Source organism: Rhinichthys klamathensis, unplaced genomic scaffold, assembly GCF_029890125.1.
Source record: "Rhinichthys klamathensis goyatoka isolate OS25496 unplaced genomic scaffold, OSU_Roscu_1.1 h1tg000036l_1, whole genome shotgun sequence".
In the NCBI taxonomy this organism is placed as follows: Eukaryota; Metazoa; Chordata; class Actinopteri; order Cypriniformes; family Leuciscidae; genus Rhinichthys; species Rhinichthys klamathensis.
In genome coordinates this window covers 719,463-863,641 of record NW_026606584.1, presented here as the reverse complement: position 1 = coordinate 863,641, position 144,179 = coordinate 719,463, and the positions used below count along the sequence as shown (strand labels likewise).

Genomic DNA, 144,179 nt, shown 5'->3' with positions numbered 1-144,179 from the left:
GCTTGGTCCAAAGACCATCTGATAAAATTCTGGACAAAATTGAGCAAAATTTGAAGGAGGAGTAGCGAAAAAACTGTTTTTCATTTGCCCCAATATCGCGGGCAGTCACATTGTTGGAAAATGACAAACGAGATATCGTTATAATCGGTATAAGCCAAGGAATATAATGACATAAAGAAATTAAAATTTGAACTATATTTGCAAAAGTTATAAGCTTTTTTTCAAAAAACCTTATACCTTTGGAACACTAGGTGGCGCTGTGTTCAAACTTCTCAGGTACCTTAAGGCTATGCAAATGATGATCCATACTAAATTTTGTGAAGATATGTCAAATATTTTAAAAGATATGGCAAATTATGACAAAATTCAAAATGGCGGACACGTGGTACATCCAATCCTGGCAAAATTGATATCCCCAGAATCGACATGACACAAGGAATCCATAGATACCACATTTATGATTTTCTGACAAACTGTTCAAAAGTTATTGGCCAAAATAGCTATTTTTCATATCTCATGACCCATAGGTGGCGCTGTTCCCAACTTTGGCATGCACCCTCAGACCATGCTTCCGATGAAGCGTACCAATTTTCGTTTCGATTGATCAAACTTTGGCCGAGCTATAGCTTCTGAACCAATTTTGGGTCGACCTTGTTAAGTTTGCGACATCATAACTTTTTTTTTTTCAGTATAGCAAAAAATTCTGTTCAGTCATTTCTATGCGGCTCAGTCCGAAGATCATTTGAGCACATGTTTGGACAAAATTGGACAAAATTTGAAGGAGGAGTAGGGAAAAAACTGATTACTGTACTTTTCAAAATGGCCACTACTGTAATGGGCAGGGGTCTTAATGTAAGGTATTGGTTGTAATCAACATGATGAGTGGAATCAGGTGTACTAAGTTTCATGTCTCTAGATCAAAGGCTACAAAAGTTATAACCATTTCAATGTTGAATTTTTGAACTGGTGGTGGCGCTATAGAGTTGGTCCTAGAGACTCAAAACTTGCTACAATTACTTTTCATTATCATCACTATAAGTGTGCCAAATTTCATCATTTTCCTATATACGGTTCATAGGGCTGCCATAGACTTCCATTTGCGGAAGAAGAAGAAGAATAATAATAAGAAAACTAACAGATACAATAGGTGCCTCTGCACCTTCGGTGCTTGGCCCCTAATAAGAAAACTAACAGATACAATAGGTGCCTCTGCACCTTCGGTGCTTGGCCCCTAATAAGAAAACTAACAGATACAATAGGTGCCTCTGCACCTTCGGTGCTTGGCCCCTAATAAATAAAAATAAGTAAGTAGGCTATACGGAGTATGAGAAATTCGGTCTAGTGCAGCCAAACAAATTTACTCAATGAAGGACCCAAAAACATCTCTCCTCCTTTCGTTACCCTGAACATACAGCTGGGCAATTTCTTGTCTGTCCAGTCTGTCAAGCCTCTCTTGGTGAATATGGCACACAGCAATACCATTGAGTCTTTTTTGTGTCATGGTTGATCGCAACCAATTTTTCAACCTGCGTAACCCACTAAAACTGCGCTCTGCCTCAGCAGATGATATTGGCACCACCATCAACAATCTTACTAATGTCTCTACCTGATCAAATAGGCCCCTGACTTCAGGGGGCATTTCTCTCAAAACATGCACAGTATCTGCAGTTGTGCTGACCTTGTACTTGTTTTTAAACATGGCTAATTGGACTTTCAAGACTTCCTCGTTCAGTTCAGGATATTTACAAACTGCTGCATTATTTGTAATGGGAGTCAGGAGTGAGTTTTCCAGTTCTTTTAAAGTTTGAATGCCTGGTTGCATAAACTTCTCAGTAGTTTGTGCATCTACTGTGTCAAGGACACGGTAGAACTCTACTCTGTAAAAATCCACAGCTGATCCAGGTGTGTATGCAGGAGCCTGCCCAGAATATCTCTATGTGTGCGTGGTGGAACAATGGTCTCTAGAGACAGATTGTCACACATGTCTCCTGCCTCCTTAAAGACTGCCTCAAAGTGTTCAGTGTTTCTTTTGGATTTCAAGCTTTCTTGGACAAGAGAGACTGCAGAGAGCATGCCCTCCACTGTCTGGGTCTTTTTCTGGAGAGATGCATTTAGAACCTCTAGTTCACTGATCACATCTAAAGCAAGCAGAAGTCCCAGTACAACATTACCCTGTTGCAGTCGAACACGTAAGCCCTCTGCCCGGCTTGCAGATCCAGAATTACTTGCAGCCATCTCATCCAGTGCATTTAGTACCATCCCATATTGGCTGAGAACAGCACGGATGGCAGGTGAGCGTACAGTCCACCTAGTGGGAAATAAAGGCCTGATGGACAGGGCTGGCCCTTCCCATTCAGCTGCAAAAATGGCTTTAAACTTGTCTTTCAGCTTACCAGACTGCCCAAAAAATGTACCAAGTTCATGTATCCAGTCAAGTGCATTTCGCACGACACTGGAGGCTGAGCAAGCCTGTTGTGTAATTAAATTAACACAGTGTGCTCCACAATGTATATATGGCGCTAGTGGCTGTGCTCGCTGAATAACAGCCTGGGCACCTGAGTACTTTCCAGACATATTTGAAGCCCCATCATATGCTTGACCTCTGAGGCCAGATATTGGCAAATTCAGTCTCAACAGAACGTCCAAAATGATTCTGGCAAGGTTTTCACCTGTTGTAGAAGTTGTTTCATACAACCCTATAAAGTCTTCGTGCACCAGCAAATCAGTGTCAACATAACGTAGGCACAGCGCCTCCTGCTCAACACCAGAGATATCCCTTGTCCCATCCATAATTATCGAATACTGCAACACTGGAAGGGACCGGATCTCATCTGCAATTGTCCTGATAATCGATGAACTCATCAAATTTATACGCTCATTTTGACAATCCCAGGATGTGTGCACCCCCCTCTTTGCAGATAACCATCTAGTGAATGATTGATCATCTTCAGCTTTGTATTTTAAAAGCTGGTCAAGGTTACCTTTATGATGTTCATGCCCCCTAAAGGCCAATCCCTGCCTCGCCAGAAACATCTCACCCCCTATTATTTTTAACAGGCTAGCTCTGTTTTCTGCCTGCTGTGTACTGACTCCACTGCTCAACTGTGTAGTAACTGGCCTGTTTTCATAGGCAGCAGTTGTAACAGCAATGTTGTGACCCTCTGATTTCTCATGCATGGAACATTTTCCAAGTGCTTTTTTCCAGTTTTTAAATCCAGTACTGACAAAAGGTGGGTCTATACTCTTGGCTTGTGCTGGTTTCCCTGTCTTGAAGTACTTAGAGCAATGAAAACACAGAACACCATCTGTACCCATACTAACATGCAGCCAAGGATACTTCTCATACCATGATTTTTGGAATGTCAGTGTCCGGTCTTTCATCACTTGTTTTTGCAAAACTTTAGGGTCAGGTTGATTTGGCTTTGTATATGTCATTATCATGTCAACATCCTCTCCCTCTGTGTTGCCTCCTGTCCCTCCTTGTTGTTCTGTCCCTGCTTCTTCTGTCTGTAATTCTACTGTCTCTCCTTCCTCATGCTGTCTTTTTTTACTGTGGCTGCCCTCCTGCAGATCCTCACTTGACTGACTAGGGCCTGTCTTACTGTCATCAGAAATTGCCTGCAGGCCAGGAGGACAACATTTTAAATCTTATAATTTCAATTAACCCTCTATACCACAATATAATTTCACAACAATGTGAAATACAACATATTCCTGAGAATTAATGGCTAAAACTACTATTTCAAAAATGTCTAAGAATAACTAAAATTTTTAAATGTAAGTGTTAATTACAAGTTTGTTGCAATTTATAGATTAGAAATATCTTTCAAATGATGTATGACATATTAAGAAATGTTTTTCATAGCCATTCATTTAAGAATCTATATCCTCCGTACAATAAAAAAAACATGATTTCCTGCTATAAGAGGATGTCAAAAGTTTATGTAAGCCTTTATTTGTTGTTTGCATAAACCTTGCACCACACAAATTGACTTATTATAATTATTTTTAGTGGCTTACACGACAGTGAACATACCTCAGTCAATTTATACAGTTCAATGGGTTAAATGATAAGATAAAACATTATTTCCTGACGACGATAAATTGTTTGATTTATTCAACCATTCTTTTTGTGTTCATTCATTATATGCCTCTGTCCACTCACCTAAATGCATAGTTATGGTCTCCACATTTTGCTGTGTTTACTAAGTGCAAAAGCCTTATTGTCAGACTAGCTATTCCCTAACAAATCTAATCTGCCACATCTGGGAAAGTCAACAGGCATAGGATACTTACATTGTTTGGTTTTTGAAAAAACGAGGTGATAGTTTTTTGTCTCTTCATTGCCTTTATGTGGCATTTACAGTCTATTTTTTGCTCAGTTCAGAAAATCACGGACTCAGCTCAGTCATAGGCTGTGTCCGAAATTTCCCACTACTCACTATATAGTGGACTATATAGTGAGCTCGCCATTTTGTAGTGCTGTCCGAATGTATAGTGATGATTATTATTCCCTATATAGTCCACTCAAAGTATCCCAGAATGCATTTTGAAAAGTAGTGTACAACCGATGGTCACTAACCCAAGCCCTACATACCATCATGCATTGCGCTGATCGTAAAAGACCTATCAGCATCATCTTCATCTTTAACTTGACTTCAATTTGACGACATCTCGCTAGCGTAGCAAGAACAGCACGTCGTTTTCTGTGTCTAGAAATCCTGTTTCTTTTGCTAATCTGCAAAATCTTCTGAATCAGGAGAACAAACAAACAAAAAAGATAAATATTGAGTGGCATTTCCTATTTGCCGAGTCTAAAAGCTGTTTTATTAAGAGTATTATGAGCAAGATATTTGATAACGTAGATCTGGTTTTTTTTTTCTAATGTCGACAGGCAAGAGAAAACGGTGTGGCGCGAAAATGAAAATATATTAAATATGTGTATTAATTTTATTTATGTTTATAAGTTATAATCATGTGTGGAGTAACGCATTATAACAGAAACGGCCAGAAATGACTTTTGATTTTACCATTTTGGAGAAATAAGCTCAATATAATGTAATCAATTTATAAAAAAAAAATCTATTTAGCCCAGAGCTGGCTCGGCACCAGCTGACAGATGATGGCGCGTTTAATCAACGGCGCCGAGAGACGATCGAGACGAGTAGTGTCCGAAAGTGGTGTTTCTATTATGCTGGTGAGCTCACTATATAGTGCTCTACTCCCAACCCCCTACATAGGGGTTAGGGAGTAGGGGAGAGCGGGGGCGAAAGTACCATTTTTCAGAAAAACATCTTTTTAAAAGATGATGGTTTAGACAGAGATATATTTTTGCTGTGGTCAGTCACTCACAAGTGTGGTCTATCAATACCAGGTGGTATTTTGTAAAAATGTAGAACAACTTCAGTATAATTTCACTTTGAACTTAAGACTGCTCATGTTACTTTCGACCCCATCAGTTGGGACGAAAGTAACACACAGGTGGGTCAAAAGTAACACAACAATATACAAGCTAGATTTTTTGTGTTACTCTTGTTTTTTGTTTTGTTTTTGTTTTTTGCCTAAATATACCCGAGTATGACCTTGTTAACATGTAACTGCAAACATATTTTAGCCTTTATCTTTGCAAAAAATAGTTAATTTACATTTTTTCATTTTAAATTTCAGTTTCATCAAATGTTTCAAAAGTAACCCAACAGTACATACTTGAATTGTTTAGATTTTTTATTTTTATTGTCAATCCATTTTATAAAATGTTTTTTTCAACATGAAAAATATGAAATTAAATTAAATTAGCATAATATAAATTATCAACATAATGTAACAATAGTCATGTTTCCATCCAGCTGTTTTTATGCATAGCCTACATTTAAAATGTGCATAAAAAACATCTGGATAGAAATCCTGCAAATGCATAGGTGGAGGTGTTAAAGCTATAAGGTATGGCTAAAATCTAAATGTGACTAGGGTAAATGGAAACAGATTGAGTGAAAAAAATGGTGAGACAGAAATCAGCTGATTTAAATGTGACTTAAGCTTTAAAAGCCCCCTCATAAACATCTGCCATATTCTGTTGGTATAATATGACATAAATATGTTTAAATAAATGCTGCAACACAGAGAAAGTCACCACATTAGAGGAGGAACAAAAGAAACGCTTGTTTTCCCTATAGCGGGACAAAAGTAACGAGTGTTACTTTCGTCCCGACAGGAACTCCTGACATTTAAACCCGATTTACTTTTATACTGAAAAACTCTGACCAGGCAAACTTCAGGATGTGTTACAGCACTAAATAACCTATAGATTGATCATTACTGTGTGACACATGAAACGAAAAACACAACTTGTAATTAAAAAAAAGTACCGTTTAAGAAATTTACTTATCATACTGGAAAACTGCTTTCCGGACCTAACCGCGTGAAACGATGATGAAATCACGTGATATTTATCAGCTCGGTCACTGGCTGCATGCCGAACGTGCTGTCATAGGTTGAAATGCAAATGTAGTCAGGGCTCAGAGAAAATCGCTTTGTTACTTTCGTCCCGTGTTACTTTCGCCCCGGTTCTCCCCTAGTGGTTTGAGTGGAGATTTAGGATTGTATATGATCACTATGGTTACCGGTCCACTCCTACAGGCACGATTGAGGCAGCTACCAGCTCATAGGACCCCGGCGACGTCACTCAGGAGGAGTCGCACACACACAGAGAGAGAGAGAGTTGCCCTGTCCCAAATGGAACCCTAAGCACTCGCAGTCTTCCTCTGAGTCCGCACTTTCGCGACGTAACGCCGCTTTGAATGTCGGGAAGAAGTCTGCTGTGGAGTCCGCATCAGCGCGGGCTCGGCAAAAGTGCGCATCAAGGGCGCAAATCGACCGCAGAGGGGGCGCTCGCGAGCACCCTTCTGAGATCTAAAAATGACAAATGGGACACACTACGGTCTCACGGACTTAACGGACACGCGCACGCGGCAGCCATTGTAAGTCCACAAGACCGAAAGTGCACATGAAGTGTGCCATTTGGGACAGGGCCTGTGTAAACGTTGGTGGCATGATGGCATCGTGTGTTTATTGACAACAGAACAGCGTGTAGTGAGAACGTGGGTACAAAGTAATGGTGACCGGTGTAGATTATAATTGTGTGTCAACCTGCGTCTGCCCCGACCCGATTCTGAAGCAGCGGCGGGCCGGGACATTACTTTGGCTAATGTACATAGCGAAAACACTGGTTAATCCTCTGTTTTACCGATTTTTGTCGCCTTCCGTAGGGATAGTGAGGGGGGACGGATCGGGTCACTATAAATCTGGGGGATCATGCCCCCCGCCCCCACCCACCCCTCCCTCCCTCCCTCCCCTCCCCTCCCTCCCTCCCCTCCCCTCCCCAGTGCCATCTGCGCCCTTGGCCTATATGGGGAGGCTGCAGACCTGGAGCCGGTAGATATACGCCCCTGGCAGTTTTACGCCCCGGCAGTTTTAGGACCCTGTTGTTTCTGATGCGTCCAGTAGAGGGATATACTGCGAAATAACATAATTAAATCGACGCTTACACATTAATAACCCGTCCATAGACTTGACAATTTTTTTTTTTTTTTGTTAATTTAAATATAAACGTTACAGTGTAGATCTCCACGGATTAAATTTTCTGTAGATATTCAGTTGGGCTTCACTATCTTCACTCAACCTACATAAGACTATTTGTTTTTGTGAATTGAAAAATTAAAAATACACATAGTTGGATCAACTATGTGTTATGACAGGTGATGCTATGACCTACTGCAGTTATAGGCCAATTCACCGTAGGTTTTTATATACAGGAGACTGAGTGAAATATGTTTTTGTGAATTTATATAAAGTCACATTTAGATATTAACTATATTTAGCCCATTAGACATGCAGTACCGTGTAATAATATGGATCCTCGATGAAATATCTGCTGTACTATTCTATTGGTCATCATACAGCTACAAAACAGTGTCCTACACAGCATTTTATGAAGACAAACACAATTTATCCCTTTTCTAAAATTCCATGGGCCATTTAGAAGATATAGACAATATTGTTGTTCACAAAAAAATATTTATTAACACCATTTATGAATTATGATGACTCCCCTATGGTTTACCACTCTTCTTTAACTGTTTTTTTTTCTTTAACTGCTCCTGCTCACTGATGAAACATTAAAAAATGAAACATTAAAAAAGTTAAAAAGGACATCCATGGTGAATTTGACCTTGTCCCTGTGTGTGTGTGTGTGTGTGTGTATTTCCTTAAGTAGCTAAAGCAAACACACCTTTATGAGATCCAAGTTAAAGAGAACTTGGTAAAGACAGAGTATGATAAAACCCACATTAAGTGCACATACCCTACATTTGAGTCCAGATCAGTAAGCTATTTTAAGAAAAAATGTATATTAAGATATAAATGAGATAATTAGATCATCTCATTTACAAGAAACAACTCAAACCAGAATCTACATTCAAACCATATGGGGAAAGTTTTTAATGTGTTTTAACGTATTTGAGTGAGTGTGCAGTTTAACTCTTTACTTAGAGAGAGAGAGAGATTTACATACCTATTATAAATTTGTCTTTTGTGTGTTCACACCATAGACTGTAAAAAAAATTCATATATTTCCATTATCTACTGTAATATTGCTCTATAAACCATGTGGAGTATGTTTTAATGCAAGGAGTAAACAGAGTCTTACCAGAAGAGGCCAAGCTAAAGACAGGCAACAAAAGAAAATTAAAATTAATTTTAAATTGAGTAGAGAAGATAGGGGAAGATAAACCTACACGTGGTTAGCTAAGTTTAAGCCAGATAGAACAGAAACCTGTCAAAATACATTATAGACCCATCCATTGATATATAAATGAATTGATATCTACCTAGCTCTATCGAGCTAATCGTTTATAAATAATAAATGTTGCATCATTGCTAAAAAACAATAACTTTAGCAGATTATTTAACATACAAATGACAGAATCTATTTTTGTCAGATTTTAATTCTAACGATGTTAAACTTGATTATACGGTATTATTACTTTGTCTTCTGGGCAAGTTTCATCTTCATAAAGACAGAACCATTCAAAGTAATCCTGATTCTAGAATATTCTCCTCTGATATAAAGTTCATTTTTTTCTTCCTTTAAGAAAATGTCAGAACCTTTAAACTCAAAGGTTTATAAAACAAATAATATCATTGAGTCTGTTGTAAAGAACCTTACATGTTTTTTATATTGACAAAATGTAATATTGCATTGATTTGTGTACCCTAATTCAATCTCTTTTGATGTCCGTTTACCCCCCTTGTTTTTTTGTTAAACAGATCATTTAATCCGTGCAGATCTACACTATAACGTTTATATTTAAATTAACAAAAAAACACAAAATTGTCAAGTCTATGGACGGGTTATTAAGCGTCGATTTAATGATGTTATTTCGCAGTATATCCTCCCTCTACTGGACGCATCAGGAACAACAGGGTCGTAAAACTGCCAGGGGCGTATATCTACCGGCTCCAGGTCTGCAGGGGGGTTGAGAAATAGTAGGGGTAGAGTGGGGGAAAACGCCCCCCTTAAGGAAAATGTGACATTACTGTGAAACAAAACATAAATGTGACTAGAATTGCCATCCCAGTTTTGAGTGACTATGGCAGGAGAATATTACTAAATATTAAAATTGCTCAACCTGCATAATTATATATATTTTTTGACTGAAAATATTTTTGTACAAAGGGGGCGTTTTGCCCCAGCGGTGGGGTAAAACGCCCCCCAAGGTGGGGTAAAACGCCCCCTTTCTTACCAACCAGTTTGCTTCATAGATCAACAGCAAAATAAACATAGTTTTTAATCTCTAAAAGTAAAAGGCAAGTAATACAACAACATGTATATATACCTATTAATATTTATTTCAGGAATGTACAAAATAGCCAAATTTCTAACATTTTAATATTTTGATTTCTACACTAGGCCTATATGGGGTTGATAATTGATGTAGTATTTGTTCACCACTATCATCAAGAAAAACAGAAAACCCTAAATAAATATTAAACATAAATTAGTATATTTAAAGTGAAATATATTCAATAAATGCTCTAAAAGTCACTATATTTTATCATTGGGTCACCTAACCACCTTCCATCATTGCATCCACCAAGCTAGCTAGCTAATGCTCACTTGAGGTAATTTTATCATGTTTTGTTAAAATATTTTGATTTTATCGCCTAGTTATACTGCATTAAAGTGTAAAATAAAGACTTTGATAAACAGAAATATGTTACTATAGTAATTATGATAAAGAGAAACTATGCCCATTGGGGGGCGTTTTACCCCTCAGCATAGGGGGCGTTTTACCCCACAAGCTATGTTTTTTTTTTTAATTGTTTATTTTTAAAAATATAATTATATTCCTTATAAATAACATATGCTCTCAAACTACAGACTTCACTATTCATCTATCATACATTACTGTGATATCACTGTGAACAATATTCTATTAAACACTTGTTTACTAATATCTGAACATTATAGCATTTTCCATGTAATCCTCTTCTCTTCACGTCGCTGGTGTCAGCTTCTCCATGGAGATTTGTATATCCCCGTTGTCAACGTAGTGCATAGCAATAGTAAAAATGTATCTTGATTCATTCTAGTGGTTATTTTGGGGAAAACGGGTGGGGGGGCATTTTACCCCAGGGGGGCATTTTCCCCCACTCTACCCTAATAGAAATTTGTAGGGATGCACCAATACCAGTATCTGTATCGGGCCTGATACTGTTAGTGTACTTATACATATTCAGCTGCCTAAAAACAAAACGGTGTTGAAAACCTATCTAAAAATGTTCACCTTAGTCCATTTATGTACATAATAAAGAAGAACTATATAAAATCGCATGTTGGTAACATATAAGTGAACATTTGAACCTTTATTGTATTTTTAGTATTAGAAACATTAGATTATTCTAGTGAATTGAAACCCAATACTTACATTTAAAAGTGTAAACTAAACTGGCATGTTCTCTAAAAAAATCTGTCTCAACGGCGCACAATGAATCCTGGGGTAGGCAAGGCCGCGAAGGATCCATCTGTTTTATCTTTCATTTCAGAGGAAAAGAAGGCCGCATTTGAAGGAGCCTTTGAATTGGGACAGCCTTCGTCGCTCCACTGTGACACAAACGGCTATACCTTCCACTTTAACAAGTCCAGAGAAAGTCTAATATGGGGAGAACTCCCACTCACATTAAACTTCCGGGTTCTGAACTGTTGCAGTTCCACTCTGGGTCCATATGAGGGCGCTCACAGGCGGAGTGCAGAATGAATGGAGGTCTATGGAGCAATACCCCTAAAAATCCACTTTTCTCAGGATATAATTTTTTGTCTAGTAATTCGAATGTTGTATTCGAAAGAAGATGCAAGGAAATTACACATTGATGGGTGTTAGATTTTTTAGAGTCACTTATTTGCTTTAAAAAGTATTTTAAAATGTCAATGACGTCATACACATCGTACGACCAGAGACCTGCTTTACGGCAATCCTTCAGTCACTTTGGTGCTTACGCACATAGACATAATATATACATAAGCTGTGTCTGAAATCGCTCCCTATCCACTATATAGTGCACTATATCGGGTGTCGGCCATTTTGTAGTGGTGTCCGAATTCTGAGTGAACGACATCATTACCTCCTGTCGCTACTCGATCCGTACCGGAAACACGATCTGTACTGCGCATGTGCGAGAACGCGTCTCCTTCCGGTCTGATGTCGAAACCATTTACGGCAGTTGTTGTTCGACACTACACGATCGTAACTGAAGCCCCTTAACTGACTTTTATTACTTTTATTTATCCGTTGTCATTTTATTTTTTGTTTATTTATTTTGTTTTCTTCTCCCTAAAGTTGTGTTATTCTACGTGCTCTAGGGCTGTGAATCTTTGGGTAGGCAGCGAATCGATTCGATTCACAATTCATAGGTTTTCGATTCGATTCAAGAACGATTTTTGCAAATTCAGAAAGATTCGATTCGATTCACATTAAAATTCGATGCGATTCGATTAATTCGATTCGATTCTTAATTTTTTATATGCATTCATAGGATTATTTAAATGCTTCCCCCAATGGGTCTTAGTCAGGGTGTGAATTATACAGCTGGCTTCGGGGGTCAGAGAGTGGGAACAAAAAGAAAGAAAAAAAAACAACGACATTTTGTCTATTGTTAACGTTAGTTCATGTTAGGTTTTAATAAATCTATTCTTATAAAAAATATTTCCAAAGCCTATAAATTAGCATTTGTAAAAATGTAAACCAAGATTTAAAAAGGCTTTAAAAGTATAGTTCATCATGCTAACTATTTTGTAGGAATGGATACACAACCTTAAAGTGTTCCTACATTAAACATCCTTCCATTGTGAGACTAAAAATACCATGAACTTTCCCAACTAAAACCTTAACTAATGTTTCCTCATGGAATAGCTATACTCTTTGTTTTCTCTTTATCCGACTGAACATTTTCCTTGTGATTCTGAAAGAAAACGCGCCGGCTGTCTACTTGTGCTATATTAACGATTACGAATGCAACTTTAATGCGCATCTGATTGATGGATAAACCACGCGCTCTTATTTCAGTGTAATTAATGTTGTAGTTATTTCATCAGTTCAGTTTAACGACATTAAGTTACATTTCATTCATCATTCATGATTAATCGGTGTACATTTTAGACACCTATTATACGTTTTCTCGTTCCATGTAATAAATGCGCACCCTTGAATAAGTGGGGTTTTACTTTAACTGCTCAGGACGGGTATGACCCATTTCCGTAAAACTTCAGTATCTTAAAGAAAATAACGGTGACGTTTCCACGCAACGAACGCGTTGTTTCAGTGACCGCGCAATGATATGGCAGCTTTATCAATGGCTTGCTTTCTCGATAGAGAGCTGTCATCTGAACACCAATGGCTGTCCTGAGGAGAGCTCAAACACGGACTGCTCAAAAATCTGCAGATGAGAGCTATATGGGACCGAGCGCGAGCGAAATCCAGTGAAAGATGGTAAGAGTGCAGCGAGTATGTGAGAGCTGTGAGGACGCGAAATGACGCCGCACAACGCCTCATTAATTCGCGCATGTAGTCATTTAATGTTTATATGTTTTAAAGCACTGAATCGATATAGAATAGCAAATTATTCGATTCTTAGCATTTTAAATCGAATATTGACCGAAATAAACGATTCACGATTCGAAATACATGTTTCAAGATCGATGCATATGCATCGTCAGGATTTGTAATCGATGCATCGAGAAAACGAATGAATCGTTACACCCCTAACGTGCTCCGTTTCCTGTTAACACTCATATTTTTGTCAATTCTGTATAAGCCAGTTATTGTTGTAAATTTTACATACAGATGTGTATTAAGTGTGGGCAGTATGATGGTTGTAGTGTGCGATCAGCCTCCTCTACAGAAGTAATATTTACAATATTACTAATATTTCATGTAATATTTCATTTAGTAAAGGTTTGTTCTACTTATTTCAGCATACAAATGTCTACACTCAAGAAAACACAGAAACACACCGGATAACATTATTTATTTATTTATTAATACATGAATTCATCCATACCTACCTCCATCCATCCATCTATCATCCATTCCTCCATCTATCCATCTACCTATCCATCACTCCATCTATCTATCTATCTATCCCTACATCTATATCCATCCCTCCCTCCTTCCTTCCTTCCTTCCTTCTATATCCAACCATCCATCCCTTCCTCCCCCCATCCATCCCTCCTCCACCCCCCATCCGCCTGAGAACGAGGCTTTTATGCGAACGAAGCCTGAGAACGAGGCTCCCTTTGGAAATTGTAACCAAATAACATGCCTGGAACAAGGCTAGTAAATTAATTATCTTTTGTCTCAACCTAAATATGGTTCTGCAAGTGTCATCTCCAAAACCATCAGGACGAAGAGAATCAAGGAAAAGTATCTCCCTTTTAGCTACCAACATAACCTGCAATGGGTATTTTGTTAATATCCATGAAAATAGAACGCACTTAACCCTACCTTTTGAATTTAAAATGTTAAAGGGAAAAAAAAACTCAACACAGAGCAGATAATGATCTGCTTCCTCCGGCTGGCTGCTCCAAGCTGGAAATAGTATGAGATCCTTGGACCTCACGTTTTCCTAATAGTATTGGAACATAATATTATTCAATAATCATATACTTCTGTGCCTGTTCCCAAAAGAGTTTCTTGGTTGATGAGTATATGATAGTAAAAAACACTTGCAGGCAAACAAAGCACTGGGTCCACATTTTTGTCTTTCCAGGTGGGCACCACATAGAGGTCCACAATGTGAACGTCTTTTCCCTTATGGAAAGAACATTATAAGTTACTGAACACGCATACATTAAAATAAATACTTTTAAAAAGAAGATATAATAGTATGAGGTACATGTCTTTGTGCAGCTTCTTCCACAATCTTGAGGCAAGCATTTCCGATCTGGAATTAATTGAAAAAAAGATTACATCCCAGTGAAAGCTGCCTTGTGGAACATTATGCATTATCTGGGAATTTCGTTTTTTTGGGCTGTAAACTAAGATTAAACATACGCACATTAGATTCCATGCACTGGCTTAAACCCAGGCTCCAGAAGTCTTCTCGGGTGAGGCAAAATTTGCCTTGCTTTACGATCAGTTCTCCTGACGGGCGATTTTTGTCTAGTACATACTTTAACTAAAAACAAAGAGCATTTGACATGATTAAGTAATGGCTATTTAAATATGCAAAGTTTTACTAAATAGACAGAATGCTTACCAGTTCATCTTGAATAGGGCCCAAGTCCTTCTCCCACTTTGCTCCTGAACAAGCATATGGATGCTCTATCTGCCTGTCACGAGGATAGCAGAAGAACCCAAGCGCAGACGGTTTGCAAACACACAACGTTTATTATAACAGAAAACGGAGAAAACAAAACCCACGAGGGGGCAAAACAGTACAAGATAAAGTAAACGACTGACCACACTAGACTAAGACTTTGACATAAAACTAAACAGGAACAAGACAGGCTTTCACAAGATTGCAACTCTTAGACAAAACACTCGACAAGGTACTCACTGGGTATAGACATGGCACGTAAGGCAATGAACCGGCACAGGACAGCAAACACAAGGAGATTAAGAAGGGAGACACTAATGACCAAGACAGGTGAAGCTGACAAGACAAGGACAGGTGAAACTGACTAGACACTAATGACTAGACGAGGATAACAAGGGGGCGGGGTAACGTAACGAGACAACACAAGCACATGGCTGAAAACACAAGACCATGTCCTTGCACACAAAACATGATTCTGTCATGATCCTGCCTCAAGACTAGAGAAAATCAAGGACACGAGGGCAGAATCATGACAGAACCCCCACCTTAAGGAGCGGCTACCAGACGCTCCAAAAGAGGACATCAAACACGAGACATGACAGACTGGGAAACAGACACAAACCAACAAAACATGACAAATAAAAGCAACGGCATACAAGAATACACAATAAAGGGGTTGGGATGCATCAATAAAAATAACAAACAAGGGAGGGGGGGGCGGGGGAACAAGAAAGTTCATAGGTGGTAGACCAGCGTGGGTGGGAGGGCTGGGGGTCTTAGGTCCACGGGATGGGGGCTTGGGACGAGGATTCCGGGCAGGTTTGGGTCGGGACACATGAGGAGTCTTGGAGGAAACAGTCCGGGGTTGATTAGGGACAGGAGGAACGGAGGACGACGGAGAGGAAATCACGACAGGGAAAGCTAAGGGTGGCGAGACAAGACTTCTGACTGGGGAAACAGCGGGAAAAGGAACAGGACACAGAACAGGGGACGTAGCAGACGGCTGTGGAGCGGGAACAGAATTCACCGAATCAGACTCGGTACACATGAACACAGACTCGGATGAAGCGCTCAAATCTGACTCGGAAGAAGCGCTGTCTGCAGCGGGCTCTGTGACTGCAGCGGGCTCTGGCTCTGTGACTGCAGCGGGCGCTGGCTCTGTGACTGCAGCGGGCGCTGGCTCTGTGACTGCAGCGGGCGCTGGCTCTGTGACTGCAGCGGGCGCTGGCTCTGTGACTGCAGCGGGCGCTGGCTCTGTGACTGCAGCGGGCGCTGGCTCTGTGACTGCAGCGGGCGCGGGCTCTGTGACTGCAGCGGGCGCGGGCTCTGTGACTGCAGCGGGCGCGGGCTCTGTGACTGCAGCAGGCGAAGAACGGGAGGCTCCCCTCTTCCTCCTCTTTCTCCTAGGTCGAGAAGCAGCGACCATCGCCGGAGCTGAGACGGGTTGGGGAAACACGGCGGGAACTGTGTCGTGCGAAGGAGGGGTTATCCCTGGCACGATAGACTCCGACGCTGAGGACTCAGAAGGAGAGTCCCACGAGGTTCGCCTCCCTCGTTTCCCTCGAAGACCGAAGGGGGTAGACGGAGTGCCGGGAGTCGTGGGGGAACCAGCCTGGTCCCCAAGCGTCGCGACGCCTATCCGGAGACCCTCAGGGATAACCGGCAGTCGAGCAGAAGGTGAAGACGATGACTCCTCCCGACCACCGCCTCCACTGCGGCCACCACGGGTTCCACGAAACTTGACCAGACGGGTTCCCTCAAACGAACGTCCTGACATTCTCTTGTTGAGGAGGGAGGACAACCAGACTTCTTCAAGGGGGTCCGGACGATGCTTGGCAGAGAAGGACAAACGGTCTGCTGGGTTCGGTCTTGGCCGGTTCATTCTGTCACGAGGATAGCAGAAGAACCCAAGCGCAGACGGTTTGCAAACACACAACGTTTATTATAACAGAAAACGGAGAAAACAAAACCCACGAGGGGGCAAAACAGTACAAGATAAAGTAAACGACTGACCACACTAGACTAAGACTTTGACATAAAACTAAACAGGAACAAGACAGGCTTTCACAAGATTGCAACTCTTAGACAAAACACTCGACAAGGTACTCACTGGGTATAGACATGGCACGTAAGGCAATGAACCGGCACAGGACAGCAAACACAAGGAGATTAAGAAGGGAGACACTAATGACCAAGACAGGTGAAGCTGACAAGACAAGGACAGGTGAAACTGACTAGACACTAATGACTAGACGAGGATAACAAGGGGGCGGGGTAACGTAACGAGACAACACAAGCACATGGCTGAAAACACAAGACCATGTCCTTGCACACAAAACATGATTCTGTCATGATCCTGCCTCAAGACTAGAGAAAATCAAGGACACGAGGGCAGAATCATGACACTGCCACTCAAATGTTGAGTAACAGTGGTCCTGGAGAATCATCCTCTCAGTTGGTCCATCTGATGATCCACAAATACGTGACAATTAGTAACAAAATACATTTTGTGGAATTTTGTACAAAGATTATCGAACACTATTACTTTTCAATCTGTAGTATGTCCTCAGTCTTGACACATTGACCCTCTGGCAAGTTGACCCTTTCGCAATAGTAGCCACCCCTTTGGAAGTGATGCTGGCCACAGTAAATGGTCCTTTGTGTTGACTCGTAAACGTGTCTCCTGTCCGTCGTTTTTTGGGGTCCCCCGAGAGCAGAACATCATCACCAGCCTGAACAGAACATACTCGCACAAACTTCCGCTTGCGATTTTGAAATGCATTTTGTTGCATTCCCTGTGCGTGCTCTATGTTGTGAAGAACCTACAAAAAAATTAATTACATTCTCCACATCTCTATAGTGTCACAGTGACATTAGTTACAAATAAAGCAGAATCATAGCAAAGAAAATACAGATCAGCCTCTGCCTAGGTCTAATTCTGAGAAATTCACCACTTCATTAACCTTTATTACTCAAAAACAAACAGTTTCATTGAGAAGTTTCATCTTATTGACTCTAGTGTCGATGTCATCTTCTAGGTCAGTAACTTCAAAATCATCTCCCATGGGACAGGCGTTCATGACCTCTGGCAGACGTGGGTGTCGATGGAAGAGTAGAAAGTATGGACTGTGTCTAGTGGAGTACTGATCACATAGGAAGCTTCCTATTCATCAATTCAGTTTCCCCGTCGACATCTAACAGTAGATATAAGAAATATAATAAGTAAACGTGTTAAGACCTGCTTTGCAGTGTTGATACCGTACACCACAGCAGGAAGGTGGAGGTCCCAGTCATTGTGGTTGTCATTAACATACTTTCTGAGAGCACGCTTGATGTTCTGATTGGTTCTTTCATCCTGTACATATCAATGCATTTATAAAGTTGATGAATAACCAGCCCAGGCTCATATGGACCATATGGAGCTGGTTAAGTGATGCAAACTTCAGAATTTATTAGTTTAAAAATCATGCACTATGGTAAAAAGGGTTTTGAGGTCATAACATAATATTGTACAAGGAGCCACGTGAAAACAAGTCATTTGATCCATAATCTGCCCTTGTATTCATAATTGTGTATAAACATGATTAAAAGTGCTTGCTATTTTACTGCCTCTAGTGTTAATTTCTTTTGGAAACTGCAGTGACATGTATAAATATTGCCACAGAAACGTTTTTCTAATGAGCCTGTGTTGTGAATAACCGTAAGACAACAATAGTTCTTCCAGGACAGATATCCTGTATAAGAGTTACCTGTCCCTTGGTCTGGGGATGGTAAGCACTGGAGACAGCATGTTTAATGTTCAGCGTACTGAAAATGCTGCTGTTGAGCTGCAGAGGGATCATCAGTTAAATTTGCAAGACTAGAGTAATTGCAGACAACAACATATATGTTGAGAGTGACTAGAGTAAGGGGAAAACAATTGAACCTTTACAAAACTTCACCTTGTTGACAAACTCCTTCCCTTGGTCAGTAATTATTTTTCTCACCGTGCCAAACAAGTACAACTTTTTGATTATTTTTGCAGACACCTCAGCTGCTGTCTTAGATTGCAAGGGCGCTGCAATGACCCACTTAGTGTACAGGTCTGTCATGGTAAGGACATACTTCTTGTTGCGTGCCGTTTCTGGCAGTGGTCCAATCAGATCCAAACCAAGCACCTCCCAAGCTTCTTTTACCTGCATGCCACAAAATTAGCATTAGTCAAATGCTGGTAAAACTGTACACAAGCTTGAGACTAGCTTGTTAGTTTCATCAGTATGCTAAAACATTGTAAGCAGTACCTTAATGGAATGCAAGACTGGCACAATAGTCTTGATTGGGTCATTCAACTGGCAGCGGTGACAAGATCTTACCTAAAAAGCAACACATTTTTTTAACAAATTGTCTAGAAAAATAGCCAGTTGATGAGAGGCGTTATTAACATTAAGTGACATGGCATCTGTAGCTTTAATATGTTAAGTCCATATGCTACTGCAGTTGATACAAGTTTGTGATAATACAGTAGTCAACATTTGAAGTGGATAAAGACCTTTCATTAAAGTTATATATGACTTTTGAACAATACCCGTTCTTGTCTTAGGACAACTTTGATTAACTTTTTTGATCCACTTCAAATATAACTTTTAAATCAAGGAGGTATCTAACAATCAAAGGTGGCAAAAGTAGACACATTCTTAAGTATAGATATAAGATATCCATTAAGTATGTAAAATTACCCATTCTTTCACATCCTTGATATTTGTAGACCAATAGTAGCCGCATATACTGCATACTGGGGCCGATGTAGCAGAGTCTGTCGTCTGTTTTAAAAGGAAAAAAAAAAACGTCTGAAAGAGTTGAAGTTCAAAGTAAATAGAAAAATATCATATTACTATCTGATATCTGACAGGTTTAACTACATTAAAGTCACTTATTAATACCCAGATATGAGAGCTGAACAAGTAGTTAAAATAACTTGATATTTTAAACAAATTTGTCTATTTAGCACATGAGGTTGTTGATTGAGATTCGATACATATCATGATACTGAACTCACGATACGATATTATTGTGATACTCCCAAGAAATATTATAAAAGGTTAACACAAAATGCACTGTTAATTAAAATGCTAACTTTGATATTACATTGTGGGTTTAAATGAATAGGCTTGGACTTGGTGCTTGTAACCCAAGGACAATGGTGCCACCAGAATAAAAATATTCATGATTCTGAAGCTGAAAATACTGAATTATTTTAGTCACCTTTATTTATATAGCGCTTACTACAATACAGATTGTATCAAAGCGCTTCACAGTGATTTAGACGAATATGCTTTTAGACGAATATGCTTTACATAAGACGTTTGGCATTATAAGGACCCACAAACATTCCCCCATTGCATTATTATACATTATAATCAACATTATATAGTAGTTTAATGTAGTACTTAAACAAAAACTCTGAAAACATCAATTTTTTCCCTCACACAGTAATTTTTATTTTGAGTGAACTATCCACGATACATATTGTCACTATCCACGATACGTATTGGTGCATTTGTGTAACGTTACGATATGTTGTGGCACGATATATTGTTACACAACACAATTGAACTAAGGCCTAACTTAATTCTGGATTAGTCTAAGCCTTGTCATAGTTACCTTTGATGATAAAATTCGCAGACGACCGTTTCACTTTGCGACGCTCTTCGTGATTGTCAGGCATTTCTCCTTTTAAGAGAAATTCTTGAACTTTCACATAAAAGGCAAAAGAATCCATGTTTTTTCGCACATGTAGGACAGTACAGTACAAATCGTGACAGTACAGTATGTATACAGATCGAGTATAGTGACAGTGACGTTGTCGTAAAAACATTGACGATGACAGGAAGTGGCAGAAAAACTTCGTTCTCGCACATGCGCAGTACAGATCGTGTTTCCGGTACGGATCGAGTAGCGACACCCATAGACCAATTTTCAGTTGGTAAACATGGTGACGTTTTTATGTGGGCGGAGCTTAGGTGGTGGCAGAACGATCCCTCTGGCCGCTTCACTAACGTAAAGTCTGCAAGTTTTGTTAGCTTGTTTTTAACAATGACTGGAGAAAATCCGATTTTATCTTAATGTGCAAGGCCACTCACTGTCCAGGACCGCGATTGTTATTTGCAAAAGTTAATTTTAACGGACAGAACCAGATTGGCCGACCCGTACTGTAGCCTACACGCTGGACGATCTGACAGGATTAGCTGCTAACGTTAACGCTACCTCCGGTTGAGTGTCCTGACTTCTACACCTACCTGATAGAGAAACGGAGGGCATATAAATCTTTAGATGCCTATAACTATGTGCTGAATGGTCATGTACAAGTTGTGTGGTACGATCCGCAGTTCTGCCTAGCCAGCACCATGAAGACGACAATGTAAAGAGTGACATTACGGTGCAATTTTAATGAGGTGAATATTTTCTAGAAATAAAAAGTTGCAGATAAAGCATATTAATTTTTCATTGATTCTTGCACCCAACAACACAACAAGATGACATTTAATAATAAGAAGAATAATTTAAGATCCTTATTTTGTAGCCGAATCTGTGCTGGTTTGTATTTGCCGCCTCCAGTTTTCCCTTTGTTCTGCCACCAGCTAGCGCCGTGACGCAACTGTGACGTCGGCTGGAAATTTACGCCCTATTGGCCGCTGGATTGTACGTCAACGGCGCCGCCATGTTGGGGATGGCAACTTTCCCATACCTCTCATACCGGGAATTGAGAAAAATGCATGTTTTGTGCGCTGTTTGGGGCTGTACACATCGCCACACAATTGAAAACAGCTTTCGAGGAATTACCTTTCACAAGCAAGACTGAACGTTTGTTTTTGGTTGTATTTGGTCATGATTTAATTAGTAATAGTAACGTTCAGAGGATAAATTTAAAAATACTACTGTTATTGTGTCACGAAATGTAGTTTAAATAGTTTTTCAGTCGACAATGTAGTTGTTTAAAGCTCAAATATGTGGTTTGTTTATAAAGATAGCGCCTATTTAAAAATTTGATCTGACGTTTTCGGAGTTGTAAGATGCGCTCAGCGCTCGTCTACCCCGCCTGGAACAGCCGTCCCTCGGCCAGTGCTTTTGAAGTTTTGCCGCTGACTCGGATGTCTGTAGTCTAGTGGTTAAACATGAGATATAATTCGTCTTGTGTATATCTAACGGGCGATCTTTGGTCTCATTAATCTATAAATGGTTCCCTGGCAAATCGTTTTGGCTGAGGGCAAAGTGAAGTTTCATAACTTTATATTTTGGCTATTTTAAAATTGTATCCTGCTGTATGTTTGACTGAAGCTACTTCTGTTATAATGGCTATTACTGATCAATAAAACTGAAATTTAACAAAAAGAGTTAAATATTAAAGTCACTATTTAACTTATTTTTTATTGTGTATATTCTGTAGGCTAATTGATATTTCTTATTCTATTGCTATTATTATAGTATTATTAATAAACTATGCTATTATCAATATTTTTATGATTGTATTATTGTACTTATGATATTATATAATTATACTAATCATTACTATTTTTATTTGCTGTATACTATTTGTTTATTTTATTGACTAAACTATTTACTATTACTTCTCACTTTATGTTATATTTACTATTTGCATTGCACTGTAGTTGTACCATAACGTATTATTATAAAGGATCCATCAGTTATCTTCGTTTTTGCTAAAATCTGGTCAATCACAGAAAATGCTTTTTCCACAATAAGAAAACTTAAATTATATCTCAGTATGGGGGTCTTCACCATTCTTATCCAAGAATAAAAAGCCAGATACATGACAAGCCTGAGCTTTGACCATTCTTTATTAAAAAAAATATTTTACAAGTCTAACTATCGAGATTTTAAATAACTAGAGATGGAACTTTTTGTACACCACATACAAACCACTGAAATCGGTTGATAAATGTAAAAACAGTTTGTTTTTATCCAGAAAAAACGCAGCTCACCCATTTATTTACATTTGATTACAGTGCAGTCTTGCCCTCAGCAAAATGGCGGACCCGTTGACGTATCGCAGCAACGTTCCAAAGCGGCCAATAGGGCGTCTATGTATTTATTATGTCCATAGACATAATAAATACATAGACGCCCTATTGGCCGCTGGAGCGTACGTCAACGGCGCCGCCATGTTGGGGATGGCAACTTTCCCATACCTCTCATACCGGGAATTGAGAAAAATGCATGTTTTGTGCGCTGTTTGGGGCTGTACACATCGCCACACAACTGAAAACAGCTTTCGAGGAATTACCTTTCACCAGCAAGACTGAACGTTTGTTTTTGGTTGTATTTGGTCATGATTTAATTAGTAATAGTAACGTTCAGAGGATAAATTTAAAAATACTACTGTTATTGTGTCACGAAATGTAGTTTAAATAGTTTTTCAGTCGACAATGTAGTTGTTTAAAGCTCAAATATGTGGTTTGTTTATAAAGATAGCGCCTATTTAAAATTTTGATCTGACGTTTTCGGAGTCGTAAGATGCGCTCAGCGCTCGTCTACCCCGCCTGGAACAGCCGTACCTCGGCCAGTGCTTCTGACGTGTTGACGCTGACTCGGATGTCTGTAGTCTAGTGGTTAAACATGAGATATTATTCGTCTTGTGTATATCTAACGGGCGATCTTTGGTCTCATTAATCTATAAATGGTTCCCTGGTAAATCGTTTTGGCTGAGGGCAAAGTGAAGCTTCATAACTATTTAGGCTATTTTAACGTTGTATCCTGCTGTATGTTTGACTGAAGCTACTTCTGTTATACTGATCAATAAAACTGAAATTTAACAAAAAGAGTTAAATATTAAAGTCACTATTTAACTTATTTTTTATTGTGTATATTCTGTAATTGATATTTCTTATTCTATTGCTATTATTATAGTATTATTAATAAACTATGCTATTATCAATATTTTTATGATTGTATTATTGCACTTATGATATTATATAATTATACTAATCATTACTATTTTATTTGCTGTATACTATTTGTTTATTTTATTGACTAAACTATTTACTATTACTTCTCACTTTATGTTATATTTACTATTTGCATTGCACTGTAGTTGTACCATAACGTATTATCATAAAGGATCCATCAGTTATCTTTGTTATTGCTAAAATCTGGTCAATCACAGAAAATGCTTTTTCCACAATAAGAAAACTTAAATTATATCTCAGTGTGGGGGTCTTCACCATTCTTATCCAAGAATAAAAAGCCAAATACATGACAAGCCTGAGCTTAATTGACCATTCTTTATTTAAAAAAAAATATTTTACAAGTCTAACTATCGAGATTTGAAATAACTAGAGATGGAACTTTTTGTACACCACATACAAACCACTGAAATCGGTTGATAAATGTAAAAACAGTTTGTTTTTATCCAGAAGAAACGCAGCTCCCCGTTTACTTACATTTGTTCACAGCGCAGTTTTGCCCTCCGCAAAATGGCGGACCCGTTGACGTATCGCAGCAACGTTCCAAAGCGGCCAATAGGGCGTCTATGTATTTATTATGTCTATGCTTACGCACATAGACAGACGAGAGAAGCCGCGAAATTTAAAAATACTACTGTTATTGTGTCACGAAATGTAGTTTTAATAGTTTTTCAGTCGACAATGTAGTTGTTGAAAGCTCAAATCTGTGGTTTATTTATAAAGATAGCGCTTATTTAAAAATTTTATCTGACGTTTTCGGAGTTGTGATATCCAAGCCTTTACCGGGGTCTCAGTGCTCTGCACCCCGCCTGGAACAGCCTTTAGGGCCCTTACATAGTCAACGCATCGGTACGCATACGCGTGCGCAAGGCTACACATCGCTACGCTTCGGCCGCCATTATGCGTCGATGCGTAGCCAAATGTGTCATCCTAGTTTTTGATACGCGACGCGCCGATGCACGCAATACTATGCGTTGTCGGTGGGGGCGACATTGCAAGGAATGTACATAAAAAGGTATATTATTATGTTTACAGAAGAAGAAGATTTGAATACAATGGCGGGCGAAGAGGAAAAGTTATGCGAGCTTGTTCGTATACATCCTTTGTTGCCGCCGATGTAAAATCAGCAATATGCACTCCTCTTCAGTTGCCATTTTGATCTGAATATTACGTGACCCGACTCTAGACTCTACTACCCCCTGCTGCGCGATCGGTGTATTGCATTTCACGCATCGCCGGTGACGCTTGTGTACTATGAAAAGGAGCGCGTAGCTCGCGTTGCTTGCTCGCGTTGCTCGCGTTGACTATGTAAAGGCCCTTACTCGGTGCTTCTGACGTTTGTGGTCAAACATGACGTATAATTCGTCTTGTGTATATCTAACGGGCGATCTTTGGTCTCATTAATCTTGTTCCCTGGCAAATCGTTTTGGCTGACGGCAAAGTGAAGTTTCATAACTTTATATTGTGGCTATTTTAACGTTGTATCCTGCTGTGTCTGAATCGTTTACTTTATTTATTGTCTTGTATAACACTTCTTATACCTTTTAGGCTACTTATACTGTTATAATGTCTCTTACTGATCAATAAAACTGAAAAATAGACAGGGTTGTGTCATTTTATTTTATATAGCCTATATTTTATATAGCCTTTTCATTACTATTTTATTTGCTGTACTGTTTGTTTGTTTATTTTATTGACTAAACTATTTACTATTACTTCTCACTTTATCTTATATTTACTATTTGCACTGCACTGTAGTTGTACCATATCGTATTACCATAGATAAAGGATCCATCAGTTATCTTTGTTATTGCTAAAATCGGGTCAATCACAGAAAATGCTTTTTCCACAATAAGAAAACTATCGCAGCAACGCTCCAAAGCGGCCAATAGGGCGTCTATGTATTTATTATGTCTATGCTTTTGCGTTCTGCACTTTCTTTTCTCTCGAGGCATCTACTACACAACTGACACAGGTAAATACATGTGTGGTCCCGCTTCGGATGCCACGATGCCATCAAGCGGTGTCTCTGGTCGTAATCAGTCCTTCACTGACCAATCAGCGTCCATTAGCAGAATGCTAGCGTGTTATGGGCAACAACAACTCAACCTGTAAGAAATCGAAAGGACATAAGTACTCGTTCATTCAACTTTCGACCTATAACCCATGTTGGACTTGCAAAACCTACATTCAAATCTAAAATTTCTCAATGACAATCGGGTGAAAAAGACCAATTTAGCCGTTTAGCCCCATAGACTCCCATTCATTTTGCACTCGGACTATTGCCCCCAGTGGAACTCTGGTGGAACTACAACCAAAACGTCGGTACAATAGGACTTAATAGGGAGTGGCCAGGCTTTCCGTAGACGGGCTTTGACAAGTCTCTTCCTCCAATATGGATCAATGATTTTGATGACATCATTCTGCACGTCAGATTTTCTGTCCAATCAAATGCTCTCTAGAATATGAAGTGTCCCGCCCCCACACTATAAATAGAAGCTGAAATTGGTCACTTGCTCAAACAATTACTATTTTCTATATGGTGAATGGCACATGGCACTGTGTATAGTGCACAATATAGGGGATAGGGAATGATTCATGCAGTGGTAATATGTTTTCCATGGGGCGAATGAAGTCTGGTTTTGTGTTAGTGTCAGGCAAACCACTGCTGTGCGCACACAGTCTGCTCCGGTCCAGAGACACAATAGCCCAGGGCGGGCCACCATTTCTCCAGCAACCTGTCTGTCACTCACAATTAGAGCATCTACTAAGCAACAAGGATGATATATAGGCCCTAGCCGCCTACACATTATAAAATAACTTTGATAAGGTATCTAAAAGAAACAGAAAATTATACACAAGTATAGTTTTATTTTATTTATATTTACTATCATTATGATTAGGTCATTATCATTATTAATTATTATTTAATTATTTTTTCCTCTAAGCACCAGGGGCGTTGCTAGGGTCTTGATACATTGGGTGCTTAGCCCCCAGTCCCCACCACCCACCCACCCCTGCTTTTGGTAACTACTACTTCTACTCAGAGGCACATAATAATAAGCAATAATAATATAAATGGGGGGTCTGGGGGACCTCCCCCAGGAAACCTTGGGCATTAAACACTTAATTTCCTGCATTCAGGTGCATTTTTTGTAGCTAATTTAATTGATAGGTAAAAAGATAGAATGCTTTATTTGTAGAACTGTAACAGCTATTCACAGAAACACAAATAAATAATACATGAATATTAAATAATATTAAAAAAAATGAATATAAAACTATATATATATATATATATATATATATATATATACTGTGTATGTAGATATTTATCTATATCTCTATTTAACTATCTATACACACACACACACACATAAATCACTCCAACAGTCTGCTTGTATAAGTCTGGAAAAGGAACTATAGCAGGCATGAAAACGGGTCAGGGGTGAAAAAGTTGAGAAGGATATTACCCCTCTAGGGATATATCTAAGAAAATTTTAAATATTCCATATTTTAAAGCATCAATCTGATGCATTTTGAGATGCATTTTTTGCCAACCTGGAGAGCTGGAGAAACTTAACTTCAGCCATGAGTCAAAAACATTATGGCCTCCGTAGCGTTAGCTAATAATTTTCCACCGGAGCTTTAGCTAGTTGGCTAATGTTGCGTTCTCTCCTGCTGTGTTCAACGACTCAATTCATCAAGCTAAGCCTATGTCAACAGAGCTCCTGGGTAACTTAGATATAGCCTACCAGAAAATATTAGGGATGTCCCGATATCATTTTTTCTGAACCGATCCAATCCGATACCAAAAATTCGGAGTATCAACCGATACCGGTCCAATACCAGCGCAGTTTTTTTAAATCAAAGTAGAATTTCTATAACTCTGTGTGTTGAACTGATAATCACTCTTTTGTGTGTTAAACACAATCTACTTAATACAGACAACTTCATTATAAATAAAAACAACAAATCAAAAAAAGAAAAAATATGATCATAACCTATGACAAAAATTATATTATAAACTAGATTAGTGGATAACTCAGTAAAATTTAGTCTAGAAAAAGAATAATTGTATAAAATCTGAACATTTAGTGAAAAAAACATTAGTGGGGAACAAAGAGACAATAAGTGTAGCACTAAATCAGGTAAAACGTTACACATTGCTCTTTGTATTGTTGTAAAATACATTCATGAAAAACAAGATAAAAATCAGAAAGATCAATTATTATATATATATATATAGTCTACTATAAAATTAAGACATTTTTAAATGTATAGCACAGCTGTTTAATGAGGCAGCAACATATGATAGATAGGACAGAACAGAACAAAAAAAGCTATTAATAATCTTTCATTGCGCAAAAGTATTATGATATATGAAAGACTCATGTGCGGCACAAAGCGCTTATGCGCATCTCGAGCGCAGAATGGTGCGCTTGAAGCAACACAGAGTCACAGCGCGCAGAAAAGTTCAAAGCACAAAGGAAAGGCATATCGATGCATAGTGTATTATACAGTAACAGTATCTATCTATGCAATAGTTTATTGAGCCTTTTCTTTTAACAGTTTTAAATTTTAGTTAATGTGCGCGTGAAGAACAATTAAGTGCTCTCCAGTGTTGTGATCTAACAGACACACGGTAGAAACGAATATTAAGGTACAGCAATACAGTCCAGCAAGATAGTCATTTTATGCGAAACCCTATAGCTTTATCTACCGTCCGATAAAGTAGGCCTATAATAATAGTAACATTGAATCATCTTGGAGAGAGTTTCATCGTTGACTGTCGTAACCAAACGCAACGCGCTGTTTGATGCTGAATGGAGAATGACTGACAGGAGGGAAACGTTTACGTGATCTTGAATTTAACGACTTACATTTTTATTTCTATCTCACATTATACTATAGTCTTCATATAGTATATAGTATACCTTCCCCCTCTAATGTCCATAATAGCTACCACCAGAAGCCACAAACAACAATGACAGTCAAGCCCTAAAGCTGTAAGTTGACTGATGGCTCTTTCAGGCTCTCTCTCTCCTCTGGTGCGCACTCTAAATGCAAGCGTGCTGTAACTATAGTAACCATAGTAACTTTGATCTGATTGAACACATTTTAATCGTCTTTGATTCCGAAGGATAGATTAAAAGACCCGGTCATTTTTTTTATATAAATACAAAAATATTAAAAAATAATAATAATTATCAATAAATTCATTTTTTTGAGATCCGGGGCTAAAAAAAAAAAATCCGGGGCTGATGCCCCGAATGCCCATGTCTAACGACGCGCCTGCTAAGCACTAACGAACGCTCCACACGCCAGTTCAGTAGGTGGCGGCAATGCACCGAAAGCATGTTTGCCAAGCGACAATAAACAATACAAGAAGAAAGTTTAACATGCAGCATGAAAATTATTGCAGACTTCATTGCTTGAGAAGAACAGTACTGACCATCTCATGTAACACCCACAGACATACGGAACACGAAGTAAAAGGTATATTATAAGAGTTCTTTCAAACCTGCCATAGCGGTGAAGTCTTGTTAGCCTTTTTTTTATTTTGGACCGCTGCAGACATTTTCAAGCTTAATCTGGAGAATATATAACGCTAGTGTTCCTATTTTTTAATTCATTACTGACAAATACTAACGTTTTAACCCTTTGGGGAAATGTTACTTCACTGCATCAGAAGGCGTCTCCAGCTTTTAAGCGAAAAGCTCCCTTGGTATCGGAATATATCCAAGTGCATTACTCGTGATGACAGTTCTGATGAAACCAGCCTCTTGATGCAACTTTGCGCTGAGCGTTATTACATTTCTTCTGAAGCTTTTCACACCAGGTCATGCACATATGGGCCCTTAGGAACAGAACTAAAGAAAAACATTATTGAGCAGTGGACTTCAGCAATACGTTCAAGAGCATATGTATTTGGGATAAATACTTCAGCGTTAAGTATAACGTGTGAGGAACCTGTCAGGATTGTTGACATAAGGGCTCTTAAAGAAATCCTAAACCAAGACAGTTTTACTAAAGAAGAAGCATCTCAAAAGATTCAAAAACTTTTGAAAGACAGTGCGTCTGTTCGGACGAGTCTGCTACAGGGTGAGTGCAGAGTCAGACCCGTCTTCACTATGCATACATTGCGCATTACATAGGTCGCACAGTCCATGCGATGGTTTTAGTCATCTGGGATTTTATCATTTTCCCCTCAAGGTGCTTTACAGCAGTATACTCAGGCTTTGGAGCTTGTGAATAGGACATTGCCTTTTGGATTGGCAGAGATTGGTCTGTGCCATCATTTCGATAATCAGCTCAGACATTCATCCAGTTGGTGAGTGAGGCCTTATTATCTTATCTTTCATTTTTATCAGCTGTGTTATTTTAATGAGTGACTTTTTTACTGGATCACTCTAATATACACGATGAAATAATGTAAATTAGTAATTATTTTAATTGCTTTTCCTTTACATATGCAACCTTTTCATTAACCTCTGTTAGTTCTTTTGAGGTAACCGAATCATCTTTAGTCTGGTTCTGTTCTCCTCGGACTTCTTCACAGTGGATGGACTACTGGGCTCATCAAAGACTGCAGTGGTGGAGGAAGGTAAAGCATGGAAGCACAAATATGGGAGAATTGGGTACCGACACTTAGAGCAGTGGTGGTTCTCAACTGGTTTGGCCATGGGAGCCACCATTTTCCTCTGGTCATTAAGCCGTGACCCAAATATTTTCCATATTTTCTTCAAAATGGCTGACACACAAGTACGGACGGGGACCTCGCTGCCGTGCTCCTGGGTCGAGGAGGGACTCGCTGCCGGCTGCCCTCGACCGGAGGAGCCATCGCCGTCCGCCAGGAGGCGGAGGAGCGTCGAGCCGTCCCCCAACGGATGTCCAGTACCATCGCATGGCACAGCGAGTGGGTCCTCAGCCAGCTGAGAGAGGCACCCCTCCTCGACCCTGGAGCACGGCAGCGAGGTCCCTGTCCCACCTGCTGTTACATCGCTGTGTCCCTCCTTCTTCCCGGGTTGCGGCACCAATGTAACGGGGTTCAGATGTTATGGGAAGAAGGAGGCGGGAACCGGCGAACGTTCAACGATTTTAATAAATAAATAAACAAATACAAAAATGAAAGTATAAGCCAGCAGCCCCTCACGGACGACTGCTGGCCACACAAAACAGAAACAAAACACAACATAAAATCAGGCCTGTTCCTCTCTTGATCTTCACTGTCGTCGCTCCTCCTTTATGCTTCCGCTCCTCCGTGAGAGATGCGAGACCGGTGCGTATCTCAGGTGTCATTCATTATCACTCTCGCCACCGGCCTCGCACCGCTCTCTCACGTCACTCGGCCTCGTCCTGCTCGCCACAATCGAAATTATCGAAATATCGCAAATGTATATATTGCGATATGCATATCGCATCGGCTTGCAATAACTGGGGTCATGAAACAAAGACAAAGAGAAAATCAGTCACTGCTCTTGGCTGAATAACTTTTGTAGCTTTGACAAAAATCAGTATATATTTAATTCATAGAGTGAAAACTAAGCCGTGTTTTATTTTTACATTTGATTATTCAGTTGCTGTTGTTAAATAAACCTAATGTAGGCCTTCCTGAAACCCTAAACCCTGTGGTTTACACTGATGTAAAAATAATACTTACTACTTATGCTACAGTAAAACACTGCTGTTCACTTTCAGAAGTTGTTGGGATGTTTTCTTGTCACAAAAAGAATGTGAAACACGTATGTAGGTTATATAATAAATAATTTAAGTTTATTTTACACACTTTAAGCATTATCGTATCGCATATCGAATATCGCATTATTTAATGAGTTATCACATATCGCATTTTTCTTCAATATGGTGCAGCCCTACTACTTACATCTTTTACTTACATCGTTGATCACAAAGAAAAAAAACAAGGCCAAATTATGAGAAACAGAAACGATTAATTCATTGCTTGGATGGGTCTTCAGGCTATGTAGTCTGTTAGTTTACCTTACCTCCCGATATGAGTCATTTGTTTTTTTGTCACATCACATGCCCATAAGCTGAGCTATATAGTCTACCGGAAACAGAATTGATTAGTTCACCTCTCGAGTCTTCGGGTTCGAGTCGTTTGTTTTTTTGTCACGTAACTATGTTGTTAATAAATGTAGGTATCTTTGCTTTATCAAAGGGATTTTTCCCATCATACAGAGTTTAAAGTTTAAAGCATTACCAACTCTTTATTACATTCAATGTTATTGAAAAGAACCATCATGACAGAAATTCAAAGAAATTCTAAATTGTAAAAAATAAAAAAGCTACAATTTGAGAACAGAAACGCATCACGTCACTAAGTATTAACAAAAAACGGACTACTTGCTTGTTCATAAGAAAGTTTGAGAAATATTAACTAATTTCTGTGTCCAATACAGCTGACAAAAAAGCGAACGACTCTTTAGTTCAGCGAACAAGAGAGCCTCTATGGGGCTGTCACGGGATGAACAAACGACTCTGACTCGAACCTGAAGACTCGAGAGTTGAACGAATTATTTCTGTTTCCTGCACAGAATGTGCGGTCAACACAAAATGAATGAATCACTCTCTGAGACAATTCGTTGTTCCCGAGTCATATTAAAGGTTCATTCAAAATTAACGAATTGTTCATGATCGACCCATCACTAACACATATGCTATGCAACACAGGCAACAACTAACAGCTGGAAAATCAGACGGCTCGTGCACGTATGGATAATTCCGCTGTAATTCAACAACAACAACGTTTCTTGGTTTTGTGAAACATAGTAAAACCAATGTTACTTGCGTATCAAGCAAAAATAAAGCAACCGTTTTCAGGCCTTCCTGCTCTTTAATGTCTCTGCAGTGCTGAAAAGCTTTTCCAGTATTAATGCAGGTCCTAGCTCTTGCCTGATCATAACCCTTCTTTTTCTAATTATTTTCCTCTGACCTTTTTCTCTTCGGTAATATAGTATCTCAGCCATCTCTCTATTTACATTCTTTGGTAACACTTTACAATACGGGTGCACTAATAAGCATTAATTCATGCTTAACTAATGCACAGATAATACTGAATTAATGTGTAACTAATGATTATCTAAGCTATTCATTAATGATTACCACATTAGGAACTAATTAAGAGTCTGTATGGTTAATGTATTAGTTCATACATGCATTGTTATTAATTAAATATGTAATTGTGGATTAATTCCCTAATAACTCATTTTTTTAACTAATAGTGTTAATTAATATGTTAATTACCAGAATGAGCCAAAGCCTTGTATTTCAACTTCCAGATAATACAGGTACACTAATATGCATTAATACATGATTAATTACTTCATTGTTAGTGCAAATTCATGTGTAAATTACTACAATTACTAAATGACTAGTTAATAATGATGTGCCTCAACAAGTAAAGTCATAACATAATGATACCTTTGCAAATCATTAACTAATGATTAATTAAAGCAGACAACTGGTAGTTGAAGTGCATAGCTTTGACTAATTGTGGTAATTAACACATTAATTTACACTATTAGTTAATAAAATATGTTATTAAGGAATTAATACACAATGACACATTGAATTAATAGCAATTCATGTATTACTTAATCTATTAATCATATAGACTCTTTATTAGTTGCTGATGCAGTAATAATTAATTAATGGTTTAGTTCTTCATGAGTTATACATTAACTCATGATTATCTGTACATTAGTTAAACATGAATTAATGCATATTAGTGCACCCGTATTGTAAAGTGTTACCCATTCTTTCTACAAATGTCCCGCTCTGATTTCTGAGAGATGCACAGAAATAGCAACACAGCTATTTGATTTGCGATTGTGCTGTGCTCATTTCATTCATAGAGTGTACACTTGAAGTCATTTTCGTCACCATGAGGGTCCGCGGACGTCCACACATCCCGAATCCCCAATTTTTGAGACCTCGCGGACAGTGCGCGTACAACAGCGCATGTGCGAGTGACTTGTGACGAGTGTCTTGAAAACAAAATCCACTAGATAGTGCGCACCCGTTCGTGGCCAAAGGAGTATAATTTGAGACAGAGCGGAAAGTGGAAAATGAAGTATACCTGCAGCGAGCTGTCATGCCACATCAAAGTGTCAAAACTGCATTTATTGTTTGAATTTCGTGATAAAATCGACAGAATTGGAAATATGATACTTTATTTCTTATCGAAAGTAACACAGAGCTTATTGCAATTATTGGTGGTTAATGGCTGTTAAAAGTGGTTAATAGGCTACAACGCTGTACTCTTTGTGTATGCAAGACATTTACCGAAAATTCTTGGTTCAAATAAGTGTACCATTATACCCCTAACTGTGACACTATTCTGACTTAATAGAGCTTTTAACACTTAAAATAGTTAACCCTGTGTCATTCTAAACCTCGGGTAATTGGTATCCTGGGTTGTCTTGCTTCACGTTTCACACTGCTCATACTTTACCCAGGGTTAACAGTTATTCCTGGGTATTCATTAGCTGACGTTTCACAAGCTACATTCCTAAACCCTGGGTTAATGTCCATATTTGAAGTGTCAGTGTAATTCATTGGATGAATGCCTCACACAACCTGCTCTAGAATAGTGTTTCCTCAAATTACACATTGTCAACTGTACTATCAAGTTTTTTTCTGAATGGACTATAAGGAAAAACAAAACATAATTTGGAGTGGATTTTTAGCTATCACCATTTGACATTTTTCCTGTTAAACGCTGAAACGACTGTGTATGTACAACACGCAGTGTTTAACGTGACTGTCCAAAGCATGTGAATATGAGGCATGCGACTGTTGTGGGTTGCATCAAGTCATATTATTACAACGCATCATTTCACAATGCTCACATTTGGCACCGCAATGTGGGATTAAAGGCCTTTCACATCAAGGATGATAACTATAAAGATAAAGATAAAGTTCTAAAAAATCCTTCTAAATATTAAAGAATAGCAGAGTTCCCACTACAGCTATAACAATAACGGCACAGATAAACACTATCATTGGATTCACTTTCAGAGCGATTTTTGTCCAGCTGATGAACGATGAAAACATTAACAGACAATCAGAATCCATCCTTCTGTGAGGAACTCGACCATTTAAAGCGGCAGACAAGCATGTGCTTCGAATAAACGGAATGATATCGTCCGCTGGTGTGGACGCTATATACAGTAAATATCTTTATAGTTAACTTTCTTGGTGTGAATGGGCCTTAACACAGCGAAAGCGATACTAATCCTGCTCCAGAGGGTCCATCAATTTAATTAAGTGTAGAAAGACAGAAGAGAGAGACCAATTTGCATTTAAAGTTTCAGATAACTCTTTATTCGCTCACACATCTATTGCTGTCGCCTCCAGTAATTTGTTGTTGTTCCTTCTCATTGTTTTCTTTTTCACCTTTGAAACAACAGGCCTGGGCAGTGTTGCCACCTTATGAAGTAATTAGTGAGAAAAAACCTAATGACTTATGCGCATCTTGGCGTTTCCATCCTCCTAATTTTATGTGCAATTTGGGATATAGCATAAAAAAAACGCTGGATGGAAACGCCATTTGGGGCATTTTAGAATTTAACTAATATTCAATTTAAAAAAAAAATGTTTTTGTTGATTTTATTCAACTGCACACCAAAGATAGACATATGTGATACCAAAATATGTTTTAATTTGTGTAAAATATGTTTTAATATGTAAAACCACCCTGAATGGTATTCATTGTGTAGGCTACTGTATATTAGTGTATATTACCTGGTCTTTATCTGAAAAAATTTGATTCTCAGTGTGCACAGACTTACCATCTGGCAGAGTGCAGTGTTGGTTACAACAATTTCATTGCAACAATGTTGTGCCTGTGTTATATATTATCTTTTATTTGTGACTTCATATCAATCATGTCATGAAAAACCACACTGGTCGTCCACTTTTAAAGGATATGAAACATTTTTAAGGAATATTGGTGTAGTGCAGGAATATAATTTCTTGAACACCTACTGCAGTTTGCTTTAGGTCCGTCTGACTTCAGCATGTGCAATGTCGTGGATGAGGAACTGAGAGAGGGGACATCTCATGGTGTTAAAATCCTTTATAAGTTCCCCTGGGGCTCAGAGACCCTGGAGACACTGTGGAGCCTGGGGGACACACAACTGATAAAGACTCTCCAAGGATCTTGCATCAATCTACAGGTCAGAGCAAACTTAGATTGTTTAAGGTGTAATTTAGTTTGTTTGTCAAATTAATTCGACTAACTTTGATCTGAATTATATATTATGCCAAGGGGAACTCAAAGTGAAAAATAGTATACTTGAAATAGTATAAATTAATAAACAAAAAAAAAAAATTCTAGAAATCGTTATTTCACAACTATCTATTGAAGACTGCTATGATCATGTAACTTTCAGTGCAGAGATGGAAGAAAGTCTGTGGTTCCTCATGTCATCTCTGTCAGTGCGAATGTGGATCAAGGAATGCTGGCTTACCTATTTAACTCACTTCAACTGCTGAAAAAAACTGACAGCAAACAGAAGCTTCATCAGAGGACAGTGAGTAAGCTAAGTTTCCCTACATTTTTTTTAAGCATTAATAAGTGGTTGGAAAATGACGCTTAATATGTCATTTTTAATGTAAAAATGGCTGGGAGGTTGACCAGGGTTTCTTTGCTTTATTCAGGTTTTAAAGCTGCATCCCAGTTTAACTCCAGTGAAAGTGGCTTTGGATATGGGACGAGGCTCTAATTCAGAGCTTAGACAGGTATAGAGGGATAAACGATCACTTTTTATAATTACCAAAACTACTGTTCAAAAGTTCAAGATCATTTTTAGTGGTAAACATGTTGAAGATTAGCAGATAGTCTGTCAATTCATAAAGTGATCAGTCATTTCCTCTCAAATGTGAGCTTACTGAATTAAAAGTGTTGAAGCCTCTCTCCCATCGACATCCATAAAAAAATAAGACAATCCGTTCTCATTCCAGTGGCCTCGTCTGCTATGACTCCATTCACATACCAGACAAGCACGGCACAGCGACTAGGACAGTCACACACCGGACGTGTCATTCTGTACTCACGTTCTCAAGTTCAAGGTGGCTGTCCGAAAAAGTGAAACTAATCACTAGTATACGGGCAAAAGTTTACTTAAAGAATAAAGTGGCATCAACGAGTTTGAAGGTTTTTGAAAAAAAGTACAAATTGTGATCTAGACTAGAGAAAGGGTGATCTATATTGTAATAATTCTGAAGCATAGACTTTTATTTAAGCCACAGTTGTAGTAGCAGTTGGGCACCACCGACACCGGGTCGAGCTTTAAATATGTGAAAAAAGTGTTTTATCCCTCCTTTTTTTTATTTAAAGAGGGATGTATTTTCTAGAATAATTTTGCAAGCAGTCGACCAAACCCGTTCGGTGTGCTGCTGAACTTTGGTATTCTGTTTGTTTGTGCCTCAACTCTTCCTTGAGCAGAGTACATCCAAAGATTCCAACACAATCTTCCTGGTGAATACCCACAAGGGTTGAAACTCGAGCGATAATGGTTACATTTCAAAGACTAGCACAAATTATTACATGCAAAATGCTCAGCAACTCAGTTCCTCTATCTCCTCCACATCTCCACTTTCCTCGCCTCTTCACCTGTTCTTTTTGTTTCCTTTAGCAAACCACACCTTTTTTTAGTCATCTTTTTTATTTTCGTTCAGATAAATAATGAAGATCATTATTTTAATGAATTGGTTTAAAACTTAATTATTTGCTTTATTTGTTCCTTGAAGGTGATAAAGTGAAAACAAAAACTCTGAATCTGCCTCAAAGTTTAATGATCCGTTACTGCATGCCGAGTTTGAGATTCCACTGGTTACTGAGCTTAGGGCTTGCAGAAATTTTGTTAAAAGCCTACTTTGTTTTTTGAGAATCAACAGATGTAATATATGTAAGTATAACAAAATAATACGAAATTACCAGTATTTTACAATAAAATCCCATTTCTAGCCAACATAAATTAAGAGAAATCTCAAATGGTGACATGTTCTGCAAAAAAAATTAGGACTGAGTCTCAAACCCTCTCCATTTTAAATTGACCCTAAAACTGGAACTTTTAGCAATCTTGATCAATTACATTTAGATTTAAATTCTAATCTCAAACTTTTAGTCTAAGTTAAAGTCTAAGAAACAAGAGTGTGCAAAATCTGTAATCTCTAATCTGGTGGTTTTGCAATACCAATACATAAGGGTATTTGAGGTAATCACTCAAAAAACAAAAAGGTAAATTAAAAATGGTCACGCAACCAACTTTACAAATTTGTGGACCACTTGAGATGGACTGACCTTAAGATAATTGTCTCTCTTAAGGTTTGTGAGGGTTTACTCCAAGAGTTTCTTGAAGTTGGAATTTCCACATGGCCTGGATACTTAGACACAATGTCATTATCTCTGGAGAATTTACACACAAAGTAACTGACTATCTATTTTCTATACAATACTGAGTAATCTTTTGAGTAAAGTTTTCATGATGAAATGAATGTTGAGAGAAAGTTTTCTTTATGCTGCAGGTATGATGAGATGGGTGTCCTCTTCACTGTGGTGGTCAGTGAGAGCACACTAAAAAGTGGCCTTTTGCTGGTCCGTAACAGAGACACCACCATCAGAGAGACTATGCACATCTCAGAAATCAAATGCTACCTGCTCAAATACATATCTGCCTCAGACAATATATGACTTTTATCATCTGAATCTCAATGGAATACATATTGTAAAGTACTGTAATGTGGTGATATGATAACTGTTCATATCAAGTGATGTAACTGTTACAAAATTGTTTCTCTGTTTCTCTTTCACTAAAATGCTATTAGTGTATACCATTTGAAAAAACCCCAAAAAACATAAGATTTCATATTAAACTTTATCATCAGCTGTTCCATCCTGATTGCATTTATTTTTGACCATGCTAACTAATATCTACTGTATATTGATGTTATGTGGTAGGAGTTTAGTGGTTAAAAATCTGGCCCAGATAATCAAAGATTTAGGGTTAGTTCATATTTTGCAAAGGTTGGAAAATTCCATAGTTTTTTTAGGCGTGAAATGCGCTTGAATTTTGAATGACGTCCTTGAAATTGTTTGATATATGTTCAGTGCGAGTAAAAAAAAAGAAACTTGATGTTATGGATCCCTTGTGCATCATGAGTCGCATTGCTTTGATATTGCACAAGTACATGTGATACATTGCATATGGGCCTACTCGGATGCTAAGGGGACCCAAATAACCACTTTGGATTTTATTTTCCTTATACAAGGCCAATTTTTAACTATTAATCAGGTAGTAAAATAAAATATAAATCTGGGTAGCCATTGAAATCGGCTGCGTGAATAGGCCACATCTTTCTTTAATTATTTGCTACTACCCGTTTAGTCAGATTGATGTCACCAGTAATTTGATAAAAAAAATCTGTAGGAATTAAGGGTGATTGGAACATAAGGGCAAATGGGACAATATAACTATAAAGAGTTTTTCTCACCTAATGAGTAAAAAATAAAAACTTTTTTTACTGAAACCTAGCTGTGACCTCATAATCAAAATTGGATACCCTCATTTGTGTGACATCATGTAGGTGGCGGCAGGCATCAAACAGGAAGTTGACCCTTAAATACATAATATGAAATGACATAAGCTTTTGTTAGTTTTTATAATAAGGTCATAAAATTCTCACAACTACTATTTTACACAAACTTTTGATGGAAACATGAATATGATACACTACTGCGACAAAATCAGTGAAAATGTGTTCATTTCATGTTTCTATTTTAAGAATTAGGTTGTTTTTATTTTGTCCCATGGGACAGCATGGTTTTGGGTGATTGGGACAGTGCCTTACCTTTTTAATTAAGAAAATGATAACCCTTGAATAGAGAACCATGCTCTGTATGCTCTAAATTGGTGTTTCCCAACCTTTTCATTTTTGCAACCCCTAATCAACCACAAACATGTTCATGAACTATTATGCTAAAATAAAACAACCTAATTCTGAAAATAGAAACATAGTTAAATATAGATTTTGTTGATGTTAATACATTATTCATGTCATCCAAGGTTTGTGCAGGTTAAATGTCAAACATTTTATTGGAGGGGGGGGTTGAACCATTTTCTAAAAACTTGTTTACACTTTTCAATGACTTTTGGAGTTAAAGCCTTCTTTCACCTCAGTTGTGTTGTAGGCTACTGTATGAATTGTGGATGAATTAATCAACATTGAGAAGTAAAGTTTAACAGAAACAAACTCTTTTAATAATGATGAACAGAAAAGGTAAGTCTAGTATATGTAACTTGTGTAATCAATATGCTTACTACTAGCCCAAATCTATGATAAGATGTGCTGTCTCAAAATCATGTTACCAAAAATAAGGACTTTTGTCTGTTTACATACAAGTGTATGTCATGCATCCTTTCACAATATAAACTTGTTTCCTGTTCAAATGGATAGGTAACCTATTCAGTATTATAGAAATGTATTATGTGTTGGGCTGGTGTTTTTAATTTATGGCAAGAAACTTTGCATAAGGCTGAAATTCACAAACTGTCCCAATCACCCTTAATTCACCCTAGTAACTAGTTATATTATTTGTCACCCACTAATTAACAAACTCGCTTGGAAAGAAATTCACGGTGTGGATACAGAAATAAAGCACATAACCCCTTAAGCAACCAGTTAGACTTTCTAAAATATATTTGTATTATCATGAATGCAGTTTATTTGATTCGTGCTACAGCTCAGTAGGTGGCGGTAATGGTATTTTGTTTGTGACACAGCAGAAGAAAGAAGAAGACGGATCCTCATTCTGGTTGAAGGTTCATCAGACGTGTGCTTGCTGAAAAATGGCCGCGGAGAGGCAGAATGAGGTGAAAATATCGCCAATGGAGGAAAATAAAGAGAACAGCATCGACGGAAGTCTTGGCCTGGAGAGTATCCTCAATGTTAAACTCACTGCGTCAGTTAGCTAGTGCTGGAGAGTAACGTTAGCATTAAAGCAGCAGTTTAGTGGAGGACGGCTGCTACGGGGGTCTTATGGGATACGTGTCACTTGATCTCAGAAGTACTGAGTAGAAAAGTATTTTCTGTATAATCAAGAGATTCAATAGGGTTTTCATAAATATTTATGAGTGTTGATTAAAGTAGTGGGTAATGACTTGGTTGGATATGACTTGGATGGAAAGCCAAATTGAGCCTTTTCTGAGAGATGTGTTATAGCCTACTGTATTTCTTGCAGTGTACACTCTTGGTAGTACTTTAAAATCCTAGCATGCTGTATTTGATTTGAAATGTCCTGGCTTTATTGTCCTTAGCACTGACTTCAGTTCTGCAGATCATTAAGGACTCTCAGCAACAGCATGGACTCAGGCATGGAGATTACCAGCGCTACAGGTAAGGCAGAGGGGAGGTATCAAGGACAAAGTTTTTCAGTTAAATAAAGAAATTGTCTTGAAATTTTGTTGATCCTCTCCTCTGACACCAAAGGGGTTATTGCTCCCGACGACTGCGTCGATTGAGAAAGACTCTGGGCTTTAAAATGGGCAATAGACACAAGTTTACTGGAAAGAAAGTGACTGTAGAGATGCTTTCAGACAACAGGTAACTTAACACATACAAAAATGTGCACTTAAAGCAAGATGCTTTATTGTCTTTGGTCTTAGTCTCTCTTCCTCTCCCTATCTCTATCTGTCTACTCCAGACATCTCTTGTTAGTGTTAATGGAAGCAGAAAGAGCATGGAGTTATGCCATGCAGCTGAAACAGGAAGCTAACACTGAGCCCCGAAAGCGTTTTCACCTGTTGGCTCGCCTGCGAAAGGCCGCCAAACATGGGGAGAAGCTGGAGAAGCTGTGTGAAAGTCCTCGTGTGGACGCAAAGACCAAACTTGAGGCTCAGGTCGGTCAAAGATGCATTTGATTATTATTATTTTTTTCCCCAATGTGATTTCAGGGAGACCATCAAAAGACATTTTACGCAATGTTTTTATGTCCACTAATAGTTGCTGATGTCATGTCAATGTTCTGTTCCGAATCCGCTGTAAGTGTGTTTGATGTTTTCCGTAGGCTTATACTGCTTATCTTACTGGAATGGTTCAGTTTGAGCTGCAGGAATGGAAATCTGCAATGGAGGCCTTTAACAAGTGCAAGTCAGTGCTTCCTTTTATTCTCATTTATTTATTGATATGCATTTGTTGCACTCTGCAGACATCATTATTGTATTATTATTGTATGAATATGTCTAGGTTGTAATTGACTATTGTTTTCCTTCACTTTTTTCATGAGGTATTGTCTGTCTTTGTGCACCTTTTTATAGCCAGTGCAGTGTTTCCCACAGGATTGTGTGAGACTGTGGTAGGTGAAATTCAAACCGTGACATAACATTTAGAATATTTTGAAGTTAAATACACCAGTCTGGTGCACTTTGAGAGCAAAATAATGACCTCCCACTTTTCAGTGACCAGACTGAACACAAGTCTCTGCACTAACTTGTACCTGATCTTTAAAGTGAACTCAAACCTCTTTTTAGTTGTGGTAGTATCTCAGGGTTGGGCAATATGATGATATAACTTATATTGGTGATATCTCACAAGTGACCCGATGTCAATAACAACATTGAACCATCAACAATATAGGAATTTGTTAAATTAATTAGTTTTTTTTTTACATCTTTCTGCTGCATGATGCATTTAAGTAAGTTTTATTTTTTCTTACAATGCAGTTCATTGTTCATTCAAATTTATTTTGTGCTATAACTAGTAGTAAATGGAATGGATGATCGGTACACAGTAGAGGTGTAAAGGTTCTCTGCAAAAAATGTAACTGTACCACTCTCCACCCATGGTTCGACACATACCTGCACTGCGTTTCATCTCAAATCTGACGATGCATATAATATATTATTAATATAATATATACCAGCGGTTTTCAATAGGTGAGGCGCGCCTCCCCTGGGGGGCGCCAAAGAGGCACAAGGGAGGCTCGAAACGCGAAGAAAAAAATAACTCTGTATTAGGGCTGTGTATTGGCAAGAATCTGGCGATACGATACGTATCGCGATACATGGGTCACGATTCAATATATTGCGATATATTTCGATACTGTGCATAAGGCGATATATTGCGATTTTTTTTTAAGTAGGACTACAATTTTAGAAAGTATTATTTAAAAAAAAGACATGATGTGCATAAAATTCAAACAAGTTTACTTTAGATAAACAATTCAGTACACAGAAAATCAAACTGCCAGTTTGGGATTGTGGTTCACAGGTTCTTAGTGAGCAAATTTGTATATGCTCAAGTAGGCCTTAATAAAAGAAAATACATAGCCCCTGTCACAATACATAACATACACACATGTGTGCAATCTGAAAAAAGAAAAGACATCTGTCTATGTCAATAAAAATAAATAAATGCTTGCACTACTCCTAGTACACAGGGTACATCCAACACGTTTTGTGTTGCAAAAACACGAACACAATTCAAGTCAAGTCAAGTATATTTATATAGCGCTTTTCACAATTGTATCAAAGCTTCACAGTATAAATCAAAATAACATAACAATGTTTGTTTCTTAGTGGAAAAAACATCCACGTTAGGTAGGGCTGATCAATGGTATTAATGATTGGTTAATTAATTTGAATATCCCCAATTCCTAAAGGAAACATTGAGGAACAAATATATAGTCAGTTAAAGAAAATACATAGCCCCTTACTGTGACATCTAGGCTAATGCATAACACAAGGTGCAATCTGAGGGGCAATCTGTCATTAAAAAAATGCTTGCACTATTATTCATACAGGGTACATCCAACACATACCGTAAAACTTCAAATAATAGCGAGTCCCATATAGACGCCGGTCTCTTTTACACGCCTGATGTGGCGAGTGGCGACAGGTTTGGGTAAATAAAGGCCAGTCTCAAATAGAGGCGGGGTCTGTTTTTTAGTTTCGGGTTGTATTTAATCTTTTAAAACCCGTCAAATCGTCCACTTTTTAGCGGCTGCCAAAACAAATTTGTGTCCCGCCAAAGCCTTTTTTTATCGGTGAGTGATGTAGAATAGAAAGACTGCTGCGCTTGACAGGACGCAAACGAGCACAGAGAGAGAGCGCCCCGGCCGCGCGCGCGCACTCTCACGTCTTCAAACAACACGCGCACTGTCTTGCTCTCTCTCCCTCGCGCATATTAATCAAAATCATAGACACTGTAGGCGAGGACACTAGTGGTGCGTCTCATTCTAGCCATCTAGTGGTAGGGATTTAAACACAACATAAACGCGAACCACGGCAATAGTATGAATATTTTTGCACGTAAACTAAAAAAAAAATCTATATTGCGTTTTTGAAAATCGATACAGTATTGCAAAATAAAATATCGCGATACTCAAGTGTATCGATTTTTTCTTACACCCCTACTCTGTATGCAGCTCTATTAATATCGCAGGGTTTAAAGTATTCCTTTAAATTACTCATGCGATACATTTTTGTATATGATCACGCTCTTATTCACGCAAATGCTTGTAAGCCATTAATTCGCGACAAGACAAAAGAGAACGCGCTGTCAGTGAATGCATTCCTTTTGACACACACACACACACAGGACGCACAGAAAGACGCGCGCCAGTATCGAGTTCTCTTTCGCGCTTGAACGAACAATAACCCACACATTAATGCCAAAATGTCTGTTTTGTCGAGTATCCTCACAAGAACAGTCTTAAATGAGTTAAATAAAATCTTAAATAGAAGTAAAGAGTAGTGAGAGAATGAGATGCGGCAGATCTTAAAGTGACATCGGCACTCATTCTCTCTGTCCATAAAGTTAACCAAAGAACAAATGAAACAGAGACAATTACTCACTGCTCTTCATTAAAGAACGCTTGTAGCTGTAATAAGGATTAATCTATATTTTATTTTTTAATTTTTTGCAGTGCGTACTGTTTTATAACCTTATTCAATTTCGATATACTTCATACCTGTTAGACAGGTAAGGCACAGGTAAATATGACATTTATTATGGGTTTAAGTGAGGATTGTTTTAAGTTAACTTAAATTAAAAGTTGTTATATTTTTTTGAAGCCTAAAAAATGTAAACATTAAAAATCATTTTAATGGAGACATCAGTAGCTATATTAATATCAGTGATACTGGCCTTCATTCATAAAAAGATTGTGTGTGAGACTCTCTCACCGCAGGCCTGGGCTCGCTGCGCTGTGTGTGTATTAGCTTTAAAATGCATTGTTTCCTTGTCCCAAGTCAACAAAAGTCAGTATTAAGGGAGGAGACAGGAAATATGACCCTGAGTAGTTGGGGTCCGCAGCTGCACCTCTGCCGCAGTGTGTGTTCTGCAAGGAGGTGCAAGCAAATGATAGCATGAGACCATGCAAACTTCAGCGTCACATTGAAACTAGGCATACAAATTTAGTGAACAAGCCAGTTGAGTGTTTTGAGAGGAAGCGTGATGATTTGCAGTCACAAAAAAAGCATAATACAGTTGTTTGGCCCTATTAACATCAAGGCGTCAGAAGCATCTTATCGTGTCACGTAGCGAAGGCAGGCAAACCCCATTACATCGGCGAAGCACTGCTACTCATTGCATTACACATGTTAAGCATGTTTTGTTGACTTGTGGTTAGGCCTACTGATGTTCAGTGATTTTAAAAGTAGCCTCAATTAGGCCTGCATTAAGTTGGAAATTATTTGCTGTTGCAAAAAAAAGTTGTGGAAATAAAATGTCTTCAAATACAATATTAAAAAATATTTACATTTTATCCGTTTTTATTGAAACACATCATTGCCTGGAACACACAAAAGATGGCATTTACGGGGGGTGGGATTTTGGGGAAGGGGGGGCTCGGCTTTCCTAACCTACTGTCAGGGGAGGCTCACATTCACCCAATTTGAAAACCCCTGATATATACCATATATAATATGGTTTGTTGTAAAATAACCCATAAAACAGACAGTTAGGTTAATATGTTTGTCGATGGATATGTATTATAGCTTCCCCTAAACTTTGTTCAATGCGAGTGCTGTATGCTGTAATATGACCAGTCATTTACTGCGTCATCACCCGGGTATTGGTAGCATGCGAGCACAGGTAAGACCTGAACGGCACACGTTGCTATCTGTGTTTAAACTAATTTAAGCCTTGCTAATTTAAACAAGTACGAGAGTAGGCGAAAGAGAGATTTGTGTGCGCACTCATCCGAAGTGCGCAAACGGAGAGCCGCATCTCAAGACAGCGAGCAAATATTGAGTTCTCTTTCTAGTCTTGCGCTTGAATGGACAAATTCACACAAAAATTGTCAGCATACCCATCTTGGCGAGTATCCTAGCAAACATAGTCGGTTATGTCTTACGTGAATGTAAACAGTTGAGAAAGATAACGCATGTGTATCAGTATAAGTGACCTAGATCCGTGCATTGTCTTAAAATGACAGCAGCCTAATATTCCTTCTGTCTGTGTTTTTAATGTTAATCAAATAACAAAATACAAGGAAATCACTTACATATAGCTTTTGTATCTTTAATAATGATTAATCTTTATTTAATTTATACAGTGAAGATTGCCGTATATGCAATGTGGTTTTACATTTGATTACTTTATTCAATTTGTATACCTAAAAAACTACTAGGTCTAACCTGAAAAGTACCATTTATTTTATTTGTATCTTTGCTCTATTGTATTTATTTGTGCTGTTGATTGTAGTTTGAATATTTGGTTCTTTACATTTATCTGACATTAGTCTATTTTTTTTTCTCTCTGAACATAGCACATACCGTACCAAAAATGTGACCCTAAAACCTTGATATAAACCGAATCGTGAGTAAACTGAATCGTTACACCCCTAGTTCACATGCCGCTTGAACTGAGGTGGTTACATCTGTCACGTCACAATAAACTGCAAAAAAACAATAACATTGTTTTGATTTGTGATAAAACTGACAGAATTTGAAAGCTGATTTAGTTTCATATAAAAAGTAGCACTTTGAGATTACTGGATGGCAGGCAAAAAATAACACTACAAATGATATTTAGACACGATTTGTACACAAATCGACAGAAAACAGCTTAAACAAAAAGATTGGTCTTGAGATTTAAGAATCCTTATCAGTCCACAGGATACAGTTAAGTGCTCACGGAAGAGAGTAGATTTAATCTTTTACTTGAATATTGTCAGGGATTTTGCTTTCCGGATAAGGTTTGGTAGCTCATTCCACCACCATGAAACAATGAACGAAAACATTCTCGAAAGTGATGTGCCTCTCGACTGCAGGCTTCTGGAGGGGATGTAGACTTGTCGACGTGGGGTCTCTTGGGCTCATTGAAAACCAGTTGCGCTGCTGCCTTTTGCGTTTTAAGAAGTGGGCAGAGCCATATTGTGATGTTATATTTTAATTCTGATTTACAGATGCGTTGCCAAACCAATGGTGCAAAACAACATTAGAGATTTTTTGTTATGAGAAATATTTTCAGCTGAAGCGATTGGCCTGGGCTGCCACAGTCTAGGTAATTAATGGGAAACACTGCAGTGGCTTAAAATAGCTGTTTAGACTTTTTTTTTTTTTTTTTTGTTAAAAGAAAAGTAGAAAATATTTGGTGTATATTTATTCTGTGTACTTTGTGAAAGATTTTGTTTTATTTCTTTGGACTGTTTGCAGGACCATCTACGAGAAACTGGCAAGTGCTTTTACTGAGGAGCAAGCAGTGCTTTTTTATCAGAGAGTGGAAGAGATTTCACCTAACATCCGATACTGTGCATATAACATTGGTGAGAAACTGAGACTGTTTCAGATTACCTTTTAATGTAGAGTGTTTTATAGCTGTTTGTGAATGAAAAAGGTCCACAAAGTTTCAAAGAGCACAATAAATGGAGTCATTGTCTTTTAAAAAAAAGAATGATTCTGAACTGCCTGAAACAAGTCACCGGTAATTCCAGTCTTACTTCCTCTACGAACCCATGTAAGTTTGTAACAGATTTGCATAATGCCAGCCTAATGGTCTTCATTAGCTGCCTGCAAATTCTCCCTTAAACACTGTAGTTGGAAACTGAGGCCTAGAAGAGTTTGGTATGTGTTGTCGACATTTCGAGACAACACCAATGCTGTTTTTTGCATTGCAAAAACATGCTCAACACTGTTTTCTGCGCTATCGACTTTGAGTGCTCTTCCAAAGGACAAGGACGAGTTAAACGATGCCATCGTTACATAGAAGGGATTTAGAGAGACTGAATCCTTTATCGAACAGTTTCAGACACTATTAGAAAAGGTCATTCTGCAATGTATATTATGAGAAAATGTAAGCGTTTTTTTTACCTTGGATGCATGGAAACCGATTGTAGGAGACCTCCAAAAAAAAAAGTTGAACCTTTGAAATGGCTTAATGGGGAATTTTAAAGGCTAAGATGGGCCACTCAAACATGCATGGATGAGAGAAAGCATTGCACTTTGTTGCAGCTGTTGTCACCTTATAGTTGGAGACAATTGCCTTATTAATTGAGACAACGCAATGCTCAATATATTAGCTATATGAATTAAAAATACGCCCTTTATTTCAAAACAATCACCTGTATGTTTACTCCTGAGCATGTATAAGGACATGTTATCAAGCCTGAAAAAGGTTCTGTGAATTAAGCTTAAAAAGCACAATTTACAAAAACGTTGTTGTCAGATTATATTCCTGATTTGAAATGTTATTACTGCATATTCTAATAGCTCAAGTATCCTGCTAGCAATGCCAAAGAGATCTGTGCAGTAGATTAAGGGATCTATTTCCAGGAAAGAACTGACTAAATGTTCTGGTCTAAAAATGTCCTTTTTTTTTTTTTCTTTGCAAAAGTGTCTGTCAAATATAAATGCAAGTAGATAATTTCACTACCTGCATGACTGGAAATAGTTTCTCAGGAAACTTGCGAATATGGCCGCTGAGTGAACTGACTTTACTTAGATGGACTTTGGAAACGCTCACACATTCATCCAAATATACTAAAACATACACGCACTTTGACTACTTTGTCCAATCCCGAGCCTTCATGCCCAGATACTCTGTTTGTTCTCTAGGTGACCAGAATGCAATAAACGACCTCATGCAGATGAGACTGAGTGCAGGAGGAGGGGGTGGCATGATGGCTCAAAAATTGGAGGTCAGTCTTGTCTTCATAACCATGTTCTTGCTTTTTAGGCTATGATATTCTAGCTCTAACGATATATTGATCTATTTGTCTAACATACTATATCAAAACCTTTTGTGTTTTCTGGGAGAAAATTGCATGCCAAACCTCATGTTTTCTTAAAGGTTTAAAAAAAAAAAAAAAAAATTATTACGAAATCACAATTGGTTAAATTTTTAGCCTGTATTTTAGAAAATTGGTTGGAGGATTCTGCAGTAGATTTACCATCTTTGAAATTGTTCTCTTCCTTTCTCTCAGACACTGATTACTCAGACAAGAGCCAAGCAGGCAGCTGTGATGAGTGAGGTTGAGTGGAGAGGTCGTACAGTTCCTGTCAAAATCGACAAGGCTAGAATCTTCCTGCTGGGTCTGGCAGACAATGAAGCTGCAATTACAAAGGTCTATAAATTCACAATTCATTTTGTATTTGCATGCAGTACTGTGACTATGATAGTGACAATAGCCCTTCTTCATTAAAATGGCTGGTAATCAACTGGGGCGTATTGCTTGATATCAGTTTAGTCTTCTATTAGTTGATAAACTACAAAACTTAAAACTAACACCCATAAGTGGCAGGCAGGATCCAAGCAGATGAAAAAGGGGGAGTAATGACCACACTTGTCCATTTTGGCAGAATAGATGTTGTAGATAATGCTATAGTCCAGTTAAGAGTGAATGGTCTGAAAAGAGTTTTTTAGGGCTGTCACTAACAATTATTTTGGTAATCAAGCAAGCGGTCTATTATTTTGACTTAATTGAGTAATGAATTTTTTTGTACTAAAAAAATGGACCCAAGCAAAGACACAAGCCTTTAAAATGACTTAAAACAGGGGTTACCAAACTTTTCCATTCCAGGACCCACATAGACAAGAATAATCTATCTCAAGACCCACCAAAATCATTTTAAAGAGAATTAAAATAGTAGCCTAATGGCTGTTGAAATAATGTGAAGAATACTGAGTAGTTTTTGTCTGCTGCCTCAACTGATTTACCCAAACATGGTAAAACAAATTTAAAGAAATGAAATGAATAAGTAAGCTTAATCTTAACCAAAGGTTTGATATGACAAAAAAAAGACTAATAATTTTATTTGACAGTATGCCAGGGTCCGAAATTAACACCCGCCAAGCGCCAAATACGGGTAGATTTTCCGTTTGGCGAGTAAATCTCAAAAGGCTATCCGCCCCACTGGCGGGTGAATGTTCATACCAAAATAGTAATGTAATAAAATGTTTATTACAATTGCATTTTGTAATGTTATAAAGTATCTGGCATGATGGCTACGGACATGACGGAGTTGTTGTGTTTGCGGGATGTGAATTGAAAACCGGTTCCACTCGAGAACCGGTTCTAAGTTTTATGAACCATCGATATTGTATGCCCTCGACGTTAACGAGTCCTCTTATCGATCGAGCAGTCCTCCTGCTCCAAAGCGAATTTTTGTCCCGCCATAGTCTTATTTGATCAGTGAGTAATGTAGACGAACTGCTGTGCGTGTGACAGGGCGCAACTGAAGAACGAGCAGAGAGAGAGCCCTGGTCGCGCGCGCGCACTTTCTCTTCGGAGGCCGGAATAATCACACAACGCGAACACATCCGATAATGACACGTCCAATTCGCGAACTAATGACTCCTTTGAACCGATTCATTTTAATGAATGGTTAAAACAACTGATATTTCCAGTCCTTCAGTTACTGATCGGATCAGTCAGAGTAAATGGAGTAAAAAAATAGGCGGAGTAAACATAATTATTTAAAAAAAATATTTAGAATATATTATTATTGCATATATTTTATTAAATATACAATTAATACATTTCATTTGTACAGAACTATTTTCATAGGCACCACCACAAAAATATTATTTTAATGTGTGTAAATTGTGTAATACCGGTATGTGTGTAAATAAAAGTAAAAATGGAAAATAATTGACCAGAAATATAATGACAAAAATGTTTAAATATAGCCTATATATAAATTAATGTATATGTGACATAAAAAGGCTGTTTATTATTTTGGCCGGTAAAAAATATGCTTGGCTGGTGGATTTTTTTCATCTACCAGTCCCTGTGGCAGGTGAGCCAAAAAGTTCATTTCGGACCCTGGTATGCCCAGGACCTAGAATTTCAATACTAATATTTATGCTGCGAGTGTTGTTAAACTCATTGCGTTGTTCAGCGCTGAAAACGCTTTCGTGCTCGTGTGTATACATTTTAAATACTTTTTACATATACAGTCCCCTCCAAAAGTATTGGAACGGTAAGGCAAATTCCTTCGTTTTTGTTGTTCACTGAAGACATTTGGGTGTAAGATCAAAAGATGAGTATGAGACAAGAGATCAGAATTTCAGCTTTTATTTCCTGGTATTCACATCTAGATGTGTTAAACAACTCACGACATACCACCCTTTGTTTGAACCCACCCATTTTTCAAGTGAGCAAAAGTATTGGAACAAATAATCTTAAAGTAAATAACATTTAATATTTGGTGGCATAACCCTTGCTTGCAATAACTGCCTCAAGCCTGCGATCCATCGACATCACCAAACTGTTGCATTCTTCATTTGTGATGCTATTCCAGGCTTTTACCGCAGCTTCTTTCAGTTCTTGTTTGTTTCGGGGTGTTTCTCCCTTCAGTCTCCTCTTAAGGAGGTGAAATGCATGCTCTATTGGGTTAAGGTCAGGTGATTGACTTGGCCAGTCTAAAACCTTCCACTTTTTCCCCCTGATGAAGTCCTTTGTTTTGTTGGCAGTGTGCTTTGGGTCATTGTCCTGCTGCATGATAAACTTCCTCCCGATTAGTTTCAATGCATTTCTCCGTAAATTGGCAGACAAAATGTTTCTGTACACTTCTGAATTCATTCTGCTGCTACCATCATCAGTTACATCATCAATAAATATCAATGAGCCTGTTCCAGAAGCAGCCATGCATGCCCAAGCCATGACATTACCTCCACCATGCTTCACAGATGAGCTTGTATGCTTCGGATCATAAGCAGTTCCTTTCTTTCTCCACACTTTGGCCTTTCCATCACTTTGGTAGAGATTAATCTTGGTCTCATCAGTCCATAAGATTGTGTTCCAGAACTTTTGCGGCTCATCTCTGTACTTCTTTGCAAATTCCAATTTGGCCTTCCGATTCTTACTGCTGATGAGTGGTTTGCATCTTGTGGTGTAGCCTCTATATTTCTGCTCTCTGAGTCTTCGAACAGTGGATTGTGATACCTTCACCCCTGCACTGTGGAGGTCGTTGGTGATGTCACTTACTGATGTTTTGGGGGTTTTCTTCACAGCTCTCACGATACTTCTGTCATCAACTACTGTTGTTTTCCTCGGCCGACCTGTTCGACGTCTGTTACTCAGTACACCAGTAGTTTCTTTCTTTTTCAGGACATTCCAAATTGTTGTGCTCGCTATGCCCAATGTTTGTCCAATTACTCTGATCGACTTTCCTTCTTTTCTCAGCTTGACAATGGCTTGCTCTTCTCCCATAGACAGCTCTCTGGTCTTCATGTTGGTTTATCCTCTTTAACAGGAAATGCAGTCTTTATAGGTTTGAACCAAGGATGAAAACTTAGACTAGTCATGTAGAGTTATTTAATGTTTGGACAATCAACCCAAAAGGCAACACCTGGGCAACAAGAAACACCTGTCAGTCACATGTTCCAATACTTTTGCTCACTTGAAAAATGGGTGGGTTCAAACAAAGGGTGGTATGTCGTGAGTTGTTTAACACATCTAGATGTGAATACCAGGAAATAAAAGCTGAAATTCTGATCTCTTGTCTCATACTCATCTTTTGATCTTACACCCAAATGTCTTCAGTGAACAACAAAAACAAAGGAATTTGCCTTACCGTTCCAATACTTTTGGAGGGGACTGTATATTTTCCTTATGCGTTGGTATGTATCAAAATGCATGCAAGGGAACACAAAACAACGCACTCTTACCTCTTACGACGACCATATCTCTGAAAGACAACAGCGCTGTGTTGAACAGACGAAAGAGATTGTGTTTACTAGGGCTGTTTTCGACTAAGGATTTTCATAGTCGAATCTGATTCGTTAGATTTTGCCGTAGTCGACTGATAGTCGAACCTTTTTTTTCTTTTTTTTTTGATAGCAGCTAGACGTTCGGTTGAATAACTGTTCGTCTGTTATAGGACAACTCGCTCTACGTTTATTTAAAATTAACAGCAAGACAACTAGAAGTGAATGTGCTTTCCATTAAATGAATCCTTAACACAAAAAAAAACGTTGCAATGAACGTGCTTTGTTTTAAATAAATCACACACAGTAAACAAAACCTTAACAAAAAAACTTTGCAATGAACTTTGCAATTTAGATGCGTAAACTGCGTGCCGGTGCGGTGAGACGTAGCCTACATGCTCGGGCAGATTCGGCTTGAAGTCGTTCATCCTCGGATGCGGCGTCGCGTGCGCTGTTACAAAAAAAGCTGTGCACACAGCCAAGCGAAATGGGGTCTTGCCGGTCTTGCGCACTCAACGCGTCATTTTTTTGCCGTCCGCACCTTCGTTTAAATGCCACGGCCTACCTGAGCATTGTTTCTGACCATGTCCATCCCTTTATGGCCACCATGTACCCATCCCCTGATGGCTACTTCCAGCAGGATAATGCACCATGTCACAAAGCTCGAATCATTTCAAATTGGTTTCTTGAACATGACAATGAGTTCACTGTACTAAAATGGCCCCCACAGTCACTAGATCTCAACCCAATAGAGCATCTTTGGGATGTGGTGGAACGGGAGCTTCGTGCCCTGGATGTGCATCCCACAAATCTCCATCAACTGCAAGATGCTATCCTATCAATATGGGCCATCATTTCTAAAGAATGCTTTCAGCACCTTGTTGAATCAATGCCACGTAGAATTAAAGCAGTTCTGAAGGCGAAAGGGGGTCAAACACAGTATTAGTATGGTGTTCCTAATAATCCTTTAGGTGAGTGTAGATCGTAGAACCATTGCCACCAATGGTCTCTACAATCAACTTAGCTCACGATGCTTCTGGGAAACGCAGCCCAGACCTGAATCAGCCTTTCGTGACATTTGAATTCTCCGGTGTAATGCGATCTCATGCAGAATGCAGTGCAGTGATTGGAGTAAACGAGTTTCTTCTCGTTAATAATGTGCACCAAACTGCTTAATGAACCGAAGCCGCTTGGCCTGGCAAGCCAGACCTACATCAAGATGTTAGGTCTGGGAACTCACAATTGGCATGCCTCAATCCGAGGGGCGGGATAAACAGTTGTCTTTCAAAATCCCTCTGTACGCAATAGGATAGGGCTACAACCAACCAGAGCAACGAACGGCTGTGGATGAGTGAGTCCCATGCGTTTTCCCACCAGCGGAGCTAGTTGATATATTAAACTTTTGCTGTATCTGGTCGTCAAAACTCCGAACACATCTTCCTTTTTTAAGAATGACTTAAGTGACGTTCTCTTAACTCCAAGTCCTCCAGAGTCGCGGCCAAAGCCGATTCGAAAGACCGCTGTTCGCCAGCCGCGTCTTCTTTGTTTTCAAGTAGCAGGGAAATCACCTATGGAAATCAAGCGGATCCGCCACAACTCTGCTGTCATTGTTAAGCCCGCCCACCAACTCTATACACGATGTGATTGGCCTGACCAGAGTTTGTTTTTTCCAGCTCGAAAGTCAACGGAGAGTTGCTAGACCACACTGGCTGCAAAATAATTTTGCTGCCGCTAGGGTGCGTCTAGATTTCTAGGCTAGAAGCCGCTCTGAGACGGTGAAAATTGTTATCACAACAAGTCGCACCGGCGCACTTCATGAAACCACATGAAACACAATACTGACATATTTATCTAACTTTAAATCGCTCTAAGCAATATAGCGATTTCTATTTAACGTTGGTTCATCGTTTAACCTTTTTGTATGTGTCACTCATGAAAAGTAAATACAGCTGCAGCCAATATAGTGGTTGCGCGACCCACCTCTTCCCAATCTGCGACCCACAGTTCGAAAACCCCTGACTTAAAATACATATATAATAAAAATGAGGCAATAATTTTTGGTTCAAATTAAGTATCAAAAGCAAGTATTCATGTTTTTATAGATCAACACTGTTAAAATACTTAATGTAAACAATCATCTTATGTACATTATATATTATAACAAATGCCTGCAGAGGCCGCCAACTGCCTGGTGTTACACTTTACAGCAGATCAAATCCTTGTTTAAAGGCGGGGTAGGCAGTTTGTTTCTAAAACACTTTTTCCCAAATTTGTTTAAACTGTCTTTATATACCAATACATATCTAAAATGTAAGTACTCTGAAAAGGAGAGTATAAAAATCGAGTGTCTGTAGTCCTCTCAGGGCTGCAATAAACACAGCTACTCTTTCCATTCGGAACGAATGCAATGATTGGCTGGGCGACTGTCACTCTCCCTCGCTACCATGGTTATCACCCCTGCTGCTACAGGAGCTGCACATGCGTGCACCCGGTTGACTCATTTCGAAAGAGGAGAGGCACGTACCGGCCGGAAGCTAGGAAGTCTTACAATTATGGCAGAGAAAGAGCAGTCAAAATTCCCAGTACCACCTGTACCTGCATATACAGTCAGCGCAGGCAAACAATGCAAAAAAAGGTAATGTCACTCCATGCACTGCGCTCCTCTCGGCGCTGGTAAACGCGTCCTCCAACTGAGCGGTCGGCATCACACGTTCATGTGTTTTGGGGGCGTGGCTTTGGAAGGAGCCAAGAAGGGAGGGGGTGGGAGTTTCTCTGTTGGATACTTTCAAAATCCAGCAGTTTTCTGCTAGTTTCTCAAACTTACCTACCCTGCCTTTAATATTGGCCAAACAACATAAGTTTAATTGTAATATTTACTTAATCTTTAATACTTTGCCACTTATTTATGATAGAAATACTACAGCCACTCTAATTTCTTGAACAAGAATATGTGGACATAGAAACATGCAAACTCAGAGCGAGGGTTTAAACTTTTTTGAAATCGTGATGAACATTTTGCATATTTATAAACATATTGATGTATTCTCCTGTTTTGGCATAGGTTTATAAATTATTTACCTTACAAATCTGATGAAATGGTGTCCTTTGTGTACCCACACTTGCAGCATATGCAGAGATGGATTTTTGAGATGCGCTCCATTCATGTAAATGATAACCGTTTAATTGGAGCAGCATTTTCTGTGAAAGGAGCCGCTCTGAATCGCACATAATCTACACGCATGTAAATAAAGCACACACACATACAGTGGGGAGAACAAGTATTTGATACACTGCCGATTTTGCAGGTTTTCCCACTATTACAAAGCATGTAGAAGTCTGTAATTTTTATCATAGGTACTCTTCAACTGTGAGTGACGGAATCTAAAACAAAAATCCAGAAAATCACATTGTATGATTTTTAAGTAATTAATTTGCATTTTATTGTATGACATAAGTATTTGATCACCTACCAACCAGTAAGAATTCCGACTCTCACAGACCTGTTAGTTTCTCTTTAAGAAGCCCTCCTGTTCTCCACTCATTACCTGTATTAACTGCACCTGTTTGAACCCGTTACCTGTATAAGGCTGCATTTCCACTGCAGGTCTTGATGCCCAAATCCGCTTTTCTGACTATATCCGATTTTTTTGACGACCCACTTACATCATCTTTTAAAAGTGACCCGTATCCGATTTTTGCATTTACACTATACACTGCTGAAACTACCAAATGTAGACGTTCTGACCCGGAAAAGGAAGTAAAACAGCACGAAATACAATGGATGCAGATGCGAATAAAATTATCCAGTGTTTTGCTTTCCACAATATTTCATTAAGCTTTTTATCTTACGGTGGCACTGTAGCCACGAGCGCTTAAAACCGTGCCTCCCCATATCTCCTGAAATGTCTTCAAACAGGGATTTATTTCTGTAACAACCCTGCATTTTTGCCTGCACTGTGTCTTCGCCCCAAACACTCAAAAAACATGAAACCTCTGCATTGCTCCACTGTGTGTATCCTTCGTCCTCCATCGCGCCTATAATAAGTCATGTGATCTCAGTTTTTTAATGACATACGACTCGCATTTACTGGGGAATATCCGATTTGTCTGCTTACATGGCACACGCAAATGCACGTATCCGATTCATATCCGATTTATTACCACATATGAGTGAGGCCTGAATCCGATCTGAAAAAATCGGAATCCATGCGTTTTTTTCCTGCTTACACGTTCATGGGTCATATCTGATCTGTGCCACGAGAGGAAAAAATCGGATTTGGGTCACTTGAACCATGCAGTGTAAATGGGGCCTAAAAGACACCTGTCCACACACTCAATCAAACAGACTCCAACCTCTCCACAATGGCCAAGACCAGAGAGCTGTGTAAGGACATCAGATAAAATTGTAGACCTGCACAAGGCTGGGATGGGCTACAGAACAATAGGCGAGCAGCTTGGTGAGAAGGCAACAACCGTTTGCGCAATCATTAGAAAATGGAAGAAGTTCAAGATGACGGTCAATCTCCCTCGGTCTGGGGCTCCATGCAAGATCTCACCTCGTGGGGCATCAATGGTCATGAGGAAGGTGAGGGATCAGCCCAGAACTACACGGCAGGACCTGGTTAATGACCTGAAGAGAGCTGGGACCACAGTCTCAAAGAAAACCATTAGTAACACACTACGTCGTCAAGGATTAAAATCCTGCAGCGCACGCAAGGTCCCCCTGCTCAAGCCAGCGCATGTCCAGGCCCGTCTGAAGTTTGACAATGACCATCTGGATGATCCAGAGGAGGAATGGGAGAAGGTCATGTGGTCTGAGACAAAAATAGAGCTTTTTGGTCTAAACTCCACTCGCTCTGTTTGGAGGAAGAAGGAACCCCAAGAACACCATCCCAACCGTGAAGCATGGAGGTGGAAACATCATTCTTTGGGGATGCTTTTCTGCAAAGTGGACAGGACGACTGCACCGTATTGAGGGGAGGATGGATGGGGCCATGTATTGCTAGATCTTGGCCAACAATCTCCTTCCCTCAGTAAGAGCATTGAAGATGGGTCGTGGCTGGGTCTTCCAGCATGACAACCACCCGATACACACAGCCAGGGCAACTAAGGAATGGCTCCGTAAGAAGCATCTCAAGGTCCTGGAGTGGCCTAGCCAGTCTCCAGACCTGAACCCAATAGAAAATCTTTGGAGGGAGCTGAAAGTCCGTATTGCCCAGCGACAGCCCCGAAACCTGAAGGATCTGGAGAAGGTCTGTATGAAGGAATGGGCCAAAATCCCTGCTGCAGTGTGTGCAAACCTGGTCGAGAACTACTGGAAACGTATGAACTCTGTAATTGCAAACAAAGATTTCTGTACCAAATATTAAGGTCTGCTTTTCTGATGTATCAAATACTTATGTCATGCAATAAAATGCAAATGAATTCCTTAAATCATACAATGTGATTTTCTGGATTTTTGTTTTATATTCCGTCACTCACAGTTGAAGAGTATCTATGATAAAAATTACAGACTTCTACATGCTTTGTAAGTGGAAAAACCTGCGAAATCGGCAGTGTATCAAATACTTGTTCTCCCCACTGTATGTATATGTGTGTGTATTAGGGGTGTCGCAATATACCGGTGTTGACGATAATCGTGATATTCAAAGCATGAAATATCGACATCGTGTTAATTTAGAGTGTGGCAATATACTGGTATTGGCGATAACCACGATGTTTAAAATGAATAGGACTATTATGATAATATGACACGTAAATACTCCAGCGCGAGTACCTGGTTGAGCTCTCAGGTGGCTGTATTGCACCCGCTGCCACCTATCAAACAAGAAGACGCAGCCCGGGCCGCGCAGGTACTCTGAGAAGAATGTCGTCTGAGCGAGAGAGTGAAACACTGTCCACACCCGAAAAAAGTAAGCTCGCCTGTATGGGAGTTCTTCGGCTCAAACGAAAACAGCACTTTAAATGGGGTCGCACACTGGACGAGAAGCGCAGCGCCACGTCTTTAAAATTCGAACACATTTTCTCTTCGAGTGTATTCGGCGTCTGTCTGCGGTGCCCAGCAACAGCTCTTGTTCAAAATCCTGCCGCGACACAGAGCGCCATTTACATAGTTTTATATTAAATTTACATTATATTTGTCTCAAATCATCGTAAATGACTTCACGCTGTGCTGCAATGTACATTTAGTTTTACATTAATTTACAGAAATCAGCTGCTTGAATGAAAATTGCTGATGTTATCGGATTTTCAGGTGATATTCTCAATTCATTCAGTTAATGGATGCTCTGAGGTGTTCAGATCACATACTCAGCAACTATTGTATTTAATTGTACAGTACAACAATCATAACATAGTAAGTACATTATCTTAATTTCATAATCTCCTTAAACATAAGAATACTGCTGGCCATAAACTGAGAAAGTGCGCGTCCGGTGTGCGATACCTCGAGTTGTCCTACACGCGACGCGGCGCTGCAGAATGTGTAGCCACCAACCTTTTTACCCATCTCCGTGTCCAGCACCCTGCGGATTACGCAATTTTACAGAGAATACATTGCGATTATTTTACTAGTCATGGAATGGGAAACGTGATGTTAACCTGTTAACGGGGTTTCTGTGTTTATACATTTAATAAAGGGTGATTTATTAAGAACCATCTTATTTTTGTATTTGCACTTGATTTTTTTGTTTGTACCCTTATATTTGTTGGGTAAAAAAGAAAAACTATATAAACAAAGTAAAAATTAATTGGACTGATAACTAACCCTAATATATATTTTTATATATATATATATATATATATATATTTATATATTATACCTTATACCTGCTGGGCATCTATTTGTTTAATTGAATTGCAGCCTTTGGGAATTCACAATACCACTATGCTATGTTTTTTAGCCAGTTACTCGACATGGGTAAATAGCAAATCGAGTACTCTTATTTAATCGAGGAATCGTGACAGCCCTAGAGTTTTTCAAAATTCAAAATGGCAGTGGCAGTTAAGGGCACATTAAAGCTTTGTTATATGCAAATTTACATTTCTTATACCTTATTCAATTTAATTCAAATTTATTTGTATTGCGCTTTTCACAATACATATTGTTTCAAAGCAGCTTTACAGAAAGTGCATTTCAGAAATGTACATAGAAAAATACAGTTAATCATGTATTAACCCTCTGGGGTCTAAGGTGTTTTTGGGCTCCTTGAGATGTTTGGACATGCACTGACATTTTTGCTTTTTTCAGTTGCTTATAAACAAATTACTGACAAAGGTGTAATTACACTCTATTTAGCACAAACAGGGCTACCATAATATGTGAGCAACATGTATGTACATGTTTGTATTTTTGAGAGAATATTGTTTATGCGTGGTTATTGAAAAAACTAAAACTTAAAGTTTCTGAAACAAGGCCACAAAACACATACTAAATATGTGTCCACAAGACATTTGACTAATGGATGTTGTCGCCTAGAGTTTTTTCTTCAAAATGATCTGAAAATCATCCTGCCTTATTCACATAAAACAATAGATTAGTTTAAATTTAGTATGACCCTTTTTGTTTGGAAAGGCAATATGCGCAGGGGTGTGACCTGCTGTGATTCACACCTGAGAAGACAATGGCCCGCGTAATGAGCGCATAATAGGGCTGCATACTAATGAGCCTTTCATTCAGGTGTCACTGAGCCTCAAGAATGCAATGACAATACATATATATATATATATATATATATATATATATATAGGCCGATATAATACAAAATTGGTTCACAGTTCCAATTATTTATTTATTTTTCAAATTGTGCTTGCAAATTGTATAATATCCAATGTAAACATTTCTAGTAATTGTGCAGTTAATTCTCATACTGTATTTACAGAAAGTTTGGGAATATATCCCAAATGTGTCACTAATAAAACACAATACAAATAATTTAAAGAGGAGGCTTATATTGACCTTTTAAGATTTACCTAAGATTTATTTATATGTACATATATTTTTGCTATTTTAATAAAAATGTTACAATTACAACAACAATTAAAATGAACTATTGTAAGTCCTGCTAATTCGATCCAAGGGCGGCATTCAATTTAGCGGTGAAGGTCTCAACGCGCGTTCCGTCTCTTCCAATGGCAAAGGGATTTTTGATTAAATGTAATACTTTTTATCTTATGTATTAACTCGTTTCATCTGACTCCATAAAATGAAAGTGTTTTTTAATGATATCTGTGCATCATTAAGTATACGTTAATGTTTGACTATTCCTTTTAACTCCAAGGAAAATAAAGTCAAAGTCTGTTAGAATAATCAAATATAACAATTTATTATGTCAGGTAAAAGTATTATGCCAATTTCATAATCAGTTCAAAGATCATCAATACAAAACATCAAATGCTCTAATAAGAGAAATAGATGCAAACCCAACATTTAAGAACTACATGAGCTAACCTCACGGGCTGATCTGAGATACAGAAAACAGCCCTGAACTCTCCGTTGCATTTCATTATATATCTAGACCTCCTTTGATATGTAATTTACTGTGGTCCCCTCCCCAGACTTACTGGGGCTAGGAGTTGACCATTTGCTAAGAACAGTGGAAATTAGCATTCATGAATTTACACCTTTGGGAGTGCCTAGAAACCACATTCTTTTGTGTGCCAGTTATTCCTAAATTCTTAAAAACCTTATTTCCTTTTGTTTTACTTATTTGGAATGAGACATCTGAACCAGCCACCCTGAGACCTTTAAAATGATACCAAACATAATACTCAATGATAATCATTCACATTAAACCATAGATATTCTTATGTGAGTTTTTATGTGTCACTGCGAGAGTGGGGGATGCGGGGAAGAAGTGTGTGTGTGTGTGTGTGTGTGTGTGTGTGTGTGTGTGTGTGTGTGTGTGTGAGAGTTCAAATGTTAATTTGCCAAGGTCCTTTGTCTCATAGTCCAGTGGTCTATCTCTTCACCCAGTTTCCAGTTTTCCAGTCTTACACTATATTTAAAATTTAATCATTCTTTGTATAAACTAAAGTATACATTTTATCATACATATTTCACAGTTGCGGATTAATTAGTTTGATAGCCTAATCGAACAAACACTATAATAACATCTTAGCAAACAAGCTTATTTGATGTGGCAGTATTTTACAGTAAAAACGACATCTTGTCTTTCATATGTAACACATCGTTTTAATGATAGCCTATATTAGGGCATATAAATGTTAATTTGCAGTTTAATACGTTGCTTATACACAAATATTTTATTTCAACATATTTCAGTCGATTTTTACTCATCTCAGTATTGCAATATAGTTAGGTAAAAGCTGTTCATTCATTCACACACAAAAATGCGATTCATATTCAAACAGTCTTTTTGTTTACAGACACTATTCCATATCGCGATTAGAACAAAGCACTTGAGAATAAAGAATGTACCTATTCCTCAGCTGGATCCGTTGCTCCTCAAAATGAAACTACCTGCACTTCTGAGGTAATTTTTTCCAGGATTATTATTAAGATAGTATTATTCCTCACAGCGTCGTAAATATGAGTCTCTTTCGGTGGGTTATCCAGCTGATGCGGGCGTGGATCGCCTCAGAGCATTTGTGTTTGAATAGAGCACGCGCTCCGTGGGCGTGGTCAAATTAATGAGCTGAGACGAGAACGACTATCATCTCTCTCTTTTCGTACAGATTACATAAAATGAGAAAATTAGTTTTTTATATAAATTACTTCATTTAAAAGAAGATAATTCAGGCTTCATGCCTGTGTGCCTGTATACCTGTTTGACTGAGTATTCGCGGAGTTACAGTTAATCTTAGGACGCGTTTCAGAATGGACTTCACTGACAGAGAACGCAGAACTCGCATCATGTTTGTTTTACTTTATTTGGTGAAAAGCACAACACTTTGTTTTTATTGTGAGTATCCACAAAAAAAATAAAACTTAACAGGATCTAATGATGTATAACACTTATATGTAAGATCAAAATCAACCGAGTATTTTGAGTCTCTTTTGCACTGATAAGAAAAAAAGCGAGCAGATCATGCCGGCGTGATTGCCGACCCCAGAGGGTTAATTTAGGGCATAACATATCGCCGGCGTTGAGTCGTCTCTTCACAGGCGTTTAGTCATCTCATCGCAGGTGTTGAGGCATCTGAAGTCTCCGTGAAAGGCTGGATACAAACTGGAGCTGACAAACGCTATTTACCTCGGGAAGCAGATGGGAAATAATTAGCATAGCTGCTGTTCATAATATTAATGCATTCGATCTGATTCAACAGTGGTATAAAAGGTAAGCATTATGTGAATGTTTGGCTAAAGAGATGCATCTTTAATCTAGTTTTAAACTGGGACAGCGAGTCTGAGCCTCGAACAATATCAGGAAGGCTATTCCAGAGTTTAGGAGCTAAATGTGAGAACGTCCTCCCTCCTTTAGTGGACTTAGATATCCTTGGAATGACCAGAAGCCTCGAATTTAGTGATCTTAAAGAACGCGACGGATTGTAGGGCGATAGAAGGTCCATTAACCCTCTGGGGTCCAAGGTGTTTTGGGCTCCTTGAGATGTTTTGACATGCTCTGACATTTGTGTTTTTTTCAGTTGCTTATAAACATATTAATGGCACAGGTGAAATTACACTCTATTTAGCACACACAGGACTACCATAATATGTGAGCAACATGTATGTACAAGTTTGTATTTTTGAGAGAATATTGTTTATGCGTGGTTATTGAAAAAACTAAAAAATAAAGTTTTTGAAATAAGGACACAAAAAACATACTAAATATGTGTCCACAAGATTTTTGACTAATGGACGTTGTCGCCTAGAGTTTTTGCTTCAAAATGATCTGAAAATCACCCTTACTAATCATTCACATAAAACAATAGATTGTTTTAAATTGTGAAAAACATTTTTTTGTTTGCCAAGGCAATATGCGGATGGGCGGAACGGCCCAACCCCTATCATGAATAATTAAGTGGTTCTCAGACAGTGACCCTGCATAATAATGAGCCTTTCATTCAGGGGTGTCACACAAGAAAGAATGCAAGGACAATATATATATATATATATATATATATATATATATACACACACACACACACACACACACATACATTATATATATATATATATATATATATACAAACAATCAAAATATAAATGAAAGCCAAAAGCACATTTTTGTCACACCTGGAAACAAATCCTGGTCAAATGCTATATGGGTCATTCTACAGAATTGGTTCAAAGTTACAGTTGGAAACATCTTGAAAAGAAAAGTCTTTTTCCATAAATGTCTTATAAAGTTTTATTTTTTAAAGTAGACCAATAAAATAAAAATAAACCAGTCCCATTTCAAAGTCGTTCGCGAAATGACCGCCAGGTGGCGCAAAGGGACATTTATCAAAACGTAAGTGGGGCTAATGTCAATTAACAGTAAGGATGCAATTCTACAAGTTATGGTAATTTGCAAATAAGCCTACAACAAACATTTATTTTTAAACAAATATTTTTAAATATGCAACATGCACGTTTAAACAACAAATAATACAATCTGAACCAGCGCTTCTGCTCCTGTATTGAGACATGCAGCGCGTTTCAGTTACGATCCTGGTTCCAGTGGCCTTAATACATTCACGGCTTTTTAAAATGTCAAAAAGCGTTTTGAGATGGTTTTGAATGAAATATTGAAGTTTATAATTAGGGTATTTTGGCACACCACGCCGAGTGGCTATGCATTATTGATTATTCTAAAATCTGGCTTTATTCTGGCATGTTGAATTAGAGTTTGACAAACGCGGCGGCGCGTTCATTTGAATTTATTTTTCTCATAACAGCTAAAAGAACTTACTGCGTAATTGTTGGTCATACAGATAAGATATCATCTTTTAAAACTGTAAAAGGTCTACTTTTATTCATGTAGGCTAAAGTAGGCCTACTCTCTGGCTAACGAGAAAACGTTTTCTCGCTCATGTGAGAAACAAACGTTTGGGCATTTCTCAGTGAGAAAATTCATAGCCGAGCGGTAGAACTTACGGTCCGATCATCAAGATGACACGGGTTCAAATCCCGATCAAACATGGTCTACTGTAAATTTTATATTTATTAATGCAGAGAGATTTGTCTAGCTCTAAAACTCTGTTACACCATACAGTTTTTGCTTATATTTATAAAATAAAATTACCATGCATTTCCATTTTACACTAAGGAACAATAGTATCCAACAGAACGACTTTGCATCTGTATAATAATAGGCTACCAATCGTAATTTCAAAAGCAGTTCTGTTCTGTAAAAAAGTAATTTTATATATATAGCTAGCCTATATATATATATCTTTTTTTATTTTTTTTTTATTAGGCCTATTATTATTATTTTTTGATTCCCTATAGAGTTTTTAAAAACATGGTTTTAAGTAAAGTGTGATTTGCCAGGGGGGACGGGGATTTCCTTCTGGTCTAAACATCCCTGCTTCTGCTGAATTATTTGAATCCCCACACCCCTCCCTCCACAGTAATCAATGCTATAGGCTACTTCACCAATAGACCATATCAAATATAAAATAGAGATATGCAACAAGCACGTTTAAACGACAAACAATAAAATCAAAACCAGCGTTTCAGTTGTTCATTAGTTCAAGTGGCCTTAATGCATGCACGGCTTTTAAAATTTCACAAAGCGTTTTGAGATTATTTTGAATGAAATATTGAAGTTTATAATTAAGTGTTTTGGCACGCCGAGTGGCCCTATGCATTTTTCTAAAGTCGGGTTTTATTCTGGCATGGTGAGTTAGTGTTCGACAAACGCGGCGGCGCGTTCATTTAGATTATTTTTCTCATTATTACAGCTAAAATAACCTAATAGGCGACTCCGTAATTTTTTGGTCATACAGATAAGAGTAGAGTAGCTTACATCGTTAAAAACTGTAAACTTGTATTCATATTAGGCTAACGACAAAAACAGTATAGGCTATCTGTCGTCTCTGTCTCCGGGAACTGCGCGTCACAAAAATGAACCGAAAGCCACTTCAGCTCAGTCACTATAAGAAATCGGCTATGTCTAAAGCCTTTTAATGTCTAAATATTCAGGCTAATAAATGTTATCTGATTATGTAATCCATATGAAAACAAGAGGTACAGAGGATCTACTTAAACATGTATGTAAGCGCTTCCCAATGAGAAAATGACAAGACAAGGGTGAAAATCTCGCTCTAATTAAATGTAGCAGGCTAAATCGCCCTGAATTAAAATGTAAAAACAGATAGTGTATTTGTTGAAATGTTGCGATATTGTTTCATTTAAGTTCATAATTATTCTATACATGTTATTTAATTTAGCAGCATTACCACGAAGCACCATGGTTCGATATTTATTTGAATAATAAAAAAAAAAAAAAAAAAACTTAATTCACAAATTGCATGCCTGGTTGTAAGGATCCAAAGATCCCTGTAGAATTTAATATTGAGTTGAACATTTTGTTCATGACAACAAATTAACATGCGTTTTTTCAGATTATATTTAGTTTTGCTTGGAAAAAGCTGGCCCAAGCCAGTTTTATTTCATCAATTATTGAAATAATGAAATATTTAGTAATAAACTTTTATGACAGAAATATCACTAGGCTACATGTAACTTAAATCATTTAATTCCTTCATTATCAACACTGTCTAGAATAGCGATTTAAGTGTGAATTGCGACTTCTCTTTGTGTTAAGTCAGCCTCAGACTCAGATAGCCCGTGGGGGGTTGGAGGGACAGTTCAGTGTATCGTGCGCGCAGGACAATAGGCCTGTTAATGTTCCTCTTTCATATGGAGAGTGTCGGATAACGCAGCGACATATACAGTATTATCAGCTGATGTGTTTTTACCCTGTCCCTGAAATGCGTAATTTAGAGAGAGACCCGGCGCGCGCAGCGAGGGAGACTAAATAGACTTGTTAAAAAGAAATTCAGCGCGAGAGAGGTCCCCCCTTTCTTTGGACAATTTTCGTTTTGTACTGTTTTAATTGTTTAATATAGCTGTCATTTCTTTGGCAATACAAATTTAAAATGTGCAAGAATAAGATTAGCCTACTGTTTCTTATTTTGCATCGCAAAAGAAATAAACTCTAAACCCGATGCAACCCTGTTTTAAATAAAAAAAAACTGTCCCGACACACTTTATTTAAACCTTGAAATGTTCGAACTTGGTTTCAAACTTAAGTAATTTTAGTGTTCTTTTACATTACACAATAATTTAGCAGACTAAAGACGAGCTTCTTCATTTTCATTTTCTGATGCAATCGGCTGACAATCTTCCTTCATCAGTTTTTGTCGTTTGTGCAGCGGCTGCGGTTCTACAGGAATGTAGCAAATTTATGTTGTAATGATAATCAAACAAAACTCTTGACTTTAAGATTACGCATTAGAGAGAATAAACGAACACTTTTCAGAGTCTATGATTGTAGCGCCTCTTAGCGGTAAAAGGCAGCAAATACACCCCACATTTTACCGCCGCGGTGGAACGGCTGATGTGGGCATTGTCATGGCTTGCCTCGACATTTGCGTTTGAATAGCGCGCGTCCTCCGTGGGCGTGTCACATTAACGCGTAATGAAGTGTAATGAGCTGGGGAAAAAATACTGAAATCACTCTCTTTTCATACAGATTACATAAACTGAGAATATTTGTTTTTTATATAAATTACTTCTTTGAAAAGAGAATTCAAGCTTCATAAAGAAAAATCTCTCGTGCCTGTATGACAAGTATTTGCAGAGTTATAGTTAATCTTAGGACGCGTTTCAGAATGGACTGCACTGACAGAGAGAACGCAGAACGCGCATCATGTTTATTTTTCTTTATTTGGCGAAAAGCACAACACTTTGTTTTTATTGTGAGGTTCCACAAAAAAAATACAAACTTAACAGGATCGAATGATGTATAACACTTATATGTAAGATCAAAATCAACAAAGTAATTTGAGTCTCTTTTGCACTGATAAGGAAAAAAGTGAGCTGGTATCGCCGGCGAGACCGCCGACCCCAGAGAGTTAAATACACAGGTGCTAGACCATTTAGGGCTTTATAGGTCAGTAGTAATACTTTGTAATTGATACGGAACTTAATAGGTAACCAGTGTAGAGATGATAAAATTGGTGTTATTTTATCATATTTTCTTGACCTAGTAAGAACTCTAGCAGCAGCTGCATTTTGCACTAACTGTAGCTTATTGAGGATGCAGGACAACCAGCTAATAAAGCATTACAGTAATCTAGTCTCGAGGTCATGAATGCATGAACTAACTTTTCTGCATCAGAAACAGATAGCATGTTACGTAGCTTAGCAATGTTTCTAAGGTGGAAAAAGGCTGTTCTTGTAACATATGTAATATGATTTTCGAAAGACAAGTTGGGGTCTAGTATAACACCCAGGTCTTTTACTGTAGTGGATAAAGTAACAGGACATCCTTCTAAATTAAAGTTGTATTGTAAGGTTTTGTGGCTAGTTTTTTGGACCAATAAGTAATACCTCCGTTTTATCTGAATTTAATAGCAGGAAATTACACATCATCCAGCATTTTATATCTTTAAGACACTGTCAATTTAGATGAGTTAGTGTTTTCATCTGGTCGTGATGAAATATATAATTGAGTGTCATCAGCATAACAGTGGAAATTAATTCCATGTTTTCTTATAATATTACCAAGTGGCAGCATATATATTGAGAATAGCAGAGGGCCTAACACCGATCCTTGCGGCACTCCATAGTCTACTGACGTTATCTTCGTTTTTTCCCCATTTAAACAGACAAAATGGTAACGGTCTGATAAGTATGATCTAAACCAGCTTAATGCCTGTCCCTGAACACCAGTGTAGTTTTTTTGTAGTCGATCCAAGAGTATTTTATGATCTATAGTATCGAACGCAGCGCTAAGATCGAGTAGAACTAGTATTGAGATACAGCCTTGGTCAGAAGCTAAAAGTAAATAATGTGTAATTTTAACTAGCGCAGTTTCTGTGCTATGATGCGGTCTGAATCCTGACTGAAATTTTCATAGATATCATTTTCTTGCAAGAAAGAGCACAATTGAGCGGACACAACTTTTTCTAGTATTTTAGACATAAATGGAAGATTTGAAATGGGTCTGTAATTTGCTAGGTTATTTGGATCTAATTGCGGTTTCTTAATGAGAGGTTTTATTACTGCCAGCTTGAATATTCTTGGAACATGGCCTAAAAATAAAGATGAGTTAATATTGAGAAGAGGCTCTTCCACTACAGGTAACATTTCTTTCAGTAGTTTAGTGGGTTTTGGATCTAATAAACATGTTGTTGGTTTAGATGCAATGATAAGTTTATTTAGCTCTTCCTGTCCTATAGTTGTAAAGCGGTGTAGTTGTTCTTGAGGGGCGATAATTGAGGCTGAATCATAAGACACCATAAAAGATTGAACATTTACAATTGTGTTTCGGATGCTTTCTATTTTCTCAGTGAAGAAATTCATAAAATCATTACTACTATACTGTAACGGAATATTTTGCTCTGGTGATGTCTGTTTATTTGTTAGTCTAGCCATGGTGTTAAATAAAAACCTTGGATTATTTTGGTTATTTTCTATTAGTTTGCGGAGATGCTCAGCCCTGGCTGCTTTTAGAGCCTTTTTATAACGTGACATACTGTCTTTCCACGCGATTCTAAAGTCCTCTAAATTAGTTTGTTTCCATTTACGCTCTAAGTTACGAGTTTCTCTCTTGATAACATGCGTAGCACTGTTGTACCATGGTGCTTTAGTTTTCTCTCTAACCTTTTTTAATCTAATTGGTGCAACAATTTCTAATGTACTAGAGAAAATGGTGCTCAAACTGCTAGTCATTTCCTCTAGTTCATCTGTTTGTTTGGGTTCACTGAGCAGCTGAGATAGATCAGGTAAGCTATTTGAGAATCTATCTATAGTGGTTGGAAGGATTGTTCTGCCTGGTATTACGTGGCGCAACATGACAAATTTCAGCAGTACGTAGTATGCAAGTTACCATGTAATGATCAGTGACATCATCACTTTGCAGTATAATGTCTATATCGGTTGGATTGGTTCCATATGATATAATTAAATCTAGTGTATGATTTAGAAGATGAGTGGGACCACTGACGTTTTGCTTGACCCCAAAGGAGTTTAATAAATCTGTAAACGCAGCCCCTAACGCATCATTTGTTTTATCTACGTGTATATTTAAAATCTCCAACAATTATTGCTTTATCGACATTGACCAATAGATCTGAGAGAAAGTCTGCAAACTCTTTTAGGAAATCAGCATAGGGCCCTGGAGGTCTATATACAGTAGCCAAGGCTAGAGATAATGGGGATTTCTTTCTTACATCTAAGAGCGTAACATTTAGCACAAGTACTTCAAACGAATTAACCCTGTGACCTGTTTTCTGAGTAACATTTAGAATATCTCTATAGATTGTTGCAACACCGCCGCCACGACCGATCAGACGGGGCTCATGCTTATAACAGTGTCCTGGTGGAGTAGACTCATTTAGACCGAAATAATCATTTGGTTTAAGCCAGGTTTCAGTAAGACAAAGTACATCGAAACTATTATCTGTGACCATTTCATTTACAATAACCGCCTTAGGTGTGAGCGATCTAATGTTTAGAAGAACAAGCTTTAGAAATTGTTTTTGTTCACTGATATTGAGATTTTCTGGTTTAATTACAATTAGATTTTTCCTAGATCCTACAGTAGATTTATTGTTTGGCCTCACTAAACGAGGAATAGACACAGTTTCTATATAATGTTCCATATATGCAACAGTTGATGCAAAATTTAAATGCAGTGTCATTTACATTTGCCATTTCCCACATTAGTCTACATGTAACTAAAACATTTATTTCAATGCTTAAATTGCAAAATTAAAAAAATTCAAGCCATTACTCGTATCTCATATCCATGTGATCAGCCTCAGCCTCCTTGTTGAAACGTACAGTTTGATCTAAAATTCACACAGAAGAAACTTCCTGCTTCTCATTTATTGTCATAAATGTAATTCTTTGCCATGGTGAAACCAATCAAGTTATCCAAAATGTTCTTAAATAGTGAAAATAGTGCTTTGGCATAATGTTGATCAGGTTTGGTTACAATCACATTGAATGCTCTAAAGGGGCTTTCGCACCAGGTAGTTCTAGGAACTAATGGTTCCCTTAGGAACATTTTCCTGGTTGCATTCGCACCACCAGTAGGAACTCTGAAGTGAATTAAACCGCGGTTGTTGTTGTGAATTTTATTTTGACGGCGCGGTGGACAATCTGTCTAACAGTCCTGTCTAATATGTTATACTCATACTGTCTAATATGTTATACATAGAAAGTAGACAGTATATGAAAAGGTAGTAGAGTATGCTGTGTTGCGTTGTTGGATTTTCTCCTTAGCGCAAAGGTCAAGTGGCCCATCTATCACTGTTTTCCATGTTCGTAGAGTTATTTGTGGAGTAAATGTATAGGCTATAATCTGTTTACATGGCTTTTTTTTTTTTAAACTGCGGCTGCTGGTGTTTCGCGTGCGTTTGGCCAATCAGCGTACGCTAATGTTACGAATAGTTCCTATAGTGCTGGTTTAGACCCTACTCTGAAGTTGGGGCTAAGTTAGTTCCTCCAAAAGGAGTTCCTAGAACAAAAACTGTCCTAGTTCCTGCGGTGCGAACACGCCAAAATCCGAAACGCAATCACCTCAAATTTTAAGTTGAACTCTTGGGACAGTGAGTAGTGTTAGATTTCTCTTTGGCCTCAAACGCAATTGTTTGGGGGCGCCAATGTATTAGATTTCTGTAATGCGTTAAGTAAGCTTGACAAATTCTTGTGGGGAGAAGAAATTATTGAAGGTTTGTAGTGTAGCAGTTCTCCAGCAAAGATTTTAGCATGTCGTCCTTCAAAAATCTTAACGGAGCCACACTAAAAAAAATCTTTTTAAATGTGAGAGACCACAAACATGACTAAGAAATCATAGATTTAACATATTGTTCCTCTAGTGTGTGGAGTGCCGTGATGTGATCAGGAAAGCACACCACACTAACAAATTCCTTTCCAAAAAAACATGGTGGACGATCAGCAAGAAGAAATTACGCTTATAGTGTAGTGACTGTTTTTAGCAGAAAATTAAAGAAAAATGTTTAGAAGTCTTAGAGATGATGTGAACATGGACTTTACATGTTACAGTGCAAGCTGGAGGTGAGTCATCAGCTCGCTTTCTGGTTGTGTTTTGTTTAACGTGATAATTTCCGAAGCTTGTGTGCGTTTGTCCTCGTGGTTCCCCCACACAACAGGATTTCTGATCGTAAATATTCAACATATTGGATATTTACAATTCGAGATCGGGCGGCTCTGATGTTCTTTCGAGCAGATTCAGTCACTCTTAACACACCTCACACTAGGTGTGTGAACCTACACAGGTCTCACGGTTTGTTTACGATTATGTCATTGATTCAGTTCAATTCAATATCACGATGCACTGCATCCTCAATTTTAAATTTTACTTAATGTATACAATTTTGTCAATAAATACAAGCAGTCAGACTCTGCCAGGCACAGCTCGGGGTGAAAACAGCTCACGTGGTTTCTCAAGTTAGTGGTATTGGCCCCTGCATATTTTATTTGTGCGTGACATGATTTACACACAGCGTGTGTCTTCTCCAGGTCGTGCTTACCAGGTGGTTCATAAAAACTGAAATGTGCCCAGATGTAGGCTTTTAAAGTAGTTGGAGCATTTTTAATTACTCGCACTTGCGTCTCGCCTCCCTCTGCCATTGTATGCTACCACGACAAAGCACGTACGCGACAAATGACGTCAGAAAAGCATCAGTACATTATAATCGGTTATGGTCTATTACTAAACCGATACCGAATCGTCCTCGTCTGCATCACGATGCATCGTAGAAACAATTTCGACACCCCTACCTCACACCACAGGAAAATCTGATAAGATAATCTGTAGAACCATCAAAAAAATTGGGACTTGACCTAGGATTGTCAGAAGGGGAGAAATTGATCCAAAATCGTGAATATCTTGTAGTGTGTGGCGGGCTTGAAGACAGAACTTTATGCATGAAGACAAATGGGTTACAAACAAACTGTTACACACGAGATCGATCTTCTCAGAGAAATGTGGTTTCTTTTTTTACACCAATCAGTTTAGTGGCCATTTGGTTCACACCTTTACAGACACCAATAGAGTTGATTGCATTCTGAGGCACAATGTAAATGCATCTGACTAAAGATGACTGAAAATACACATAATCTTTCAGTAGGCCAAAGGTCACATGATCTTAAGGTTCTATGAGTAAACGGGAGCAATAAATCAGTTATGTATTTAGGTGCCAGGTTGTTTAGGGCTTTGAGAAATAAGAGTTTAAAGTCAGTCCTATACTTGACAGTTAGCCAGTGCAAAAATTAAAATGGGTGTAATAAGGTAATATTTGTGCGTCCCAGTTTAGCAGTTGCAGAGGAAAAAATGGAAGCCTGAGAAACGCCATAATACAGCGAATTGCATGTTACAAGCATGTTACAAGCATGTTACAAGCATGTTACAAGCATGTTACAAGCATGTTACAAGCATGTTACAAGCATGTTACAAGCATGTTACAAGCATGTTACAAGCATGTTACAAGCATGTTACAAGCATGTTACAAGCATGTTACAAGCATGTTACAAGCATGTTACAAGCATGTTACAAGCAAAGGCATGGATTACAGTTTCAAAATTGCTTGTGGATAAAAGGGCTTAACTTTAGTAAGAAGGTGAAGTAGATAAAACTGCCTGAATCACTTTTGTATCTTTATTATGAATCCATTTATATTTAATTCATAAAGATTATACCGTGTTTTATTTTTACGTTTGATTATTCAATTTCTGTTGTATTAAGACAGGTTAAATAAACCTAGGCTGTTAAATAAACCTACTGTACCTGAAAATTTTGTGTGAATGCAGTCACCTTAAATCACATTTGTTTTATAATGTTGAGTTGACTAAAATAGGAAGAAAAAACTACATAAATTTCAAGGTTTACAAATAATTCTGTGATATTTTTGTTTCTTCTAGACTTAAACTGTCTACCGCAGTCAAATAAGAAAAGTAACACAAAACAGTAAACTACGGTACTATCAAATCTTTGCATGTATATCGAATCGAAATTTTATTTAAAATCGTGAATTGATTTTTAATCGAATCATAACCTCAAGAATTGTTTTTAATCAAATTGGGAGGTACCAAAAAATTCCTAGCCCTGATGGTTATAGTTATTGGTATCTTCCCCACCTAGGCACACCTCATCCATGAGCACGCTCACATTTGTGGTATGTTGTCCCATCTTAACCAGACTGCATTCTGTACAGAATAACCATTCTTAGGGACTGCTCTCCTAGTTTTTTTTTTTTTTTTCTTGTTTTTTTTTTTTAGTCTCGCTTTCATCGAAATTCTGGTTCACCCTGTTGCAGTTAGTCATACAAGGTGTTGGTTAGGTGTGACCACAGTCTCTATGTGGGCGTGTGCTTATGTTTGTTTCTCATGGTGTTTTAAAGTTCATTTTGTAGCAGTACCATTACATTTTTCATTTAGTTTTTTTTCTTTCTATGCTTCTCTTTCTTATCCCACAGAAATCTGATGGCTTCTTAATTATACTTTGTATGTTTTAATTTTCTTTATTGATGGAAAGAAATGACAAAAGCCCATGCTCTTACGTCATTTGAATTTGGTATTTAATTTGCCTAGTCTCTGCTACAACAGGAATGCTCCAGAAACTTGTTTTGTTACGTTCTTTGCGTTGATGCTTGTCTTTCATCCTCAACATATTTTGCCCTCTTAGACTCTGTAGGTTTACAATTTTAACTACCGGTAGTTTACTCATACTTAATTGTACATCACAACTAACACCAGCATAACAACTGTATATGATCCTTCTGTTGCAGTGTTTCCCCTACAATGTATTCAGCAGCGCCGCTGCAAAATCTTCACATGATCAGTAATATCACAACATTTACTTACACACCTAAAAACACTGAGACATGGCGACCGGCGGCGCTACTAATGCGGTGGCTCTGAATCCACTTGTTGACAAGAAAGGAGGAAAGAGCTACATATGGAAATATTTTCGATTAGGCTAATGTCACGTTGCCATAAGGGGCGGAGGGGCCGTTCACATAGCGCGTTTTTTGCACGTGCAAATATTTCAAATGTAGCGCAAGCGCGCTTATGGAAGTAAAATAATGACAAATGTTTTTGAGACAAAAAGCCTGTTGAATTGTACTACTTGAAAAAAATATGCATTGCATTAACCCTGCTTGTATTTTGACGCATTGTATTTTTAGGGCTTGCATTTTTATGGGCTGAAATTTAGCATGGTTGAATATTTAAGCTGTCAATATTTAAATTCAAAAGATTTCAAACACATTTTCATTAGTAAAATTTCAATAATCCATATTCACCTTTCATATTTCACTTCCAAAATATTCAAACTGATTAAAAATGCAACCTATAATATTCAACAGGGGGTTTTCAGTTCATTTTATTTCGCTTTGGAAATTCCCTTCCACAAATTCAGTCGTTCAAATTCGACAGTAAATTCAACAGTAAATTCAACGTTGACATCCAGGAACTGCAGGAATAGCAGTAGATTACCGAGCATAATCTCCATCTGTTTTTAGTCGACCTCACCAGCAGGGGCCGCAATTGCGCGTGTTGTTGACGAAGACCAGAGCAACAGTTAGAGCAAGCCATTCATTCATAAAAACTCATTTACTACAATCGAGCATGCATTAAGTTTTTTGTGATGATTATCTGGCTCCGTATATATGCAGAAAAGATGATAAAGGCACAAAAGCTGTTTTTATGTTTCATTCATTAACTTCATTGTTACTTCCCTGTGTAGCCTTACATGTTATCAGCTTTTTCTACCATGAACGGGATTATAATCAGTTTCCCTCAATACCTCATCATACTCAGGGATTCCCCTTCCGTCGGGACAAAGCGCTTAGTGATATAAAAGACTAAACTCGCACCTTATTGGGGAAGTATGCCTACATACATGTACTGCATTAGATTAAACTGGGAAGGGTCATAGCACTTTCATATTGTTGACCTATATTGTTAGTTTAACTGTAAGTCGCTTTGGATAAAAGTGTCTGCTAAATGACAGAGGTCTCGTTTACACTGCAGGTCTTGATGCCCAATTCTGATTTGTTGCCTATATCCAATTTTTTTTTGACTGTCCGTTTACACGTTCTTTAAATTGTGTTTGCAGATGCACGTCTGGGTTTCTCTCGTCATTAAACCGTGGAGACGTAGCCTAATGCCTCAGAAAATCTGATCTGCCTGTTTACATGACAGTCGCATTGGCACATATCTGATTTATATCTGATTTATTTCCACATATGAACGAGGCCTGAAACCGATCTCGAAATATCCGAATGCATGCGTTTTTTTTTCTGTTTACACTGTCATAGAACACATCCGATCTGTGTCGCATACGAGTAAAAAATCGGAATTGGGTCACATTTCACTGACAGTGTAAACGATTGGCTTGACATTCGCACATTTAGGGACCGTCTCTAAAGTAACATTGGTAGTCCTATAGGCCTAAACGTTTCTAACTTCAATAGCAAACTTCAATTTATTTGTATAAATTGCACATTATGCCTTAAGGTCCTTTCACACTGGACGCGATTTTGACGCACGAATAATTGCACGCGATAGTTTTATATTTTGATCAGCTGTTTGTGAAATGAGTGCTTCCACACCGAACGCGAATGTGCTGCGGCAAAAAAACGAGTTTTATTTTTTCCGCTTCGATGTCGATTTTTTTTTTTACTTTTGCGGCGACAGAAAAGGCTTCAGCCAATCACATACAAGGAAACAAAAGCAAAGCTTGTTGGCTGCTCTGACGTAGCAGCATTATGTGCGAGAGAAGAGAAGTGTCACAACATGAAGTAAACTAAAAACAAGCAATACATTGAAACTAGAAACCTTTTATAATGACAGCATTTTTATATTGCCTATTCCGCATCTCAACGCACGCATACCCTATCATTTATGACATGACGGTGTTTCTTACCAGCAAAAGAACGAGGCATGGGATAAAATAGTTGGGATAGTTGGTGTCTCCGGCGAGTTGATGAAGTGCGTGCTGATGATTTATAATATTTTGACTAGGAGGGAAATAATTGATTTGGAATAGTTTCAACATTCATGGTTGTGTTTCATATTATTTTTGCATGCATGTATAGGCCACACACCAGAGCATGTGAGTAAAGCGGAGCGGGGTGACGCTTAAATAGGCCTATAACTTAAACTCAAACATACGTTTCATATACGTTTAAATAATATAATGCTATTTTCTTTATTTCATCTATGTTGATGATCTATATGAAAAGGGAACCGCATGAGATGAGTAAGGATCATAAGATGCCCAATATATCGAAAACATTTGGAATGGGTTAGACATAATTTTGACCACTTAAGTTTTGTAGAAAGCCTTTCTTTAAAGTGAATTTCGTTTTGTATAAATTGTATCTTAATTTTAATCAATGTTTCATCAACAAATTGCCTGGATTAATAGGAATAAGAAGCAAATATAGTAGACAATATAATTAGGACACGGAGGACACTTTATTAATAAACAATTCAAATGTTTAATGCATAATCCTTACTTTGGCCGGTTCTTTGTTGCAAAGTTTTAGCTACTTTACAAGATTATACTCCCCTTCAGACTCTCTGTTCTTTAAGATTGGGTGCACACAAAACCTTCTTTTCTGTCTTTATAAAGAAAACGAAAAGCTCGTCTTCACTGGATGATGATGATGAAGTGTCCGTGTTTTCTCAGCTGTCGGCGCGAAAGTTTTGGAATGTTGAAGCTCTGAACGTCACAAATTCGCGTCGCGGCTGATGTGAATGGTTTTGATGCGAACTATTCGCTTTTCCGTTTCGCTTTTTCGTTACGTGTCCGGTGTGAAAGGGCCTTTACACCTAGTACATGAACACTTTACAGTTGGTTTTATGACTGTAAGTTGTTTTCTTCAAATGCTATTGAAGTTAGAAACGTGTATACCAATGTCGTATGTAACTTTAGAGACGGTCCCTAAATGTGCGAATGTCTAATGTCAAGCCAACTTTATGCCAGTATCACTGAGAAACGCTGAGCATTAAACTTTGCGCGTTAAGTTCATATTCTGAGTCCTTCTGCTTGCCTGCGAGTTTGGTCTTTTATATCACTGTATTAGTCCATTAAGCTACGTTAAGCGTTTTATATGTCCAGCAGGGGAATCCTGACTTGAGGGAAACCCTAGTACTGCATGCAGCACATCGCCGCAATATAAAGTTAAGGCAACTAAACAACCAAGAGAAATATGTCAAACTCAAATGTAACATTGGATCTGTACATCCGCATCGGGGGAATAACATTATAATCTCGTTCACGGTAGAGAAAGATGCATGTAGGCTACACAGGAAAAGTAATCGTGAAGACACTGAATTTCACAAACTGACGTCATAATAATCACAGATACTTACATTATTGTAAATGAGTTTTTATGAATGAATGGCTTGCTCTAACTGTTGCTCTGGTCTTCGTCAACACGCGCTTGCACCCCCTGCTGGTGAGGTCGACTAACAGCAGATGGAGATTATGCTCGGTAATCTACTGCTTTTCCTGCAGTTCCTGGATGTCAACGTTGAATTTACTGTTGAATTTGAACGACTGAATTTGTGGAAGCGAATTTGCAATGCGAAATAAAATGGACCGAAAACCGCCTGTTGAATATTATAGGTTGTATTTTTAATCAGTTTGAATATTTTGGAAGTGAAATATGAAAGGTGAATATGGATTATTGAATTTTTACTAATGAAAATGTGTTTGAAATCTTTTGAATTTAAATATTCACAGCTTAAATATTCAACCATGCTAAATTTCAGCCCATAAAAATGCAAGCCCTAAAAATACAATGCATTAAAAAACAAGCAGGGTTAATGCAATGCATATTTTTTTCAAGTAGTACAATTCAACAGGCTTTTTGTTTCAAAAATATTTGTCATTATTTTACTTCCATACGCGCTCATTCATGGTTGCATAGCAACGACTGATGCCACAGGAGAGCAACTTAAAGCGCTTGTGGAAAGGTACGAACTGCGCTCTCCATGAGGACGAGGAAGTATCAGCAAAGAATTGTACAGCTATGATCAGCTGTTCGGCCGAGCTTTCGATGTTACGGAAAGGCCGAACCTGATCGGTTGGTTTTTGTCACATGACCTGTTGAGATGAGATGTTGAGATGTTTTCATCTCGCCGCGTCGTTTCTATGAGCAATTCGTTCGTTGCCGCGCGCCTACAATTGAAATAACGAATTTGCGCGCAAAAAAATGTGATATGTGAACGGCCTCTAAAGTGGACTCAAGTGCGGTTGTATCGGGGTAGTTTTACGAGTAGGCCTACGAGTAAGGTTAGCCTACATGAACACAGTATCGGACCGACACCCGAGGACTGGTATCAGTATCGGTCCATGATCCCTATTTATGTCATTAATATCAGTACGTCAGAAAAGCAGTTCTAGGCTTATTCTTGGCTGGCTAACTCTTAGTAGGTCTAAAAGGCCCTTTTAAATTAAATATGAGCACAGTTTTGGATTAAATAAAAGTACAGTCAAGTCAAATAAAACACGTTTTATCTCCTGTATAGTTTGGTAACACTACAATAAGATGCCATTCATTAACATTTCTTAATGCGTTATCTAACATCAACACATTGAGTGAATATATATTTTTACAACATGAATTAATGTTTGTGAATGTTATTTAATACAAACACTTAATTGTTCATGTTTGTTCACTTCATTCATTGTGCATTAAATAATGTTAACAGATAAAACTTTGGATTTTAAAAATGTATTGGTAAATTAAAATAATTTGTCTGGGTTGTGCCGTTTCATTTTTCCCCTATCAAGAAAATGAACACCAAAAGAAAAACATGAATAATCCTGTCTAAAATTATAAAATGAAGGTTTCTGTTTGTGACCAGTTCAAGGTACGTGCTGCAATAATCATGCCTTAATCTGTTGATAGTATGTCATATTTGTATGTCTCAATGTCCATTTCTATCCACAAAACTTGCCAGAAGTCATGGTTTAAGGGGTTATTTAAAAAAAAAAAAATCTTCTGGAGTTGCATGCCCCTGGGGCCCGGACCCCCCCGCGTGAGGCTTGGTAACAACTTCCGGCACAGCACCGCTGCTGGAAAAATTTCTGGGGGAAACACTGTGTTGCTACTACTATGGTGCTTGACACTATTATGTTAGTGTCCGATTTCTTTTCCAAGTCTATAAATGGGCCCCCTGAAACAACCTGAGGTTATAATCTTGATCATAGTTAGTAGTAGTGCACTAAAAATATGGTGATAGTAACTTTCTAATTATTTGAATCACAACCACCCAAAATTGATCTCATAACCTTGTTTAAGCAATCCAGATTCTTAGATATCAGGCTACCATTACACCCGTTTTAAAAATGGCACAGTGCGTGTCTATCAGATACTTTATGTGATCATGAATTCAATTTGAGTTGCAATTCACAAGTTCAAATTCACCAATGACCAAATACTTTTGTTGACCACACAGTAAATCTTTTCTTTTACTTGTCTTTAAACTAAAGGCTGAAATCCACTACACAACTTTTACGCCATAGACTACATTACTGAGGATCACACATTACCCGACTGGCATTCTGAATACAACAAACTCATGTGGTAATGTGCCATCCTGTTGCTTACAGTATGAAAGGACATACTTTACAGAATTTAAAAAATATTTATTGAAAATTAAAAATGCACATTTTCATGATGATAAATTTGATTGTCCTTGGTGGTTGAAAGACCGCAGTATCGATAAACTCCGACACTATCGGTTCTGCTGTCAGTACTGGAAAAATTAAGAAAATGCACTAACTATTTGCTATATAGACGTTATCTTGCAAATTCTATCTTGCCGGCCGTTTTTATATGCAATAATATTAAACCATTTGTCTAAGATGCATTTTTGCTATTCGTAATCAAGAAGAGACCGATCTCTCACGGAGCTACAGCACATGTACTACTGCTTAATGAGTGACGATGACCGAGAGAACTAAACAAAAGTTTAGTCTGATCACACTTTAGGGCTGTGATTATTAATCAAATTTTATTTTCAATTTCGGCTTCCAAGGATTATCAAGAGAAGATATGAGTTAAAACTATTAAACTAGCTGCGTTCTGTCTAGCGCTACTTCCTTCCCTTCACAGTGGTACGTCATTCCTCCCTAAAACCCAAACTTAACAATCAAAATCGGCACAATCAGTGATTGTTGTAAAATGCAGTCTTTACCATTGCTAAATTGCGGGACGTGTTTGATAATAAAAAGAGCTATTAAAAGCACAATCTGCACAAGAGACTCTATTTCCAACTTTAAGGCGGCTTGTGTGTGTGCCCCCCGAAACGGACAGCAAATACAAGCAAATTATACTTTAGGCTTTGTGCGCGCATCTAAACGATCAAATACTCACAAAAATAGCCTGTCAAAATGACCAAATTGAAGAGCATTTACTTAAACACAGTTTGTCTTAAATGTGCGTAAATAGTTGGGAGAAAATATGTATTATTAGATCTGCATTTAGTCTTAAAGGGGCAGCAGTCTAATAAACCTGCTATTCATGTGAATCAAACAACAAAAGGCAAAGAGAAAATCACTCTGCTCTTGAATGAAAAACTATAGCTTTAATAAGCATTAATCTATCAATTTATACAGTGAAAACTATGCAGTGTTATTTTACATTTGATTACTTAAAAAAAAAAAAAGAAAGAAAAAATAACAAAAAGAACCGATAAGAATACCTTTAAAGTACCGGATCGATAAGCAGTTTCGGTAAGAGTAGTAATGCCATTAAAACCTTAACGATACCCATCCCTAGTTATGGATATATAATGTGTTGTCTTATCTGTGCGCTATTTGAAATGTGGCTATGTATCCAGGGGTTAAAGTAGGCCGGAACAGTCAGTCCGGCACCTCAGATAAATGAATAAATAAATGAATTCATTAATATCAATGATAGCATGATGGTAGGCTATTGTTAAAAAAATGTCACGAGCACTGTCAAATTGCAGCCAGCCTGGTGCTCCTTCTGATGGAGTCCTTCCGCATCAAATCAAAACGTAATATCACAAACGCCTTCACAAACGCGCTTCCCGACATTGTTCTCAGTCACGGCTCTCCTGTCTGATTTGAGTGCATCTACGCCGGTTCACGCTTGCAGTCAAAGTCTTTCCTCCCCTCCCCGCTGAACGCCAGCGATTACTAATGCGTGAAATGCACTTCCGGTGGTTGAGCGTGGTAAAGTTAGTTTTAGGTTCGATATTCGCCGGACATTTGTTTTCCTTTGCCACTGTTCTATAAGGTCGGCAGTCTTGCAAAGATATCAATAGCAGGATTAGTTTTAACATTATGTAACCATTATATCGACATTGAATATTCATTCAAAATCACCTATGTGTGTTAATGCTGCATATTTATACCTGAGAATTCTTCTTCTTCCATAGCAAATTTGGAGTCTCTAACTCAATCCCACTAGCGCCACCAACTGTCCAAACTTTCACTCGTTTATGCTAATACCTTTGGAACCATAAGGGCTAGAAACGCAAATCTTTTTGCCTATGATTCCTTAGCTCAAGTCGATCTCCGCAACGCTTTATCGTATTCAGACCAAACTTGAGGATACATGCAGCGTTTCGAACCAGCACCACCTAGTGGTAAAATTAAATATACAAATGCGTATAACTCTAGGTGTTTGACTGATTTTCACAGGAGTCATCTCCATGGGTTCCTAAATCCTTGCCGAGTCCAACGATACCACCCATGCTAGGTTTCACCTTACGGTTTGTGCAGCGTTGTAATTTAGCGTTTAAAAAACATTTGCGGATATCTTCGAAACCGCTAGTCCGATCGAGACGAAACCACCATCAGAAGTTTGGAAACATAGGTCGCTGGCTATATGCCAATGCCCAAATTGGGGGGGTACAGTGCCAGGGCAGAATTTTTGTTCGAATTTACATTGTGAAAAACAAGGTTGTGTTCCATATTGTGGTGTTCAGCTATTTTAACATAGAATAGTCATCATATCAGTGTAGATGTAGATTGACCAAAATAAAACCATTAAAATATCAAGGAAATAAGTATTGTGATATTTGGTGCCACAGTGACACTCTTGTCTCAAAAAGTATTGCATTTTTCCCTGTTGCACCTACACAAAATTTGAGGGTTCCCCCACCTGCCAAATCCCACTTTAACCACTGTATGTATCTGCTCTCTATCTCTGTCGGAAACTTGTGCATGCTTTGAGTGTGTGTGCACAGGAAACGTGCAAGTACCAAATTGTTTTCTCTTTTGCTTCACTTGATTGGTTTAAAATCTTTCAAATATTTAAATCAGCAAGACTTAGAAACGCATGCAAATAAATTATCACTTTATGATGGTAAAGTTTGCAGTTAAGCTCACATGCGTGCCAAATCGTGGGGCTCAGGTCCTACTTTTAAGCCTCCTTTTAAGTGTTTGTGTCCCTGCCGAATTACTTTCTAATTCCATTATTAAATGCATTGTTACCCCCTATCTAGGGGTTGGGATGCAACACAAATGTGACTTTTTTTATTATTACTTTATTTCTATTGCTCCTCAACTAACATAAACAGGATAAAGCATAAGAATGAACAAAACATCCCACACCTCATACAGCTTTCTAGATGCTTTAACTTTTTTTTACAGGCTTTAACAAAAAATCTTGACTACAAAAACAATCCACTCCTAGTAACTGCTAACTATGACACTTGGCATTTGGGTTAAAAGGACAACTCTCTCTTAAGATCATAGTTTACGAGTACACCAACCCACAGTGTTGATCACTACTGGACTACCCATCTTGTTAGACAATCCTGAGGAAAGGAGAGGCTGGTGTGCACTTAAGTTCAGGAAACCTTTCCCACCAAACCAAATGAACCTAAAATCACATGCACATGTCTGCACCAAAAGCTTTAATGTAAAGACACTTTTATAGCTATAGAGCACATACAATTTGAAAAATATTTTCACTTTACAGTTATGCACAAAATACACAGTGAATGCAGGTATCCTGACTGTTTAGTCTCTTACTGTTCACAGGCAGATAATGAAGAAACAAAGGAGCACCTATATGAAAGCCTGCTGGCAGAGTGTAGAGACACCATCCAGGCGGTCAGAGAGGAGATCAGGACTGATGTGGTGAGACGCACTACTGACACCACCTACACTTCTCTAAATGTGATTTGAGCAATAATAACTTGGCTATATGCATTGCATTTTCATTGTCTGATTGATGCATCAGTGTGTGTGTGTATATATGGTAACTAGGGGTGGGCGATATAGTCTCAAAATTATATCACGATATTTCAAGAATATTTGCGATAATGATATTTATGATGATATAGAAAAAAAAATTAGATTCTTTCTTTTGTTACATTTATCTCACCTAAATGTTTGCTCACTCATTGCGTTTTTACAATTGGGTAATTTTGTTAAGAGTTTACACAATACAAGCAAGCTTGATTTCAATCTTTGAATTAAATTGCAAAAAGTAACAAAATAATAGATACAAATAAAGAGAAGTTTTTGGGTACAGGGCTTAAAGTATTCCGGCGTGCGGCCGTGAGGAAAAAATGATTATTTTCGCATGCGATTCATTTTTGTCCAGCTTTAACTGTTAAAATATTTAACGCAAAAACGCAGCATCCGTTCTTTCTGTCATCCTTTATCTAGGGTTATATGACCATGTTCTTATTCACGCAAATGCTTTAAACCACTCATGCGCGACAAGACAAAAGAGAACGCGCTGACAGTGAATGTCCTCCTGACACACGCGCGCACACACACACAACGCACAGAAAGGCGCGCGCCAGTATTGAGTTTTCTTTCGCGCGTGAACGAACAATAACACACACATTTATGCCAAAATGTCAGTTTTGTCGAGTAACCTCACAAGAACAGTCTTAAATGTGTTAAATAAAATCTTAAATGGAAGTAAATAGTAGTGAGAGAATGAGATGCATGAGATCCTGTCAGCAGCGACAGATCTTAAAGTGACAGGAGCCATTAATTATGTATGTCAGTAAAGTTAACCTAAAGAACAAAGGGAACAGAGAAAATTACTAACTGCTCTTGACTAAAGAACGCTTGTAGCTTTGATAAGGATTAATCTATATTTCATTTATAATTTAACCTTATTCAGTTTCTGTACGGTACAGGTAAATTACATTTATTATGGGTTTAATGAGGATCGTCTTAAGTTCACTTAAATTAAAGGTTTTTTATATTTTTTGAAGCCTAATGTTTAAAAAATAGAAAAGAACCACCGCTAATCCGTCAAAAATGTCTTGTAGAGAGGTGCTGCTACATTAAATCATCAAGAATTGTAAAAATACAGCAGCCGCACACTCAAAACACTGCAAAATCAATTTAATAGCAAGCTTTCGGTCTTGCGACCTTCTGAAGGTCGCAAGACCGAAAGCTTGCTATTAAATTGATTTTGCACAGTGTTTTGAGTGTGCGGCTGCTGTATTTTTACAATTCTTGAAGCCTAATGTTTAAAATTTGGGGGAAAATCATTTTCATCGAGACATCAGTAGCTATAATTTAGTGATACTGGCTTTCATTCATAAAAAGATGGCATTAAGATACAGCTTTAATACTTAATAAATGGTGCCATTGAAGATAAGTCCATCTGCCAACCCCCCCCCCACCCCCCCCCCCCCCCCCAAAGTTCAGGCTCAGGAATTTTTTTCACTTTAACCCCTGTGGGTAGGTCTAACACTACCGTATTAAGTTTCTGTAGTATTTCTGAATACTAATCAAATGTAAAATAACACTTATAGTCTTTGTCCTGAATCCTGACTAAATGAAATGCATAGGCTATTAATTCTGAATTCTTACAATTAAAGCTATCTTTTGTTGTTTTGACGACAACATTAATGACAGACACATATGGCTGCTGTCACTTTTAGAGCTAGTGCACGGATCCTGTTTTCAGTATACTAGTCTGTTACACTGTCACGTGCGTTTTATGCTTAAAGGGTTAGTTCACCCCAAAACGAAAATGATGTCATTAATGACTCACCCTCGTGTCGTTCCAAGCCTGTAAGACCTCCGTTCATCTTCGGAACACAGTTTAAGATATTTTAGATTTAGTCCGAGAGCTTTCTGTCCCTCCATTGAAAATGTATACACGGTATACTGTCCTTGTCCAGAAAGGAAATAAAGACATCATCAAAGTAGTCCATGTGACATCAGTGGGTTAGTTAGAATGTTTTGAAGCATCGAAAATACATTTTGGTCCAAAAATAACAAAAACTACGACTTTATTCAGCATTGTATTCTCTTCCGGTTCTGTTGTCAATCCGCGTTCAGTGACGCTGCTGACGTAAGACGCTGCTGACGTGTTATCTGGTGCGCCCGAGCTTCGTTTACAGTCTGAGGGAGACGCACGCTGTAAACAAAACAATCTTCGCAAACATGTCTAAGGATTTCGACACAGAGGAAGACTTGCATTTTTTTGCCCAGCCATATTTATTTTAACCCGGTGAGTCATTAATGACATAATTTTCATTTTTGGGTGAACTAACCCTTTAAGACATAACCGAATGTGTTTACGAGTATAACCAAGACAGTTTTGCGTGTTTTTTTTTTTTCCCCGTTAAAGCGATATAATCCGGGAAAAAGACATTTTTTTTTACTCCAAGCTGTTTGTGAGGACGCTTTACTGTATGTATGCACGCAGAGAAAAACATCTCTGAGAGCGCACGAGTACTGGATATTTTAAAATCGCTTGAATGTTTAAACTGATAAGTTTAATTAAAAAGAAGTGAAAATGACACACAAAGGCAGTTTCACGCGGGATGGGGAAAGCGCAAGTCATAGTTCATTTAATGAGAGGCACACCGCGGCAAATTGCAGGCGATTCTAGTGGCGGCAAAGACCGTGCAATCTGTGCTCGTACACCCAAAATTCCGTCGCTTACAGCTCTTCGCAGCGGTTATAAATATTGTTATTATTATTAGGCCTATACAGCGTTACGCACATCGGAAGACGAGCCACATGACTTCTACATCTGCTTTCTCCCTAATTACACAAATTTACTTTGTATTTAAAGTAGGGATGCACCGAAATGAAAATTCTTGGCCGAAACCGAAAACCGAAAAAGAGGAAACCAAGCCGGAAACCGAAACACCGAAAGAAATTATGCCAATTATTAGTACCATTGCATTTATGGCTATGACTGTGTACTAACTTTCTAAAATCAAGGCATTGCAATTGCATAAATTAATTTTAAAGTTTCAAAGAAGAAATCAATTACAAATTATGCAAATATTTATTTAGCACATTGCAACAATGCACAGTATAAAAGAAAATTCAAACTAAAATGTTTAACTTGACCCCACTCATGTGTACCACACACCAGCTTACTGGTGGAGAGGAGACAGAGTGGTGAAGCCAATTGGTATATATATATGGGGATGATTAGGAGGCCATGATGGACAGAGGCCACTGGGCAAATTTGGCCAGGATTCCGGGGTTACACCAGTACTCTTTCGAAAGACATCTTGGGATTTTTTGTGACCACAGAGAGTCAGGGCCTCGGTTTAATGTCTCATCCGAAGGACGGTGCTCTTTGACAGTATAGTGTCCCCGTTACTATACTGGGGCATTAGGACCCACACAGACCACAGGGTGAGCACCCCCTGCTGGCCTCACTAACACCTCTTCCAGCAGCAACCTGGTTTTCTCAGAAGGTCTCCCATCCAGGTACTAACCAGTAGAGGTCTTCACGGGTCCACTTGGATCCGAAAACCCGAGGTCCGACCCGAGACCCGAGCGGGTTCGGGTCCAAAACTCCGACGAGTGTCTCGGACACGGGTCGGGTTCGGTATTAGTGGCCTCGGGTCTCGGGTAATTTAAAATAAATATGCCTTTTCCAAATGGACCCGAGAAGACCCGAATTCTTTTAAACTATGTTGGGCATTTAACAAAATTGCAGTATTTAAAATAACTCTATGACACCGTTCTCTCACTTTTTCTAAGTGAGAGAGCGAATCCGCGTTTCTACGTGCAATGGGCTATAAGCATAAGCACGGTTGCCTCCGCATTTATTTACTCCGTTGCTCGCTCCACATAAACCAACCCCTCCCTTTGCCAAGAAGAACTAGTGCGCCATCATGTGGATGGATGTTTGACTAAATGCAAGTATTTGTATTGTCGTTAAGCCAGGCCTGTCAATCAATTTTGTGGTTCTAATCATCGTATGGTCCGGTAAATAACATTATGCCAAATTTTATAGGACGTAATGGGTTACAGTGATGTGTGATTTACATTTCAGCACTTCAGCGCGCTTACACTTGCGCGTCTACGTTAAGTGCATTTTTGAGAAACGCAGGGCTGCAGGCTGTGCACAATGTACATGCCGTTTACGTTCGGGTCCAGTCGGGTTCTAAAGGAAATGGCGTCAGGTCGAGTCGGACTCGGGTCTAATTTTATCGGGTCTGTCTCGGGTCGGGTTTTTCTTAAAAAAAAAATTAATTTATGCACGTCGGGTTCGGGTAAGTAGTGATTCGGGTCGATTCGGGTCGGGTACAGTTTTTAAGACCCGAGAAGACCTCTACTAACTAGGCTCAGCCCTGCTTAGCTTCAGTGGGCAACCAGTCTTGGGCTACAGGGTGATATGGCTGCTGTAACAAAGACTGCCATAGCCAATATGTTATCTATAGAACGTTAACAACAACAAATGCACCAAGAATTGCAGATGTGCAAAGTGGATAATAAATATTTGAACACTAGACAAGCCCATTCTACTTCTTGAGTAGGGTTGGGTATCGTTTGGGTTTTATCCGATTCCAGTACCTACTCGGTATTTTTTAAACGGTTCCGGTGCTTAAACGGTTCATTTTATGCCAAATGCCCCCCCCAAAAGTTCAGGCTCAGGAATTTTTTTCACTTTAACCCCTGTGGGTAGGTCTAACACTACCGTATTAAGTTTCTGTAGTATTTCTGAATACTAATCAAATGTAAAATAACACTTATAGTCTTTGTCCTGAATCCTGACTAAATGAAATGCATAGGCTATTAATTCTGAATTCTTACAATTAAAGCTATCTTTTGTTGTTTTGACGACAACATTAATGACAGACACATATGGCTGCTGTCACTTTTAGAGCTAGTGCACGGATCCTGTTTTCAGTATACTAGTCTGTTACACTGTCACGTGCGTTTTATGCTTAAAGGGTTAGTTCACCCAAAAACGAAAATGATGTCATTAATGACTCACCCTCGTGTCGTTCCAAGCCTGTAAGACCTCCGTTCATCTTCGGAACACAGTTTAAGATATTTTAGATTTAGTCCGAGAGCTTTCTGTCCCTCCATTGAAAATGTATACACGGTATACTGTCCTTGTCCAGAAAGGAAATAAAGACATCATCAAAGTAGTCCATGTGACATCAGTGGGTTAGTTAGAATGTTTTGAAGCATCGAAAATACATTTTGGTCCAAAAATAACAAAAACTACGACTTTATTCAGCATTGTATTCTCTTCCGGTTCTGTTGTCAATCCGCGTTCAGTGACGCTGCTGACGTAAGACGCTGCTGACGTGTTATCTGGTGCGCCCGAGCTTCGTTTACAGTCTGAGGGAGACGCACGCTGTAAACAAAACAATCTTCGCAAACATGTCTAAGGATTTCGACACAGAGGAAGACTTGCATTTTTTTGCCCAGCCATATTTATTTTAACCCGGTGAGTCATTAATGACATAATTTTCATTTTTGGGTGAACTAACCCTTTAAGACATAACCGAATGTGTTTACGAGTATAACCAAGACAGTTTTGCGTGTTTTTTTTTTTTTCCCCGTTAAAGCGATATAATCCGGGAAAAAGACATTTTTTTTTACTCCAAGCTGTTTGTGAGGACGCTTTACTGTATGTATGCACGCAGAGAAAAACATCTCTGAGAGCGCACGAGTACTGGATATTTTAAAATCGCTTGAATGTTTAAACTGATAAGTTTAATTAAAAAGAAGTGAAAATGACACACAAAGGCAGTTTCACGCGGGATGGGGAAAGCGCAAGTCATAGTTCATTTAATGAGAGGCACACCGCGGCAAATTGCAGGCGATTCTAGTGGCGGCAAAGACCGTGCAATCTGTGCTCGTACACCCAAAATTCCGTCGCTTACAGCTCTTCGCAGCGGTTATAAATATTGTTATTATTATTAGGCCTATACAGCGTTACGCACATCGGAAGACGAGCCACATGACTTCTACATCTGCTTTCTCCCTAATTACACAAATTTACTTTGTATTTAAAGTAGGGATGCACCGAAATGAAAATTCTTGGCCGAAACCGAAAAAGAGGAAACCAAGCCGGAAACCGAAACACCGAAAGAAATTATGCCAATTATTAGTACCATTGCATTTATGGCTATGACTGTGTACTAACTTTCTAAAATCAAGGCATTGCAATTGCATAAATTAATTTTAAAGTTTCAAAGAAGAAATCAATTACAAATTATGCAAATATTTATTTAGCACATTGCAACAATGCACAGTATAAAAGAAAATTCAAACTAAAATGTTTAACTTGACCCCACTCATGTGTACCACACACCAGCTTACTGGTGGAGAGGAGACAGAGTGGTGAAGCCAATTGGTATATATATATGGGGATGATTAGGAGGCCATGATGGACAGAGGCCACTGGGCAAATTTGGCCAGGATTCCGGGGTTACACCAGTACTCTTTCGAAAGACATCTTGGGATTTTTTGTGACCACAGAGAGTCAGGGCCTCGGTTTAATGTCTCATCCGAAGGACGGTGCTCTTTGACAGTATAGTGTCCCCGTTACTATACTGGGGCATTAGGACCCACACAGACCACAGGGTGAGCACCCCCTGCTGGCCTCACTAACACCTCTTCCAGCAGCAACCTGGTTTTCTCAGAAGGTCTCCCATCCAGGTACTAACCAGTAGAGGTCTTCACGGGTCCACTTGGATCCGAAAACCCGAGGTCCGACCCGAGACCCGAGCGGGTTCGGGTCCAAAACTCCGACGAGTGTCTCGGACACGGGTCGGGTTCGGTATTAGTGGCCTCGGGTCTCGGGTAATTTAAAATAAATATGCCTTTTCCAAATGGACCCGAGAAGACCCGAATTCTTTTAAACTATGTTGGGCATTTAACAAAATTGCAGTATTTAAAATAACTGACACCGTTCTCTCACTTTTTCTAAGTGAGAGAGCGAATCCGCGTTTCTACGTGCAATGGGCTATAAGCATAAGCACGGTTGCCTCCGCATTTATTTACTCCGTTGCTCGCTCCACATAAACCAACCCCTCCCTTTGCCAAGAAGAACTAGTGCGCCATCATGTGGATGGATGTTTGACTAAATGCAAGTATTTGTATTGTCGTTAAGCCAGGCCTGTCAATCAATTTTGTGGTTCTAATCATCGTATGGTCCGGTAAATAACATTATGCCAAATTTTATAGGACGTAATGGGTTACAGTGATGTGTGATTTACATTTCAGCACTTCAGCGCGCTTACACTTGCGCGTCTACGTTAAGTGCATTTTTGAGAAACGCAGGGCTGCAGGCTGTGCACAATGTACATGCCGTTTACGTTCGGGTCCAGTCGGGTTCTAAAGGAAATGGCGTCAGGTCGAGTCGGACTCGGGTCTAATTTTATCGGGTCTGTCTCGGGTCGGGTTTTTCTTAAAAAAAAAATTAATTTATGCACGTCGGGTTCGGGTAAGTAGTGATTCGGGTCGATTCGGGTCGGGTACAGTTTTTAAGACCCGAGAAGACCTCTACTAACTAGGCTCAGCCCTGCTTAGCTTCAGTGGGCAACCAGTCTTGGGCTACAGGGTGATATGGCTGCTGTAACAAAGACTGCCATAGCCAATATGTTATCTATAGAACGTTAACAACAACAAATGCACCAAGAATTGCAGATGTGCAAAGTGGATAATAAATATTTGAACACTAGACAAGCCCATTCTACTTCTTGAGTAGGGTTGGGTATCGTTTGGGTTTTATCCGATTCCAGTACCTACTCGGTATTTTTTAAACGGTTCCGGTGCTTAAACGGTTCTTAAATCGGTACTTAAGAAAATGAAACCGCACACACTTTATCAAAAAATAATACCCTTTAATTTACAGGGCCAAACTGGACACAATATTAACTTAAATCTTTAAACAATATAAATACAAGTAACATATGGTAATAATAAAACCAATATAAAATAAAAATTCATATTTACATAATATCAAATGAAACAATATTGTATAAAACAATCTAATAATACTGGAGATTAATAGAGATTACTAGCAGGCAGAGCTGCCAACTCTCACGCATTGACCGTGAGACTCACGCAAATGACCCTTTTCACACAGAAAAATCGCGGACAAAGAGGACACTGACAGACAAGACAGACAAGGTTACTTTTGATATGGAACAAATCCACAGCTGTCAGATTCTGTCAATATTTTTACGAGATTCACACAATAAATAACGTTTTGGCTCTTTGAAATGTGACAGATCGCTGTAGCGCGTCAGTTCAAACGGCACGTGATACAGCAGCCTACAAATCCACTGCTTTTAAGCTACGCAGCGTTGAGTGAACCTATGAAAGAGAACATCTCTGGTTACTGTAACCTATTTTCTCTCAATAGGGAACGAGACACTGCCAAGCTCCTCGCGCTGCCGACCAGCTTCCTTTTTCGGCAGAGAAATCTGAGGAGCAGATGGCGGCGCGTGTGCCAACATAGTATGACGACGTAAGTGCGTCGATGCGGCGCCCGCGCCATCAGCCAATGGATTGGCTTGATTCTATATGGGATTCAGACTATCGGCACACCCAGAGGGTGTTCTGACACGTAATTTTACACGTGAAATGCAGCCAAACCTTGCGAGAAAGAGCGCGCATGCGAGACAGAAGAAACTGTGCTCCAAACTGTGTAGCACACGCACGGCGGAGAGAGAGAGAGCGAGAGACCTTGTGTGTGTGTGTGTGTGTGTGTGTGTGTGTGTGTGTGTGTGTGTGTGTGTGTGTGTGTGTGTGTGTGTGTGTGTGTGTGTGTGTGTGTGTGTGTGTGTGTGTGTGTGTGTGTGTGTGTGTGTGTGTGTGTGTGTGTGTGTGTGTGTGTGTGTGTGTGGGTGTGTGCCTAATGAAGTTAGGCACCGAAATCAGGCACCGAAATTGTCGTTCTTATTCGGTCTGGTTACTACCGTTTACGTCGGAACCGGTTCCCTATTGGCACCGAGTTTCGGTACCCAACCCTATTCTTGAGGTAAAGTGGCAGGTTTTTCATGATGAAGAGTAACGAATTCGCGTCAAACGCGTGAATGCACCAAATAAAATCATTCACGCGCCAGACGCGCGAATGAGGCGAATTCGTGTCTACCGCACCGCGCAAAACGCCTCATTCGCGCCGCAGGACCTCTCTAGACGCTTGTAAACGCGACTTAACATTGAAATCATTCGCGCCAGACGCTCTATTCGCGTTTGGTGTGAACGCACCATCAGATATACTGAAATACATCCACACCGCAGACATTTTGCTTCAGACAAGCACGTGCAGGTCGCGGTTTCTGTTTGCGTCATCACAACATTTCAGCCATATTGTTTCGGTGATAAAAGTCTTTCGGCCGAAAACCGAAAATGCACTTTCGAAAATTTTCGGTGGCCTAATATTCGGTGCATCCCTAATTTAAAGCAGTGCATCTGTTTATGCTATGCATTAAAGGTGCAGTAGGACATCTGGGAAAATGCTAACTTTAGCCTGATAGCACTAAAAGCGTACGTCCCACCATCCCTGCAAATCGCCGTCCGGAGACAACGTTACTGCAATACATCATGTGTCATTCAGTCATATCAAGGTTTTTATACAGCTGTGTAACATGGCATTTTATAGATGGGCATAGTCTAAGCCATATTGCTGGTCTTGGCCATTAAAATCCCGGGCTGAAAATGGGTCCCACTCCGGCCCTGTAAATGGTAAATGGACTGCATTTATATAGCGCTTTCAACAGACCCATGGCTACCAAAGTGCTTTACATATTGCCTCACATTCACCCATTCATTCACTCATTCATACACCGACACAAATGTGTGTGGACAACAAACAAACACAATAGCACAAAAAAATGGTTGCAACTTTTTAGGCAGCTAGTGTTTTTTTTGTTTTGTTTTTTTCTTAGTCAATGTCTTAATATAAACAACGCAATAGACAATAGAACATTTCTATTGTCTATTGTATTTCTATAATTCTATTACACGTCAAAATATTGGAAATGCATTAATCTTTGCAATCACACTTTTTTTTCTCACTTGATTGCATAAACTTAAGATATGACCTGTTTACATTAATACCTCATTAGGATAGGCTTTTCAATAAAGAATTGGATTTGATTTTGACTTGTGTAGCCCCATCTACCATCTTTTTGCTCTTAAACACAGCACAACAGACCATAAACAAGACAATTTCTTTGTTTGAGAGAATCCCACATCAACGTAAAAATTGTAAAACACGTTGGAGATCTTTTATATTGTGAAACTATTTTCTGTCCATTATAAAACTGTGGCTGGAAGCCACAATCTAGGTAATTAATCAAAACACTGACATCTCAAACCTAAACCTAGAAAACATAAAGCCGTTGTTTTAACATACAAAAACATTTTTTTGCCTCAACAGAAGCAGCGAGAAAGAGCAACAGAAGGTGCTGAGAGTGGCAAAGTGTCTAATCTGCAATACCTGCACAGGTTAGTATGATGGCTGCAGATGTATGACAGCTGATGAAAAACAGACTATGCTGTGATGCTTCATCCTCCTCATTTATATAGCGCTTTTAACAATGTAGATTGTTTCAAAGTAGCTTTACAGAGATAAACTTTATATAATTGCTTGACAGTCATGTATGCCTGTTTTTATACATATATGCATCCAGCTACCTGACATATATCAAGCTGTGGACTTTGGTGAAGAGGAATGAGAGCATGGCTCATGCGCTGCAAGCTAAACTGAAGGAGCCACAGACTGATGAGAACAAAAGAGGACCACGACCACAGGATCTTATACGACTCTATGACATCATCCTACAGGTTCAGAGATCACACATTCTTCATACATGTAAACATTTGATAACTCTTTATATTACAGAGTACTTGTTACATGTATTTACTATAGTAATAACCAGGGGTGCACATAAGTGGTGCGTATGCGTGACCAAAATAAAAAATGCACTGGGTAAATAAGTTCAGACCGCTCATTTGCGTACCGACATGGTTTACAGCTGGTAATGCACAATTACCGTTTGAGATCCACTTACTGTAATACTGTATAATATTTCCATTTGAACAATGCAAAACTGTAATATTTCACTCGGCAGTGCTAAAACCAACCTATGGCTAAAACCGGCAGTGCATATACACACTTCCTGGCAATCCGCCAAAATAAAAGCTTGCTGATTTTATGTTTGAAAATGTTGAAAATTCATGTAAAAATGAAACTAAATATAAGCATTGTATTTAAGTGTACTATAAAACAAATATTTTTATTTAATACTAATGTTGTATTTTAAAAATATAACAGTATTATCACACTTTATTTATTAATTTGTTTATTTTATTTTAAAAAATAACAAAGTGCAATAATGCTATTAATAATTATATTTTTTTTAGTTATATTTAATGCGTCGCACTATGTGCTGTGTGAGCAACAAAGCGAATCTCCAGGTGCTCTCATGAGAACCAGACTGGAAAGCATATCTGCACCCCTGGTAATAACAGTGTTGTGCATAATTGCATGCAACTACCTCAAAATCAAACCCTAAGTACATGTTGTTAATATTACTCAGTAGTTAATTGCATAATTACGTTGTAACGAGGATCCCTTAAAAATAGTGTAACCAAACATTTTTACTGAATTTAACATTCATGGACAATTTATCTCTGTATATCGGACGAACAGTCACTTGACTGAAACAGAAGAATAGTTGCACTGAAAAACATGTAGACATTCTAAACTTTGAAAGAAACTGATATAATCTGTGTTTTAAAATAAGGTATCAAAGGAAAAAATGCAGAACCACTAATCTGTTGGTAATGAAGGAAATGCAGTCAAAAACTTCACCGTTGTGTACAAGCTCATCTGTCGTGAATCGTGTCATGGAGGGAAATAAAAGAGTTATGTTTGATCTCAAGGCCTTATGGAATGCAGTGAAGGGCCGCCAACTCACCGCCCACTCATCTGGGACGTGTTGTGAAAAAGCACAGGAAAACAACGGCTTCAAACTTTGCTGTTGTACCAAAACACCCAGATTACAGCCGAAGCTGCACTGTTAATTGCTTTAATTTCTTTCCTTTCCTGCTCGCTCATAAGCTGCATAACATGGGTTTATTCAGTAGTACTCGTGCGCCACACTCAACGAAATAAGAGGGGAATGTCATACCAAGTGGTCACAGAAGGCGCATTTAAAAACCATGTTAATGTCAGGTGGAAATGGTAATTCGTATAGGCTAACCACTTTTGATCAGATCGCTGTAAACATGTAAAGAATAATTAATGATGGGCCGTTGAATTATTAGAAAAATTAGATGGTAATGCAAAGCGTAGTGACTGTTACACCTCGGTGTGCATTGTTGTCTAGTATAAGAAGAATAATTGACTCCAGGCCATTAGTACGGTTACCACACCTCAAGACAATGTTCAAATGTTTTAAAACGCTCTTGCAAGGTTTTTCTTTACACGGAAGAAAATGCACAAGATTTTATCGTTCAAATTACTGTCGTTTTAATGTTATGGTGAAGAGCAGGGCCCGAGCCGTGGGAACGGAGTGAGGCCAGTGGCGCGAGTGTTAATGAACGTTACTGCGCGCTGCACCAGTATTGAGTCTCAGGAGCTCTGAAGGATAAGAGTGATGACAGTGGAAGACGAGAGAAGACCAGGCCTGGGACATTTACATTGCGTTTTGTCTATGACCTTTAAAATAACTGAAATCATTTGGCGAAGTGATGGAACTGTAATGCGACCGCTGCGCGTTTCCTGTAAATGGAATTGATTAACTCAATGGGCCCTATTTTAACGATCTAAGCGCATGGTCTAAAGCGCACGGCGCAAGTGCACTTAGGGCGTATCCGAGTCCACTTTTGCTAGTTTAACGACAGGAAAAAATGGGACGCGCCCGGTTCATGGTCTAAAAGGGTTGTCCCTATTCTCTTATTGAGTAATGGGTGTGTTTTGGGTGTAACGTCCAATAAACCAATCAGAGTCTCATCTTCCATTCCCTTTAAAAGCCAGTTGCTCTCACGCCATGGCAGATTCGCTATTTACATGGTGGAATTTGCAAGCGGAAAGACTTCTCCAGAGAGGAAACGGATCTGCTCGTGCATGAGGTTAAAGCGTGCAAGCAGACCATCTACGGGACAAGCCACCATATATTTATTGTACACAATAATAATCTTTTACATTGTAATCCTTTTATTTTTAATATTTGGCATGTTTGTGTGCTGCTGCGCGTCCCTGTGTGTATGTGCGTTGTGGACTCGCCTATGGGCACTTATTACTAATGCGCCCTTTAAATAACAAAGAAAATACCGCGCCAGTGACTTCAGACCAGGTTTTTGTTGGTCAATGGTGCAGTTTATTTCAGTTGCCTCAAAATAGCAACGCACCAAACAATGCGCCCGAACACTCCTCGTTTTCAGACCAGCACGCCCATAGGTGAACAGATGGGCGCAAATGCATTTGCTATTTAAACAACGTGGCGCAGGAAGTGAAAATTATAACTGCGTCGGGCTGAAACTAGCAAAAAACACTTGCGTCAAGCCGGATTGCGCCGGGTGTATGATGGGGCCCAATATCATGATTCATTTTTCACATCCACATTGCATAATGTTGCATTTTCTATCATGATATATTGTGGCACAATATATTTGTTACCTGTGGTGAGAACATGAAAGAAATATTTTTCTATTTTTGGAGCTGTGGTGTGCCAATATATTGTTACACCCTTACAAATGACTGAATTCAAATGGAAAAAGAGATTTTCCTATTCTTAAAACTGACTTTTACATTTTAGAATGAATGGTCTTGACCAGGAATTGTGCGTAACATAGGCAAAGGATGCAGAGAAATAGCTAAAGCTTTAAGCATCACACAGTTGAACAATATGCCTATTATGTCTCTTTTCATTCTCATTTATTTTCTTTTTATACTACTACTTTCATTTCCAGAGTCTTGCTGAGCTGTCATCACTGCAGGGTCTAGAGGAAGATCACACCTTTCAGAAAGAAGTGGCACTCAAGACTCTGGTCTACAAGGCTTACAGGTGAGTTTATTGCCATCTCTTGATTTAAATCTACTGTTTAAATCTAATCTGTTTCCACCTTTTATTAAGATGCGTTTTTGGTCTTCCAATCACAAGAGGTCCATTCTAATTTCAGGTGCAAACGGGGTTTAGAATGTTTTAAAACATCTTAATTCCAGAAACCGGGCCCATGTGTGCTTGCATACATGTTCTGTCATTTAGATTTTTTTTTTTTTCTCTGTTCGAAGTTTTGAAATGTTTGTCGTTGCACTCTGGACAGGTGTTTCTATATAGCTCAGTCCTATGTTCTGGTGAAGAAATGGAGTGAAGCTCTGGTTCTGTATGAAAGGGTTCTGAAATATACCAGAGAGGTCCAGTCCAAAGCCAAGAGCCTCAATAACAGCCTTAAGGTACCAAACACCACACATTACTTCCCTTACAAAATTGTGATGGTATCAGATTATATACAGTAGTGGTCAAAAGTGATGTCCGGCATTTTCGTTGTTGTCGTCATAATTGTGGTGTGGACTCAGCTATTGTGTTAAGAGTTAGAACGTAGAAATTGCATATAATGTTTCCAATGCGGTTATACTGCTGTCAGCAGGGGGGTGCTGCAGTTCCCGCGACCTTGATTATGGACAGTTCAAATCAGAACGTTTAGTACTAGGATTAAAATACAACAAAAAGGTTTAAAAAAAATTAAATAAGGCTTGTGTTCCACAGTTTTTCACTGTTTTAAGTACACAGTGAGATTATTTATATACCAATACATGTAGAATCAATTTGTACTTTTTACTAAAGTTTTAATGAAAAATCTTTAAAGGTTTTAATTGGTTAATTTAAATGGATAGTTAAATTCACAGAAATGACTCAAACTTACCAACTTATTACATAACTGTTTTTGCTACAGAAGTCTAAATCTGAGATTATATTATAAACATTTGATATATCTTCCAGACCTTTTTCCATACTACTTCTTTTTAGTTGTGTACAGTTTAGTTGTGTTTAGTCTAAGTATTTTAAGCTAAAGTTTTACTTTCAGCTTCGCAATTCTACTTGGTCAAATAGATTGTGAAATTCAATGTGCTCTACTAGATAAATGTTTTTGCACTCAGTTTAGCCCTCATGCTGTTCCATTCCTTCCTCTCAGAATCTCCCTGATGTCCAGGAGCTGATTGCTGAGGTCAATGCTGAGAAGTACTCCCTTCAAGCCGCAGCCATCTTAGGTGGGTAAACATGACCGCAGCCATTCCCATTCCACAAGGGACCAGTCACTTTATTGACCTTCCGCGCCCTCATCCACAAATTCCGACACAGTGGCCATGTCTTGAAAGCTTCATTAGCTGCAACTAACTGTGACATTTGTATTTGTGTTTTAGACACAGAAGATGTTGCTGAGGTGCCCCCACCACAGCAGATTAAAGATTCCATGGTAAGAGAGGACAAATGGAAAAGACTTCATCAAATCTTTCTAAACAATTTTTTCAGTTTACCTTTATATTGGGCATTATTAGTTTGCCCTAGATTCATTAAAATATTCAAAACTAATGTTTTATTAACCTTTTAAAAATATTTTCTAATTGCTATTCACAAGCTCAAGATCATGTCCATTTTATAGGTTTAGACAAGGAATGCTGATTTGTAACTGCTCTCCAGGTACACAAGTGTTAAGGGGGAAGGAGGAGTAAAACAGTGGAATGTTGCTGGGCAGATCTGTGTGTTTGTGTGTCAGTCAGGTTCATGATGTCCTGCGGTAGGGCTGGGCCCTGGGCTTGTTTAAAGGAATAGTTCTTAGATGAGATGAGATAATATATAACTCTCCTTCAAATGCATAATTTAAGAATCCTTCAAATCCATAATTTAAGAATCTTTACACAACTCTTTCTAGTTCATAGTGACCACGTCTGTCAGGGTGTTTGTTTTTTGTTTTATGTTTAACGAGCACATTCTTTGTCATCTTTGAATTCAAGATCTGTGTTTCTGGTTTATCTACAGCCCCTGTCTGATCGATTGGATAATTTCCGGCTAGACCCCACCCTCCTGAGCAAGCAGCCCAATCTGGTGCAGTTCCCTCCAGATTTCCAGCCCATTCCATGCAAGCCTCTCTTCTTTGACCTGGCTCTCAACCATGTGGCTTTACCACCTCTTGATGACAAGGTTGAGCAGAAGGGCAAGGGTGGCATCACTGGCTACTTCAAAGGCTTCTTTGGCTTTGGAAGCTAAATCTAGTACCAGGTTTTGTTTAGGCTTGTTTGGCTGTATTTGTAGTCATCTGAAAACAGATCTCTCTTCAAGACCGAGAGTTATGGATCCTTATTCTGTCAAACCATTTTCCCCAAAACATGCCTTTATAGATTTAAGAGATGTAAGTGCAGCCTGTTTGATAGTAAATTCATATTGACTGAATTAGAAGTGATTTATAAGGAGTGATTAAGAATTTATGCAAAGTTTTCGTCTTGCAAGAAGGGTGTTATATAAATCCTGCCAAGTGTCAGCATTAATGCTTGGTGTCACTACACTCTTTAATCCAGAGTAAAAAGTTTGTTGGGTCTATCTTTATTTTTTTTTTTAACTAAGATGCCTTTGTTTGCCTAGACCTCATCTCAATCTGCCCAGCACATTATATAAAATTGGGCTTATTTCACTCAAGAAGTCTACACTTTAACACAGCTGGAATAAATATTCTAGATCCCCAGCAATGACTTATTTTTTGTATATCTATCTATCTAGACAAACAAGTCCTTTATCTATCCTCCATCTATCCTCTATCATCTATCTATCAATCATCTATCTATCATCTTATCTCATCTGTGTAGATACCACGAAGGATTTTGATCTCTGCAAAGTGTCATCTTGCATGTATCTTAGAAAAATACGCTGGTGCAATTGTTTAAAAAGTCATAACTTGTGTTTTAAACTATCATCTTAAAACAAAGCCATTGAAAGTAAAAGGTTTGTTAGTGCTTTACATGTTTTTTTTCTCTTCTTAATGATTTGCTATATTTTGTTCTTTAACTAATTGCTTTTAACTTGCAGATGAGTTGCTATTTCCCCCCACCTTCAGAGATCACACCATAATGACAGATTGTTAAAATGGATTGGATATGCTAAATTCTAAAACTGAGGGATTTTTAGTCTCCTGATTTAAAAATAAAAAAAACTTTTCTGGTCGTCACTGAATGTGCCATGTTTTTGAACTGGGTTAAATGTTGGAGGTTCTGTCGTCTTGTGTGTTTCTATACATGCAGATCAGGTCTGTAAACATACCAAAAGCGTCAAACACCACTAGTCCATGTTTGTCTGCACTAGACTAGTCAATTTCTACCTATAGATAAAATCTCGAGTAGATCTTTATCACAGCTCTTGACAGCTTTCTGTTGTCATTTGGTCATCTTTACATTCCAGAGCACATGCACATCATTCCAGGCAGGATGCATTTCTGGCCTGAGGAATCTCACATAAGGGAGTTTGAACCAAGCTATAAGGTTAAAAGGCTGACTTTCTCATATTTGGTTGTTGCATGGATTTTATTATATTTGGTAATGGGTTAATCTGTTTGGGTTAATCTGTTTAGGTTATTGGGCATTTAAGTGCATATATCATAGATAAAAATTCCATTAAAATCTGAAAGTCCTTAATTCAGTTCAATTTGATACAGCCAATATGCATAGAATCACATGCAAGACATTTTACTATCAGCAAGATTTACCCCGTCAACCCATTAAGTTTCTATCAACAATTGTTTGGTTTCTTTTGTATAAAGACAGGCATCTAATTAACAGCCCAAAATAAGATATCTGTTGGTGTGAGGAAGCACCACACCCCAATGTGAATTATCCTCCAATCCCAGCCACTCCTTACCTGTTCTGTTGAAGCTTTTTTTTTTTTTTTTCTCAGTTTCAAGCTGCATGGAACATCACCATGATTTTGATGGTGTGCGAGGACTATCAGTACATCATTTTTATAGAGTCCTCTGATAGTTTTTTTTATTTAACATATTTAGGGCCAGATTTAATAAACAGGTCAAATTAGCATGAGAGCGCCATAAGTTGCGCAAGCTGTTAAATCTGGCCCTATATGTATAGATTTTTAATACATATTGAATGCATTTTTTATTTCTGGCTTTCCAGACAACGGGAAGAACTGGCTAGTTTATTTAATCGAAAACTACTCCAAACATATACTTCAAAACTTATGATTTTATGATTATATGGTATGATTATATGGATTTTATGGTTATGATTTTGTTGAATATGTCCATTGCTGGACTATTGTTTATTGTAGTAGTTTTAGTTTCTGTTATATATTTATTCTAACTTGTTTGCTGTTTTAGAATAAAATATTTTTAAAGTATATTTAATTTCCTTAATGTTTTAATTAAAATGCTAAAAAATGAAGTAGGTTGGAGTTTAGGAAAAACGAGTTGGGGGATGTTAATTTGATTAACAATGAAAGTATCTAAAGAAATTTAACTGATGTCCATATTTTCATTAGTTACAACCCACCCCAAGTACTATTGACATTAATACACTTTTTTGGGGTTAAGTTGTGCATTAAAAAAACACACACAGATAATAAGAAAAAATAAGTAGTTTGTACCTGATAAATGGGTAAATGCAAAAAAAAAAAAAGATGAAATAAACTGGGTAAGGATGGTAGAGAGAAAGAGGGAGTGACTCCGGGGCAAGACATCTCTGGCACACCCTACCATGTGACAGTGCATGTTAGATATGTGGGCTAACTACCACAACCCTGCTGAGAGAAAGTGACCCAACAACATTCCACACCCACACATTAACAGATACTACACATTTAACAAGCAGTCATTAAAGGAACACTGTTCTGAAAATTATTTAAATGAACTATTGGTTAGTTACTGTTAATAAAAGGAATTCTTCAAAAGTGCAACATGTCTAACAAAATTGGGTCAATTTTAATACACCAAATACTAAATCACCTGAAATCAGACATGATTAGAGTGAATAGACAAGTCATGATATTAATAAGCCCACAATGTGGTTGTGGCTGTGTATATACTTGTATATACAGTAAAACAGAAACATTTAATTACTATCAACTGAGAAAAAAAAAAAAAAAAAGGTGAAATGAATGACAGATATGTGTGTGTGTGTGTGTGTCGGTGAAAAATGGGAAGGTGAAACTGGTCTGCCCGGTCCTGCAAAAGGAGGTGGCCTGGGTGTCGCCCAACACCTGTTTTTCAGGGCGGAGTGCAGACAGAAGAACAGCTTTACTTCACCACTCTGTGACAGTTCTAGAGAGGCAGAAAGTGTGTTCAGAAAAGTTTGTGGGGCCAAAGGAAAAACGGAAGTAAGACAGATTCACAAACACACACCAGCAACAGAGAAGGTGAACCTCACCTCACTAAAACTTGTAGGATGTTCAAGAAGAAAGAAAACACGGTGAAAGATGATTCCAAGACAAGCCAGTGAGTGTTGTTGGTTATTTTATACTCTTCTTGGTTATGTTCTGTTTTGTGTTCAGACAGGTCTGAGATCAGTTTTAGATAGACTCGGGTAACCAGAGCCCAGAAAGTGAAGGTCTAAAGGTGGTTCATTCTTAATTCCTGAGAACTTTCGATCTGAAATCTGTTTCACCCTAACGATCAAAAAATGCTCTTGTTTTTTTTTGCTGGGTCTACAACCACCAATATATGAATATATATCAATATATTTGGTCATATTTTATTCTCATTTTAAATTGTACACCTCCATTCCAATTAGAAGTGAAAATCAGCAATATCATTAGTTTGTATAGGCTTACTAATATGAGGAAATGGAAACATTTCATAAAGGATACCTAGTACCGTGGGCCCTTATGATGACTGTTTTGGTAATAATATAACCTCTGCTTTGTAAACACAAGTTGGAATTATTATGGTCTGTTGAAAATATACTACAGTGGTTAAAAATCTTAGAATTTTTCTAAGGTGAAGAAGAACAGAGATATGAAATGGAAAAGCTATCAAAATATTTCATCATAATATATTTATGTTAACAGTCATAAAATCTGGGGGGATCATGCAGTTACGGATTTTTCAGTTTATTCCAATTTGCTCTGCTAAATAGAAACATTTATTTGTCTGATGGAAAATTAATTTATTTATTAACATACTACGAAGTCAAGAAAATGAAATACATAATACAATATTATGTACATAATACAATGTTTTCTATATAAAACTGACATTTAAAATAGACATTATAGAGTTATCAGCAATGTAATTAAAAAGTACACATATATACTGCATGTCAGAATGGTAGCCATCCTTTTAAGAACCTCCAAGCATGTTCTTAGATCTCAGAATTGATGTCTCACTCCCATCTGAACACACCACTAGTCAAATCTGATTAATGCATGTGTAATGAAGATAAAACTGAACAGCAAAATACAGATGTTAGCATGAAGTTACTCAGGTATGTGTAAATATGCAAAAATCAGGATCATCGAATAAAAGTACATCTGAAAAAGAAAAAAAAAGATAGAAACAGTGAAAGGAGTGTCCAAAGCTCAGTTCCTGTAAGGGCTGACGTACTTGTTCCTCCACTAGGCTGCTGGGTGTTGGTCTATTGTTTCATCAAGGTAATGCAAACATAACATTTCAAAAACAAACACAATATAATTCTAGTAAAACATTTTAAAACGCAAAAAGAAATGGAGGGTTTTTTTTCTTTACTTTGTATTCTGTGCTTTTAATAGATGTTGGTTGAAGTGGTAGGGACTGTGGGGTATTTTAGGTGGAATAAGAATGATGAGTTTAGAACAAAAACTAGACATTAGAACCTTTCAGAAAATGAGTTTCATTTCCCAAAGTCACTGAATTGGTGAAATCACACTCTTTAAAATCTGCTACAGTATGAGAGCATTGTCATCCTGTGTGTTTGTTTAAAAACATCCACAGAATCAAGTGAGGAAATTTAAAAGGAAAACCACTATTAGTCTCAAATATTTTGGCCTTCAGGGACATGGTCTCTATCTTAGAAGCTTGTCCAAAAAAGGTGGCAGTATCGGCAGTTGAAGATGTTGAGATAACAGGTGTGTGGAGGGTGATGAAACTTTCTGGACTAGCATGGCATGATGGGGAAGAGATATAATGAAATAGTCTCTGAATCTCTTGCAAGCTTCTCAGAACAATATTTAACAGTACATGGTGAGGCATTAATGTCATATGTGTTTTATCTGTTTGACAGTTATTTTTCATTCAGAGGAGTGTCACAGACAGCAAAAACATAAACATTTGTTTTCACTAATCTGATAAATAATATTTTGTTTCATAACATAACAAAGCAGCTTAAATGACTGGACATAACCAATATCCACCAACTACGGCCAGCTTTTTGTTTAAATAAACTGGGATGACCAATGAGGATTTCAAATGGAATCCCACCGAGGTCCCATTAATAGGAACAGGTTTTTAAAATGTGCCTATACCCTGTGAGTTCTCAAATTCATTGTTTTTTATGTATTCAGGGAGGGAAAGGTACACTGAAGAAGGCAAAATAATAACAGTGCATACTTCTCAGAGACACTAAATTGTTGAGTTCTAATGCAGGGGATTTAAAGACCGATATACCGCACCCAGATTCTCAGCCCATTCAGGGATTCTCAATATAAAAAGCTTAATTTTATCAGTAATACTTTATTATTAACATTCATTAGAAACATTTACAATAGGAGTGCAAAACTCAGCTCCTGGAGGGCCACAGCCCTGTAGAGTTTAGTTCCAACCCTGCTCCAACACATACTTGTAGTTTTCAAATAAACCTGAAGGACTTGATTAGCTAGATCAGGTTTATTTATTTAGAGTTGAAACTAACTCTATTTAGAGTTTTGCACCCCTGGTTAACATCCTTACATTATATACCGCTTAACAGATCATTAATTATTTAGAAATATTAGTTCATAGTTATAAATGTATTTAAAATGTATTATGTAATATATGTAATCTCTATACAGGTACCCTCAGGTACACTTGGGATCTCTAGGCACATGGATCCCTGGTCAAATGAAGATTCTCATACCTCACTTGTGTCTGAAACAATTCTTCTGACTAACAGGCTTAATTTACAGTAAATCTTATTGATATGTCTGATTATCCCGTGTGCTTTAATGCTCTACACATATTTCCTTGTGTCTAATGCAACACATTTCATTTTCTTCATTTTGCAGTGTCTTTTACACATTGGCCATCCAATATAGCACATAGAATCCTAACTTTTAATTTTGGCCTGACAGATCGCAGGTGAGTAACCTGGCCTTGCTGATTGCACGTATGCAGAAGAATGCAGACACTGTTGAGAAAGATGTACTGCGTGCAGAAGAGCTGCTGCTCATTGTAAGAAAACATTTTCTGTTTCATTATGCACATGTATATGTTAGTAGTTATAAATGGCAAACATAAAAGTGTTCCACCCCCTTCTATTTGCTCAGGATGCTGGCAATGAGAAAAATAATAAGAGATTACAATATCAGAAGGAAACAGCAGATCTTTTGGGCCGGGCTGAGGGGCTCCTAAAGGATCTATTCTTGGATATGGACAAAGCCAAGAAAATGAAACACCCTCAGGCAGGAGAAATAGAGAATGAGTGAGTGACACTAAAAGCATCCTTCACACCCTGTTCATGACTCAGAACATACACAGTGCAAACTTAGTTTCGATCTTACAGAGCAACAGACTATCTCATTTATATGGTTATATTGAAAACGAATAGTATATGTGTTTTTCTATTTTTTCCACTAAATAGTGTTAGTCGCCTTCATGAACGTTGGCTGAAAGACTGTTCCCTTTACCGAGAGCTGTATGAGCCATTGAACGAGGTGGAACTACAGCCAAGAATTAACTGGGCTCTGGTGCTTAACCAAAAACAGGTAAGAAAACACATGAGTATGCACACAAAGAGAATGAGAGACAAAGAGAAACTAATCTAAGAACAAACTTATCATTTACTTTTGTACTTACAATCAAAAGTAATTGTCATATTAACACACAATATTAAGACATTATAAGAGGTACTGTAGATAATTAAAAAATTTAAGTCAGAATTGCTATCATCAGCAGATTCTCTTGTTTAATTTGGCACTTCTACTTGACCCAAAACGATTGCAATAAAAAAGGGCGGTCTACTGACAGTTGACAAAATTGTAACCTAGGGGGTACACTTGGTCACTTCATGCGTCAATCAGATTGCTATACGATTGAGTTTGCACAATCATGTCACGTATGCTCTCCATCTGCCCATCTTCAACAGTCCAGTCATTCAGTCAAAGATTACATTTCCCAGCATCCCTATTGTTTATCACCTGCACTTCCTTGGCCATCACCCACACCTATTTCCCATTAGCACTCCAATCTGTACCAGGATGAGAGCGTACACCTCACAGTTACTTTTTGTCTGGTCCCAACTACGGACAACAGACTACTTACCCCCTCTACTTACCTTTTGGATCTCCCTGTAATACTCCAGCGACCTTGATTCTCCAGCAATCTCCCATGTGAGCTGGAGAGCTACACCGTAAGTTACACTCTGAAGACCATCTTGGGTTGGATGATCATTTCAGTTAACAGTTACCTTACATAAGGCAAAAAGGGGTCAAGACAACCCCTTACCCAACTCACCACAGTCACAGAGCCAGGGTCGACAGCAGACTCAGAACCTGAGTCAGTGCCCACCATGAGTCAACAGCCCGCCAAGGACCTGCCACGGATGGAGAATGTCACCCAGAGCCAGAAGCCCTACTCATCCCTGAGCCAGTCGTCGTGTCTGACCAGGTGTGAGAGGCGGTACCCATGGCCGGGGATTTTAGTGGAATTTTAAGGTGTGGAGATTAGGGTTGGGTACCGAAACTCGGTGCCAATAGGGAACCGGTTCCGACGTAAACGGTAGTAACCAGACCGAATAAGAACGAAAATTTCGGTGCCTGATTTCGGTGCCTAACTTCATTAGGCACACACGCGCACACACACACACACAAGGTCTCTCGCTCGCTCTCTCTCCGCCGTGCGTGTGCTACACAGTTTGGAGCGCAGTTTCTTCTGTCTCGCATGCGCGCTCTTTCTCACAAGGTTTGGCTGCATTTCAGGTGTAAAATTACGTGTCAGAACGCCCTCTGGGTGTGCCGATAGTCTGAATCCCATATAGAATCAAGCCAATTCATTGGCTGATGGCGCGGGCGCCGCCTCGACGCACTTACGTCGTCATATTATGTTGGCGCGCGCGCGCCATCTGCTCCGTCCTCAGATTTCTCTGCCGAAAAAGGAAGCTGGTCGGCAGCGCGAGGAGCTTGGCAGCGTCCCGTTCCCAATTGAGAGATGTTACACCAGTAACCAGAGATGTTCTCTTTCATAGGTTCACTCAACGCTGCGTAGCTAAGAAGCAGTGGATTTGTAGGCTGCTGTATCACGTGCCGTTTGAACTGACGCGCTACAGCGATCTGTCACATTTCAAAGAGCCAAAACGTTATTTATTGTGTTAATCTCGTAAAAATATTGACAGAATCTGACAGCTGTGGATTTGTTCCATATCAAAAGTAACCTTCTCTGTCTTGTCTGTCAGTGTCCTCTTTGTCCGCGATTTTTCTGTGTGAAAAGGGTCATTTGCGTGAGTCTCACGGTCAATGCGTGAGAGTTGGCAGCTCTGCCTGCTAGTAATCTCTATTAATCTCCAGTATTATTACATTGTTTGATACAATATTGTTTCATTTGATATTATGTAAATATGAATTTTTATTTTATATTGGTTTTATTATTACCATATGTTACTTGTATTTATATTGTTTAAAGATTTAAGTTAATATTGTGTCCAGTTTGGCCCTGTAAATTAAAGGGTATTATTTTTTGATAAAGTGTGTGCGGTTTCATTTTCTTAAGTACCGATTTAAGAACCGTTTAAGCACCGGAACCGTTTAAAAAATACCGAGTAGGTACTGGAATCGGATAAAACCCAAACGATACCCAACCCTAGATGGATTTCTCCATGCCAACCAGCACGGTCAATATAATGGACGCCCGGGTTCCCTCCTATTCCCAAGCCAAGTCTACTTCAACACTGCTGTTGCTGTTCCAAGGCTCCTGCGTCTCCGCTGGTCCTGCCCAGTTCCAAGGCTCCTGTGTCTCTGCTTGTCCCGCCCAGCTCCAAGTCTGCTGCATCTTCGATGGTCCCACTCAGCATCCCTCTCCAGTCTCCTCTATCAAATCTAGCCAGAAACCACGCTGTATGTAAATTCAATGGAGTACACTTCACAAAAGCTAAAAAAAAATCATCAGCCCTAAATAAAAGATCATAATGGGAGAAATAGCTAAATAAGCACTGGTGAGAAAGAAAAAAATATTTTAATGAAGATAAATGTGGGATACCATGCTGAACATTCAATTTCATTTGCGCCAGTTTGCACTCCTCTCCGATACATTCCTCTCCGAAGTAGGACTGTGGAATCTGGTTACTAGAAGCAGATGTAACATGCTTTCACATTTTATATTTGACATTTTGGGAGGCTTTGACATCCAGATCCCATTTAATTTAGCTGAGTCACATCTAGAATGTGTCTTCAAACTACTTCCTTAATTGGCTTAAGTGATTAGGCTACAGTCAGTGGCCCTGTCCCAAATGGCACACTTCATGTGCACTTTCGGTCTTGTGGACTTACAATAGCTGCCGCGTGCGCGTGTCCGTTAAGTCCGTGAGACCGCAGTGTGTCCCATTTGTCATTTTTAGATCTCAGAAGTGTAACCCTTTGCTGAATTTTGTACAGACAAAGTCTGAGTATGGACCAGTCAAATCAGAAGAACTAAATTCGCCTGCAGAGAATAAGGATGTCACAACAATAATGAGTCACTCACACAAGGTATAAGGTATAATTGAAATATATTGGTTTGATTAGAATTCAAAACTTGAACGTATAAGAGAAAGAAGAAAAAGGAAAAAAATACAGGAAAGAGAAAAAATAAATAAAATTCAAAGTGTGCTTCTCAAACAAATAAAATAATTTCTTTAGACACCTTTTTGTCTGTTCTTAATGAGTTTCAAAGACTCAAAAGGCAAGTATAATCACTTGTCACACTGTTTATGTAAATTAATACATTAACCTCTCGTTTCTTTGGAAAAATAAAAATAAAATAACAAAATTCTAATTAATCACCACAGTGAATTCACCTTATAGCTGAAAAGCTTAATTTAGGATATAATCCATTTAAGTTAAACTCCTTATTTGATCCCTTTCGAAGATTTATGTTGGATAAGTTTTTCTTAGTTTTCAATCAATATAAAAGGAAAAAAAATAAATAAAATGAAAGCAGTCACATTTGATCAAGTAACATCGTTAATAAACAAACAAACAAAAAAAAATAAACCCAACAAATTCACATGTAATTCCCTTCACTGGAATTAAACCCAGCAGTTTCCAGAAATGAGTCTCTCAAATTATATTCACAACCTTGTGAATGTGAATCGTTATACGACAACAGTATTGTTCGTTACTCAGTCTCTCCTCTGTGTGTGAATCCTTCCAATTGAACGGTGAAAAATGTAAAGTGCTGTTAGTTCAATTTCCTACCATCCATTATCCATCGGCAACACTAATGTCAAATCCATGCAATCACGGCTCACTGTTAGGTCCGTGCGGCTCGCCAGTCCCGACTCCCTCCGCGAACACGAGAGTTGGAACGAAACCCAGGAATCCAGGAACTCCAATCCGGAAAGCAACGATTTCAATGCAGCATCAACTCAATTCACAGATGATGATGATGAAATAAAATCAGGAAAAGGCAGAAAGAAGAAAAACAGGGAAAAGAAAAGAAAACAAAACAAAAACCTGACCTTGAATAACAGGTCAGAAAAGAAATCCTTGTTAGTTTTCTCCATAACATACACATATCACATCATTTACCATTGTCTAACACGGCATCAAAATGGCAAATGGCGATTGCGTTTTACATACAACGTGCAATCATTCGTTCACCATATGTGATCGTAAAGAAAAATACATTACTCATAAAATAACAAACATATTTCTCATTTATAATTCACTTATATGAGCATTTCAACAACATTTCACATTTTATTACATGAAATAAAAGTGTAACTCACCAAGACCCGATGAACTTGAACATATAATCCTTTTAGGTCTTAAGAACTCTTTTACAACTCATTCCTTTGTTCAACTCTCTCGTAAAAATAAATTCTAATCATAGATCTTTTTTGATCGTTATTGAGTTTCCTCAAACAACTCTGCTTCTCCGCAACTGCGTCACACGTTATAAAATCAATTTAATAGTCTCTTTCACATCAAATTTACTTCTCTTTTCGCTACATCGTCTCTGGGCACATATAACTTCAATCCTAATCAATTTTTTCAAATTAGATCAAACAAATACTCAAATCTCTTTGGAGAGATCCAAATCACGACTGCTCTCGTCTGCTTTTCCAATCAAAGAGAGCGCGAGCTCTAACCGCGTGCGAATTCCGGAAACTGAAAAAAAACTTTTTAACATCCTCAATTCTCATTGGTCAGTCTTACAAACAAAAATTATTTTAATTTACTATTTTAATACTCATGAAAATAAGTGTACCACTATAAGTGAAACTGTATAAGTGAAAATAAATGTTCTGCTCACTTCATTTAATCACGTGCTGTTGGTACCCTGGGTTACAGAAGGGTGCTCGCGAGCGCCCCCTCTGCGGTTTTTGCCAGATTGGGCGGGTTCCCGCCCAATTGGGCGGTTTTGAATTTGATTGTGCGGGTAAAAAAGGGTTTGGGCGGGTGGTCAAAATTTGGGCTGGTTTGGGATCATTTCGGCGGTTTTCAAACATCTACATTTTAAAGTCTAATTGGTTAAAAAAAACGAAACTAAAGTGCATGTAGTCCATAAAATCAGTCATCATGACATTACTGTACACACACGCTCATGCAGAGTCAGCTGGCGTTAGTGTTGACATCACCGATGAGCACGCACTTTTAGCCAATCAGCGATCCGCAGGCAGACGCGATTGAGCGCGAGAAATTGTAGCTGTATATTCAAGTGATCGCTAAGGCAAAGTGACATAGCCTACTATACAAAAGAGTGTAAAGTAGTGAGCAACTCTAAAAAACGCACACGTGGAAGGAGATCACTATGGTGAATATAACTCTGAGAGGAGAGCACAGTTGAATGACTTGAATTGAAATCAAATATGGGACGATTCCTGTCCATGTCATGTGCACACTAGCCTAACCAAACATCTGCAACTTTAACGTTACACCATCCAGACTGCACTCTACTTGTCCCTGACAGCTGCTGAAAAAGGTTTGAATCAACGATGAATCCATTTTGACTGCTAAATTCTGCGTTATGTTCTGCAATCATTTGTTGGAGTGAAAGATAATTCATATAGAATGTGCGAGGACGCCGACGCACTGAATCGTTCTTTGTTTTTAATAGTTCAAAGTTACTATTAGGGGGGCGCAAGCGAGCACCACATGGAGTAGTCGTGTTTTTTTGTGCGCTTCAAATCCCTTGATTATTCTTTAATTTCACTAATAGCTTTCTGGTTGAACTCTGCTCATTACCTTCTCTCACGATCGCAGACAACATGACCAAACCAAAATCCAAAAAAGGAGACAAATTAGTAGAGGATTCTGGTGAACAAGGTGCCTGTCAGTCAGACGATGCTCAGGCCGTTGCTAACTCTACGGATCCGGTTAATCTTGCTGACATTATGGAGGCTATCAAATCAATGAACGGCTCCATGAATGAAAAATTCGATTCTCTGGAATCTACGCTGTCTCAGACGCTGGTCTCGCTGTCAGAAGTCACTTCACGAGTTACGGAACTCGAAAAGGCCAGTGCGGATTACGAGGGCCGAATTTCTGAACTCGAGGCTCACTGCCGCGACTGGTTTGAAACATGTAAATCTTTGTCATCCAAATTAAACGACCTTGAAGGACGTTCGCGGCGGCAAAATATTAAGATCATTGGTCTGCCTGAAAAGGTGGAGGAGGGCCGCCCTACTCAGTTTGTAGCTGACTTCCTTGTGAAAACCCTTGGCGCCAGTAATTTTCCAAATTCTCTGAAGATTGACCGTGCCCATCGCACGGGCCCTATTGGAAACGCACACTCCCGTCCTCGGACTATGGTGGCCAGATTGCATCACTTTCCGGACAAGGAGAAGATTCTGCGTCTTGCACGGCTGGCGTCACCTATGATGTACAACGGAGCGCGCATACTCATCTTCCCGGACTTCACCTCCGAGGTTCTGAAGCAGCGTCAGGCTTTCAATGCCGTGAGGAAAAGTCTCAAGGAGGCGAATGTTCATTACGGGTTGCTCTTCCCTGCCCGACTTATCGTGACTCACAACTCATCCAAACATGTGTTTGATTCTGCAGAAAAGGCTCAAGCCTTTGTTGACTCTATCACTGGTGAGCTCAGGGCGGCGCAGTCTTCATCATGTTGTATAACTATAACTAAGTCAGTGGATGGGGCAAAGCTCCTTTACATTTCTCATCATATTTTTGGCTACATGAGCATCTTATATTATTTAAATAGTTGGTGCAGATCAGTTTGATTTGTATGCTTGTCAATTTCCTTTTCTTTATTTAGGTAAGAGCACATAGTGTGACAGTATCTTTCAAGTGTTTATTTCACTGTTGAAATGCTTAATGGGATTTGAGGTGTAGTTCAACCTATCCCACTCTTTTTCGTCTTCGCTTTTCTTTTTTGCAAAAGGAAAAAGCTTTTTCTTTTCTTTTCCTACTCTTTGTGTTGCCTTTTGGCTCTACAGTAAATATGGGTTTTTTAAACTGCTTGGTTTGGGGAAGCGGTTGGGACGGGGTGGGGGGATGCACTCTGTGTTTACTGTTGTTTGTCTATGTTCACCCTTCATTTTATCTGTGCTATTCAATTTTTTTTGTTGAATTAATAGTGTTTGCTGTAAAATGGCAACTAGTATGATTTCATCACAGGGAGGCGATATTACATTAGCCAGTTGGAACGTGCGCGGTTTGAACAGTCAGGTGAAGCGAGCTAAAGTGTTTTCATATCTACGCTCTATTTCGGCTGACATAATTTTCTTACAAGAGACGCACATTAAAAATGGGGAACAGAATCGCTTAAAGTGTAATTGGATTTCCCAGGTGTTTCAATCCACTTTTTCGTGCAGAGCCAGAGGGGTTTCGATATTATTTCGTAACTCAGTCTCTTTTAAACATATATCCACGTTAACAGATCCTAACGGCCGCTACGTTCTTGTCACTGGCATAATTGCTTCTCAACATTTTACTTTTTTAAATCTCTATGCCCCTAATTATGATGACCCGGCTTTCTTTCGTAAAGTATTTAATCTTCTGCCCTCTCATACCGATACTCACTTTATAGTGGGTGGCGATTTTAACTGTATATTGGACCCTGTTCTGGACAAATTTCCTGTCCGTTCTGATACTTCTCTCAACTCTACCTCAGTCATTAAACATCTTTCCGAGTCACTGGATGTTGTTGATATCTGGAGGCTACAACATCCGGCTGATAAGGAATACTCATTCTTCTCCCATGTTCACAAGTCATATTCTAGAATAGATTTTTTTTTTATAGACTCTAAATTATTATCTAATGTCTCCTCATCCAAGTATCATAATATACTGATCTCTGATCATTCTGCTGTTACGGTATCTTTTGATTTCGGCTGGGCAAAGCCAAGTTTTAATTGGAGATTTAATACTTGCCTCCTTTCAGATGAGAAATTTAGTCAGCATATTTTGGATTCGTTGACAGAGTTTATTGAGATCAACGATAAAGGAGATGTTTCTGACTCTGTGTTATGGGAAACTTTTAAAGTTGTGATGAGGGGACACATAATTTCTTATGAGTCAGCAGTAAAGAAACTTAGACAGAAACGCCTGGTAGAGATAGACGCTCGTCTTGCCCAATTGGAAAAACTATATAGGGATACCACTGACTCTTGTGTTCTAAATAACATCAGGTCACTTAAATTTGAATATAATAAGATCATGTCAGACCAGGTGAATAAGATGTTATTAAAAATTAAGCAGAAGCATTTTGAGATTGGGGACAAACCAGATAAATTATTATCCCGTCAATTGAGGGGCTCTTATGCCAGTAGATCAATTCATAGCATAGCGGATAAGGATGGTAAAATATTGACTAACCCAAAGGATATCAATAAACGCTTTATGGAATTTTTTGCAGACTTGTACGAATCTAAGACTTCTGTATCATCTGAGGCTATTTCGGATTTTCTTCGTTCGCTTTCCCTCCCTCAATTAAGTGAAGCGGACCGGGAAATCTTGAATTCTGATATTACAATTCAAGAGATAATGGACGCGATTAATGCCTTTCCTAACGGGAAGTCCCCTGGTCCTGATGGCTTCAGTTTTGAATTTTATAAGAAATATGTAGATAAAATTGCACCCCTTATGTTACGGATGTTCAATCATTCCTTCATCAAGCAGAAATTTCCCTCCTCTCTATACTCCGCCAATATTTCTTTACTTCTTAAGAAAGGCAAGGACGAGGCTGACTTCTTTTCGTCCAATTTCTCTTCTCAATACAGATTTAAAAGTGTTCACTAAAATTTTGGCAACAAGGTTAAACAAATGCATTTCAACTATTATTCAACCCGACCAAGTTGGCTTTATCCCAAAAAGATTTTCCTTTTTTAATGTTAGACGTTTCCTAAATATAATCTATTCTAAGCTAAACTCCCACTCTAAATTGGCAATTATCACATTGGATGCAGAAAAAGCTTTTGACCAAGTTGAATGGAACTACATCTTAACCACTATTAAAGAATTTAATTTAGGCGATAGGTTTTCTTCCTGGGTTAGCATGTTGTATCACCACCCTTGCGCTTCAGTGTTAACTAACCTCGATAGATCACCGCAATTTGAATTGCATAGGGGTACCCGACAGGGGTGTCCTCTTTCACCCCTGTTGTTTGCCATTGCCATAGAACCTTTGGCAATAGCCATTAGACTTCATCCACAGATTCCGCCCTTACGTATAGGTCAGGTTGATCATATCATATCTCTTTACGCTGACGATGTCCTTTTGTACCTTTCAGACCCCGAGCGCTCTGTTCCTCCTCTGTTAGATTTATTAAACTCATTCAGTAGCTTCTCTGGTTATTCTGTTAACTGGCAAAAAAGTGAACTCATGCCCATCAGCGATAATATAGATCCAGTTTTTATGAAGAGCCTGCCATTTAAAATCACTTTAGACAAGATAAAATATCTCGGTGTGGTTGTCCCTAAGAATCCAAAGGATTTAGTTCAATTAAATTATTTTGCCTTACTAGACAACCTAAAGAAGGACATAGAAAGATGGAGATCACTCCCTATTTCAATGATCGGCCGTATTAATGCAATTAAAATGGTGATCCTTCCTAGATTTTTATATCTCTTTCTAAATTTGCCCTTGTTTTTACCTAAATCATTCTTCAGAACTCTTGATTCAATAATTATGCCTTTCATTTGGGGTTATAAAGTCGCTCGTATATCCAAAACACACGTGTACAAACCAAAATGCTTGGGGGGTTTGGGTTTGCCCAACTTTCTTCATTACTACTGGGCAGCGAACTGCAGAATATTAACGTACTGGCAGGATTCTTTTCCGGGCACTGTTCAAGTAGACACCCCCTCCTGGCTAGCGATAGAACAAAGTGCCATCCACTCATCTCTTTCTGCTCTGCTTTTTTCGGCACCACTGCCTAGTAAAGAAGTTCCCAAAGCTAATTTAATCCTTAAAAACTCCATCAAAATATGGTATCAGATCAGAAAGGAAATCAAGCTACCAAGTACCTCCCTGTTTTCTCCTATCTGTTATAACCATGCGTTTAAACCCTCTCTTACAGATAATGTTTTTAGGGAATGGCAAGGTAAAGGAGTTCTCTGTATAAAAGATTTGTATATTAATAATACATTTCCCTCCTTTTCTCAGCTCAGCGAAATATTTGGCCTTCCCTCTTTTCACTTTTTCAGATATCTTCAAGTCAGGAACTTTGTTCGTACAAATATTATACACTTTGAAACTTTGCCTTTAGAATGTAAAATATTTGATTTATTTTCCAACTCTCCTGATGCTAAGGGCATCACATCTCTTTTTGTTAATGCTTTTAAAGAAAATACAGATTTTTCTTCACTTCATTTGAAAAAGGCTTGGGAAGAAGATTTAGGGATTCAGGTTACTGAGACTGTCTGGGACAAATGTCTTTCATCTATTTATTCTTGTTCTATAAATTCAAGACACCAACTTATTCAGTACAAGGTATTACATAGACTTCACTACTCTAAAGTAAAGCTTAGTAAATTCTATCCCTCTGTCTCTCCTATATGTGATAATTGTAAAGCTGCTGAGGGTACCCTGGCACACCTTTTTTGGTTCTGTTCACAAATTCAGAGTTTTTGGATAGACATTTTTCATTTTTTTGCCAAAGTCTACAATTGTGCTTTACTTCCTGACCCACTTATAGCAATTCTTGGTTGGTCAGACTCATTGCAGGCTCTCAGGCCAAAGGTACGGTTACCAGTTCAATATGGTGTGACTGTAGCTAAAAAAGTTATCTTGCTTTTGTGGAAAAAAAATACTAGACCCCTCTTTTCTGACTGGCTAACTGGACTCACTTCTACGTTACACCTTGAAAGAATTAGATACTCAATATCCGGGAACCCTGCAAAATTCGATAAGATGTGGGAACCAGTTTTTACTTTTTTGTCAAATCAGAAGGACTAATTATTTATTTATGTTTTCCTGATCTGTAATAATCACTTTATGTAACTATTGTGATTACACTTTGTAACTGAGGTTGGCTTTGTGTATGTCTTCCTTTTTTATAGTACTTTTGTTTCATTTTACACATTGCACAGATTTCTGTTTTATGAAGGGTCTTTTTGTCTGTTTTTGTTTTTTTGTTTTTGATGTTTGAAAACCTCAATAAAAATAATATACACAAAGTTACTATTAAATTTAATGTGTACTTCCGAGGGTTAAAGTCATCGGTTCATTTCTTGATTGCCGTTTTGACAGTGTCCACCTGGACATTTTAGTCATATTGGCTAATTCTCCTTAATTATTGCCCTGTTTTGATCCGTTTTGGTGGAATTTTTTTTTTTTATCATCGTTATTTTGTTTAAAGGAGATACAAATTGTGCTTATCAACCTTAAATGACATGGTAATAAAATTATATCACATTATTTTGGCAGTAAAATTTTGGGCGGTTTTTTCTTGTAGTGGGCGGGTTTTGGTGAGCTTTTGGGCTGGAAATCACCGTCCCAATCTGGCAACACTGCCCTTGATGCGCACTTTTGCCGAGCCCACGCTGAAGCCTTGTTTATACTCGACGCGTCCGCAAGAGCGCGAAGGTGCGCACGGCAAAATGACGTAATTGCGGTATGGGCGGTCGTGCGCGTTGGGTGCGCAAGACCCCATTTCGCCTGGCGGTGTGCACGGCACTTTTTGTAACATCGCGCGCGGCGCCGCATCCGAAGATGAACGACTTCGAGCCGAATCAGGCCGAACTGTTACGTCTGTACCAGCATGTTTATGATCCTTCTATACACAGAGACATTTGCATTGATGGGCGATCATAAAAGCCTCTCATTTTGTGAATAGGAACACATTTGCATTAAGCACCCAGTTTGCACTTGTCTAAAATAACTGCTTACATTTATAAAATAAGCCTACAATAGCAGAAGTAAGCCCTGCTGATTAAATTAAGGTTTAAACACTCTTCAATAAGGCTTCAGTTGTTTAACGAGTTTGTACAAGAAAGTACAATACACCTACTGCATTTATTACTCTTTTAATATGAATCAGCTATTAATAAACTACTAATAAACGGCAAACTACTTCTTCACTGCTGATTCCTGGTGGTTTAGAGGAGAATTACTCCGAGTCGCCCCCTGTCGTTTCACAGAATAGCACAACGGCGAGCGCGTCAAGTATAAACGCCTCGTCCGTTTGGAGAGGTGCGCGCGCAGTCAGCGGAGACTCGCGCTCGTGCGGACCATAGCGGACGCGTCGAGTATAAACAAGGCTTGATGCGGACTCCACAGCAGACGTCTTCCCGACATTCAAAGCGGCGTTACGTTGCGAAAGTGCGGACTCAGAGGAAGACCGCGAGTGCTTAGGTCTTTAGGAGTGCATTTGGGACAGGGCAAGACTCTGTAGCAGAGGGCATTTACACCTGGTCTTTTCACAATTGGATAGCGATCTGATTAGTGAAAACACATGAAGTGGTGAATTGTCAAAAGTTTGATCTTCATATTAAATTCATACAAAAGTTAAACTGATATCCATGTTCAAAGTTCCACGGTAAGCTGTATAGATTTCAAACGACATTAATTTGTGGCAGATAAATATGTGGTAGAAGTTTGAGCTTCTTAGCTGAGGAAAAAAAAATACAGATATTACAGACATTAAAGCAAAGATACATCTTAAAGCAAGTATACATCTTATTTTGATTTATAATATCTTTGCCAGCAATGCAGTAAATCCAAATTATGGTGATTAATTAGTATTTCTGAATATGGAATATTACAGAAAGATGCAAGCAAAGAGGAGTATGGCCCCTCTATGGCTGACCTGAAGAAGCAGATTGCAGCTCATAACATCCTTCATAAGGAGATTGAGTCTTACAACAACCAGCTATGCCCTGGATCAGCCAGCTCTCAGGTGAGCAGTTTTCATCAACTGGGCAATTTCTTTGTTACCAAGACATGCATTCCTCATTACCTCAGCCTTTGCTTTGGGAAGAAAAAATGGGAAGTGAACACTTTAATCACAAAACGTAACATCCCTCATGTTGTTCCAGGAGGAATATGCTGCCATTAAGAAGCAATATGCTAACGTACTGGTAAGAAAACATTCACATTATGACTGATATTGAATAAATGGAAGATTTTTGAAAATTGTAAGAGTTTGTGCCAGAAGGGGAATGGAAAAGTTCTCATTTAGCATTTTCAATGTTTCAGGATAACTCAAAATGGAGACGTCACTATCTCAACAGCCTGTACGACTACATGCAGGACTGTGAGAAGGAGGTGGCGTACATGAGAGAAGAGCAGAACAAGATCCTTAAACAGGACTGGAGTGATCAGATGGCTGACCATGCTGACGTTCGCAGACAGTATGAGGTAAGCTAGGATTTGAACTGGTTGGATGACTTGTACAATGGAATGAACTAAAGGAAAGATATTCCTGTAGACCAACATTTTTTCAAAAAGGAGGGCTTGGGGTATATATCAGTCATCAGGATGGCTGGAAAAAAAATATTAAAAAACACAAGGTGCACTATGACACAGGGCAAAAGAGAATGCTCATTCACATTACATAACATTTAAAAATACTGACTATATGTATAAAATATGATATATTAGAGGTTAATTACAAAATATTTCTGCATATACAAAAATATTTTTAAAAGAAAATACTAGGGCTGTCAAATGATTAATCGTGATTAATCACATCCAAAAAACAAAAAGGTTTTTTTACATAATATATGTGGGTGCACTGTGTATAATTATTTTATATATATAAATACACACACGTTTGTATATATTTAAGAAATATTTTCATGTATATACTGTATATAGATTTATATATAATTTATATTATATATAAATATAAATATTTTATATATAAATAATATTTTTTTCTTAAATATACATGCATGTGTGTGTATTTATATATATATACAAAATAATTATACACAGTGCACCCACATATATTATGTAAAAAAAACTTTTATTTTGGATGTGATTAATCACGATTAATCATTTGACAGCCCTAGAAAATACATATATATATATATATATACACAATCCACAATCAATAATTAATCATTTTTTCGTCTTTAATGTGGAAAATAAAAATAAAAATACCTGGTTGCATAAGTGTGCACACCCCTTAACTAATACTTGGTTTGAAACACTTTTTGCTTTTAATACAGCAGTCAGAATTTTTGAATAAGGGTCAATCAATGCTTGCACCATCATGCTTCATCGTGGGTATGGTGTTGTTTGTTGTGATGAGCAGTCTTTTTTTGTGCCAAATGTACTTGTTAAAATTATGTCCCAGAAGTTACATTTTGTTTCATCAGAACATAAAACATCTTATTCCACCCTACCCCATAGCCCAGGCATTTAAAGAATAGGCTACAGGATATTGTCATCACTGTACTGGCAATAGTGCGCATTGACTTCGCTAGAACGTATTTCACACAATGGTATCCAGCTGCAGACCCACAGTGCCAAAAGTGACAGCAGTTTAAGGACAACAGTCTCAGACCAGAAGTTAGGGTGGAGTCTCACTGAGGTTAGTGGTGAAGTAGACTTCTAGTCTGAGACTGCTGGCCTGGCACTTCTGTCTACAAATACCACTGTACAAATGCAATGGGCGATCCACAAACAGTTTGGGCTTATGACAGGGATTCAAAAAAGTCTGAGAACTACAAACCATATATCTTTTTAATTACCATCTAAAATTAGGACAGCAATGAGAATAAACAAGACTGATCATCCAGGCAAGAAGTAACTTGTGGTTTTGCTCTCCTGTTGGTTAATTGCAGAAGTGGCAGCACATCTTAAATAAAACATTATATTAGACCTGTGAGCTATTGTCTGTTGCAGATCTTCAAGAATAACAGTCTGCTGTCGCATGAAAGTGAGGTCAACAAACTGCAGGATGACGGAGACCGACTGATTGAGCTGAAACATCCTGCTGCCAGCACTATTCAGGTCAGAAAACACAAACAAGATTCCCAGCTTTATTATGTGATACTTTTGGCATTGGCAACTGCAGCAATATTTGACATTCTTAGATTTGTTTTTTCAGGGGTGTCAAACTCAGCTCCTAGAGGGCCACTGTTCTGCAGAGTTTCACTATTCAACACACCTGACCCAGTTAATCAAGGTCTTTAGGAGTGCTAGAAACAAACCACTTGAAGGCAAGCCTGCAAGGTTAGCAAAAAAAAAAAGTGGAACGCCTGCTAATGCTGTGGTACGCAGGGAAGGAGACCAGGGTCTATTTGTTTTAAATGGATGTCAATGGAAGAGAGGCTTCACTACGCTGAATAAACTTTTGTGGGAAAACAGCTTATCATTTAATGAATTGACAGCCCATCGGCTAATCTTTAACATGTTTGGTCTTAAACATTCATTTTGGATTATCTATTTTTAGAGTTTACACCGAAAAAAAATCTGTTTTATAAAAGAATTCACAGACAATCACACGACAGGTAGGATTCAGTTTACGGCACTCATTCATTTCTATGGTATCCAGACAGACAGACACAACTCTGAACGAAATTCAATGACGTCAAGGCTGTAATGTGATTGGTTATCAAGGCACACGTGATCCAAGTTAGCCGTTACAACGTCAAGGCTGTAATGTGATTGGTTATCAAGGCACACGTGATCCAAGTTAGCCGTTACGCTTTCTCTAATGGTAGAGCCACGGACCCTTGTATCTCACAATAACAAGACCATCTCTGCTAGAAACATCCAGGCAGGTGTGTTGGAGCTAAACTCTGCAGGACAGTGGCCTTCCAGGAGCTGAAATTTGAAATTTGTGTTTTACACTGCTGACAACGTGTGGTATTGTAAATAAGAGTTGACTTATTTAATTCGTTTTACTTATTTAATTAACTTAGTTAATTAAAGTAACACCAGGGAACTTTTGCTCTCGGGGTGGGGTCCCCCTACAGTTGGGAAACAGTATTGTCCTCTAGACCTCTACTTCTGTCGTAAACTCTGTCATCCTACATGCACGTGCAATTATTGACAACCACGATAGCCCTGAACACTGTAGGAGGAGGTCACATGCAGGTGTTCTGCTTGCGTCGCGTGTGAAATGTCTTCATCCCAGGTACAGTGGCATATATTTCAGCATGTCATATGAATATAATTTCATGGGTTTTCTTTTTTTTCTAACGACAAATGATCGTGATGATCACGTTTACAAGCCAGCGTCATTATAGTAGCCTAGTCTATTGGTTACCGTTTTACTGAATCTATATGATACTTCAATGCAATGTTTGAGTGGTTGATAATAACCATATATCGTCAATATTATAATATCAAGCTACCATAAATGAATCTGCAAATTTTACAAATCGATTTGCATTATAGCTTGAGGCAAGACAAATAAACAAATATCACAGACATGTTAGGTATCCTAAAATATGATTTTGTACATCTTATATATTTACTTGCAAGAATGTAGCCCCTACCAAACTTGTGCACGCCGTTTAGACACAGGCTTTCATTTGATTTTTTTTTTTTTGCCAAGTCCGCATCGGTCGGGCACCCCTCCTCCTCCTTCAGCTCACGCCAGCGAGAAAATGCTGGCCTAATGTTGATCCTCGTTCTGCCTTTAACGCGATCACTTTCTCTTTTTCTCTTTTTGCTTTGCTCCGATAAAACCTTTGCTTTCTTGTTTTTCTGTGCTGCTTCGGCCATGACTATAACATTTGGCTCGCACGTCCGATTTTAAGGAAGTGGGGGTGGTGGTGGAAGTGACGTATATGCCGTAAAGCAGTCGAATTTTGTAGTTCTCTTTGTTCGCCGGTTACTACCCGAAACCCGAAGTTTAAAAGTACGATTAAAAACGCTACAGACCCCGTCAGGCTATGGCAGACGTGTCATTCAACCTATTGTAAGTCGATGTACCATCACAAGAGACTTGGAAATATATTATGAAGGTTGAAAAGTAACCTAGTGCTGCTTTAAATAATTAAATATTGCATTCAGTATGAAACAACATTAACATAAGCAAAGCTGAGCTCTGATGTGCTGTTTGTGTGCCCAGGCCCAAAGAGACACTGCGAGGAATGAATGGCAGAAGTTTCTGAATCTTTGCATCTGTCAGGAAACACATCTGGACAATTTAGAGGAGTACAAAAGGGTGGGTAGGGCAGATGGATGGATCAATCATTTGCATTAAGCGCATTTTTGTTATTAACAGTTTGTGCATGAGTAAAGCCTAAACAAATGTGTGTTTTTCTCAACAGTACCAACTGGATGCAGATACCATGTCTGAGTCTTTGTCTAAACTCGCCTCCACTGTTGATGCCAAATCACTCAATGGCAAAACCAACACTGAAATTCAGATGCAGCTTGAGGTCAAATCACATTTTAAACTACAGTAGTCAACAATTGAAGTGGATCAAAAAAAGTTCATGAAAGTTGATTTGATCCACTTCAAATGTTGATTACTGTATATTTTAAATAATTATAAATTAAATATCATAAAACGATTTTTCATACAGTGCTCATGCAAGTTTCTTTGCAGTTCCAGCACTGTATATAAAAAAACAATACAGCTCTGAATGTGACAATATCTTGTATTCTGTGTTTCTGCAGGCTGAGGAAAGGCCTCTTCAGCGCAAAGAGCAGCTTTTGGCTGACCTGAGAAAGCGAAGCACTGCCATCACACCACTAAAACTTCGCCACACTCCTCCAAGCAAAACTACCACGGTTGAGTCTCTATGTGACTGGAAAACTCCCAAGGTTAGAATCTCTGAAAAACACAAGAAGGTGTTTAAAATATCTTTATAACATGTAGTATGAAAAGCTATTAAAACCTGTTTAATCCCACCGGTCACTATTGTGACCGCATATTTTTTCTTATTTTTGGAAGCTCTAAAAATGTTATTGGCTTTGGGCAAACTTTTAAATGAAAAAAATAGATTGTCTTGATTAAAATCTATTAATGTCACGTGACTAGTGTGAAAGGTCACATGACCAGATCAGTTAACTTCCTGCTTGCACATCTAGAAGAAGATGTCTTCCTCAGACTACTACAAAAAGTAGTATTTAAAACATCTTAATTACCAGATAGAACTATAATATTTTGTACATATATTCTTTAAAGGGTCTACTACTTGATATATTTTGAGAATTATACTCCTGCATATTTATTTTGCTCGTAAGACGTGTAAATTTGTTAACGGTCACAAATGTGACCGGTAGTATAGCACAGGGCTTCAATTGAAAACACAGGTTTTGGCTGTTAATCCTACACTGAACGTATGCCACACCTGTGAGATGGATGGATTATGTCGGCAAAGGAGAAGTGCTCACTAACACAGATTTAGACAGATTTGTGAAAAATATCTGAGAGAAATAGGCCTTTTGTGTACATAGAAAAAGTCTTAGATCTTTGGGTTCAGCTCATGAAAAATGGGGGCAAAAACAAAAGTGTAGCGTTTATAATTTTGTTCAGTGTAGTTATCAGTATCCCAGAAACAATGTGTTGATTTGGGATTTCATTCTTCTATTCATTTGTTAATCATGGGATTCTTCTCAGGCTTCATTGGACAGAGGAGAGCTGTTTAATCTGAAGTCCAACACAGACAATGACAACTGGGAGGTTCAGTCCAATGATGGGACAAGGAAAACATTTCCTGGAGTTTGCTTCATGATTCCTCCACCGGATCCTGAGGCCATCAACAGAGTCGACCTGTAAGAATGAAAACTACTTTTCATACTCCAAAGACATTGTAAAATGTTTGTTGTTAACCCTTGGTGTATGCTTATGTAAACAAAAATAATGAGTAAAGCCTTTAGAGACCAAGAATAACTAATAATTTGTGTTTGTATGAGAAGGCTGGGGAAAGAGTTGGAAGATCTAAAGAAAAGGCGAGCTGCTTTGAGAACTTCGCTGAACAGTCGTCCATCAAAGGCCCCTGTTTCACAGGCTCCAGGTAATGTTTCCTTCAGCCTGATGTTTATTTGTTTCACTTTTGGTGTGAATGGGCCATTTGTCAATGATTTGTTTACCTTTTTTGTGTCATGTTTAGTGTGAAAGTGCCTTTACACCAGGCACTTATGTAGGGGTGGGCAAGAGTTGGTCCATAAGTCCATACTGGGGTGGGTTTCCTGTACAATGATGTAGGCTACTAGCTAGTCACGACTTTCCCGAAACCATGAAACCTGTCATTAATGATGTCATGCAGGTGGTGGAGTAACAACTTGTATAAATAAATTGGGTTGAAATCAAATTAATGTCAGATTATTGCTGTAAATAATGAGCATGGCATCTGATGACTACTACTATTTTGTTCTCCGTTGTTTTGCTTTGTTTAGATCACTTACACACACACACACACACACTCTTCAAAAGTAGCACTTTCATTCTCTTGACAAACTAAAAGAGTTTTAAAAGAGTAGAATGAAATGACTTTTTTTTTCCAAATAACGAGTAAAGTAATGCATCACTTTTAAATTTACAACAAAATATCTGAGTTACTTTTTCAAATAAGTAATGCAAGTTATTTTGTTTACCCATGTATTGACTGACACCTCTCCTGTCCTCGTATTGAGAGCATCGGGAGTAAGTGCAGAGGCGTTGTGTGCACTGTGTGTAAACATGATGGGTATTTGTAGTTCTAGACTAAATGTGAGCAGGTATTTACTCATCTCACTTGCACAAAAACACATTCAGTATTCCTCAAAATGAATATGTGAAATGCAAACTCAGAATATTACGTAAACCTACACTGTAAAAAAATTGTGCTGTAAAATAATGGTAATCTACTGGCAGCTGTGGTTGCCAGTAATGTACTATTAATTAAATTATCAGCTCTCCTACCATTAATTTACAGCTCTCCTTTTTTACAGTATGTTACCATAATAATACAATGGAAGGTTCATTTTATTTGGAAAACAGATTGCTTCAAACTGTTTGAGTTTAAAAACTAGTATTTATACGGTGTTAGTAGTGTGAATTTATTTAATTTGAGTCCACTGAAAAGGAATATTTCTTAAAGCTCCAGTCCGTAACTTTTTTGGGTTAAAAATTATCCAAAATGAATTTGAGCAAGTACATAATCAGCCAGTGTTCAAAACTAACTGCTTGCCTTAGCTCGATTCAAAACGGTAAGCTTGTAATAATGTTTTTAATTCCAGTGGTACTGGTGGATTTCCACGGGAAATTTGAGCATGTCTTTGCGCCATTACGTCACATCTGTACACATAAAGAAGAAGTCTCGGCTAGTATAAGCTATATGAATGTGAGGATGTTGGAGGTGGAGATTTATAGCCTTTTCTCACAGCACTTGATATAATTAAACTTATTAATTTGATGGCGGATCCAGAAAGGTTCAAACAACAATCACCAGTGACAACTAGAGATTCACCCGTTGTAAAATGCAAGACTTTGGACTGAGAGTTTGGAAAAAGAGATTGCAACCGGACCCATGCGAAAACAAGGATAAATATCTGAAGGGCTTTAAATGTAGTCACGCAATGCTGATGTTGTTAACATTAACAATTTGAGAACAAAGTATAATTTGCACGGTTTGACGTGATATGATAAATTATCGTTAGATTTAATCAGCGCGATTTACTGCAATGGTTTTTCTCCCTTAGTTGGTCAGAAGAACAAAAGTAATAATAATGATAATAATTCATTACATTTATATAGCGCTTTTCTAGGCACTCAAATCGCTTCACATGGAAGGGGGAATCTCCTCAACCACCACCAATGTGCAGCATCCACTTGGATGATGCGACGGCAGCCATATTGCGCCAGAACGCCCACCACACACCAGCTTACTGGTGGAGAGGAGACAGAGTGATGAAGCCAATCAGTGTATATATATATATATATATATATATATATATATGGGGATGATTAGGAGGCCATGATGGACAGAGGCCACTGGGCAAATTTGGCCAGGATGTCTTTCGAAAGAGTAGGGGTGTAACCCCGGCATCCTGGCCAAATTTGCCCAGTGGCCTCTGTCCATCATGGCCTCCTAATCATCCCCATATATATATATATATATTTTTAATGACCACAGAGAGTCAGGACCTCGGTTTAACGTCTCATCCGAAGGATGGTGCTCTTCGATAGTATAGTGTCCCCGTTACTATACTGGGGCGTTAGGACCCACACAGACCACAGGGTGAGCGCCCCCTGCTGGCCTCACTAACACCTCTTCCAGCAGCAACCTGGTTTTCTCAGGAGGTCTCCGATCCAGGTACTAACCAGGCTCAGCCCTGCTTAGCTTCAGTGGGCAACCAGTCTTGGGCTACAGGGTGATATGGCTGCTGGCAAAAGTGGCAAAAGTGGATGTTACTTGTTCAGATGACATTTTAGGGTGAAAATTCTTATGTTGGTAAACTTGGTCATACTTCCAAAAAGTAGAATCTGTGATTTCTGAATGCCAGTATCCACACCGCGCGGTGATTGACAGCTGCACATTCTCCTCAAAACATTGGATTCATCTGCGCTGTGAGGTGCCAAGGTACAACTCATGTAAAGTTGCTAATTCCGCGAATAACTGCAATTGCAGATTTCGAACAGAGATGGCGACAAAGAGGAAAAACTGCGGACTGCAGCTTTAATATGAAACTGCAAACACAATGTGTAATAATCAAAAACTTGACTTTAACTCAGATCTTTGCAGTTCATTGTTAGCTATAGCAATAGCACACCTGCATGTGCTAAAGTACTCAGCAAACTGTTTATCACTGCATCAGCAGCTACACAGTTACTGCCTTTAAATGAAGCAACATGCAGCATAACATCAATATTTCTCTGCTCATCCTCGAACGAAACACAGGCTCTACTCTCCAGCACAATGGTGACCCACAAAACTAAATTAAACTAAAAGATCTCTCCTATGTCATCTTGTGCAAAAGCACATAAAAACACTTTAGCTTAATATTTACTCTCCTTATCAGTTATTGACTTTACATAACTTTTTTCTATTTACTCAATAATATTTCAGTGAAATTAACTTGTTTTGTATAGTAAATCTGACTGTTACGTCTGTTTTTTCCCTTGATTTTACGGTAGTCTACTGGCAGCAGAGTTGTCAGTAAATTATGTTTTTTCTACATTTGTTGCCGTAAATTAATTTACAGTTGATTGCTGTTAAATTACGTTTCACTCTGTTTTTTATCTTACACTTTTAACCACTTTAACCCCACAGCAAAATCCTCAATTTTAAATGAACACTTAAATGTGTCCACACTACAAAGTGTCAAATAAACACTGAAGCATAGCCTTAGATGAAATCAAATGAAGATAAAAGACATTAAATCTCTGAAGATCTCAGCAGAGGATGATTAAACAACTCCACAAACAACATTGCCAGCTTCACTTATTACTAACCAGTTAAGCTGTCATACAACATATCATACATCTACAGAAGCTCTTGTTGAGAATTAAAAGAGGTTTAGATGTTGGTTTTATTGAAAAAAATTGTTTTAATACACCTTAATTTTATATTACCACCACTGTAATACTAGCAAAAGATAAAGCAGTGCTGAGCAAACAGTTTTAAAGGATTTTTAAAATAATTTACAAAACAGGGTTGAACTACAGTATAATTTAGATAGACAGAAACATCAAGAATGAGCATATGAATCCCAACAAGGGTGACAATAAACAAAAAAGATAAACATAAACAAAGTAAACACAAAAATAAAAGCAAATAGTAAGAATTAAAGAAAATAACCTGACAATTCACCTGCATTATTTATTCATGCCGCAATGCATGCTGGGAGTCATAGACGATTTTTGTACTATGCTTGTACCCAGCATGCATTGCAGTATGAAACTTTTGATTGTCACCATTGTTGAGAGTCATATGCTGATTCTTAATGTCTGTGTGTCTAAATGATATAGAAATTCTAAATGTTTTGAGCACAAACTGTTTTCAAAATGCTTCATACTTTCTGTGTGTCACATCACAGATAGATCTCATTCTGTAGTCACAGGGATACCATAATCAAAAATATAAAACATCACCCATATAATTACACATTAGACTATAAATTAGATCAGTGAATCAGCCAACTAGATGATGATTGTGACCATTAATAAATAGTTAACATAATCTGATCATGTTTTCTTTCAGCTATTTTGCCATACCAAATGTATTTTAAAGACAGTTACAGCAGCCAAATAAAAAACAATGTTCAAGGGCCCAACTAAAGCAAACACTGATCACCATAATGATAAAAAACATCTAAACCTCTGTTACTTTTTAATGAGAACTTTTGTGGATGTATGACAGATATAAAGTCAAACTGGTTAGTAATAAGTAAAACTGGTAATGCTGTTTATGGAGTTGTTCATCATCATCTAAGATATTGAACCTTTCAAGATTGCAGCAATTTAACTAAAGTTGATTTCATTTTTTTTCTGTTCTTGTTGTTTCTCTTTCCTTCAGTGATTCTGCTTGTTGACAACAGGTGTTCATCAGTGTCTGAATTCACTCATTTGTTTTTATTCATTGTCAAGTGGACTATATTAGTGAACTAATGTAGAGAATAGTGAATGAGGGTATAAGGTGTGATTTGGGACACAGCCCCTCTGAGTGTCGACTTTGAGCGCTGATAATTCACAGTATATTCCTGTTGGCTATTTTCTCGAAAATGACAAATATTACCTAGAATGCATTGTTCTCTATGGTATATTACCGTTTTAATTCAAAACAGTGTTAACTGTCAAAATTTGGTCCTATTTAAAAAAAAAAAAATTTTAACAGTGTACAATAATTAAATATGTTAAAGCTGCAGTCCGGCGTTTTTCCTCTTTGTCGCCATCTCTGTTCGAAATCTGCAATTGCAGTCATTCGCGGAATTATCAACTTTACGTGAGTTGTACTTCAACACCCTCGACACGGCACCGCGCGGATGTACACAGTGTTTGAGGAGAGTGTGCTGTGCAGCTGTCAGTCACCGCGCCGATGTGGAGACTGTCATTCAGAATCACAGATTATTCTTTTTGGAAGTATGACCAACATAAGAATTTTCACCGGAAAATGTCATCTGAACAAGTAAGAAACATCAACTTTTGTTCTGGTTCTGACATTGCAGTAAATCGCGCTGATTAAATCTAACAATTGCTTATAAGTTATCATATCACGCATAACCGTGCAAATCATACTTTGTTCTCAAATTGTTAATGTTAACAACGTCAGCAAGCATTGCGTGACTACATGTAATGTCCTTCCGATATTATCCTTGTTTTCGCATGGGTCCGGTTGCAGTCTCTTTTTTTCTGTAGCCACTCCGAAGTCCGAACGAAGTCTTTTGCATTTTACAGCGGGTGAGTCTCTAGTTGTCACTGATGATTGTCGTTTGAACCTTTCTGGATCCGCCATCAAATTGATAAGTTTAATTATATCAAGTGCTGTGAGAAAAGGCTATAAATCTCCACCTCCAGCATCCTCACACGCAACATAGCCTACTAGCCGAGACTCCTTCTTTATGTGTACAGATGTGACGCAAAGACATGCTCGAATCTCCCGCGGAAATCCACCAGTACCACTGGAATTAAAAACATTATTACAAGCTTACCGCTTTGAATCGAGCTAAGGCAAGCAGAGAGTTTTGAACACTGGCTGGTTACGTATTTTATCAAATATGTATTTTGGATAATTTTTAACCCAAAAAAAGCTACGGACTGCAGCTTTAAATCACACAAATATACTTTATGTATTTAATCTCACTTTATTAACCAATGCCTTCGCTTTTTTACCTAGCATACTAATAAGTAAAAAGATAAGCAAAAATCACATTTAATTTTTTTGGTTTTATTGCTAAAAGATTGTGGAACTTTCTCCTCCTGCGTCCTATTCTTCTGCAATCCAGCAGAAGGCTTATTCATTTCAGTTTTGGTATGAAAGAGCCTTTATATTTGCCAAAAATAGAACTTTTGATTATTTGTTATTAAAAATCAAACAAGCAAGCCCAGCCCAGGTGAAAAAAAGTAATGCAAAAGTAACTTAATGCATTACTTTCTATTAAAAGTAACTAAGTAAAGCAATTAATTACTTAGGTATTACTTAACACAATATTGTAATGCATTACTTTTAAAAGTAAGTTTCCCCAACGCTGGGAATGACAGATAAAGATTGTACTGCATGTTATTTTGCTCAAAAGCATGATATACTTAAGTCACACTAACAGTTATGCTTTTAACCACATGTCGAGAGCTGTAGTTTCAAACACACAACTTTGCTAATGTTTGTTGGAATTATGGTTGTGGCAAACACAGAATCATTAAACTATGTAGGAAACAATGGAATGAAATAATGCTTTTGAAAAAAGCACCCCAGTTCAGCCTATTCACAATCATAGTGGACAATTTTGTAAAATATGAAATACAATTGAGAAGCTATATTTAAATTTGCTCACCTAAAAAGAAATTCAGCCTATACCCCAGCATCACACCAGCATTCAGTTTGAGTTAAGTGCAAATCACATATTATTCAATAAACTATTAAAAGTGTGTGTTTCTTGTTGGGGTCAAACCCCCTAGCCATAAAGTTTGGTTATTTTTAAAACACACAGTAGACAATTAGAAAGGGTGATCATGTATGTGGTGCTCATGAAACAACTAGGAAGCACTTTTGACATACTCACCTAAAGGATTATTAGGAACACCTGTTCAATTTCTCATTAATGCAATTATCTAATCAACCAATCACATGGCAGTTGCTTCAATGCATTTAGGGGTGTGGTCCTGGTCAAGACAATCTCCTGAACTCCAAACTGAATGTCAGAATGGGAAAGAAAGGTGATTTAAGCAATTTTGAGCGTGGCATGGTTGTTGGTGCCAGACGGGCCGGTCTGAGTATTTCACAATCTGCTCAGTTACTGGGATTTTAATGCACAACCATTTCTAGGGTTTACAAAGAATGGTGTGAAAAGGGAAAAACATCCAGTATGCGGCAGCCCTGTGGGCGAAAATGCCTTGTTGATGCTAGAGGTCAGAGGAGAATGGACCGACTGATTCAAGCTGATAGAAGAGCAACTTTGACTGAAATAACCACTCGTTACAACCGAGGTATGCAGCAAAGCATTTGTGAAGCCACAACACGCACAACCTTGAGGCGGATGGGCTACAACAGCAGAAGACCCCACCGGTTACCACTCATCTCCACTACAAATAGGAAAAAGAGGCTACAATTTGCAAGAGCTCACCAAAATTGGACAGTTGAAGACTGGAAAAATGTTGCCTGGTCTGATGAGTCTCGATTTCTGTTGAGACATTCAGATGGTAGAGTCAGAATTTGGCGTAAACAGAATGAGAACATGGATCCATCATGCCTTGTTACCACTGTGCAGGCTGGCGGTGGTGGTCTAATGGTGTGGGGGATGTTTTCTTGGCACACTTTAGGCCCCTTAGTGCCAATTGGGCATCGTTTAAATGCCACGGCCTACCTGAGCATTGTTTCTGACCATGTCCATCCCTTTATGGCCACCATGTACCCATCCTCTGATGCCTACTTCCAGCAGGATAATGCACCATGTCACAAAGCTTGAATCATTTCAAATTGGTTTCTTGAACATGACAATGAGTTCACTGTACTAAAATGGCCCCCACAGTCACCAGATCTCAACCCAATAGAGCATCTTTGGGATGTGGTGGAACGGGAGCTTCGTGCCCTGGATGTGCATCCCACAAATCTCCATCAACTGCAAGATGCTATCCTATCAATATGGGCCAACATTTCTAAAGAATGCTTTCAGCACCTTGTTGAATCAATGCCACGTAGAATTAAGGCAGTTCTGAAGGCGAAAGGGGGTCAAACACAGTATTAGTATGGTGTTCCTAATAATCCTTTAGGTGAGTGTATGTACTGAACTTACCTCTGAGATAAATCAGTGTCATATTTGTTGTTGTAGTTCCTGCTCCAAGAGCCGAGGAGAACTCCAAAGCTGTTGAGCTGGCTAGCCGTCTAAACCAAATAGATAAAGATTTAGCTCAAGCTGAGATGGACACTCTGAGCAGTCTAAGAGCCCCACTGAACCGCACTGACCCTGCCACAGACCTCGCTAAACGTCTGAAGGAGCAAGAGGTGAGAAATGCTTTTGACATCTAGTTAGAAATAAGCTTCCTTGCTTAGAGATAAACCGCCTGGGTTTATACTGTCAAATAAGACAAAAATGCCAGAATGAACTATTCAACCAGGTTATTGAATGTTGATAACTGGATGCAAGATAACCGATAACTGATTCAACAACCTTAAGTAAAGGTTTTTCTTCTCTAAACAGAGAACAACTACAGCTCTCCAGCAGCTGGAAAAACAGAGGGCTGCAGCCCAAAAGGACCTGGAGCCTCTACTTTCAAAGGATTCTAATGGGCCAACCTCTTCTACTCTACCCCAAAAACTCAGTGATGCCAAAATCAAACAAGACAGTCTAGCTGCTCTCATTGATCTCTACAAAAAGAAGTATGTACAATTACAAGTCTATTTATTTAGGAAATTGATGAAAGAATTCGAGATGTTGCAACTCTATTGCCTCTTTTTAACACTAGGGCAAATGCTTCTATGGTTTTGGAGAGACAGCTTACAAAGCTGGACAGAGCTGTCTCAGGATTTGAGAAACAGCTCACTGATGATGGTGCCATCCCAGACAAACCTAGTGCCATTCAGACCAGTATCCAGGAGATTCAAGTAAAGACATTATCCATTCTTAGTTTAGTAGAATGTAATTATGTCGCCACTTCTAATGTGTGAATCACAAACCTGGACTACATACCCAGAGTTAAAGTATTCCTAGATTATCTATCTAAATGTTTTTACTTATGGTAAAAATGTACCTTTTTAAATTTGCGACCTGTGTATTTTTCCAACAAACCATGGTATTTGTTTTTTTTAAATGCATTTAAAGTCATGCAATTGCTCATAACCAGTAGGGTACTAAAATCTTATGCATAACAAAATATATTGTCATTCATCCAGGGTTTGAGAAAAGATGTTGCTGGTGCTCAAAGTGAGATGCAAAAGCTTAGCGAGGACCTAGAGGCACTTAAGAAGCTATGCAGTTCACTTCAGCAGGGTTACCAGGAGTATTGTCCTGATATACGCAGACATGAAGCAGAAGTGAAGAATCTTCAAAGCCGATATGCTAATGTGAGCAACCAGCTAAATGAAAGGTGAGTTCTATACGCTTACTCATACTAAAAATGTAATCTGAAAGACATTAATCTAAAACAATTTTTTAGTTTAATGAGTTAAATTAGTTTAATGTGGTGCTGCTTAGATATACCTTCTATTTTCTCTGGTCTTTTCTGCAATGAGCTGAACAAAAAATGTTGTTACTTAAAACATGTTTTTATATTTCCTTAGAGAGAGGCTTTTGCAAGAGGCTAACACAAAACACCAGGACTTCCAGAATGTGAGCCAACCACTGAGCTCCTTCTTAAATAATCTACCCAACAACAAGATTAACCCCCAAGATGATTTGACTCAAGTCAATGCCAAGCAGAACTCTCAGAAGGTTAGACCTGTAGACTATATATAAAATAAATGATCCGATTAAAAAAAAAAAAAAAAAAAAAAAAAAAAAAAACTATGTGGTTGTTTTCTTTTACTTGATAGAGGGTGATAGAGGATATAAAGAGGAAAGGTGATGACATGGACAGGGTGGTTGATCTCTCCAAGGATCTCCAAAATACTCTCAAAGTAAGTCAAATGTTTGGGATACAGTAACATTGTAACATGTTTGGGCTGCATGTATCCAGAATCACACACCAAATATAACTTTTTATTTAAATGGGATATAAAACCTTTAATGATAAAGTTGTGTGGCATAAACTGTTATATATACACTGTGTAAATTGTATATTGCATTTATTTTGGGCAGGAATATGAGATGAATTGTGATAAGTACAAAGCTACTCTTGATGACACACCTGTGACAAATGCTAAAAGGCTTCACACCACCACCCTAGCTAGCGCTGTTGCAAAGCAGGTGAGTTATTTGAAATGTAAAACATGAGAAATTTTTATATTAATTAAATTACTTAATTCCGTATTCTGTTTTGCTACAGGAGAAGGATCTTACAAACCATTATGCTGAAACAGCTGCTGAGAGTGACCAGTTACTCAACCAGATGAACTTTGCAAAGAGCATCATGTCTGAGGTGCAAATGAGAGATCAACAATTTTCATAGTTTACCACTAATCAAAAGACTTAATTTGTATTATACTGCAATTCATTTTATCTTTGTTATGAAAAGCAAATAATCATGTGACTCTTCAAACTGATCACCTTTGAAATATTAACTGGTCTTACTTCTATTTACACAGAATGTGGTAAAAGTAAATGCCGTACAACAACAGCAACAACAGCAACAGGTGCAACAAAAAGCCTCTGAGGACACTGAAGCTCTGCAGAAAGAATTAAAGGAGGAAATTGCCAAAAATACCAATACAGAGAATAGCCTGAGCACCATCAAGAACAGATATTTATCTCTGAAGAGTCGAAGAGGTGTAGAGCGAGTGGAGGAGAAAGAAGTACTGCAGTATTACCGTGACCCAAAACTTGAGTCCAATTTGGAGGACTTTCTAAAAAAGATTCACGAAGAAGCACTGAAACGCACCAAAACACAAAGTGAGATTGAGGTAATGACTAGAAAGATCACTAGCCTAGAAAGTGAACTTAAGAACACTAAACCCAAGCTAGTCACAAGAGAGGTGACAGAGGTAGAGAAAGACCCCCAGCTGGATGTAGAAGCATCAAACATTCGAGAAAAAATAAGCAAACTGAGAAGTGAACTTAAAATTAAAGAACAAGATAAGGCTTACCTGCAATCAGAGATGACAATTTTGGAGCAAAAGAAGCAAATCATAAAAGAGACGGTGGTGCAAAAGGAAGTGGTAAGACAGGAGAAAGATCCAACAATGTTGAAGGCAGTTAGGACATTCGAGATGGATATCTCAGATGAAGGTGAGAGGTGCAAGTCACTGAAGAGTGAAATCTCCCAAACCAGAAGCCAGATCAATTCTTTAGAGATGCTCATCCCAACTTTAGAGCCAAAAGTTGTCACCAAGGAGGTGAAAAGGGTTGAGCAGGACCCTGTACTCATAAGTGAGTCTAAAGGGCTTCTGACTACAATAGAAGAAGTGAGAAATGAGAACAAAAGTCTCTTGATTGAGCTTAGTAACCTTCAGTCACACCATGTTCGAATACAACAGATGAAGCCCCAAGTGGAAGTCAAAGAAATCATAAATGAGAACTTCAGGGTGGCACCTGAGACAGAGGCAGAGATGCAACGCTTGAGACGGGAGCTTCAAGACAGTAGCAGGCAGGGCTCAGACTTTGAGAGACAAATTAGTATTGTGAAAACAGAGCTTGGTGCTCTACATTCACAGAAACCCAAAGTTGAGTATAAGGAAGTAGTTCAGGTGGTTGAAAAAGAGGAAAGAAGTCCAGAGAATGTAAGAGAAATACAGAGGCTCTCAGATCAAGTATACTCCCTGCAAAAAACCTACGGTACTTTGCAGGATGAGCTTATCCGTCTTAGAAAAGACAGGGATGAGTGGAAGACTGAAAAGTCAAAGGTTGAGACCAAGATTGTCACAAAAGATGTAACTAAATATGTTGATGACCCACTTCTGGAGAAGGAGGCAGATCGTCTCAGGAGAGAGATCCGTGAGGAAACTCAGAGGCGAAGAACTATAGAGGAAATGGTATTTGATCTTCAGAATAAATACATTCAGCTTGAGAGACAAAAACCAGAGGAAAAAGTAGTAGTGCAAGAGGTGGTGCGTCTACAAAAGGACCCAAGGCAGATCCTTGATCATGATAGGCTAGGAAGGAGTCTAGATGAAGAAGTGAAAAATCGTAGAATATTGGAGTTAGAGGTGCAGCAGATGAGAGCACTCATAGAAGATAAGGAGATAATCATAAGGAGCAGTGATGAAAGGCAAAAAAAGATACAGGTGGAAACTGAGCTGAGACAAATTAAATCTAGGATCCTTGAGCTAGAAACTGCCCCACCACCTATTGAAGAGAACATAGTCATAGAGGAAGTTCTGAAAGTTGAGAGGGATCCAAAATTAGACAAACTGACCAATGGCCTTCGGACAGACATGGATAAGGAGAGCAGTGACATTATGCGCTTAGATAGAGACATCAGGAAAATGACATTCGAAATAGAAATCTTGCAGCGAGAGAAATCGGTTGAGAAGACCATCTATAAAGAGGTTGTTCGTGTAGAGAAAGATCAAGCAGTGGAAGCAGAACGGTCCCACCTTAGAGAACTGTTACAACAGGAGAAAAATGCCAGACGAGACCTTGAGGATGAACTCCATCGTCTAGATGAGAAACTGCAGCGACAAGCAAGCAAAAGAACTACCATGTCCCTGGAGGAGACCAACCTGATTCATGATCGGGATAAGCTGCAAAGAGAAAAAGAAAACCTCCAGAGAGAGCTAAGAACTTTGGAATCTGAAAGACAAAATATCAGCATCTCATTCCACCAGCAGTCAAGGCTGATGAGTGAAAGAAATCAAATGAATAGGCAAAAAAGCATTAAAATGGAATCAGATGTTCAAAGGCTAGAAAGGGAGATCCTGGAAGAGAAGGACACAATTCACAAGCGAGATAACATAATCAGGGAGCTAAAGAACAGTTTGAGGAAGGAGGATTCCTCAGAGACTCGCAGCACTAAGGAAGTCAATGTCTCCACAAAGATTAGCATCTTGGACCCTAACACTGGTAAAGACATGTCACCATATGATGCCTACATGCGAGGCTTCATCGATCGCAGCCAGTACATGCAATTACAGGAACTGGAGTGCGACTGGGAGGAAACCACCACAATGGGACCTGATGGTGAGATTTCTGTTTTGCAAGATCGCAAGAGTGGCAATCAGTACTCAATCAAAAATGCACTAAAAGAAGGCAGGGTGACTAAATACCAACTACAACAGTACAAGGATGGCAAAATGCCCATCTCAGAGTTTGCTCTTCTTGTGGCTGGTGAAACAAAATCTCGGTCATACACCCCAGTTACCAGCCAACCAACTCAGCTCAATGAAGAGTTCCCCATCTGCGGAGTGTATGATGTACACACTGATTCATGTCTAAATGTGCGCAGTGCCATGGTTCGAAAGATGATTGACACCAACACTGCCCAAAAGCTTCTTGAAGCACAAGCAGCCACTGGTGGCATCGTGGACATCAGCAACAGCACAAAATATTCTGTCAACAAAGCAGCTGATCGAAATTTGATTGAGCCCAGTCAACTACAGCGGTTACTAAATGCTCAGAAGGCCTTTACTGGAGTTGAGGACCCTGTGACTAAAGAGCGTCTGTCAGTCGGAGAAGCTGTACAGAAAGGGTGGATGCCCAAAGAGAATGCCATGAGATACATGGAGGCACAATTTCTGACAGGTGGGTTGGTCAACCCCAACAAAGCAGGAAGAGTTAACATTGTGGATGCTGTCAGCTCTAAGATGATTAACAGTACAATGATGAGAGAGCTTCAGGAAGAGATCAACTATGCAAAAGAGCTGATTGATCCCATCACAAAGGAGAAGATCAACTACAAGCAGGCTTTGGCTCGTTGTAAGACAGACCGACTCTCAGGTCTTCCTATGCTTTCTGCTTCCTCCAAAGATTCTGCCTATGCTTCCCCTTATTTCCCTCATACATAGACACTCATAATCTACATAAGTTTACAACATTTATCATGCATTCAATTTCTGCACTGTCGACCATTTCTCCTTGGCTAAGATGAAAACATTATATTTCGCACAAAAAAACAGTCAAGTCCTGGACCAGTTTATAATTGCAAGTGTTTAGTGGGTGTGTTGATTCAATTTGTTCAAGTTCAAAAATCTGCAGCACCAGGAAAAAGATTTTTACTGATTTTAAGATAAATAATGTATAATAATAAACATGTTTAGAGATAAAAAAAAAAAAAAGATTTAACTTGAGATTTGAAAGTAATACTTAATCTGATCTGTACTGTACTTGTAATACAATTTATTGTAAATCTGAGGTGCTATAAAATCTCTAAAATTTGAACACATTACTAACATTAGTTATATTTAACTAATCTCAGCTGATGAGATGCTTATGTTTACTTATTTTTTACAGTATGTAATGGGGCAGAATATTGTAACACTGAGCAAAGGGAATATTTATCCAAAAAAAAAACTAACATGTTATGCATGTTTTATTTGCATGGTATGATGGGCCAGAAGAGCAATTTCTGATTTAAAATAATTATACTTTTAATTATTTATGTATTTACCATTCTCTTTCCTTTCTAATACTGCTGAAATTAAAAATGCAACGAATGATTTCTGTCTTTTTTGTTTCTAATTTGTTCTACTAAATGAAGTCAACACACAAAGAGTGGTATTAAATGTAAAATTTTGCAGGCATAGCATTTTATTAAGCAGAACACATACTGTGATATTTCTTTGTAATTGTGCTAAATGTATTTAGTTATTTAAAAAAAAAAAAAACATTTTAAAAGCATTTCTTTCTAAATAAACAGAGGTATAGTGTTTGACCTACCTCCTGCACTAAACATCAAAAATCAGATTTCTGTAAAAATCCAACTGACAATCCTACGCTTTTGAGAGGTTGACACAAAGTCACACATTCTCAAATTGTACAAAAACACATTGATAAATAGTTCTCAGTTGATCACATTTCAGAGGATATTTATGTATGAGGGCTCTCACAGCGTGGAGCTTGCACATTCATCTTAGTCTCTCTCTCCTTAAAGAAGCGTCTCTGTTCCATAATGGCCTGTTGCATTAGTGCAAGGTCTACTCCATCAACACAAGTCAAAGCACGGGCATGCAGTATAACTCCACTTAATCCTGGAAGCAGAAGCAACAGAAAAATACTGGTTAAAACAACCAGTCTGGTAAAACATACAGACATTCTGAATACAAACAACAAAACTGCCTCTAGATTTACACTGAGTAGGCAGAAACTTGTTTTAATCATATTGTCTTATTCAAACTCACCATCAGTCTTTTCAATTTCGCCAAGGACAAAATACTGAGCTCCAAGTATGGGCTGGAAAGGTTCAACAAGAGTTGTTTGTACAGACACGTGGCACTGTGCAGAAGACTGCTGACCACTTAGAACAGCTTTGGACTCTTCTGGCACGTAACTTGTAAGTCTAGATGGAAAGATGGACACAAGCTAAATTTTATTTTTAAATATTTTTCCAGGTGAAGGAAATACATAATGATGATTAAAAAGTCAAAAAATTAAAACTATTGATCAATATTTACTAGGCAATTATAACAAAACAAACGAGCTAAGAAACAAGGAAAAGCTGGATCCAATCGCAGTACTTTAATATAGCCTAATAACAAAAGTACAAAAAAACAAGAAAAGCGAACTAAGCTCACAACAATACAACCACAAACAGACAAGGCTTGACACCTAACAGTGGAAACAAAAGGGAAAATGGGTAACGAGAGAAATAACAAGGGAAACAGACTACAAACTAAACGTGAGCATAAAAAGAACACAAGACAAAATCATGACAGAAATCCATTTATTTTGTAAATGTTGTTCAAAAAAAAAAAATGGAATACAATTTGGAGCAAAAGTAGAAATCTAAAACAGAACTGTGGAAAGGTTCCAGAGCATTAATTTGATTGCACACAATTACAGAAAGTAGATAGGCCTACTATACATATATTATTAGTAATTATTTTAGCATTTTCTACTATATTGTCTGTCAATGAGAAAACGTATAAAATTACTAAAACACAAACATGTTTTCCCTAATATTTGGAGAGGCTACAACACCAAATGTGATAAATATCTTAATAATTGTGGATTCTGGTTCAAAAACTATCTGTTTTTCAACATATGAATGATATGTTTTACAAAAGAACAAATAAATGTAACCTACATTTTTAGTCATAAACACGGAAGTTCGCAGCACTTCTCGGAATAGATTATTAGGCAGTTAAACTAAAGATATAATGGGGTTACATGAATAAAAATCGCACCTAAACATTTCTGACAACTTTAACAAGTGGACCGACCTGCCAAACAATCGCACTGACACACCATCTTTTACCAGGTCTGTGTTGATCTCCCAAGGAAAGTAAAACGCGGCTGGAGGAGGCAGCATATCAGTTTAACATGCATATAGAGACTTGGGTCATTAGAAATTAAGAGTATTTTAGTTACTTCACACTTCTCTCCATTTAAACAACAGTTGTGTTCGACATCGTCTGCGCCCATAGATATCCATCTATGTCTGCGCCTACATGAAAGTTAACTGATCGGCGAGGGAGGAGCTGAAAACGGAACGTGAAGTCAGACACTTTCTGCTTCCCGTAGTGACGCTCGCGCTGTGATTGTTCCAAGCGGCAACCTCCCTGAACCCACTTTTTTCGGTGCTAAAAACTGAAATGGAACATTATATTTCTACCATCTCTTCCATGCAAAACAAAAAAGCTGTTAAAACTGTAGTTAATTGTACTATGTTTAATGTGTTTATTTGAGTAATAATCTTGTGTTTTAGTGTCTGTATTTTTTTATTTATTTGTATTTATTTTTTTTATTTTTTTTATTTTATTTTTTGGGGTATTTCTTTAACTTTTGCTTTTTTGATTGTATTGTTGATTATCTTCAATAAAAAAAAAAAAAAAAAAAACTCCCTGAACCCTAAGCACTCGCGGTCTTCCTCTGATGCCCTGTAGACCATAGATATCTGCCCCAAATGGAACCAGAGAATGTCTAATATGGGGAGAACTCCCACTCACATTAAACTTCCGGGTTCTGAACTGGTTGCAGTTCCACTCTAGGTCCATATGAGGGCGCTCACAGGCGGAGTGCAGAATGAATGGAGGTCACTTTTCTCAGGATATAATTTTTTGTCTAGTAATTTGAATGTTGTATTCGAAAGAAGATGCAACAAAATTACACATTACTGGGTGTTAGATTTTTTAGAGTCACTTATTTGCTTTAAAAAGTCTTTTAAAATGTCAATGACGTCATACACATCGTACGACCAGAAACCTGCTTTACGGCAATCCTTCATTCACTGGTAGAGAAGCCGCGAAATTTAAAAATACTACTGTTATTGTGTCACGAAATGTAGTTTTAATAGTTTTTCAGTCGACAATGTAGTTGTTTAAAGCTCAAATCTGTGGTTTATTTATAAAGATAGCGCCTATTTAAAAGTTTGATCTGACGTTTTCGGAGTTGTGAGGACCAGTCTTACACCGGGTCTTAGCGCTCTGCACCCCGCCTGGAACAGCCTTTCCTCGGCTAGTGCGTCTGACGTTCGCCGCCGGCTCTGATGTCTCTCTCTAGTAGTGGTTAAACATGAGATATAATTCGTCTTGTGTATATCTAACGGGCGATCTTTGGTATCATTAATCGTATCATTTGTTCCCTGCACTCAAAAAAATGAACGAGGAAGGTTGTGCACTTTACATAATATATTTATATTTAGTTTACTTATAATAATTGTGTTTGTTGACTTGAAATGTTTTTTTCTAGTAAGGTCAACATAATTATGCCTCAACTTAACAGTACAAAATCCTAATGCGTTGTCTAAACACAAACTATTTATGTTAAGTAAAAAATTCTTACATCCAGATGGTGGCAGTATAGTGCGACGCCAACTGCCATTTTGCCCTAACTTAATTTGATTGTGTTCAATCTGTTTAGCTATATCTATTACATGTGATTACATGATTGATTTGTGTTGCATTGACTGAAACTGGGCGGTGCTTGTTAGTTCCCAGCATGCTTTGCATATGGTTGAATTAAGAGAGAATAAATGTTAAAATTAAGTGTTATTTTATATTTTTTTGAGAAAATGAGAAAAGGGGAAGACTTGATAGTGTGTAATTGTGTTTAATGTTCAATAACATTGGAATTATTAGAACCTTTTAAATTACAGTGGCTTACCATGGTGGAGAAGAGTGGAGCATTTTGTTTGGCTGTGGACTGATTTCAAGTTTTTCTACTGCTTTGATTGAAGGAGCGTGTAAATCTTAGCATTTAA

General features: G+C 38.3%; 4 protein-coding genes across 9 annotated transcripts; 3 read left to right on the top strand and 1 right to left on the bottom strand.

The window, feature by feature from the left end:
* The first annotated feature begins 29,449 nt into the window (after positions 1–29,449).
* On the top strand, positions 29,450–38,753 carry polg2 (polymerase (DNA directed), gamma 2, accessory subunit). 4 transcript variants are annotated; one of them, XR_008806696.1, is made up of 8 exons: positions 29,450–29,936; positions 30,048–30,165; positions 30,333–30,438; positions 35,849–36,034; positions 36,251–36,391; positions 36,519–36,599; positions 36,822–36,929; positions 38,188–38,291. XR_008806696.1 is itself a non-coding variant. In XM_056246129.1 (8 exons), exons 1-8 carry the CDS (start codon positions 29,504–29,506, stop codon positions 38,551–38,553), a joined length of 1,332 nt encoding a protein of 443 aa, XP_056102104.1. In that variant the 5' UTR covers positions 29,450–29,503; the 3' UTR covers positions 38,554–38,753. The 4 variants fall into 4 exon arrangements, 3 of the variants coding, with proteins under 3 accessions (XP_056102104.1, XP_056102105.1, XP_056102107.1); XM_056246129.1 differs by lacking the exon at positions 36,822–36,929 and adding an exon at positions 38,388–38,753 and having other exon boundaries at positions 38,188–38,288; XM_056246130.1 differs by lacking the exons at positions 36,519–36,599; positions 36,822–36,929 and adding an exon at positions 38,388–38,753 and having other exon boundaries at positions 38,188–38,288.
* Positions 38,754–40,679: 1,926 nt separating this feature from the next.
* srp68 (signal recognition particle 68) lies at positions 40,680–101,104 on the top strand. Its single transcript, XM_056246128.1, has 16 exons — positions 40,680–40,796; positions 41,189–41,255; positions 41,349–41,462; positions 41,563–41,758; positions 41,926–42,008; positions 47,519–47,628; positions 48,917–48,999; positions 49,285–49,425; positions 84,197–84,295; positions 94,797–94,864; positions 95,050–95,203; positions 98,336–98,430; positions 98,690–98,819; positions 99,560–99,635; positions 99,789–99,841; positions 100,405–101,104. The coding sequence occupies exons 1-16, from the start codon at positions 40,709–40,711 to the stop codon at positions 100,630–100,632; spliced, it is 1,785 nt and encodes a 594-aa protein (XP_056102103.1). The 5' UTR covers positions 40,680–40,708; the 3' UTR covers positions 100,633–101,104.
* Positions 101,105–103,646: 2,542 nt separating this feature from the next.
* Positions 103,647–139,848, top strand: evpla (envoplakin a). The gene is made up of 22 exons (XM_056246127.1): positions 103,647–103,855; positions 106,663–106,762; positions 106,858–107,012; positions 107,172–107,295; positions 119,952–120,083; positions 120,223–120,264; positions 120,383–120,544; positions 122,039–122,146; positions 124,218–124,313; positions 124,420–124,530; positions 124,772–124,918; positions 125,718–125,872; positions 126,017–126,114; positions 134,063–134,235; positions 134,432–134,610; positions 134,697–134,835; positions 135,124–135,317; positions 135,511–135,661; positions 135,763–135,846; positions 136,028–136,135; positions 136,215–136,307; positions 136,474–139,848. The coding sequence occupies exons 1-22, from the start codon at positions 103,806–103,808 to the stop codon at positions 139,825–139,827; spliced, it is 5,955 nt and encodes a 1,984-aa protein (XP_056102102.1). The 5' UTR covers positions 103,647–103,805; the 3' UTR covers positions 139,828–139,848.
* Positions 139,849–140,123: 275 nt separating this feature from the next.
* ten1 (TEN1 subunit of CST complex) lies at positions 140,124–142,398 on the bottom strand. 3 transcript variants are annotated; one of them, XM_056246126.1, is made up of 3 exons: positions 142,349–142,398; positions 141,160–141,317; positions 140,124–141,009 (listed from the first exon to the last, which is right to left on the bottom strand). In XM_056246126.1, the coding sequence occupies exons 1-3, from the start codon at positions 142,363–142,365 to the stop codon at positions 140,849–140,851; spliced, it is 336 nt and encodes a 111-aa protein (XP_056102101.1). In that variant the 5' UTR covers positions 142,366–142,398; the 3' UTR covers positions 140,124–140,848. The 3 variants fall into 3 exon arrangements, with proteins under 3 accessions (XP_056102101.1, XP_056102099.1, XP_056102100.1); XM_056246124.1 differs by having other exon boundaries at positions 142,165–142,392; XM_056246125.1 differs by having other exon boundaries at positions 142,201–142,392.
* Between the last annotated feature and the right edge of the window lie 1,781 nt (positions 142,399–144,179).

Coding starts and splice junctions, on each gene's coding strand:
- ten1 (XM_056246124.1), bottom strand. CDS start 142,289: ATGCTGCCTCCTCCAGCCGCGTTTTACTTTCCTTGGGAGATCAACACA. Junction 141,318..142,164: donor AAGTTGTCAGAAATGTTTAG/GTGCGATTTTTA, acceptor CTTTCCATCTAG/ACTTACAAGTTACGTGCCAG. Junction 141,010..141,159: donor CGAAATTGAAAAGACTGATG/GTGAGTTTGAAT, acceptor TTCTGCTTCCAG/GATTAAGTGGAGTTATACTG.
- evpla (XM_056246127.1), top strand. CDS start 103,806: ATGTTCAAGAAGAAAGAAAACACGGTGAAAGATGATTCCAAGACAAGC. Junction 106,763..106,857: donor CAGAAGAGCTGCTGCTCATT/GTAAGAAAACAT, acceptor CTATTTGCTCAG/GATGCTGGCAATGAGAAAAA. Junction 122,147..124,217: donor CTGCTGCCAGCACTATTCAG/GTCAGAAAACAC, acceptor TTGTGTGCCCAG/GCCCAAAGAGACACTGCGAG.
- srp68 (XM_056246128.1), top strand. CDS start 40,709: ATGGCCGCGGAGAGGCAGAATGAGGTGAAAATATCGCCAATGGAGGAA. Junction 94,865..95,049: donor AATCTGCAATACCTGCACAG/GTTAGTATGATG, acceptor ATATGCATCCAG/CTACCTGACATATATCAAGC. Junction 98,820..99,559: donor GCCTCAATAACAGCCTTAAG/GTACCAAACACC, acceptor CCTTCCTCTCAG/AATCTCCCTGATGTCCAGGA.
- polg2 (XM_056246129.1), top strand. CDS start 29,504: ATGTTACTTCACTGCATCAGAAGGCGTCTCCAGCTTTTAAGCGAAAAG. Junction 29,937..30,047: donor TCGGACGAGTCTGCTACAGG/GTGAGTGCAGAG, acceptor TTTCCCCTCAAG/GTGCTTTACAGCAGTATACT. Junction 36,035..36,250: donor GATCTTGCATCAATCTACAG/GTCAGAGCAAAC, acceptor TGTAACTTTCAG/TGCAGAGATGGAAGAAAGTC.